The sequence below is a fragment of the Chanodichthys erythropterus genome, chromosome 23, assembly GCF_024489055.1.
Source record: "Chanodichthys erythropterus isolate Z2021 chromosome 23, ASM2448905v1, whole genome shotgun sequence".
Classification (NCBI taxonomy): Eukaryota; Metazoa; Chordata; class Actinopteri; order Cypriniformes; family Xenocyprididae; genus Chanodichthys; species Chanodichthys erythropterus.
Genome location: NC_090243.1, coordinates 22,466,705 through 22,570,293, shown reverse-complemented (window position 1 = coordinate 22,570,293; position 103,589 = coordinate 22,466,705). Strand labels below are relative to the sequence as shown.

At 38.0% G+C, this 103,589-nt stretch overlaps 3 protein-coding genes across 18 annotated transcripts in view; all 3 read left to right on the top strand.

The window, feature by feature from the left end:
- Positions 1 to 216: 216 nt before the first annotated feature.
- Positions 217 to 48,171, top strand: LOC137013567 (lethal(3)malignant brain tumor-like protein 4). 4 transcript variants are annotated; one of them, XM_067377408.1, is made up of 20 exons: positions 217 to 283; positions 8,639 to 8,718; positions 11,378 to 11,467; positions 11,541 to 11,592; positions 11,980 to 12,068; positions 14,324 to 14,428; positions 15,972 to 16,107; positions 16,282 to 16,373; positions 16,477 to 16,628; positions 18,595 to 18,671; positions 19,590 to 19,675; positions 19,748 to 19,858; positions 20,079 to 20,193; positions 20,497 to 20,608; positions 24,569 to 24,754; positions 26,237 to 26,380; positions 28,642 to 28,715; positions 41,422 to 41,591; positions 46,052 to 46,114; positions 46,649 to 48,171. In XM_067377408.1, exons 1-20 carry the CDS (start codon positions 229 to 231, stop codon positions 46,802 to 46,804), a joined length of 2,145 nt encoding a protein of 714 aa, XP_067233509.1. In that variant the 5' UTR covers positions 217 to 228; the 3' UTR covers positions 46,805 to 48,171. The 4 variants fall into 4 exon arrangements, with proteins under 4 accessions (XP_067233509.1, XP_067233510.1, XP_067233512.1 ...); XM_067377409.1 differs by having other exon boundaries at positions 11,983 to 12,068; positions 46,649 to 48,169; XM_067377410.1 differs by lacking the exon at positions 217 to 283 and adding an exon at positions 7,896 to 8,192 and having other exon boundaries at positions 46,649 to 48,170.
- A 7,225-nt stretch (positions 48,172 to 55,396) lies between these two features.
- On the top strand, positions 55,397 to 69,713 carry tmem200ca (transmembrane protein 200C, genome duplicate a). The gene is made up of 3 exons (XM_067378282.1): positions 55,397 to 55,417; positions 64,066 to 64,247; positions 65,355 to 69,713. Exon 3 carries the CDS (start codon positions 65,376 to 65,378, stop codon positions 66,942 to 66,944), a length of 1,569 nt encoding a protein of 522 aa, XP_067234383.1. The 5' UTR covers positions 55,397 to 55,417; positions 64,066 to 64,247; positions 65,355 to 65,375; the 3' UTR covers positions 66,945 to 69,713.
- Positions 69,714 to 78,548: 8,835 nt separating this feature from the next.
- Positions 78,549 to 103,589, top strand: part of epb41l3a (erythrocyte membrane protein band 4.1-like 3a) — a 52,382-nt gene continuing 27,341 nt past the window's right edge. For 10 of the 13 annotated variants that reach the window (XM_067378685.1, XM_067378689.1, XM_067378684.1 and 7 more), the window contains exons 1-9: positions 78,549 to 78,686; positions 98,625 to 98,764; positions 98,838 to 99,029; positions 99,116 to 99,160; positions 99,249 to 99,353; positions 99,436 to 99,478; positions 99,555 to 99,630; positions 99,712 to 99,930; positions 102,054 to 102,141. In XM_067378685.1, the coding sequence (XP_067234786.1) occupies positions 98,636 to 98,764; positions 98,838 to 99,029; positions 99,116 to 99,160; positions 99,249 to 99,353; positions 99,436 to 99,478; positions 99,555 to 99,630; positions 99,712 to 99,930; positions 102,054 to 102,141 (897 nt within the window). In that variant the 5' untranslated portion in view covers positions 78,549 to 78,686; positions 98,625 to 98,635. The remainder of the gene's footprint in view (positions 78,687 to 98,624; positions 98,765 to 98,837; positions 99,030 to 99,115; positions 99,161 to 99,248; positions 99,354 to 99,435; positions 99,479 to 99,554; positions 99,631 to 99,711; positions 99,931 to 102,053; positions 102,142 to 103,589) is intronic. The other 3 variants (XM_067378690.1, XM_067378687.1, XM_067378683.1) reach the window with 1 other exon arrangement.

Here is a 103,589-nt window from a genome sequence, read left to right as displayed (position 1 = left end):
AATTTCTGAGGGAAAAACATGTAGTTTGTGGCAAATATAAGCCCTGCTTGATTGTGTCTGACACTGTGACTCCATCATCCATCAGTTTCAGTTCAGAATATTCCAGATTCACTTTATTCATATTGAAACCATAAATAATATAAATGATGAGTTGTCTTGGTCATGTGGTTCTTGTCTATATGTGACACCTGTCCAGTCCTCCAGCAGAGGGCTGAGGCTCTGCTGCGCATGCGCACTCGTCAGTGCTGTCACCGCGTCTGTCGGATCTCTCAGGCTCGTGCTGGTAAGAAATCTTCATTAAATGAGGCAGAGTTTGTGCTCTTGTGTTTAATTCGCTTCACGGATGTGAGATTGTGTCGTTCAGGACCGTGATGTGTGTGTCGTTTCGGCGCAGCTGCAGTCGTGTGTGTGTGTTTGTGTGTGTTTGTGTTAATGCTGTTCGGCTAATCTGTGTGTTTCTGCTGTTTAAAGCCAGTCCAGATGAACACGTATCGCTCGTGTGTGTTTGATGTGTGTTAGATGTGTTACAGTGTTTCCCGTCAGACGCGCGCGAGTGTTACATTGTAGCTGCAGTTCGAGCTCTCATCTAATTCTCTCCTCTCTCTCTCACTCTATCATCACGTTTATTTACTTGTTTGTGTGGTGAAGTCGCCATTTTCCTAGTCTCATCATGGATGTTTGACTTTATGAGTTGATACAGAATTAGATGAGATTCATATCAAACACTGATCTGAAGGAATCATTCAGAGCTGCTGCACCTGTTGAATTTCACTTTTACTTCTGTTCTGAACTGCTTACTTGTGTCAGTTTGCTAGATAGAGTAATAAAAGAGTTCACTGTACAAAAATGACTTTGTGTAGCTTTAGTTTATTGTTTCCCTCCTCGAGTGTTTGATTTCTAAATAGGTGCATGATGTGTTTTGATGCTTTCAGCTGCAAATAATCGAAAAGAAATGAAGGAAATCATTCCAGGATTTTTCTCCATATAGTGGACTTCACTGGGGTTCAACGGGTTGAAGGTCCAAATGTCAGTTTCAGTGCAGCTTCAAAGAGCTCTACATGATCCCAGACGAGGAATAAGAGTCTTATCTAGAGAAACCATCGGACATTTACTACAAAAATAAACATTATACGCTTTTTAAGCACAAATGCTCGTCTTGCACTGCTCTGTGATGCTCCACGCATGACGTAATCATGTTGGAAAGATCACGCGTGACGTAGGAGGAAGAACCAATCCAGTGTTTACAAAGAGAACGTCAAAGACTAAGTCAAACGATCTTTACGAAAAAAGGGAAAACAATGATGTTGGAGGAGAAAATGAGATTGAGTTTTACTGCGGTACTTAAACCTATGTCACGCGTGACCTTTCCAACATGATTACGTCATGCGTGGAGCATCACAGAGCAGTGCAAGACGAGCATTTGTGCTTAAAAAGCATATAATGTTTATATTTTTAGTAAATGTCTGATGGTTTCTCTAGATGAGACTCTTATTCCTCGTCTGGGATCATGTAGAGCTCTTTGAAGCTGCACTGAAACTGACATTTGGACCTTCAACCCGTTGAACCCCAGTGAAGTCCACTATATGGAGAAACATCCTGGAATGATTTCCTTCATTTCTGAAGAAAGAAAGACATGAACATCTTGGATGACATGGAGGAGAGTGAATTACTAGGGCTGGGTAAAAAAATATAGATTTCTCGATTTTAATTGATTCTCATTTTTACGAACTGTTATCAATTCTTAAATCCCAAGAATGGATTAGTCTAGTCGGTTTTCAGTTGATCAGAATATGTAGCTCCTCCCATCCAATAAATCACAATAATCTTTGTTACTTTTTATATGAAGCAAAGTCAGATTTCAAATGACGTCCATCTTATTATGAGATTCAGAAAATAAATACCGTTTTGCCGCTGTTTAATGTGGCGTGACGGATCGCTTTAGCGCCTCAGTTAAAGAGAAGCATGTGATCATCCTCTCCTCCGCTTTAATACCAGTTACAGCGAAATAAACATGAACATCTGAAGGTATGTTAAAATATACAGTACAACTTACTGAAATCCGTATCATGTCTCGTGTAATCGCTCAATCAGTGCTTCAACCTCGTAAAGACTCAATAAAACAGCTTCAATGTCACGTGACGTCACATTTACCTCAGAAAAACATATTCAGTGACCATAAACTCATTAGTCAGCTAGAAAAGTGCTCTAGAAAGATAAATATAGCGATGCACCGTTACATATTCATTATAATGTTCTTCAATATTTAATGCATGTTTGAATAAATCAGCCACAATTTAAATGTTTTATATTAAAAAAAATGAATTGGAGTAGAAATATGATTATGTAATTCTAAACTTTATTTATAATAAAAACATAAATTGAGTGTAATTTAAATGTTTGTGTATAAATAAGTTAATTTAGCCTTCAGTATTATTACAGTAGCACCAGCTGACTCTCATGTGTAGTTTACAGCATTAGTGGAGAGATTTTTCCTCTAGAAAATTTGCCATGTGCTGAAACTGAAATACTGCATCCAAAATAATCGAATTGAATCGAAAGCATGTGAATAATAATGGAATCGTGAAAACTGTCAATACCCAGCCCTATAAATTATCAGGAAATTTTAATTCAGAAATGAACTAGTTCATTATAATAATTAAAGAATGATTCAGTAGTTTTAGATGAAGCACATGATGACCGCAGAAACGTAGCTTTCTCCAGGGACTCTGTTTTAGGCAGATGTCAGTGGTCACAGGAACAGAAAGCTGCTACAAGTGCATTTAAATAAAACGCCGCAGCTGTGAGGCTTGCTTTAGTTAACTGGTTTGTGGATTGGGTGTGATGGTTATTTATGTAGATCAGCAGCTCTGTGAGGTTTCCCTGTTTCAAGTGTTTTATCATTGGATTTTCCCACTACACACACACACACATGATGGCAGATAGCACTGCTGGTCTCTGATGTCTTTCTGGATTTGAGTGCAGGAAGTTGTTTACATGTTTCCTGCTGAATGGCTGTCACACATCACTTCCTGCTCAGCGTTTATAAGCCTGTTCTGTAGAGCAGCAACACTCGCTTGTGTCTCGTTCCGACATCTGCTCATCTCGATATATATATATATATATATAAATGTGTTTATATAGTCTTTACTATATGTGTGGAGAAAAACGCTGATGTTGCAGTTGTTTTTCTTTATCTGTAAAGCTGAACGCTACACAAATGCGGGGTTAAAAACAACTCAAGTTGGGTTGAAAATGGACAAACCCAGCGATTGGGTTAAATTCTGGGTAGTTTTATTTAACTCAACTATTGTTTAAAAATTAATGTGTTTCTTGCTTAAAATGAACCCAAAATATGTTCGGACACATTATTACTAGAGGCATTTATTGAGAACATAAGCAATTTAATAAGTGTTTATTGTTTAATTATTATTCATTAAACTTATTAATAAATGTTAATTTATTAAACATATTAATAACTGTTAATTTCCAACCTATTTTGGGTTCATTTTAAGCAAGAAATACAGTAATTTTTAAACAAAACTACCCAGCAGATTGTTCAAACATTTAACCCAACTTGGGTTGTTTTTAACCCAGCATTTTTTATTGTGCAAATAACCGTGAATTGAAAGGTTTAAAGTTTTGGTGACACTTTATATTAAGGTTTCATTAGTTAACATGAAATAACAATGAAAAATACTTCTACAGTCTTAGTTACTGTTTGAACATTTATTAATGCATTATTAAAATCAAACATTGTCTGCTAATATTATTTAATGAACTTCAGCTGATATTAACTAACAGTTGTATTTTTATTAATTAACATTAACATAGAGTAATTAATGCAGTGTAAAATGTCACCAAATTCTTCTTATTATTAAGTTTTGTGAGGGTTTTATGTTCCATAAAAACTGTTAATAATGATTGTTTTTAAGTAAGAAACATAAACCCAAAGCTGAGATGAAGTTCATGCAGGATTATATGAGACACAAAACTAAAAGAATCACACATTAAAAAAGGATTTAGTTTGTGTTTTGAATCTATAGTTTGATTGACACACAGACTTATCAAAGCTGATAATCAGTATTTGAAGTGCTCTTCTGCGTTCGGTTATTTATCATCGATCGTGTGCAGCTGAATGTTGTAAAGGTTTATTTGTTGATTTGAACAGAGATTCATGTTAATCTTAAGTCGTTTGTTTTCATTTTTCTCTCGTTTCAGACCTTCATAAATGCTCGAATGTGTTTTTATGTTTTGCAGATTTGCGTGTGATCTGTGGTTTGTGCTTTGCTTCATTTTGTAGGTTAAATCTGAATTCATTTCTTCCGTTTCATCTGAAGATAAGAGCTTGTTTTTTTTTTCTGCCTCGTCAGTACTTTAGTGTGTTTATTACGATCATCATCGTGTGTTTAAATAGTTCTGCAGGTGTAGAAAGTCATTAAAGATGAGTCGTTCTGGTGATTCTAACGCTCGTGTCTAGACGTGTGCGTAAACCTTTACCTACAGACAGAAAACACCTGAAGGGCTTTCCTTAAAAGAATCGTTCGGTCAGAAGTTAAAAAATATGCCATTGCCTCTCTCTCGTGTCGCTCCAGACCCTTTAAAGAAGAAAGATTCAGTCCAAATCTTTCTGTAAAGCATTAGAGTGAGTTGAATGTGTGAGTGAATCAACCAATTCAGAAAGGTTATGTTTTGTTCATAAATCAGACAAACTGACTCTGTTTTTCACATAAAGTGTCACATGATCTTGAAATGAGTCATTTGGACTTCTGTTATGGTGTTTTTCTGGAGCTTATTGTAATTTTTTGGGAGTTTATTGTCTTTGTGTGACCGGCACATTCTTTAAAACTTCTCCTTTCCTCTGAAGAAAGTCAGAATGACATGAAGACTAGTAAATGATGAAGATTTTTGAGCGAACGGACTCTTTGATCTCAGTCAGATGTGTTGTTTTGTTGAGTCAGAATGTGCTTTCGTTCGTGTGTTTGAGCGTCTGTCAGAGAAACGCACTCGTCTGAAGGCTCGGAGAATGACTGATTCACACCACAACGTTTCCATTGTTTGAGATTTCAATGGGAGGAAAGCAAAGCATAGACTGTGTGTGACAGAAATATCAGAGAAGCCGTCCAGCTCTGTGTTTCCCTGAAGGGACTTTTGCTGTGAGAGTGAAGGATGCTGGGAGATTCTCTGTTAGACAGGGATTATATCAGATTCTGGGAAGATGGTGGTCACTGTTTCCATGCAGAGGAAGTTAGATGTTCAAGCTTTGGGATGTTATTTTAGTTTTATTATAGTTTTGTTTAGAGATTCATGATTAAAAGATTGCTTTTGTGTCAAACACACAGTATCATTATTTCTTTCTTGTAATATTTCATGTTATTACAGAAGTACTGGGATGAAAGTGTATAGTTTAGATATAAACACTGATTGTCTACGGTAGCAACCAAAATACAGTAAATCACTTTTATCCAGTAATGAAACAAGTGAAGTCTTTATGCGTGAGTCATTGAATCATTCGTTCAAGAGATTTATTCAAAAACGGTGGTTCATCCAGTAATGAAACGAGTGAAGTCTTTATGAGTGAGTCATTGAATCATTCATTCAAGAGATTCGATCAGAAACGGCAATTCATCCAGTAACGAAGCGAGTGAAGTCTTTATGAGTGAGTAATTGAATCATTCGTTCAAGAGATTCGTTCAGGAATGGTGGTTCGTCCAATAATGAAACAAGTGAAGTCTTTATGAGTGAGTCAATGAATCATTCATTCAAGAGATTTGTTCAGAAACGGCGGTTCATCCAGTAATGAAACAAGTGAAGTCTTTATGAGTGAGTCATTGAATCATTCGTTCAAGAGATTTGTTCAGAGACGGTGATTCATCCAGTAATGGAACAAGTGAAGTCTTTATGAGTGAGTCATTGAATCATTCGTTCAAGAGATTCATTCAGGAACGGTGGTTCGTCCAATAATGAAACAAGTGAAGTCTTTATGAGTGAGTCATTGAATCATTCGTTCAAGAGATTTGTTCAGAGACGGTGATTCATCCAGTAATGGAACAAGTGAAGTCTTTATGAGTGAGTCATTGAATCATTCGTTCAAGAGATTCATTCAGGAACGGTGGTTCGTCCAATAATGAAACAAGTGAAGTCTTTATGAGTGAGTCATTGAATCATTCATTCAAGAGATTTGTTCAGAAATGGCGGTTCATCCAGTAATGAAACAAGTGAAGTCTTTATGAGTGAGTCATTGAATCATTCGTTCAAGAGATTTGTTCAAAAGCACCTAATTTTGTTTTTGATGACTTTTTACTAATTTTTTGTCCTTTTGTTATGTGCTTTTGTCATTTTATTAGTTTTTTTATTTTAAATATTAGTATTTAAGTTATTTCAGTTTTAATTTTATTTATTCCCAGCTAATCATTTTAATGCGTCAGTTTAAACTTATTTAATTTCAGGCAACATTTCTAATTGTTTTTCAACTAATATTTATATTTTATTTTATTTCTGCTCTATTTTAACTCCAATAAATGTTTTAATAGTTTTAGTTTGCTGTGCATCAGATTTAATGCTGGCTTTATTCGTCTTAGTTTATTGTTTTATTGATGTCCGCTCCTCATGGGTGTTTACTGATTTATTTATTCATGATTTATTTTTTAAAGCCCCTCAGCCTTTGTGTTTTTGTGCAGTTACATTTTGATGCTGAATAATTCATGTTTCTCTCTGCGGTCTCGACACACACTGAAACACATCGTTTTAGTGATTGAAGTTTCTGCAGGAAATAATAACAGCTTATTAGTGTCGAGCTGAAATAAAAAACTGTCCAGAAGTATTTGTGATCTTGACATGAATGTGAGAATCAGAAGCTGAACTGATGCTGTGTTACATCATGTGATCTGTCAGTCATGTGACCTGATTTGTGAAGGACACTGGTCAGGTGACAGATTCACCACTGTTACTGTCATGTTGATGTTAGCAGATATCAATCAGATGATTGTTTATGTCAGCAGGGGTCCGGGCTCCACTAGGGGGCCTCAGCACACTTCCTCAACATCAATTAAAATGAAAATAAAATCACAAAACAAGACCTAAACATATACAGCAGCAGTCAAAAGTGATGTCCGGCCTAAGAAAATTGACATCTTCACCTTTTATCCAAATATTATTAAAGATTTTGTAGTCATATTGAGTAGTCAAATAATGTTATTTAAGATTATGCAATGAAACATGACAAATTGTATGACATAATTTTTGTCCAGACTGTCATACAAAGAAATTCTGAACATGCAAAAACAAGAGAGAAGCAAAGAAATATTAATAACTGATTATTATTTGCTTTTTTTCTGTCAGCTTTTAGTTTTTCTGTGCATTATTTTGCATTGTAAAATAAAACCTGCATCTGTACTTTGCCTTTTTTTGCCAAATAATTTTGTCAGATAAAAACTCGAACCAAGTTTAGTGTTTGTTCTTCCTTCAAATTTAAAAAAATATAAAATATTTTCCTTCTATTTTGCTGGTTTAATCAAACTTGTAAGGTCATTAAAAACAAACATATATATATATATATATATATAAGCAAATTATATTATAAATATATATTTATAATATAAGTATAATATTATTATACTATATTTATATATGTATAGTTCTTTATATAGTATATTTATTTATAATATATTATATTTAAAAGTTTTTATATATTATACTTGTTACATTATATTTAAAAGCGTTTTTATATTAAATTTTAAAAGTGTGTTTTATAGACCTTTTAAAAGCAAAAATTATTTTTAATAATTATATGCAGAAAATCAAGTAATTTCAGTGGTTAAAAAGAGCAGAAAATTAAAGCAAGCCACAGTGAATCAGACTAACGATCCGCTCTTGATGAAGCGTCGTGGTTTGGTGTGTTTCGTCAGCTTGTTAATCATAATCAGTGCGTTTAAACCGGCTGGATCTGTTCATAGCCGCAGTGATTCATTATCTCATCAATCCGTGTGAATCACCTCGTGTTTTTTTTTCTCCAAAATCTCCCGTTCCTCATCAGGGACTTTTTGAAGCGCTTCGATAACATCCTCAATCTCCTCTGAACACTTTCCCTCTCATTCTGTCTTCAGTGTTTTGTAGGGCTGAGTGTGTTTCACTATTCCATTTGATTTCGATTCAGTTCTGATTCGATGTTGATTCATTTGGAGATATATCATCAGGTACGGTACATGTCCATTTTTCTCTCTGAACTAATGCTGTAAACCTGTTAAAACTAACAACTGATTTGTACAAACATTTAATTAATGGCACAAAAGGCAGTTTTAAGAGACACAAAAACACATTTATTGACTGAATTTTGTGATAAATCTGACAGAATCTGAAAGCTGACACTGTTTCATATCAGAAGAATCAAAGATTATTGTGATTATTGGATGGCAGAAGTTTTGTTCACATTTCAACTGAAAACATCATCTAAAGATCAGATTTGAGTGTTTGAGTGTCACAGCGTGTGGTTCTTCTGGATGTGAGTGATTGAGACGCTTTATTTCCACAGATGTCAGAATCATTTCCACAGGTGTCCGTTTAAGATCCGCTCGTGTTTCATTGCTCTGATGGGAGGATGAGTCTGAAACTGCAGTAATCTGATGTTGATGGTCTCTTTCAGGTCCTGTGAATGTGTGGACAGATGAAGCATGTGTTTGTGTCGGACGCTCGCGGGATGAAACCCTGACCGGATATCAGCCGGTCAGTTGAACTGTTCATTCTGTTAAATGTCATAGTTTTTAACTGAGAGATTCAGCAGCTGTGAAGATGAAGATGATGATGATGATGCTCTTTTATATGTTATGAAATATTAACAGCTGTCAGAAGTGATTCATTACAGCCAGAGATCATGTTTATGATGTCACTTCTCCCCTCGTGGGTTAAAAAGTCAAGCTGAAGTTATGAAATGTCTCGGTGCAGTTATCAGATCACACAGGCTGTGATTTATCAGAGTAAATAATAAATGCACAAAGTGTTTTATGTTGTAACATGGGTTGATAAAACATTAATATAAATGTTTAGCATAAATTATGTGTAGAAATTTGTTGTCAACAAAAGAAACTTGAAGGTCTCCCTGCTGATTTCTGACACAATACATGGTTTAATGTTTGAAAAATTAAAGACATAAATATTAGTAGATGTACTGTAAAATAAATGAAAAAATAAATAAATAAAATAAATAAATAAATTGTTAAATATATATCTTATTTTGTTTATTTATATATATATATATGTATATATATATATATATATATATATATATATATATATATATATGTATATATATGTATATATATATATGTATATATATATGTATATATATATATATATATATATGTATATATATATATGTATATGTAAATACCCAATTATTTATTTTATTTTAGATTATAGTAATTTATTTTGTTTAATATTTTATTTATTTTTAATAATAATAGTTTAAAAATGAGTCACTGATATATAATTGCAATATTATTTATAAACAAATATAAAGCATATATATATATATATATATATATATATATATATATATATATATATATATATATATATATATATATATATATATTATTTTTTTGCAGTACATCTACTAATATTTGCCCAATCTTTTTAAATTTCATGAATTTTTAAATACTCTATTTATATTACAATATAGCAGTAATATTTCTTATTTTGTCTTATATATATTTATTTTTTTAAAATACTCAATTATTTATTCTTTTTTACATTACAATAGTAATTTTTGTTTAATATTTTATTTATTAATAACAATAATAACAATAATAGTTAGTCATGTTGATTATATAATCACAATTGCAATCGATGCTTTAGTTTTAATGTTGTGAGATAGTAAATATCCTAACATTTAATAACTGTTTTACGTTTGAAATGACTAACAGTGATATACAGTGATGTTAATTATTAAACTTTTATCAAATTTCACAGTTTTTATTAGAAATATGCTGTCATTTACATGATTCATAACTGAATGTGACGAGACAAGAAATGATTTCAACATATTAGACATACGAATAAGAGCACATGTTGTGCGTATTTTAAATTAAAATATTATTTGCAATTGCATCCAACCATAACCTAGACTCAGGCCTTGAGTTCAGCCCTAAAAACAACCATCCAGCTGACCTCTTGTGTGTTGGATGTGACCTTAAACCATCTGATGTAAGATCAGGTCGTCCTCCAGGTGATAGTTGTGCGTATCATGTGATCTTCAGTCAGCAGCAGCTCTTGATCTCTGAGATTCAGACTCACTGAGACTCTCTTTAGCGCTGGAAACTGTGTAATCCATCGCCGTCAGTCTGAACGGCCTCTTGGGAAATCCAGATCACTGCAGGCCAGCCGTAATGAGGAGTGAGACTGTTGTGTTAAATACTACATACTGTTTCTGATCTTTAAAGGAGCCAAACAAGAACATTCTGTCCTGCAGCTCAAACCGTTCACACGTTTATTTCTTTAAAGAAATTGATACTTTTATTCATCAAGGACGCATTAAAATGATCAAAAGTGACAGTAAAGACGGATGTTTCTTGAGTATCAAATCATCATATCAGAATGATTTCTGAAGGATCATGTGACACTGAAGACTGGAGTAATGATGCTGAAAATTCAGCTTTGATCACAGGAATAAATTACACTTTACTATATATTCAAATAGAAAACATTAGTTTTAAATTTTAATAATATTTTGTGATTTTTACTGTATTTTTAATAAAATAAATTCAGATTTGATCACAGGAATAAATTACACTTTACTATAAATTCACATAGAAAACATTTGTTTTAAATTTTAATAATATTTTGTGATTTTTACTGTATTTTTAATAAAATAAATTCAGATTTGATCACAGGAATAAATTACACTTTACTATAAATTCACATAGAAAACATTTGTTTTAAATTTTAATAATATTTTGTGATTTTTACTGTATTTTTAATAAAATAAATTCAGCTTTGATCACAGGAATAAATTACACTTTACTATATTTTCACATAGAAAACATTAGTTTTAAATTTTAATAATATTTTGTGATTTTTACTGTATTTTTAATAAAATAAATTCAGATTTGATCACAGGAATAAATTACACTTTACTATATATTCACATAGAAAACATTTGTTTTAAATTTTAATAATATTTTGTGATTTTTACTGTATTTTTAATAAAATAAATTCAGATTTGATCACAGGAATAAATTACACTTTACTATATATTCACATAGAAAACAGCTATTATAAATTGTAAAAAATATTTCACATTTTTACATTTTTATTTTTGATCAAATAAACGCAGAAGACACTCTGAGTTTAATGCTCTGATCGTGAGGTTTGTTTGTGTCCGTAGAGTCGATCTCTAATGATGCAGAGTGACGACCGCAAGAGGAAGAAACACAGTTTGAACCCCAGAAGCGTATCAGACGAGTACAGCCTGCGTGTGAGTACCGTGACCTCTGACCTCAGCTCAGTTCCAGTGAATCAGTGACCCAGACTTTCTGCTTCCTTCTCAGGAGCGACCGAAAGAAGACGTCGCGAAGATGAAGAATAAAGTCACTTCACAAGGTATACATACACACATTTAAGTATTTCGAGAGTGTAGGGATTGTGATTGGTGTGTTTTGCTTGTTTCACCTCTGATTGGTGGGATTTTCTGTACAGCATCATGGGTAATGTAGTTTTCCACTACAAATTCTGATGTTAAACATGATTATTTGACAAAATTAGGTGAAATAATGTGTGATGATGGCTTCAAATAACATCGACTAACAGCCTCACAGTGGGATTGTCTTTAACAGTTTATAAGTTATCGTTAAATTCGTTTCTCTGTGGAGAAAATGAATGAGTTTCGCTCTATTGCTGTCCATCTCACACCCTCACACCGCTGACAGCATCGGTGTTTCCTCTAGAAGATGTTTTGTGGAGCAGAAGCTGAAAAATTGTGTTTGTCAGCAGTGAGCGGAAAGAAGAAGCCATGGTCCTGGGATCAGTATCTGGAGGACGAGAGAGCAGAAGCCGCACCTCTGCAGCTCTTCACTGAGGTACAGCGTCTGATCTGGGGTCAGCTCTGATGATGATGATGATGATGAAGGTCTTAGGTGTTCACTCTTCAGTCTGAAACAATAATGTGTCGGTTAGAATATACTACTTAATTCAGATATGAAGGGCCTTATGATTTCTGGACGGGAAAACAGATTTTAAATTACATAAAGTTATTAAATTTTTAAGGTTTTATGAATTCAATTGATTAGACATGCTTTTTGAGCATTAAAACGCAATTCAGAAAAACTTAAAATGGAAAGCACAGAATTTGGTAAAAATGTAACTGAATTTTGGGAAGAAATAAAATGGATTTCATAGAGTGCAAAAATATTTTTTTTATAAATTGTTAAATTGTAAAAGTTTCATTATTTCAATTATTTAGACATGCATTTTGATTACTATTTAATTTAACCATTGAAAATTTAACCATGAAAATAAAACAGATTACATAAAGCCCTAAAAAACATTTTTGTTAAACTTTTAGTGAATTGTTGTTAAATTGTATAATTTTTATGATTTCACTTAATTAGACAAGCTTTTTGATTACTAAAATTTGATTTAATCATTAAAACACAATCCAGAAAAAAATGTAATGGAAAAAGCGGAATTTGGACAAAAATAAATAAAATGGTTTTCAAAGGGCCCTAAAATGTTATTTTTATTAAACTTTTAATGAATTGTTGTTAAATTGTATAAGTTTCATGATTTCAATTAATTAGACATGCTTTTTGATTACTAAAATTCAGAAGAATTAACTGAAAAAAATGAATTTGGGGAAAAAATTAAAACCGTTTGTAAAGCTCTAAAAATTGAAATTGTGTCAAACTTTTAATACATTGTTGTTCAGTTGTATAAGTTTCATGATTTAAATTAACTAGACATGCATTTTTATGACTAAAATTTGATTTAACCATTAAAACAATCCAGAAACAATAAAACTGATTTCATAAAGTCATATAAATTTGTTTTTGTTAAACTTTTAATAAATTGTTGTTAAATTGTATAATTTTTTATGATTGCAGTTAATTAGACATGCTTTTTGATTACTAAAATTTAATTTAATCATTACAACACAATCCGAAAAAAATTAAAACGGAGAATATGAATTTTGGGAAAAAATAAAACAGATTTCATAAAGTCCTAAATTTTATTTTTGTTAAACTTTTACTGAATTGTTAAATTGTATAATTTGTATGATTTCAGTTGATTAGACATGCTTTTTGATGACTAAAATTAAATTGCTTTCATAAGGACCTAAAATGTTACTTTAATTAAACTTTTAATGAATTGTTGTTAAATTGTATAAGATTCATGATTTCAGTTAATGAGACATGCTTTATGATTACTAAAATGTAACTTAACAATTCTAAATACAATCCATAAAAATTCAAAACCGAGTTTGGGGAAAAAGTAAAAGAGTTCGTAAAGCTCTAAAAATGTAATTTTTGTTCAACTTTTAATAATTTTCTGTTCAGTTGTATGTGATTTTAAATTACTAAAACACAATCCAGAAGCAATGACAGTTTTTATAGTGATGAACCAGCGACTCGATATCAAGAACGCATTGAAGATTGAGCAGAATCAGTTTGTGTTAAATGTGTTCCTGTAGCGCATCACTTACTGTCCTGTGCTGGATCAAGAGCTAAAAATAACCCAACCGTATGAACGCCTCCGCATGCGCTGATCACGTGACGCCAGAGCTGCATTGTTACACACTCACTCCAGATCCGGCAGGTCAGCAGGATTCTGTGATTAATGTTGGTGGAGCGACGCTGACTGCAGACGCTCCTGTAGACCGTGTGTTATTTCATCATGTTTCCTCACTTGTGATGCTGAAGTTCTTGATTTTTATTCACAGTGATAAAAGTTTATACCTTGAATGGATAAAAGCATCTGCCAAATGCATGAATGTTATGGCTTTTTTATGATGTATTCCAAGTTAATTTCACAACTTTGTATGAAAACACAGCGATTGATCAGACGTCACTGAATACAGCAGAGACGGTCAGAAGAGAAACAGATCCAGGTCTCTCCGTCTCACAGACGTGATTCACTCCAGCAGCTGTCAGCGTTCCTGTCTCCTGACTTTGAGCTCATAAAGCGCTGGTGTCCTCGTCTCACGGCCCGTTTTGTTCCTGAAGGGATGCGACAGGAAATCCGCTCCCCTCGGAAACACGCCAGACTGAAAACGTTCAGTGGTGTTGAAGCGTCAGGTTCTTCATGTCTCTGAACTCTTTGATTTGTGCTCTTCTAGTTCCAGGCATTTCCGAACAGCAGGAGCGGATTTAAGGTCGGGATGAGGCTGGAAGGGATCGACCCGCTGCATCCGTCCATGTTCTGTGTGCTGTCTGTGGCAGAGGTCAGAAATACTCACTTTACTACACGATATTTCAGAGTGCATGCATGAAATAAAAATTGCATTTAATCATAAAATCACTTCATTTTTATACATTTTTCATGAAATAAGACAAGCATGACCTGAGGTCACATGTCGCGTCTCGGCACAGCGCCACCTAGTGGCTCAGAGATACGAAAAATTGTTATTTTTGCTTATAACTTCTGAACAGTTTGTCCAAAAATCGCATGAATGGACCATTACGTTTTTACTAGTGACTGTGTTTATGGTTTAGGATGGTTTAGGGTTAGGGTTAGGTTGGATGGATGGCTGTTTGGATGCATGTTTGGATGGATAGATAAATGTTTGGATGGATGTTTGTATAGATGTTTGTTTGGATGGATGGATGTTTGAATGGATAGATGGATGGATGGATGGATGGATGTTTGAATGGACGGATGGATGTTTGGATGGATGGATGGATGGATGTTTGAATGGATGGATGGATGGATGTTTGAATGGATGGATGCTTGTTTGGATGGATGGATGTTTGAATGGATGGATGGATGGATGGATGGATGGATGGATGTTTGAATGGATGGAAAGATGGATGTTTGGATGGATGTTTGTTTGGATGGATGGATGTTTGATTGTTTGGAAAGATGGATGTTTGATTGTTTGGAAAGATGGATGTTTGATTGTTTGGAAAGATGGATGTTTGGATGGATGGATGGATTGTTTGAATGGATGGATGGATTGTTTGAATGGATGGATTGTTTGTTTGGATGGATGGATGGATGTTTGGATGGATGCTTGTTTGGAAAGATGGATGTTTGAATGGATGGATTGTTTGTTTGGATGGATGGATGCTTGTTTGGATGGATGGATGCTTGTTTGGATGGATGGATGCTTGGATGGATGGATGTTTGATTGTTTGGAAAGATGGATGTTTGGATGGATGTTTGGATGTTTGTTTGGATATAGGTATTTTTGCTTATAACTTCTGAACGGTTTGTCCAAAAATCATAAAAAATATCAAATTTTCCCATATTGGTGTTGGCCGTTTTCAATTTAATAGTAAAATGCTGTATTTAATGCCAAACGTCCTGTCCGCCATTTAGATTTTCTTTCAAAACCTATGTTTTCGAGCTCCTCTTAGACTGTTCATCTGATTTTCACCGTCGTATCATATTCAGACTGTGCCAACAAAAATGTTTTTTCTTTTTTTTTGTCGATTGATGAAACCGTTTTCGTATGCCGCAGCAACATATTTGATGCCAAAATGACTCTTGAGGCTCCATATCTGCAATGTTTTTGCATATTGACACCAAATTCACTCTGACCACACCACATCAATTTTGTCACAGCGCCATCTATTGGTCAAAAGTGATAAACCATTAAGTCTTTATTAGTGACTGTGTTTATGCCTTTTCAGTCATTTTGCTTAAAATCAACTTAATTTGCTTTAATTTGCTCATTGTTGCAGTCAGTGTGATCCTAGCCATGTTTGGCCCCTTAACTGGTGCATGCAGCTATATTTTTTATATTGATTTGCTTGTTGTTGAAGGTGATTGGCTTTCGTCTGCGTCTCCGTATCGACGGTTACTCCGAGTGCTATGACTTCTGGGTAAACGCAGACTCTCCTGACATCAAACCAGCCGGATGGTGCGAGTCCACGGGACACAAACTTCATCCACCCAAAGGTTTGTTTAGAGTTTGATCTCCATCCTAAACACACCTGCTGAGATGTTTATTCAAAACATGTCATGTGTCTGTTTTGACTTTTGTCCTGTGTAATAAATCAAGGATAATAAATATATCTTCCATATATGAGCTTTTTTCTCTTGTTTAATTCATTTTATTTCTTGTGCTGTCAGGTTACAAGCCAAACGAATTTGACTGGGAGAAATATCTGGAAGCCTGTAACGCTCAAGCTGCACCAAAGAATCTCTTCAAATCCCAAAGCAGCGTAAATCCACTGACCTTCTCTTGATTGTGTTTTTCACGGCTCATGTAAACGCCTGAAACTGAAGGAAATCAGATGGAGTTAACCCGCTCTTTTCTCTTCACAGACTTCAAGCGCCGCGATGTTTGAAGTGGGCATGAAGCTGGAGGCGGTGGACCGGAAGAACCCGTGTCTGGTGTGTGTGGCCACTGTGGCGGACATCGTGGACAACCGATTCCTCGTTCATTTCGACAACTGGGACGACACGTATGATTACTGGTGAGTCGAGTCGGCTTTATTTCTATAAGGCTTTATACAATACAGATTGTTTCAAAGCAGCTTCACAGGAAAAATAACAGCGTTAATGTGTCAAAATTCATTAATTATGAAACAACGTCAATATTATCTGTAAAGCAGCTCTAAAAAGACAATAGTTTTGTAATTCAGATCAATTCAGTTCAAGTCAATAACAGAATTGTTGTGAGAAATCATTAATAAAACTAAAGGCGGATGGATGGATGGATTGGATGTTTGGATGGATGTTTGGATGTTTGAATGGATGGATGTTTGAATGGATGGATGTTTGAATGGATGGATGTTTGAATGGATGGATGTTTGAATGGATGGATGTTTGTTTGGATGGATGTTTGAATGGATGGATGTTTGGATGTTTGAATGGATGGATGTTTGGATGTTTGAATGGATGTATGGATGTTTGAATGGATGGATGTTTGAATGTTTGGATGGATGTTTGAATGTTTGAATGGATGGATGTTTGAATGGATGGATGTTTGAATGGATGGATGTTTGTTTGGATGGATTTTTGGATGGATGGATGTTTGTTTGGATGGATTTTTGGATGGATGTTTGAATGGATGTTTGCATGGATGGATGTTTGGATGTTTGGATGGATTTTTGGATGGTTGTTTGAATGGATGGATGGATGGATGTTTGAATGGATGGATGTTTGGATGGATGTTTGGATGGATGTTTGGATGTTTGAATGGATGTTTGAATGGATGTTTGAATGGATGTTTGGATGTTTGAATGGATGGATGTTTGAATGGATGGATGGATGTTTGAATGGATGGATGGATGGATGTTTGGATGGATGTTTGGATGGATGTTTGTTTGGATGTTTGTTTGGATGTTTGTTTGGATGTTTGTTTGGATGTTTGTTTGGATGTTTGTTTGGATAGATGGACATTTGGATGGATGGATAGATGGATGTTTGAATGGATGGATGTTTGAATGGATGGATGTTTGGATGGATGGATGTTTGGATGGATGTTTGGATGGATGTTTGTTTGGATGTTTGGATGTTTTGTTTGTTTGGATGTTTGTTTGGATAGATGGACATTTGGATGGATGGATAGATGGATGTTTGGATGGACGGATGGATGATAGATTGATAGATTGATAGATTAATAGATTGATAGATTGATAGATTGATAGATTGATTTTCATCGCATAACCATAACTATACTTTTTGTAATATTCTTTATTTTGTTATTTATTATTTAGTTATTTGTTATTTGTGTGAAATATTAATATACATTAACGATATGAAAAGTGGCCGAACAGGGCTGAATATGCAAAAACCCTAATGAAAATTAACATTCAATACATTATAAGAAGGGAAGAGATGAAAGAATGCAGATCATGGTAGAAATAAATAATTTGCATAATGATGATTATTCATAGGAGGTGCAGGTTTGATGTACAGACGATTAATTAAAGCGTCTCTGATGTTCTGTGGATGTTTACTGGAGGTTGTGAATGTATTAGTGTAGAAACACATTAATATGCACTTCTGCTTATGTAACGTGTGTTTATAATGACTGATTGATTCCAGTCCAGTGATGCACGTCTGTGTTTTATATAATGCACCACAATACTGCTGGGATTTGCTCATGAAAAGCCCTGGAGAGGAAGAGGAGGTAAAATTAGAGTTCATCCCACACAGAGAGACGCGTCCGTTCAGAGCCGCTATAAATGGATTAGTGCAGAAACAACATGGAGTCTGTTCTGTGTGTTATTACTGTCTGTATCCAGCAGGAGAAGCTCTGACACAGATGCTGCACATTGAGCCAAGACCATTCAGGATGATTTAATGTATTGTTTGTCTTCTTATATCCGTGAAACAAGAAGCAAAGCCTCTGTTTTCACACACGCCTCGCATTATTGGTTGCACTGCAGAAGGTGATGTTGCTCCTCAGTGATGGATAATGTTTTATTTCCTCAGGTGTGACGCGAGCAGCCCTCATATTCACCCGGTGGGCTGGTGTCAGGATCACGGCCGGCCGCTCACTGCACCTCAGGGTGGGTATCAACCCCTACAGTGACCCCTAGAGGATGGGTGTGACACAATATTCCTCATTTAAATAATTCATATGCAGAATTAAGGGGCGGGGCCTGGTTGAGTTAGTAATGAGTTGAAACTGGCGGTTATGGTTAAGGGGCGGGACATCACTGCTTCAGCCGACCAATCAGAGCACATTGTGCTTTTCAGAAGGAGGGGCTTCAACGCTGGATTTACACAATAGATGAACATGACGGCACATGCAATAAATTACAGAAATCGCTTTTTAAGGCTGGTAGGGACTACAACGAGCTTCGTGGGTTGTGACATCACAAACCATAAAATGTACATAAACCCCGCCCCCGACAACACACAACAAAGGGGGCGGGGCCATGTTGGGCTGCTTTAGAGAAGAGGAAGAGTTGTTGTTGACATGCCGTCATTTTACGCCATAGGAGGGTCAATTCAACACAAAAGATGAACATGACGGCACATGCTAGTGGATGAGTTGAATCAACTCCACAGCAACTACATCAATTTATCCACTAACCATTCAGAAACGTCTAAAAGTTGTAACTTCTTCCTGAGTCTCTCCATCAGTGTCGACTCCGGTTTGAACAATGTAAGGCTGAACACTTTCCTCATTTTGGCTGCGTGAGATTCTCCAGCTTTGTTGTTGCTGAGCTGTTAAAGCTCCGCCCTCTTCTGGAAAGGGGGCGGGAGCAGCGGCTCATTTGCATTTAAAGGGACACACACAAAAACCAAATAGAGGCAAATTTGACAAGCTATAATAAATGATCTGTGGGGGATTTTGAGCTGAAACTTCACACACACATTCTGGAGACACCAGAGACTTATAATGCCCCTTTCACAAGATGTAATATAGGTCCGCCATTAGGTGTCACTACAGGTGTGATTTGTGAGTATTTGTCTTTTAGGACACCCCAATCCAGAGCACTTCATCTGGGAGGATTACATGGAAGATACAGGCGCGTCTGCTGCTCCGAGTCAAGCCTTCTGTGTGGTGAGAACCTGTTCCATAACCGTGTGATTGAAGAGTTGTGACTGCGTTCTGACCACTGTCGTGTTCCCGTAGAGACCGGTACACGGCTTCCAGCTGCACATGAAGTTGGAGGCGGTGGACAGACGGAACCCGATGCTGATCCGCGTGGCCACCATCACCGACACCGAAGACTACAGAGTCAAAGTGAGGAAGATCACTGGTGTCAGATATGTGTTGATTTATGAAACTTTTAATCAGTTTAACGCGTCCTTGATGAATAAAAGTATTAATTTGACCTCAAACAATCTCTATATTTATTACTTTCATATTATCTACTTGTTTCTTTGTTGAAACTAAATAAGGTTTAAGAGAAACTCTTTATTGTGCTGGTGGTTGGTGGAATAAGGATCTCTCTCTTCCTTAGGTGCATTTTGACGGCTGGCATGAGAAGTTTGATTTCTGGGTGGATTCAGACCTGCCAGATCTTCATCCGGTGGGCTGGTGCTCCAGGACGGGTCACCCGCTAGAACCGCCGCTCGGTGAGTTACTAGTTACACACTCTTGTGCTTTAGCTGAAATCAGGCTTGTTTAGATTGGTTCAGCTAATGCACTCACACAGTGTGTGTGTGAGTCTGTTCCCATTATGCCACACAGATAGATCACATGATGAATTACTCGGCTGACCTGAGAGATGTGAAGTTTTACTGTGTTTAGTATGATATATGAAGCGTTATTATTATCGTGTGTGTGTGTGAGGAACTGAAATAGCTGCTGGTTACTAGAATAACTCTGTAAAACATCATTCATTGTGTGTTTTGAGCATGTGTGTTGTTGTTTTGAAGCATATGCAGGGCTTTCAGACGTGAAGAGCTCCGTGACGCAGGGCGTGTGTCCGACTCCGGGCTGCAGGGGCATCGGACACATCAAAGGAGCGAAATACACCGGACACCACAGGTGAGACGCTCACTGACACCCAAAACAGTCATGCAAATCAACATTTACTCACTCTCGTTCTGCGACTTACATTGCTTTCAAGCTATATACTTTATCAGTTCATGCATTTCCTGGGAATCGAACCTTGTGCCGTTGCAAGCACTATGATCTACTGTTAGAGAGCTACAGGAAGGCAGAATATTCATTTTTGGGTGAACTAAAGCTTTACTCAAGGCGAGTACGATTGTGTTATTGTCTGTGATCTCGGTGTTTGTGAGGACTGGTTTCTCCTGGACTCTGTTCAGAGACAAACGCATCTGCTGAGACTCTCAGCCAACAGGCTGTCTGTCTCAATCCCAGCATGCCTCTGTTCTCTCTGATGAAAGTCATGGCTGGAACAAATCCTTCATTTCTCCTGTTAAACCTGCTGCCATGTGCCAGAGCTCAATGTGTTCTCGGGGTTTTGATCTAATCTGTTCAGAGTTTAGTGCTGTTGTAAGAAAAAATACATTAAAAAAATATATTAAAATGCCTGGGAGTAAAGATTCGTTTTCAGCGTAATTTTAAAAATGGCAAGATCCTAAAAGTCTATTAGATGTATACTGTAGGAGATAAGATGGTCTTTAAGATAAGATGGAGCTTGTTCATTAAGAGCTTTAAAAACAAACAACAAAATCTTGAACTGGATCTTAAAATTGACACTTTTTTTATGTCCATGGGTATATTTGTAACTATAGCCAACAATACATTGTATGGGTCAAAATTATAGATTTTTTTTTTTTATGACAAAAATCATTAGGATATTAAGTAAAGATCATGTTCCATGAAGATATTTTGTACATTTTCTACCATAAATATATAAAAAATTCTTTTTGTGAATGAATATACATTGTTAAGGACTCCATTTGGACAACTTTAAAGACGATTTTCTCAATATTTTGATTTTTTTGCACCTTAAGATTCCAGATTTTCAAATAGTTGAGTCTTGGCCAAATGTCCTATCCTAACAAACCATACATCAATGGAAAGCTTATATATATTCACCTTTCAGATGATGTATAAATCTCAATTTCAAAATATCCTTCTGACTGGTTTTGCAGTCCAGGGTCACATATAACAACAACAAAAACAAATAACAATATATATCAATATAAAATATTATGAAAGCAAAAGGCACTAAACAAGACCAATAACTTTTGATTTATTAACCCATTAAACACAGTATACCCCATTTCCCCATAATATATGTACTTATAAGTCATTTGCACACCAGCAACTATAGTTGCCGGTGGGCCAAAATGGGTTAAAATGAAGCGGGCCCAGTACAGAGCCCTGAGGTACCCCACTAATAATCAGATCTGAGGATGAGGAAAACTTACCCAAAGATACACAGAAAGTGTTATCTTTAAGACAAGAACTAAACTTGTGTGTCTCTCAGTAGCATCTGCTCACAAATGAGCCGTAAACGAGCGCTAAACGAGCTCAGGCGGGATGCGGAATAGAGCGCACAGAATATAACGGACCGTCCGATCTCTCCTGCACATTCTGCCCGGAGCGTCTGGGATGCAATCAGCAGTGCTGCTATTCCTGTAGCTCACCTTTCCCAGCCATATAATCACCGGTGAATCAATTGTGCACATATAGTGAAAGGATACTGTCTTTTTTTAGAAAGCCACTTCTGATTACACAGACAGCATAAGAAAGGAACCATTTTAAAGCAGCGCTTCAGCAAAATCCTCTCTGCTTAGAAATGTAATTTTGAACTGGGTTTCATTAAAACCTCATTTACATCTTATTTGCATGTATTTGCATACAGTTTATCTCAAAACTAGCAGTTTAAGCAGAACGTTGCAGTATTATTAGGCTGTGGTTTGCATCACTTTAATAAACATCCTCTTGAGTTAAATGAGTTTGACGCTCACACTGTTTATATGAGACGCCCAAAGCCATTATTACAGTAAACAAGAGCTATGTGAGCTGAAATATATTGCAATGGATACATAATTTAACATGCATATTATAATGAGTAATCAAAGGAACTTCATAATCTTCTACTGCCTCATCTACTGGAGTTTCTTAATTCAATCTTTATTATCGATGAACTCATTATGTGTTACTGTGTTTTGGCCGGATGAATGTTTGGCACGCTGACTTTGAGCTCATGCTGCAATGAATAAATAAATAATATTATAATATATTAAGTGCAAGATGTACTGGTCGTTCTTTTTCAGTGCAGTCCATTTGTGTTATTTTTATAAATCACACAAGCAGTGAAGTGTTTTTGAGTGTAACGTGGTTTCTCGCAGAGCAGTGAGCGGATTTCTATTCTTAGATCCATACGCTGAATGTGACCTGAGAATCTCCTGCTGCTCTTAAACAAGTTTCCGCTTCACCTCAGAAAAGACGCAGTGAGTTTCCTTCAATGTTTATGAAGCAGAACCGAGTGTTTGTGTCCCAGCGCTCACGGTTCCTTTAGTTTCAGGTGTTTTTCCTCACTCTGAGAGGAGGATCGGTGTCTGGCAGCTGTGAGAGGGATGGATGCCGGAAATTAAAAATGTCCCATCAGCAACTCTAATTCATTAGCATCAATATTTTTGTTCATAACATATGTATTTATTGTATAAAACATGTTTTAAGGTTTTTAAACTTGGTTAGTAATTTTAGTGATTAGATGTTTAAGTGTGTAGCTCTGAAACTATTGTAATTGGTAAAATTTCCAAGGATCAGCATTTTCTCCTAAAAGTGATCAGACCAAACCGTAAGTCTTAATCGCAAAGGCGAAAATTTCAGGTATTTTGGAATTTTCGAAAAACCTACTTTTGTGAACTAGCCCGATGTTTTTGACCTGATCGGAACCAAACCAGTGCAGCAAGATTCTCTAGAGTCTGATTGTCAATAATTATCAAAAAAAAGTTTAAATTTCGATTCACGGTCACTAAGGGCCGCCAGAACGTTTGAAGTGGGCGGAGCCATTTTTACTAAAATGGCTAAAACTCGTGAACGGAAAGAGATAATTTCACCAAACTTGGTACACCTATGTAAGAGCTCATTCTGTGGTCACGTGAAAAAGGATATGGCAACTGGTCACTTGGTGGCGCTGTAACTGGAAAAAAAATTAAAAATGGCTATAACTACTTCACCGTTAGTCCGATCAACATGAAAATTGGCGAGCAGCTCTCAGACAAGACTAACGCAGGCTGATCATAACGAAACTGGCTGGGCCTGTTTGACTCACGACCCTAGAGGCCTGTGAGAAATTTGAAAGAAATCGGCCACCAGGGGGCGCCTTCATGGTTTTCACGTGTGTAAAGTATCATGTATCGCGCATAGTAGAACTTCTCATTCTGAGCAGCTTTGTCTCTAGGAACGCCGCTGTCCATCGAAACATTAAATATTGGAGATTATTTTAAAAAAACAACTTTGGCGAACTAGTCCTAGGTTTTTAACTGTTAAAAAGCTTTATGAACCATATATTTCCTATGGTAAATTAATCACAAATTAAATGAATGAATGAATTAATTAAAACATTATACCTTTTTACGCACGTGCTTAAAGGCCTTAAAGAGCGTGAACCCCAATATTTGCTGCTCGCAGCTATATTTTAACTCATTTCAGTTTGCTGCCAAGGCAACATTTCTAATTTTTGTTTATATTATATTTTATTTCAGCATTATTTCAATAAGCTAATAAAAATGTTTTTAATAGTTTTAGTTAACGATAATAACCTTGATTCATGTGAGATGTTAAAGTCGGCATTAAATGGAAGTTGCGCTCGTCTTCTCTATTGTGTCGCGGCTTCAGGAACAAGAACAAATGTAGGGCGGGGCTTGATTTTGTCTGGGGAATTGATTGGTTGTGATTTGCTATTGGTGGATCTCATGTGAGTGACAGGTTGCCCCGCCCTTGTGCCACTAAACGCATCATCAGAAAAGTTCTACAGTGGAATCATGTCTATCTATCCTCTCTCTCCGTCTCTCTCAGTGCCTTCGGATGCCCGTATTCTGACATGAACATGAAGAAAGAAGTGGTGCTGCCCGACCGGCTCGGAGGAGAGAAGCAGATCACCTTCGTCCCCGTGCACTTTGTGCAGAAGACCAAACGCCTGTGTCCAGATGAAGAGGAGGAGGAGGAGGATGGGAAGGTTGAGATCAGCCAAGTGGAGAACAGGTTTGTGAATAACCAGATGATCATCTACAATCCAGAATGTTCTCTGCACAACTAGTGCACTCAGCGTTCCCTTTCTGCAGTGAACAATATCCACTTCTTCACTCAATATTTGATCAATCTGATCAGAGTTACTACATTTTTGACAACTGAGTTAATCATGCGACTGTTTGACATGTTTATACAATAATTGAAAATAGTATGTGCAAATGAAGCATTGAGTTTTCTGAGCACATGAAACATCATTTAATTGTCACTCAGTGGATGGAAACGAGTCAAACGGCGCATCAGGGCTGATTTTTGGCCTCAGAACAGCTTTCGTCTCTAGTGTGTCCTCACATCCGTACAGTGAAGCGTCGACTCATCGCTGCAGATTCTCTGACCGAGAGAGAGAGAGAAACTGCATTATCTGTGCGCAGTGAGAGCTATGCTGTGGCGTCCGTCCAGAGCTGTGAGAGGATTCCTGTCAAACGCTGCGGCCCCGAGTGTTTTTCATCCACAATAAAGTGCGTCAGCAGCTCCAGGTTTAATTTTGAAAGCAGCAGTGCTTCAGTTCAGTCAATAAACAGACGTGTTACACTGCTAATTCTGTGTAGACTTTTGAAAGAGGCAAAAATCGCAGAGCGCTGATTTGTTCAGAGGTTTGGAGTCGTGACAAACCCGTCTGCTGCCAAGAGACGAATCCGGCCGAGTGCAGAAAAGCAGCGAACAAACATCTGCTGCTTAATGTAGAGACGTCAATAAATCACAGTCCGACTCACGAGTTTACATATTATTATTTATGACTATTTTAAATGAGTTTTATATATTTATACAGTTTTCATTTTAATATTAATTTTGTTACATGCTTTTTGTTTTCTTTTCTTGCTGTTTGATCATAAACAACATCTGCAGAGTTACGACGCTCAAAGTTCAATGCAAAGAGAGATATTTTCTTTTACAGAAATCACTTTTTAAGGCTGGTAGGGACGACAACGAGCTTCTTCCCGGGTTGTGACATCACAAACCCTAAAATTTACATAAACCCCGCCCCTGAGAACACGCAACAAAGGGGGCGGGGCCATGTTGGGCTGCTTTAGAGAAGAGGAAGAGTTGTTTTTGTAAATGCCGTCATTTTACGCCGGACTGCTTCACAAACGAGGGTCAATTCAACACAAAAGATGAACATGACGGCACATGCTAGTGGATGAGTTGAATCAACTCCACAGCAACTACATCAATTTATCCACTAACCATTCAGAAACGTCTAAAAGTTGTAACTTCTTCCTGAGTCTCTCCATCAGTGTCGACTCCGGTTTGAACAATGTAAGGCTGAACACTTTCCTCATTTTGGCTGCGTGAGATTCTCCAGCTTTGTTGTTGTTGAGCTGTTAAAGCTCCGCCCTCTTTTGCTCATTTGCATTTAAAGGGACACACATTTTGATTTCATGGTGAATTTAAAGACTTAAAGTCTGTTCATGTGCACTGATTGAGCGTCTCTCTCAGGGTGGAGATGGCGGCGTATGAAGGTGGCGCTCCTCGTCTGCGCGGGCGGCCGGCGGTGGTGAAGAGAGAGCTGAAGGAAGAGCCTTTGACTCCGGGAGCGAAGCCGCTGTCGCCCCTCGGGAAGAGAGGACGCTTGCCCAGCAGGTGATGACCGAACTATTAACCCCTGACATATGATTATTAATCAGTGCTGCAGGTGTCAGCCCTTAAAGAGCACCTGGGATGTGTTTCACATCTTCATGTTTCTTTAGTGTTGCTGTTTGAGCATGAAAAAGCTCTGCAAACTTCCTCTTTATCAGTGTCTCTGTTTATCGTAAATGAGAGATTTGAACAGCAGTCTGTTGAGTTGAAGTTCTGTTTTGGTGTTTTTACCTCATCAGAGAGAGTTTCTTTATCCGTTTCCAGCCATTAATCATTCATGTTTCGTTTACTCTTAATTGCAGAATGTTTGGGAGGCTTTTAACGTTAAGAGATAAAAGAGAGACGCTTGTGTTCAGTCTCTCCGGCGTTTGGAGTCAGACTGTCTGTTTGTGTTTTTGTTCTCATTATGCATGTTTCCATCCAAAGTTGTGAATTTAAGTTATGCTCAAAATCAAAAACATTTGCAAATAAGGCAGTGTTTTTTATCTCATGTGTTCGAGAGAACAAAATCATCACTTCCTGGGAAACTGGTGCAAAATATCAGTAATACAAGTGTGAGTTTCTTCAATCGGGCTCTTTGTCCTCCATCATGAATGAGTTGGTCTCGAAACACAATAAACGCTGTCATGTGATCTTGCGTTCGGATGCTGGTGTTCGGGAACGCAATCGTGTGAGGCGCTTCTGGAGGAATTAAACCAAATCATTCTGATGAAAGACTTTGACTCGGACGTTTCAGAACCACCAAACCAACATTTGAAATGCTGCGATGTGATTGGTCCGCTGGTTAGTCCAGTTATCCAATCACAGCCTCTGCTAAGGCAAAGTCACATGAGTTTTTAAGGGTAATTTTACAAAAAAATGTGTTTCCATCCTTCTTATCAGGAAAAAATGATCTGCCTCAATTTTTTTTTATGTGCATTTTTAGAATTTATGGTGTTTCCATCCAGCGCTTTTTATGCAATATCCCAAAATTTGCATAGAAATATATGGGTTGAAGCGCAGCTATGCGTGTGTGAGTTTGAAAGCGTCATTAACAGTCTGGTTTAAAGCAGCGCTGTGAGCTGGAACAGATGAAGCGTTTATTGCTGTCGGTGCCAGAGGAGATTTCAGATCAATCCTCTGTGTTTCTACAGCAGGATCGTTTAAAGCTTTCATTACACTTTTAATACACTTCCTACAGCTTGGGGACGTTTTTTGTAAAAGCTTGATTTGAAAGACACTGGTCCTGCTGGGAGAATGATCAGATGTCGGGTCTCACCGCTGATCAGATGGGTATTCAGAGCGAACGATCAGATCTACATGGGTTACTGTAGAGATCTGCTGTCTGAACCACAGGTTACTGTAATAACAGAGATACAGTAGGAGGAAATCTGTGCGCAAAAACTAAAGTATTAAACTGTGTTTATGTGATATTTAGAAGATTTTATTTACTTATTTTTATTCATTTTCTGTGTGATTTTTATTTTTTAATTTTTTAACTATTTTTGTCATTTATATTCTGCTTGCACCTTAAATTTTGCTAATTATTTTATATATATATATATATATATATATATATATATATATATATATATATATATATATATATATATATATATATATATATATATTTATTTTAATTTTTATATAGTTTATTTTATATATATATTTTTTTTTTTTTTGGCATGCATCTTAAATTTTGCTTGTTTATTTACTTTTTATTTATTTTGAAATTTTTATTTATATCTTTTTATATGTATATTTTATTTTGCATGCATCTTAAATTTAGCTTTTCCAGTTAATTTTGTATTTGTATTCATTTTTTATTTTTATATTTTTCCAGTTTTTTTTTGCTTTTATATTTTTATATATATATATATATATATATATATATATATATATATATATATATATATATATATATATATATATATATATATATATATATATATATATATATATATATATATATATATTGCATGCACCTTAAAGTTGGCTCATTTATTTATCTTATAATTAATTTATATGTATTGTTTTATTTTTTCATGTTAGTTTCAATTTATTTATTTTTTTATTATTATTTAATTTAATTTATTTTTTATTTGTTACTGTGTAAAAAAATATTGTAATTTAAGATTTTGGTCATATCTGATATATATGGATGAAGCATCTGACTGTGGTGAAATGATCCTTAATCTTGTCTAATTCTTCATGGCTGATCTGATGTTGTTAATAAGCAGTTTTGCTCATCTCTCGTCACTCATCCGTCTCTCTCTCTCATTCAGACTCTCTCAGTCATCGAAGTTTCTGCGCATCAAGGACGAGGAGGACGACATTGATGTGAACAGTGTCATTTCAGGTGAGAGTTTGTGTTTTTACACATTCTGCTGGTGTTTCTTCAGTATATCTAAAGTGTGTCACACCTTTCAGCCAATCACAATCACAATCACTCTTGAGTAGAAAAACTTGAGCGTTTGTAAATGTTGTTCTAGTGAATTTTGTACTTTTAATCGCATTTTAAACCACATTTTTTTCTTAGAAAAACCACAGTTAGACTTCTTTCCAAATCATGCAGATGGACTGATATAAACTAGTGTGCACTGATCCCAATCAGATTGCAGCTTGAGGTTTTAAAAAAGCAGATATATTTGTGTAATCAGGACTGTGCCGATAGCCTCGTGGGCAGCGCCGACATGACGCACTGCTGTGCTTCGGGCGACCCGAGTTCAAGTCCCGGCTCACGGACCTTAGGAGTTAGTTTTGAATGAGCTCATGTGACGCGTGTTAAAGGTGATGATGCTGCTAAGAACACGACTAAGATGGACTGATGGACACGGCTAAGAATATGATTTCCAGCGTTTTCACAGCAGTTTCATTGATTGCCATAATTTTCTGATTGTTTCCATGGAGACACGAGAGCCCTCCAGTCCGGAATGTTTCATTACAGTCAGCAGGAGACGGAGTGTGTGTGTGTGTGTGTGTGGCGTGCGTGCGTGTGAGTGTGTGTGTGTGTGTGTGTGTGTGTGAGTGTGTGTGTGTGTGTGAGTGTGTGTGTGAGTGTGAGTGTGTGTGTGTGTGTGAGTGTGTGTGTGAGTGTGTGTGAGTGTGTGTGTGAGTGTGTGTGTGTGTGTGTGAGTGTGTGTGTGAGTGTGTGTGTGAGTGTGTGTGTGTGTGAGTGTGTGTGTGAGTGTGTGTGTGAGTGAGTGAGTGTGTGTGTGAGTGTGTGTGTGAGTGAGTGTGTGTGTGAGTGAGTGTGTGAGTGAGTGAGTGTGTGTGTGTGAGAGTGTGTGTCAGTCACATGATATTAAAGGGTCATGAAACACTTATTTTGAGATGTAAACACATATGTATAGACATCAAAAACACTAAAGGTACTCATTAATGTTATTCATAAGTGAAAAATAGTTATTTTTTCCATTTTTCAGAGCGATTTCTGTCTTCCGGTTTGAAAATCTTAGTCGGAGCAACGTCACAAAATCTGACGTCATCGTGTGCTTTCGGCCGAAGTATGGGCTGGTCGAACATGCTGACGTAGACCGTTTTGAGCGATTCTCAACATATATTCATGACATAAAGCTGATTTAATCCAATCATGCGCAGTAGTATGCATAAGATTATAATTGCAGCATTATGCATGAGGAAGCATCACTTCTCTCGCCTCGGTCTCTTGTGATTCGTTGGTGTTCGTTTCCTCAATGCAACATAATGTGTTTTCCTGCGACGCGACCAGAGCAGAGGTTGGGGTGCATGTGGATTGTTTTGCTGTGATCTACCAGCACAAATGGAAAATATGTTCGCGTGAGATCGCATTACAGCGGAGAATTCAAATGTCACAAAAGTGCGGCTCATTCTCCTCTGCGTTCAAACACGCGAGCCGTAGGCTGTTTCCCTCAGCACAGCAGCACATGAGTGTTGTTTGTATTTTGCACATGATGCGGTCAGAACTGGAGTTTGAATATGAACACATGAAAAATACGACTGTTATTATGATACACACATATGATCGGTTGCAGCGCGGAGCTCCGCGTTGAGTTTAACAACACTAGCCACGTAGAGTTTTTATTTCACACATTCTCCTGCACCAAACATGAACCAGCACGGTGTACAGTTTTGTAACAGCACAGTTTTTGCAGCTCAGAGGTGTGAACGACCAGGCTAAAACAGGGGGGTTTCATGACCCTCGTGTTCTGAATGCAGGTGTGTGTGTCACACGTGTTGATTGTTCAGTCAGTTTGAAGGACGAGTAACTGTGAGTTTATCCTGATCTCAGTTCAGTCGTGTTCGGACTCAAACGCTGGAGTGTAATCAGCTGCAGCGTATTCCTAAATGATGCGAAATGTCTTATTTTTAGAACGCTGCAGGATTATGCTGCGATTTTCATGAAGAAACCTGCCGTGAGTCTCTGGAGGCGTTTGGTGAATCAGCGATTTCTCTAGACGAGCAGTTTGAGCTGTTCAGGTTTATTCTCACTGCTGGTGCTTTGAAACTTTTGGTGTGGAAATAATTTTCACTCACACATTGAATTAAACTTGAAGTATAAAGAGGGTGGTTTTGATTCTGGCTTCAGAGAAGTAATCGGTGTTTCCCCGTGAGACGCTGTCGCTCTCAGCGGTTCTCCACTCCTCGTTTGTCTCCAGAGATCTTCTCCATTAGACAATTAAGTTGTCATGTGAAGCTGATTTTGTGGGATAGATCTGATAGTCGTCAGATGCTCAGATTTCATTAGAGACGATCGAGTCGCTGTCTGAACCTCGTCTGAAAGACGATGAAGAGTCATCTTCACACCATCACCCTGCTCTCAGATCCGTCAGGTCATTTGATCATCGCTGCGTCTGTGTCGAGAGATCAAGAGATTCGATTCATTTAGACGGAGACAGTGTTATTTTATTATCATTGAGATACTATTATAGTTTTTATTAACATTATTATATTTTTATATATTATTAATATTAAATTATTTTAATGTTTAGTTTTTATTAATATTTTAATTATATTTTCAGTTTTTATTTAAATTTTTATTCATCATTTTTATTAGTATTAGTATTTTATTAGTACATTTTCATGTCTATAATTTTTTAATTAGTTTTATTTTCGTATTTTCAGTTTTTGTTTTAAGTTTAAATCATGTTGTTTTTTTTATTAAAGTATGTCTATATATATTTTAAATATAGAATTTATTTTTATATTTACATTTTCATTTTAAATACATTTTGTTTTAGTTTTTTGTCATTTTCATTCGTTTTTTTATATTTTAATTATTTTTTTATTTTTATATTTTCAGTTTTCATTTTTATTAAAGTATTAGTATTTTTGTCATTTTTATTATTATTTTATTTTAATAGTACATGTCTATAAACATTTTTAATTAGTTTTGTTTTTATATTTTAAGTTTTTGTTTGTTTAGTTTTATTTTATTAGTTTAAGTATGTCTATATACATTTGAATTTTTTTTAAGTAGTTTTGATTTTTATATTTTAATGTTTTAATTAAACAAATTTTTTTAGAATTTATTTTTATATTTACATTTTCATTTTAAATAATTTTTTTTAGTATTTTTTTTGTCATTTTATTAGTTATTTTTTTAAATTTCTAATATAATTGTTTTTAAATATTTTTAATTAGAATTTTTTTATATTTACATTTTCCAAATGCATTTTTTATTTTTTTTTTATTTTTTTTTTGTCATTTTATTAGGTTTTTTTAAATGTCTTATGTAAATGTTTTTAAATATTTAGAATTATTTTTATATATTTCCAGTGGTAATTTTTTTAAAGTGTAAAAGTGTAATTATTTTGTTTTAATAATGTTATGGTTATTTTTATTTTTTAAATAGGTCTATATAGTTTTTATTAGTATTTTGAATTAGTTTTTATATTTTCTGTTTTTATTTAAATTTTAGTTAAAGTTTTAGGATTTGGGGGTTTTTTTTGGTCATATTTAGTGATATTTTTTTTTATAACTAAATATTATTATTTATAAAATTATATAATTATTCTATTTTTTTTTTTCAGTGCAAGTTATATTAGTATGAGAAATGTTTGCCTTTGCAACTAGCTGAAATAAAATGTTTAATTTGGTTAATGTTTTTTAGTAACAGAAATGTGAGACAGAGCTGCGCGTGACACACTTCGGTCTCAGTCGCAGTGCTGCTCTCGTCTCTCAAGCTGGATTTCGGAGGGTTCTGGTCTTGTTTTGCGGCTGAAGAGCAGCGGATCTGTTTTTAGAGCAGGAGTGAAGCAGACGTGTCGTTCTCGGCGCTCATTAGAGCCAGAGCTCAGCGTGGGCCAGAAAACACTGACAGTCTGACAGCAGCGACTCGTGATTCGTGAGCTGACCGTGTCAAACTCCACAGAACTGACAGATCAGATCACATGACCCTGCCGATGATCCGCTCTCCCTCCGTGATTCACATTGTCCTGTAACATCCATCTGTGCTCTTACGTATGACGGACGCCACCTGATTTCAGCTCAGGTCAGGCTTAAGTCGAGCAGATTCTGCTGCTGATCTGTTGTGTTTATCATCTGTGATGATGATTTTCTGATGCAGAAAGAGTAGTTTTCCTTGAGAAGACAAAATACAGATCTTGAGTCCCATACACGTTACAGTAAGTAACAATAAGCAGTAGATTATAGTATTTGTTCATCTTTAACGTTAATAAAAGCACAACTGTTCACTGTTAGTTCATGACAGCTGAGGTTCTTCAGTAATATCTGTGAACTGGCTGGTTTTGGCTGCTTCTGTCCGTCGTGTCCTTGAGGATCTCACCAGGGTTTGGAGCAGATGGTCCGTATCTGATGGAGTCGAGGGACGTCTGATCTTCACTCTAAATATTTACAGTAGCAGTCGTGATTCTGCAGTCTATCTGTCTAATGTTTTATTGTTCCATCATTGTGATTTTTCATGCTTGAAAAGCTCTTGATTAAAATCTGAATTGAATAGTGAAATGATGGTGTAATAATCTGTGAGGTTTGATTGATGTCGTGCTCGTGTGACGCGTGACTGTACGGACACGCGTGAAGCGGTTTCTGGTGTCGTCTGAAGGTCAAAGTCTCCAGGTTCTCGTCTCCTCTCGTGTGCTCAGAAACTGGAGCCGTTGATTGATGGGACGCTCTGGCTGCTCTCAGTCTATGAATCATTCCTGACAAGAGCATCAAAAGACATTAGATGATAAATAATGAGCTCTTCTCTCTCCTCACTCCCAGAGAGCAGGTGTTTCTGTTCATTCACAGACGTGTGTGTCAGTGAGGAATGACTTTACTCCGCTGTAAATGAATGTAATCATCTGACCGAATACTCAGGGTTTTTTCTTAAAAATTTCATTGTTTCTTTTTTCCCTTTATTTTTTCTAAAAACTCTTGAGCTCTGTACCTCAGCTGCCTGAGATTGATGTGATTATGATGATGGTGATGATGATGATGATGATGATGATGATAGGGCTGCATGATTAATCGCATGAGATTGTCATGCGTGTCTCATCAGTAAAGCCGGTTCTGTGATTAGCGGTAAATGTCCATCACCTGCTTTCAAATGGATATACAGAGCCGTAGTTCGCAGACAAGCTACGCAATATCGCGTTCATAATCGCAGATGAATCACCTTCAATCGCCTCCTGCAGCCCTAGATGATGATGATGGTGATACTGGTGATGATGATGATGATGATACTGGTGATGATGATGATACTGGTGATGATGATGATGGTGATACTGGTGATGATACTGGTGATGATGATGGTGATACTGGTGGTGATACTGGTGATGATGATGATGATACTGGTGGTGATACTGGTGGTGATACTGGTGGTGATACTGGTGGTGATACTGGTGGTGATACTGGTGATGATGATACTGGTGGTGATACTGGTGGTGATACTGGTGGTGATACTGGTGATGATGATACTGGTGGTGATACTGGTGGTGATACTGGTGGTGATACTGGTGATGATGATGATACTGGTGATGATACTGGTGATGATGATGATGATACTGGTGGTGATACTGGTGATGATGATGATGATACTGGTGATGATGATGATGATACTGGTGGTGATACTGGTGATGATGATACTGGTGGTGATACTGGTGATACTGGTGATACTGGTGATACTGGTGATGATGATGATGATACTGGTGGTGATGATGGTGATACCACCAGTATCACCACCAGTATCACCATCATCATCACCACCAGTATCACCACCAGTATCATCATCATCATCACCAGTATCACCAGTATCACCACCAGTATCACCACCAGTATCACCACCAGTATCACCACCAGTATCACCACCAGTATCATCATCACCAGTATCATCATCATCATCACCAGTATCACCACCAGTATCACCACCAGTATCATCATCATCATCACCACCAGTATCACCACCAGTATCACCATCATCATCACCACCAGTATCATCATCATCACCACCAGTATCACCACCATCATCATCACCATCATCATCACCATCATCATCACCACCAGTATCACCACCAGTATCACCACCAGTATCACCACCAGTATCACCATCATCATCACCACCAGTATCACCACCAGTATCACCACCAGTATCATCATCACCAGTATCACCACCAGTATCATCATCACCAGTATCACCACCAGTATCATCATCATCATCATCACCAGTATCACCAGTATCATCATCATCATCACCAGTATCACCAGTATCACCACCAGTATCATCATCATCATCACCAGTATCACCAGTATCACCACCAGTATCATCATCACCAGTATCATCATCATCATCACCAGTATCACCACCAGTATCACCACCAGTATCATCATCATCATCACCACCAGTATCACCACCAGTATCACCATCATCATCACCACCAGTATCATCATCATCACCACCAGTATCACCACCATCATCATCACCATCATCATCACCATCATCATCACCACCAGTATCACCACCAGTATCACCACCAGTATCACCACCAGTATCACCATCATCATCACCACCAGTATCACCACCAGTATCACCACCAGTATCATCATCACCAGTATCACCACCAGTATCATCATCACCAGTATCACCACCAGTATCATCATCATCATCATCACCAGTATCACCAGTATCATCATCATCATCACCAGTATCACCAGTATCACCACCAGTATCATCATCATCATCACCAGTATCACCAGTATCACCACCAGTATCACCACCAGTATCACCACCAGTATCACCACCAGTATCATCATCACCAGTATCACCACCAGTATCATCATCATCATCATCACCAGTACTGGTTGTGATACTGGTGGTGATACTGGTGGTGATACTGGTGATACTGGTGATGATGATGATGATACTGGTGGTGATACTGGTGATACTGGTGATGATGATGGTGATGATGGTGATACTGGTGATGATGATGGTGATTATGGTGATGATGATGGTGATTATGGTGATGGTGATGATGATGGTGATTATGGTGATGATGATGGTGATTATGGTGATGGTGATGATGATGGTGATTATGGTGATGGTGATGATGATGATGGTGATTATGGTGATGGTGATGCTGGTGGTGATGATGGTGGTGATGATGATGATGGTGATGGTGATGATGGTGGGGATACTGGTGATGATGATGGTGATTATGGTGATGGTGATGATGATGATGGTGATTATGGTGATGGTGATGCTGGTGGTGATGATGGTGGTGATGATGATGATGGTGATGGTGATGATGGTGGTGGTGATGATGATGATGGTGATGGTGATTATGGTGATGGTGATGGTGATGATGGTGGTGATGATGATGATGGTGATACTGGTGATGATGATGATGGTGATTATGGTGATGGTGATACTGGTGGTGATACTGGTGGTGATACTGGTGATGATACTGGTGATGATGATGGTGATGATGGTGATGATGATGGTGATGATGGTGGTGATGATGATGATGGTGATACTGGTGATGATGATGATGATGATGATGATACTGGTGGTGATACTGGTGATGATACTGATGGTGATGATGGTGATGATGATGGTGATTATGGTGATGGTGATGATGGTGGGGATACTGGTGATGATGATGATTAGGGATGCACAATACCATTTTTAAGGACCGAATACAAGCACCAATACTTTTTTTTTCTGGTACTATACCGATACCGATGCCTATATTTATTAATTTCTTTTTTCTTTTCTTTTTTTGTGATGTTGCAGTTTCCAAGCACATCACAGTGAGACAAATGAATGCAGGACAGCTTCTTCATTATTACTCCAATAAAAAAAGTCATAATTTTTATGTGCTTGTCACAAACTTAAAGCACAAATTTCACAATGCCCAATAACCTTCAAAGGGCGTAGTTATTAAAGTGCTAAACGGATATTACAGAACAAATGTTTATAGCATAACACTGTAAAAACAACCCAGTGACCAGATTTCTCATGGTGGAATATGGACGAGTGGGCATTATATATAACCATGATATGAAAAATTTTATTTCACTATATATTCATTTAACATATTTTGTTGTTTTATTAACATTAATGACAGACAAATATTTAATTAGACTACTCTCCCTTTAAGACCGAATCCATGTATGTAATATCCTGACACATATCCTGTTTTCACCCACCTGTTTACGTCCACTTAAGCCATAACCGACAGTATTTACATGAGATACTCCACACGATGGACATTTTGACAACTCTTTGTGCATTTGACCATTCAGGCGCAAGGAGAACCGATCGCTTGATCGCGCGCTGTCTTAGAGAACATGGATCATGTGCAAGATATTTCTATACATCCTAATTATTGTTAATATGCAATTCATTATTTCCAGGATCTCATTGCTTCTACCTTCAATTACACTGCTAACAGTGATTGTAAATTAATTGCCAAAATTATTACATGATTTGCTAACTGCATTCTCTAAATTGTAATGACATGCATTCTCTCTAAAGCTGCTTTGAAACGATATGTATCATGAAAGCACTTTACAAACAAATGTGAATTGAATTGAATTGAATGATGGTGATGCTGGAAATGATGATGATGATGGTGATGATGGCCAAACATGCTGCTTATCAGTGTTTGAACCTGTGTGTCTGTCTCTGTCCATGATGCTGTTGAGTGTGTGCAGTATACGGTTGCGTCTCAAACCCTCGTGTTCTGCCTCACTAGATCATAGACAGCTGCAAACATGCCTTAAAACTTACGATGACCAAAATACTGGAGCAGTAGAGGATTCAGTCGGTTTTCAGCATATCACGTCTGTAGCTGAAGGAACGTAGACCTTTAACCCTGGAGTGTGATTTAACAGCGTCATTAACCTCAGTGGCGTCAGCGAGAGAGAGTTGTTTATCTGGGGTGTTTCCTCAGCTCGACACCAAACGTTCTCGAAGGTTTTTAAACGAGTATTTGTGACATTAAGTGTGAAGGTCACTCATCTAATGACTGAAGCTGCCATTGATTTACTTTCAGCCGCCCGTATCGGCCTCATTTGATCTCCTTCACTGACACGAGCACAAGACACTTCTCTGACAGGAAGTGACACGCTGAGCTTCCTGTGACCTTAAGCGCTGCCTTTAGAGGCTACTCGGCATTGGAGAAGAAGCTTTTATTTGTCAAGTGAAATAATGAGTGTCTGTAGTGTTTTGTGATGTGAGGATGAAAACGCTTTCGCTCGCCGGGTCTCTATAATGAGATTCCAGCTCGGCGTTAAACACCGCGGCCCTTCAGCGGGGGAAACGCTTCTGTTTGCCTCCCGACGCTGAAGAGCAGAAAGCATCTTTCGTTCTCACACTGTCATGTTTAATGATGCTAAAGGTGTCTCGAATAAATAAACTTTCCTCCCAGATCATCATTTTAGCTGAACATACATGAGGAGTGATGTGCTGATGGTCATTATCTCAAAACAAACATGCTTTATTGCCTATTGAAGGGTTTTTAGTAATAATGAGCCGCTGGCTGACATTATTCTGCTTATTTTGACTTTTTAAGTCATATTTTATTTTTACAGCAGAAATAACTGGACGTGACTGAGAGTGATAGCCAAACACATTCAAGTTCCTAATGCACGCTCTTACATTAAAAATAAGGTGGATATGTGATGATCACATGTTTTCCGAGTGGGTTTGAGATGGGTTGTGATGTAATAATACTGCTGAAGGAAGATGCATGTCTAGATCATTCACTATCATGATGTTCTTGTGGAAATGTCGCAGTGTGCAGCTATTCCTGGTTGAACAGTAGCTTAAACTTCCGGCTTTGGGATTTGAAGGTTCCTCGATCAGAGCGATCAGAGCGTCTCACTGCAGGACCGTCTCTTTCTGAGACAGTTAGACAGCTTCCCTGAGGTGTGAGACGGACGGATGTGAGGGAGAAACTGACGGGGAATGATGATTTCTCAGTGTTTGAGGTCTCGCTGTGAACATCGCTGTCAAACGCAGACGTTTAGTGTTCCGTTTTTTAATACAGTTTGTATACAAAAAGTCGGTTTATTTTACTTTAGATTTATGTATTTATTTATGTGAATATATGTATTTTAATGTCAATTGCATTTAATATTTACACACTCTTAGAAGAAACGGATCTATATAGGTTCTATATGGGTCATGTTCTTCATATATAGAACCTTTTTTGGATTTTTATGGATTAAATTTTATGGATTAATTCATTTTGTTCTAGTTAATTTTCTATTTTAATTAAGTTGCATGAATTAAATACCTTGTAAACATACTTTATCACTAGAAAAACTGAAATAATCCATTAAACATGAAAGTATTATGATGTCTTTTTTGGCATAAAGAGAAATTTAGTTCGAATTTTAAACAAACCTTTTTTCTAAGAGTCTACATCATATTAGAATTTAACCAGCCTTTATTTTTTTGCAAATTTAAGTTAAAACATAAATTTATTATAGATAATCTATTGCGGATCATTATTCAGTGATGATTTTAGATGGGTTATCTATTATACAAAACTAGATAAATCAATTAAAAATGTTCAATCAAACAGAATCATTATTGAACTCAAACTTCCACCTGCTTTACATTAGTGAGATTTATTTTGCATGAGAATTTAAAAAATGTTTGTCATGAAAATAATCCTTCCTCTGCTTTTAGTTTTTTCATTTACATTGATACATTTAACAGAAATCCAAAGTGACTCACAAGAGAGGAACGGAAGCAATTCGTCAAGGAGCAAACAATATTTGTAATATACACTGCCAAGTTTATTTGCTACGTTGATTAGGAAGCATCATCATCATCATCTTCATCTTGTGATGTAATGTAACCTGGACATGTTGTTGAGAGATTGTTTTAGTTGTCTTTTTCAAAGCATCATTTCTGATGGATCAGACACTTTTTTTCTTTTTTTGAGCTCAGTCTTGTATGTTTGTGTGTGTGTGTGTGTGTGTGTGTGTGTGTGTGTGTATGTGTGTGAGTGTGAGTGTGAGAGTGTGTGTGAGAGTGCTGCTCTTTTGTGTCCTGTGGCGAATCGAGCACTGCGAGACTTTAATCCTTCCCGACGCCGTCCGCTCGCGTCCTCGTCTCCAGACCCGATCTCACCTGATCATGTGACACAACAGATTGCAAACAGTTGCTCAGACGACGATGCAGTGTGACAATCGCCGTGGCAACGGCTTGTGTAGCGGGACACAGGTGGCAGTGCGGATCCGAGTGAATGTCAAGACAAACGCAGTGATGACGTCCTCGTACGAGTTATTTCAGAAAACATCATCACGAGATTTATTGATTTGCAGTGATGATATCAGGTGATGGTTCTGTTGCCATTCGTTCCTTCATTCCTTTATTTGTAAAACACTCAAAGGAGGCCAAAAAATACAAATGCAAGATTTAAAACACTAATGGCGACTGAAATTTCATTGTCATCTTAATTGCCTTTTGTGTTGATTGTTTAGTATAGTATTCACATATTTCTCCAGGATTCTGGATCTGCCGTCCGTTTAGCAGCTCTTTTGGTCTCTTAGGAGCCGGTCAGATCGTCCTCTGCGGAGCGTGAAAGGGCAGCGTTCTGCTAAACCCTCACGGGCGTCTTAAACGCTGCCAGGAACATTTGAGCGAGACGCTGCTGAGAGTCCATGTTTGTGTGCACAGAATCACTGACTGCGAGAAATAAACATGCTGAATCTGTGTCATTAAACATGAAAGTGCTTCTGAACTCCATAATCAAACAGAATTTGTTTATTTTTGAATGTAGAAATGACCTTTAGAGTCAAATGACCCAAAACACAAGCTGCAGACGTTTATCCATATACTGATTTTAATGTGTGACGAATGGAAAAAGGTTTCACAGGGTGTTTTAGCAAAAGGAGGTTTTATCCGAATTCTCTGTTTAAGGAGTACAACAAACGGCTGGTAGGGACTATGACGAGCTTCTTCCTGGGTTGTGACATCACAAACCCTAAAATTTACATAAACCCCGCCCCTGAGAACAAAGGGGGCGGGGCCATGTTGGGCTGCTATAGAGAAGAGGAAGAGTTGTTTTTGTAAATGTCGTCATTTTACGCCAAACGAGGGTCAATTCAACACAAAAGATGAACATGACGGCACATGCTAGTGGATGAGTTGAATCAACTCCACAGCAACTACATCAATTTATCCACTAACCATTCAGAAACGTCTAAAAGTTGTAACTTCTTCCTGAGTCTCTCCATCAGTGTCGACTCCGGTTTGAACAATGTAAGGCTGAACACTTTCCTCATTTTGGCTGCGTGAGATTCTCCAGCTTTGTTGTTGTTGAGCTGTTAAAGCTCCGCCCTCTTTTGCTCATTTGCATTTAAAGGGACGCCCACAAAAACGGCAAATTTGGGGCAAATAGGGGCAAATTTGACAAGCTATAATAAATCTTTTGCTTTTTGTTAAAAGAATGTACAATGGAAGCCAAACTGTTTGGTTCCCAACATTTTTTAAAATACGAAAGAACGTCATGCATGTTTGTAAATTTTCACTTTTGGGTGAACTATCCCTTTAAGTCCTTGTGTTTTGTTCAGCAGATCCAAACGGTCCTGTTTTTCCCACTGTAAATGCCTGATGTGTGTTTTCTCAGAGCGGAACATGGACAGTCTCCAGCAGGCCCTGCATCAGTCCGTCTTCCTGTCCGCCATGTCGGCTCATCCGAGCCGCGACCTGCCGCTGTGTTGGGAGCAGCACTGTAAGCTCTTGCCCGGGGTGGCCGGCGTCCAGGCCAGTCGCGTCGCACACTGGACCGTAGAGGAGGTAAGAAACACCGTATATCATGTCCTGTCAGGAGTTTTGCGTCTCTGTCTCATTCAGGAGATCATTTAAAGCCCCAATGTACTCATAATCGAAGAATGAAAAATAACTTTTCATAAGTTTTGCACCCATATAATAACATCCTGACTTCGTCCACGATTAGGTGAATATGTAAATATGTGCTGCGCACTTTCCTCTCAGTAACAAAATAATCACGACAGCAGTGAGAAAACAGCAGTTCAGAAAGATCTGATCGTAGCGATGTGTAAATGTTTGCACCAGCAAACACTGTAAATTAAGCAATCACATCACGTTTATTTATACAATAGATTGCTTTAAAGCAGCAGCTTTACATTATTAAACATGAAAACCAGTGTCAGTGTCGCTTTTAATTGAAATTACAGCTTCACGTTCATGTTTTTACTCACATCTGACCTTGATGGACTGAACAGAAGAAATTAACCCAGAGAAGATTTACATCTCAAAGGCGGAGCCTCAGAGCCACACCCACCTATTATGTCATTACAACATGGACCAATGGTAGTTTAGCAGCTGGAGTGAACATTTCCAGGAAGTTCGAACTTTGTTTTGGCTTGATTTCGTTCGAAATGATGCCACATTAGTTTGATTTCGCTTGTGCTTTTATTTCTCAAAAGTTCAGTGATTTTGTGCAGTTTTAGCAGGAACTTTCCAGTTTAGTATCGCTATGTATTTTAGTGAACTGACAAATTGCTTTTGTTGTGTCAGTCTCTACACGCATAAATGTGAATAAATTGCTGACAGTCAGTGTTAGTGTCTGAATGCAGGTCATATCATGGTTTATTTGTTACTGTTCGAACCGTATAATCTCAATTATTACATTTCCAAGAAAGTCATCCATCTTTGCATCTGTGTTTATACAAAATGCAATATTCATACAACAGTGTAGATTTATAATATCAGCCATCGCCACAGTAATTCTCTATACTGACAGCGATTTGTAGCGTAAAATCTGTCAGAAATCATTCTGAGTTGATTTACTGGCTTCATGAGCTGCGGCTGTCACACTTGAAGAGATTTTATGCAAATGACGTGGAATCAACCAATGGGAGCGCAGGACTGGAGGTCGTGAGATCGGCTGACCGAGTATAAACGCTTTCAGAGGTTTACAGGCTGTCACTGTGCAGTAGTTTCAGGCTGTTTGTCATGGTAATGTTGGGTTGCAGAGGTGAAATCGAGCCTCTTCATGCCGCCGGGCACATGATGGGGTGGTTGTCATGGTAACCAGGTGCGGCTGAAACTCTGACCCCGGGCTGTGAGGATGAACAGAGCGCAGACATAAACACACAACGTGCGTGTTGAACTACAGGCTGTGTAAATATCAGCCGCACGGCCCTCAAGGACCCGCCGGTAAACAGGCTGCTGTTGCACCGAGGGATTGTGGGATAGCGTGTGAGATCTGATTGATAATGTCACTCGTTAAAGCAGGGCTTTGTCTGTTGGCTTTATCGTTACCTTAAGCTACTGTCCAGAGATTTCGTGACGGAAGTCTCTTCTGCTCACCAACGCTGCATTTATTTGATCAAAAATGTGAAATATTATTCCAGTGTAAATCAGCTGTTTTCTATGTGAATATATAGTAAAGTGTAATTTATTCCTTTGATCAAAGCTGAATTTTCAGCATCATTACTCCAGTCTTCAGTGTCACATGATCCTGTACTCTGATACATTTATGATACATTTTATTTCTCAGGATTCTTTGATGAATAGAATGTTCAAAAGTAACAATATAACTGCTTTACTGTCACTTTTGATCAATTCACTGCATATTTTGAGCTCTTTTAACTGCGGGAAAGCATTAGCATATCAGACAAACACAAGCGCTCTAAATGGATGTGACCTAAACACCGCAAAATCATTTGGCAGCGGACAGAACATCTAATGGATCCTGCCAGGAGTTCTTGTTCTGTTCCTATGAAAGCCGAATGGATCCTAGGCATTCATTTGAAGCCTTTTATAAGAGTGTGATGGTAATAAAGAGTCCAAACATGCAGCCGTACAGTAACGATGCTTCTGCTGTCCCCGCAGGATTGAATCTTAATCTGCGGCCAGTACTGCGGTTCATTAGAGACGCACATGTGTCTTCATTACCAGGAACCAACAGGCCTGAATGCTGCTGAGACATTAAAAATACGCAAGGCTTATTAATGTCTGACGGCAGCATTTGAATAACTGTAATACAATCAACTGCATAGCAACATGCTGAAAGAAAGCATTATGATGTAGTTGTTTTTGCTGGGAAATCAATGCGATGTTCTGCATATTAGCTGAGAGGACTGCAGAAGGTCGATCTGTTGTATCTTGGCACTCGGTGTTGTTTTATAATAAATGGAGTTTGTCTGTTTAATTAAAGTCCGGCGCGGCTCCAGAGACGCTTTTCTTGTGATTGTGCGGTAAGGGGTTTTGGTTCAAATGGGCTGGAAACTCAATATCATGAAGCACATCAGCAATGTTCTTCAGAGAGGCCTGTTTCAACGAAAGACAGATGAAAACATTGCATGCAATGCGACTGCAATGACTTTATGTCCGTCATATTTACAATGTTATCTCACATTTCGCACTTAATAGTTTATTTATAAATGCATTCTATCTCTTTAAGCAGAACTGTTCTTACGATCATGACCGAAAAGAACAGCATTGAATTTCATAAAATGAAATGACACTAAAACCACCAGTAGTTGGCGGCAAATCAATGTCTTAACTAGTGAGTCATTGAATCATTCACTCCAACCATTCATTCAAAAACTCGGATTCATTCAGTAATCAAACTGAAACTGTTGCTCGGAGATACATGATAGCTCTACTGTTATTTCTATTATATTTACAGTGTTATCTCGTATTTCGCTCTTAATAGTCTATTTATAAACACATTCTATCTCTTTAACCAGAACTATTGTTAAAATATTGACTGAAAACAAAAATGCATTTGAACTTCATCCCTCAGCTAAAATGAAATTACACTAAAACACCCAGTAGGTGGCAGAAAATCTGTCTTTATGAGTGAGTCATTGAATCATTCACTCAACAAATCTTTCAGATCGGCTGATTCATTCAGGGACAAAGCAAAAGTGTGAGTTGTCGAGTCATTCATTAGAACGATTCATTCAAAAACTTGGATTCATTCAGTTATCAAACTGAAAATGTTGCTCGGAGATGCGTGATAGCTCTACTGTTATTTCTGTTATATTTACAGTGTTATCTCGCTTTTAATAGTTTATTTATAAACACACCAGAACTATTGTTAAAATCATGATTCATGATCGAAAACAAAAACGGCATTTGAACTTCATCCCTCAGCTAAAATGAAATTACAATAAATCCGCCAGTAGGTGGCGGCAAATCAATGTCTTAATGTGTGAGTCATTGAATCATTCACTTAAATGATTTGTTCAGATTGTCTGATTCATTCAGGGACAAAGCAAAAGAGTGAGTCGTCGAGTCATTCATTAAAACGATTCATTCAAAAACGCAGTAATAAACCTGAAACTGTGTTGCTCAGAGATGCATGATTATTTTCATTGGCAAAATAGAGAAAAAACTGACAATACTGAGTCTAAACTGTAAGTCACCTAATTGCCTGTTAACTTATTTTTTATTAAATTGTTGTATAAAATCACATTTGCAAACGTGCTGATATTCGGGAAAACAGCACTTTTGCTCGTATAATATAACTTATAAATATTAAAAACAAGAACTCATACGGAGAGCTTTTTTGCACCATATCTTGGCATTTGGAGGCATATAATTAATTTTGGTGACATTTTTGCCCCAAGCCCTTGTTAATTTCCACCCCTAGTGTGATGGCAGAAGCGGAGCTTTTTTTTCGCGCAGAGGCCGTTTCAAGTGAAACAGGTGAAACATGGCAAAGACTGCTACTGATTCTCTTCATAGATCGCCCACCTCACTCCTGTGATCGTTCAGACGGGCTATTCTTAGCAGCAGCTGTTTGTTGGATATCCCTGAGCGTAGTACATGTTTCTGAGGGTTTCTCTGTAAACGCTGCAGTATATTTGTGTGCTGCTGACGCTGCAGAAGATTCTGAATCTCCAGGCACAAACCTGAGCTGAGATGAACACTGCCGCGGAAGGAGTGATCCGACACGTTCACCCTTCAGCTCATGATGGAATATCTCTTCTTACGTCACTAATTCAACTCTTTATCAGTACATTGATTTGACTCTTGATTGAGACTCTAAATTTGTGCCTAAAACATATAACAGATCATTCATTTGTTCATTTGTTCATGTTGATATCTAATCTGTGAAAACACGTCATCACAGTTTGTGAAAGGTCCGTGTATTTCATTTGTGTAACTTCAACTGCAATTCATTCTTGATTTTATCTGTTGAAGATGAAACTCTTCTGTGTGTGTGTGTGTGTGTGTGTGTGTGTGTGTGTGTGTGTGTGTGTGTGTGTGCGTTTCAGGTGGCTGATTTCATCCATTCTTTACCCGGCTGTGAGGAACAGGCCAAGCAGTTCAGAGAGGAGGTACGTGTGGAGTTTCAAATGTGCCTTGATTTATTTTGGTTTTGAAAGAGTCTCTTCTGCTCACCACAACTGCATTAATTTGAGCAAAAATACAGTAAAAATTGTGAAATATTTTTACAATGTAAATCAGCTGTTTTCTATGTGAATATATAGTAAATTGTAATTTATTCCTGTGATCAAAGCTGAATTTTCAGCATCATTACTCCAGTCTTCAATGTCACATGATCCTTCAGAAATCATTCTACATTCAATCATTCAAAGAAACATTTTAATTGATTGAATTAATTATAAATGTCTTTACTGTCACTTTTGATCAATTTAATGTGTTCTTGATGAATGAAGTATTAAAGCTTATAAATGCATGTAGTTTTTAATTATTGATTTTTCTTGCTGTAAACTTCTCCAAGCACGACCACATCGTCAATATTTGAGTCCGTTTTCCATGAAGTGAGACATATTTAAGATATGACCGTCACATTATATCACAGCTGTGTTCTGACTTCATCGGTGATGTTTTCTTCTTTCCCTCACTAGCAAATCGACGGGAAGGCCTTCCTTCTGTTGACGCAGCGAGATATCGTTAAGATAATGAGCGTGAAGCTCGGCCCCGCCCTCAAGATCTACAACTCCATCCTGATGTTCAGACACGCCGAGGACGACCAATCAGCAGCCGGCGACAGCAACACATGAAGCCAGAGCGACCAATCGCAGCCGATTTCCCTCCCCCTGCGACTATGTATGTGAAACAGATTTATATCTGCTGTATCGATGCATTCCGACACCTCTCGTGCCCCAAACGCCCTCCGTTAGTGCTTCTCACCCGTACGGCCTCTCCGTCTCCGACAGGTTCCTGTGCATTTCGTTTTAGTGACCCGGTTCTGCCTTTAAACAGACGTAGTGGACCGTCTGCACGTGTGCGAACTCCTCTGCGCTCTTACTTAAGCTCAACGACATGACAATCAATCAAACGCAGTCAACGGCGTATTATCAGGGGTTTCTTGGTCACGGTGCTATTTCTATTCAAAACACAAACAGGCGAACAGCGACTACAGGATTTGCTCTCGAATGAGCGTGTGTGTATGTGTGTGTGATGACTTTAAACGAATAGTTCATCCAGTAATGATCGTTCTGTCATCATTTACTCACCTTCGTGTCCAAACCCGTTGATGTTCATTCCCGACACTCTCGTATAACCTCAGAAACCCTTGATTCAGTAGTGCTTTTTGGAGCTTCTTCTTTCATTGAAACAGTTGAAATGTTCTTTGTGTTCCACAGAAGAGAGTAAATGATGACAGAATGATGATTTGTGTCTGAACTCTTCATTAATACTCAGAGATTTGTGCCCTTTCTGTTACTTCCTCTAATTTTATTCTATTTTGTACAGTTCTGTATGATTTTGCTGTACCTGATGAATCACCTTTTATTTATTGTGCAAAATCACCGTGTGTTTGCACAGTGAAGGAGAATAATATATTGTATATGATAAATTTCAAATGCCAAAAGGATTTGTTTTAAATTGAAGAGTGTTTATTTTTGTGATGTATCGAGAGCCCGGAATTAGACGAATCCCTGTTTATGTTTAATGAAATATTATAAAAATAAGTGAAATACTTTATTGGAGTGTGAATGCTGCGCTCTCATTGGCTCTGTGAGGATGAAGCAGAATTCTCATTTCGCATCAGGGGATTTTCTGATGATTATTTAAACACTTGCTATAATGCACAAAGCAAACGATATATATATTTGCTATGAATTTTGACATTGGTGTGATTTCATTGGAGAATCCGTCTTATTTTGAACGTTTATTTAATTTAGCCAAACGTCAGGAATGTAAGTCCATCTTGTGTGTTCTAGTTCAGTTTTACACCCCAGAATGAAGTCGATCAGTTGTATTAGTTACTGCATTCATCCAGATATGATGATTGATTTAATGATCTGAACATATTTATAAACCCTGTTTCTTACACTCACTCACACTTTGTACAACAGAATTCATTCAGTCACCTCAGCACCCTAATAAACAGTGCAAATCTCCTCTGCGAACTGTCGTCTTTCTTCTTCAAATAAAATTTATAGGTGGAAAAAGGCATGTGCTTTTTCTCAGTGTGGTTCTTCAGGACACGAGAAATGTCTGTCTACCTTCACGGTAAACGGATCTTCTCTCCGGCAGCAGGATTAGTGGAAGAACACATTGATTTATCCGAGTTTATTAATAGAGTTCAGCTCAAGCAGAGCAAAGCGGAAGAATCAGCTGACCTGAAGAAGCCGAACGCTTGATCTGATGCATCTGGATCAGTGTCTGAAAATGAATGTAAAATCAGTGAGTGTTGTTCTGTTTGAGTTTGTTTACTCGTGCCAACAGCTCAACAACCTTCAGACGTACCTTAACCATCTGGACGAGCGGTCATGGGTAAACCAACCAATCATGTTAACCCTATTTATATACTGATTTATAAACCGCTTTCATTTATTTTGTGCCAGGCTTTTTATTATAAAGAAAATGCTTTTCGATTTTAAAGAATGCTTTATACTAAAAGGTTCTATATAGAACTCTAGGGTTCTTGACTCAATTTTAAAGAACACTTTATTCCAAAAAGGTTCTATATAGAACTCTAGGGTTCTTGACTCAATTTTAAAGAACACTTTATTCCAAAAAGGTTCTATATAGAACTCTAGGGTTCTTGACTCAATTTTAAAGAATGCTTTATTCCAAAAAGGTTCTATATAGAACTCCTGGGTTCCTGACTCAATTTTAAAGAACACTTTATACAAAAAAGGTTCTATATAGAACTCTAGGGTTCTTGACTCAATTTTAAAGAACGCTTAATTCCAAAAAGGTTCTATATAGAACTCTAGGGTTCCTGACTCAATTTTAAAGAACACTTTATACAAAAAAGGTTCTATATAGAACTCTAGGGTTCCTGACTCAATTTTAAAGAACACTTTATACAAAAAAGGTTCTATATAGAACTCTAGGGTTCCTGACTCAATTTTAAAGAACACTTTATACAAAAAAGGTTCTATATAGAACTCTAGGGTTCTTGACTCAATTTTAAAGAACGCTTAATTCCAATAGGTTCTATATAGAACTCTAGGGTTCTTGACTCAATTTTAAAGAACGCTTTATACTAAAAGATTCTATATAAAACTCTAGGGTTCTTGACTCAATTTTAAAGAATGCTTCATACTAAAAGATTCTATATAAAACTCTAGGGTTCTTGACTCAATTTTAAAGAACGCTTCATACTAAAAGATTATATATAAAACTCTAGGGTTCTTGACTCAATTTTAAAGAATGCTTCATACTAAAAGATTCTATATAAAACTCTAGGGTTCTTGACTCAATTTTAAAGAACACTTAATTCCAAAAAGGTTCTATATAGAACTTTAGGGTTCTTGACTCAATTTTAAAGAACGCTTTATACTAAAAGATTCTATATAAAACTCTAGGGTTCTTGACTCAATTTTAAAGAACGCTTAATTCCAAAAAGGTTCTATATAGAACTTTAGGGTTCTTGACTCAATTTTAAAGAACGCTTTATACTAAAAGATTCTATATAAAACTCTAGGGTTCTTGACTCAATTTTAAAGAATGCTTCATACTAAAAGATTCTATATAAAACTCTAGGGTTCTTGACTCAATTTTAAAGAACGCTTCATACTAAAAGATTATATATAAAACTCTAGGGTTCTTGACTCAATTTTAAAGAATGCTTCATACTAAAAGATTCTATATAAAACTCTAGGGTTCTTGACTCAATTTTAAAGAACACTTAATTCCAAAAAGGTTCTATATAGAACTTTAGGGTTCTTGACTCAATTTTAAAGAACGCTTTATACTAAAAGATTCTATATAAAACTCTAGGGTTCTTGACTCAATTTTAAAGAACGCTTAATTCCAAAAAGGTTCTATATAGAACTTTAGGGTTCTTGACTCAATTTTAAAGAACGCTTTATACTAAAAGATTCTATATAAAACTCTAGGGTTCTTGACTCAATTTTAAAGAATGCTTCATACTAAAAGATTCTATATAAAACTCTAGGGTTCTTGACTCAATTTTAAAGAACGCTTTAGGTTCTATAAAGTGTTCTTTAAAATTGAGTCAAGAACCCTAGAGTTCTTGACTCAATTTTAAAGAACGCTTTATACTGAAAGGTTCTATATAGAACTCTAGGGTTCTTGACTCAATTTTAAAGAACGCTTTATACTAAAAGATTCTATATAGAACCCTAGGGTTCTTGACTCAATTTTAAAGAATGCTTCATACTAAAAGATTCTATATAAAACTCTAGGGTTCTTGACTCAATTTTAAAGAACGCTTTATACTAAAAGGTTCTATATAGAACTCTAGGGTTCTTGACTCAATTTTAAAGAACGCTTTAGGTTCTATAAAGTGTTCTTTAAAATTGAGTCAAGAACCCTAGAGTTCTTGACTCAATTTTAAAGAACACTTTATACTGAAAGGTTCTATATAGAACTCTAGGGTTCTTGACTCAATTTTAAAGAACGCTTCATACTAAAAGATTCTATATAAAACTCTAGGGTTCTTGACTCAATTTTAAAGAACGCTTTATACTAAAAGATTCTATATAAAACTCTAGGGTTCTTGACTCAATTTTAAAGAATGCTTCATACTAAAAGATTCTATATAGAACTCTAGGGTTCTTGACTCAATTTTAAAGAACGCTTTATACTAAAAGATTCTATATAAAACTCTAGGGTTCTTGACTCAATTTTAAAGAACGCTTAATTCCAAAAAGGTTCTATATAGAACTCTAGGCTTCCTGACTCAATTTTAAAGAACACTTTATACAAAAAAGGTTCTATATAGAACTCTAGGGTTCTTGACTCAATTTTAAAGAACGCTTAATTCCAAAAAGGTTCTATATAGAACTCTAGGGTTCCTGACTCAATTTTAAAGAACGCTTAATTCCAAAAAGGTTCTATATAGAACTCTAGGGTTCCTGACTCAATTTTAAAGAACACTTTATACAAAAAAGGTTCTATATAGAACTCTAGGGTTCCTGACTCAATTTTAAAGAACACTTTATACAAAAAAGGTTCTATATAGAACTCTAGGGTTCTTGACTCAATTTTAAAGAACGCTTAATTCCAATAGGTTCTATATAGAACTCTAGGGTTCTTGACTCAATTTTAAAGAACGCTTTATACTAAAAGATTCTATATAAAACTCTAGGGTTCTTGACTCAATTTTAAAGAATGCTTCATACTAAAAGATTCTATATAAAACTCTAGGGTTCTTGACTCAATTTTAAAGAACGCTTCATACTAAAAGATTATATATAAAACTCTAGGGTTCTTGACTCAATTTTAAAGAATGCTTCATACTAAAAGATTCTATATAAAACTCTAGGGTTCTTGACTCAATTTTAAAGAACACTTAATTCCAAAAAGGTTCTATATAGAACTTTAGGGTTTTTGACTCAATTTTAAAGAACGCTTTATACTAAAAGATTCTATATAAAACTCTAGGGTTCTTGACTCAATTTTAAAGAACGCTTAATTCCAAAAAGGTTCTATATAGAACTTTAGGGTTCTTGACTCAATTTTAAAGAACGCTTTATACTAAAAGATTCTATATAAAACTCTAGGGTTCTTGACTCAATTTTAAAGAATGCTTCATACTAAAAGATTCTATATAAAACTCTAGGGTTCTTGACTCAATTTTAAAGAACGCTTCATACTAAAAGATTATATATAAAACTCTAGGGTTCTTGACTCAATTTTAAAGAATGCTTCATACTAAAAGATTCTATATAAAACTCTAGGGTTCTTGACTCAATTTTAAAGAACGCTTAATTCCAAAAAGGTTCTATATAGAACTTTAGGGTTCTTGACTCAATTTTAAAGAACGCTTTATACTAAAAGATTCTATATAAAACTCTAGGGTTCTTGACTCAATTTTAAAGAATGCTTCATACTAAAAGATTCTATATAAAACTCTAGGGTTCTTGACTCAATTTTAAAGAACGCTTTAGGTTCTATAAAGTGTTCTTTAAAATTGAGTCAAGAACCCTAGAGTTCTTGACTCAATTTTAAAGAACGCTTTATACTGAAAGGTTCTATATAGAACTCTAGGGTTCTTGACTCAATTTTAAAGAACGCTTTATACTAAAAGATTCTATATAGAACCCTAGGGTTCTTGACTCAATTTTAAAGAACGCTTCATACTAAAAGATTCTATATAAAACTCTAGGGTTCTTGACTCAATTTTAAAGAACGCTTTATACTAAAAGATTCTATATAGAACCCTAGGGTTCTTGACTCAATTTTAAAGAATGCTTCATACTAAAAGATTCTATATAAAACTCTAGGGTTCTTGACTCAATTTTAAAGAACGCTTTATACTAAAAGGTTCTATATAGAACTCTAGGGTTCTTGACTCAATTTTAAAGAACGCTTTAGGTTCTATAAAGTGTTCTTTAAAATTGAGTCAAGAACCCTAGAGTTCTTGACTCAATTTTAAAGAACACTTTATACTGAAAGGTTCTATATAGAACTCTAGGGTTCTTGACTCAATTTTAAAGAACGCTTTATACTAAAAGGTTCTATATAGAACTCTAGGGTTCTTGACTCAATTTTAAAGAACACTTTATACTGAAAGGTTCTATATAGAACTCTAGGGTTCTTGACTCAATTTTCAAGAATGCATTATACAAAAAAGGTTCTATATAGAACCCTAGTGTTCTAAAACAAGTGCCTGACAGAACCCTTTAAGGTTCTATATAGAACTTTTTCTTCTAAGAGGGAGTACATCAGGTTTAAGTCTATTGTGACTAATTATGCTGTGTAATTGTTGATGTTTGTTTTTGGCTCGCTGTGATTGGCCACTTGCTGAGGAAACACCCAAAGGCTCTATATGCAAATGTGACAGAAACATGGTAACTTTAAAAGCGCCTGCTGTAATAGCAGATGTTCAGTAAGAGGGAATAATAATGCAGCTGTTTCGGGATATGTGAATTTAATTATTGGGGTGTGAAGCTCAGACAAAACAATATATAACGACACTGGAACATCAACACTAACAACAGGCATAAATACCATCAGAATATCACAGCCGTTGAATCACACATGCGTTTGTAGCGTCCTGACAGTGGTTTTGGTGCAGTCTAATGACATTTTGTGATTGACAGTGTCCTCAATTGTTCATCCCTCATGATTAACCTCTGGATGTAGATGAAGATATGAGTAGATCTGACAGGAAAACACTCTGGTTTGGTTGTGGTTTAACTGTAAAAAGAACTGCACAATATTATAAATCACCTTTCATTTAATTTGCTGGCTGTGGGAAGCTCTTCTGAAAGACTCAAGTTATCAGAATTATATCGCACATTATCAATTACTTGTTCAACACTTTTCCTCAGAGTCATTGGGGATCAATGCTGTTTTGGACTAAAATTTTCATTACATGGACTAAAACATTTGACACATTCTTCAAAATATATTTTGTGGTGCTTCAGAATATTGTAAACATCCCTGAGTTTTATTTTCCATTTGAGCAGTAGTAAACGAATGCCTTGTTCTGAGAATAACCCTCAGGTCAGATTTGGCCCGTCCCATGAGGCATCACTGGAACGCAGTGAGGATTATGGGAGAATTTGATGACGCAGGTCTTTCCTTAAATGCTGTGGGAATAAGATGTTCTGCGGACACGTGATTGTGCTGTTGGACACGTTTGTGTGCGATAAGAACCTTTCACTGTAGTGGGAGAGGGAACATGTTTCCTGACAGATCCCAGTGGAGAGCTGGAGCTTGTTAAATGCACTCGGCCATCGGCGAGCGTTTCCGAAGACAGCGTTCCTTGATTTTGTCTTGAGGCGAGATGTGGCAGAAAGGAACTTCAAAGGCCGCTGAGGTTTGGCTTAATAAGCATCTCTCTGAGGTGCGGCGGGATCTCAGCCGCCTGAACCTTGTTATTTTGCAGCGTTTCATCTTTATCCTCAGCTCAGCATCTGGAAGTGCTTTGGGTGCGTTTGTTACGGATCATGTGAAGAGTTACCAATCTAATATGCTGGTGATATTGCAATCCACACCCATCCATAAACCTCATTTCTACACTCTTAAAAATATAGTTTACAAAAGAGAGAGAGTGATGCCATTGAAGAACCATTTTTGGTTCCCCAAAGAATCATCTTTTCTTAGTGTGAAGAACATTTTACTAATCTAAAGAACCTTTTTCCAGCCTAAAAACCTTTTGTGCAATGGATTAAGGTTCTTCATGGAACCAAAGATGGCAATAAAAGAGTGTAAAAGCACTTTGTTAGCAGGAAAATAAAAGTGTTAAAGTTGCAAAATTCATCAATTATTCAGCAAATTCAATTTAATCTGTAAAGCGGCTCTACAGATCAATTCAGTTCAATGTAAATCAATTATGAAAAGATACAGATCTCTACAGATAATCATAATTCAGATCTAGTCTGAGTGTGTAGTAACCATGATTTTTTTGGCATATTGATAAACCATTTATTACCATTTTTTTTTCTACACTCTAAAAAATCCTTTTAAAAACAACCCAATTTTCTATGCATAAACCTCCTGATTTTCCAGTTTTTGTTAAATTTTACATTCATTTTGAAAATCAGGCTGTTTTAAATCACCTTTATCCATTGTTTCGTTTAATTTCTTCGTCAAAAAGCCCTTTACTAGAAGCTTTTAATAGAAAGCTAAAACCATGGTAAATTTTCATAAGGACTAACATGACTGATGTTATAACCAGGAACATTAATCTAGTTTCAGTCTGAATTTGGATTTTGAATGTTTGTTTATTAAATTGTTTCTGTATTTGTTGCTTTTCTCAACAATCTTCAATTGCTGGTTTACCTTCCTTAAGCTGATTATTGATCTTTGGGTTGATCTCTGACCTCTGCAATGATATTGATCATAATGGTATTGATTTAACCCTATACGCTCCTCTTCCAATAGATGCTTACCAACAATTAGCTGGTTTTTAATGAGTTATTTATCATGCATTAAAGGTCACTTATTCTTGCTACAGAGACTACAATCATGATGTTTTGAATATGGCTACAGTGTTTTGGAGGTGGGGTTGGTCGGAAAACCCTTACAAAAGAAGTACCTCATGTGTTTCTTTATCATTGTAGTTTTGTTTTCACTAGTGAATTCCATGTTTTAATGTTGTTTTAATAACGTGTTCCAAATGCCGCATGAATATTTTTTTGCTTGCATATATATATTTGACCAACAGGAAGTGGAACGACGCGACAAAACGACCCCCCCCCCCCTCCCTCCAGCGAACGCATCTGAATTCGTCGCTCGCCCAGGTAAGTGCGCGTCACCATCGCGCGCTCTCTCTCTCTCCGCTGACCGGCTCTGATGGCTTTTAACGCGCGTTTGAGCATCACAAGCGCCGTCGATCATGGGGTTAAACAGTTTAGAAGGCAATTATTCAAATCCTGCAGCACTTCCACTGGATTCGGGCTGCGGTATCATAGCAACAACACCCGAGAAGAAGCAGCGTAACATCAGCAGCATCACCCGAACCTGAAGCACAAAACTCTGGATCAGAAACCCGGCGCGCGCGACACTCCCCACAGAAAAGCGCGAGACGAGCGCGCACGATTAACGGCTGAGAGAGGAGCGCGGGAATATATTCCTGACTGGAAATACTGGAAATAACGAACTTATTTTTTTACCTCAGCACAAAATGTTCTCTTCTGAAGGGAGAAAGTTTTCGTGTTATTGCCCGAATGCGAATTTATCAGTCATATTTCACGGTAAGCGATCGTTTATTGTTCCTTCACCGTGTGTCGATGGATTTATCGATGAATGATAAAATGATTAACATATCAACGCTGTCTCGTGTGTTTTTGTGTATTTTTAGGGCTCGTTAAATGTACCGAATGTCACGAGCTGTTACGCACGTTATTTTCCACGCATAAACCTAGTTCAGTTTTACGTTCATTTTGAAAATCAGGCTGTTTTAAATCATCTTTATCCGTTATTTCGTTTAATTCCTTCGTCAAAAAGCCTTTTAATAGAGGCATTTACTGTTCATCCGAGCTGCTGCTCATTTTCACAATCCCCATTTTATGTGCTGCACATTTTATTCCCAAACTCTAATATTTACATTTAAATCCGCCTCTTCTCATGATCTCAGTGTCTGTATTGAGATCAGAAACGTTTGAATTTGTGGTAACATCACAGAAAACTGTTAAATACGTATATTCAGCTATGAATCTTCTCATTATTGAATATCTCCGACCTGTTAGAAGACACTGGAGAGTAGGTGGGTTATTCAATATTGATTATTATTGATTTGAAGAATACTGTAGTAACACTGAGGTGAACCTGTCCATGTTTCAGGTCATATATGATCAATGTTAGGTTATGTTCTGTACATTTTACTGTTAAAATATTTCTTTTAAAGGTCTTCTAGGATCATGATGCCACATGTCTCTAAAATATGAAACATAAATTCCTTTCAATAATTGGTTATTAAAAACCTTGAAGAGCTTCCAGTGGCAGGTATACAGTTGACTTCTTTGTTCTGAACATGAGAATGAGAGTAATTAGTCAAACATCTGAATGAGGATGGTGTATTCTGATGTGGTTAGTCATGTAAGATATTGTTTCAAGTCAGTGCAATAATTAATTCAGAAATGCATGAGATGTTTGTGGTATCAGAGCTCATTAATGCATCCATTGTGCGGATGAGAATCTGCTCAAGCTGACCAGTCTCCCGTGACCAAAAATCTGGAATAACTAGTGCAGCGTAAAGAGATTGACATGCATTAATTGCAGATGCAACAGAACTGGAGTATGTGCTGTAAAAGTGGTTCTTTGCTTACATTAGAAACCTGCAGCCGGTTGAAACAAACCATTTCAGTTAAGAAAACCTTTAGTATTATAACTAAGGGTTTCCTTCACTTAAGGGGTTTGAAACTGGACTCGCATTAAAGCGCAGTTGAATCCAAATCCCGCATTAGAGACCAGATCCCTCAATCAACTTTAGTCAGGGTCAATGAGAACGAGACTGTGAGGGGCTGATCGATCCAAAGTCGGAGTCAAAACTAATGTTCACAACCTCTTTGTCCCGTTTGAAAAGACATTTTCAATGAACAATTAAAGAACCCAACATTGAATAAACTGAGCATCTGTCCTTCACAGTCATTGGTTTCAATTAAACAGCATTGAGTTCAGTAATGGATGTGTTGTTCAACAATCTCGTTTGTAGTTTCTTGGTGCTTTATTGATCATAAGTACATCACACATCATATAAACCAAATTTAGAGAAGGAGAAGCAGCCGAGCTGGCTCCAGATCAGTGAAACGCAGCACATCCTTGCCTTTGTGAACAGCATATCATTCATTTTCCGCCCACGAATGAATGTCAGCAGCATAATTGTTTATTTGTTTGTGCAGTATTATTTGTTGACTCGTGTGCCCTGTGTAATAGCAGTCATTCTCAGCTCCATTACCTTTATGTTTCCCTGCACTGACTGCGTGATGATGGAGCGGCCGGGAAATCATATTTCTGCTTTGTCTCTTTACTGCAGCTATAGTTTTACGAGCAAATTCATTCTGGCAGCCTTGCGCGATCGCTGTCATTTTGTGTTTTGTCCTCATGATGTGTTTATTTTCATCTCTGCCCTTCATCCAGCCCTTCAGATATGAATGCAAAGGTCATTGTGATCCATAAATCCTTCTCGCCCATGTTTGAGATGTCAATTCATGTGTGAAGTCTCTGTGGATTCTCTGTTCGCACAGATCCTCTGCGGTTTGCTTTGATGTGGAAGGATCCGCACACACCTTTGAACTCCGCGGCCTGCGTGATCATCTCTTTGTCTGCGCTGTCAGAGCGTTTTCAGCTTTATTTGATTAAATGAGGAATCCTTCATTCCCAAACACTCACAGGAATTCACCAAACCTATAAATCTTTGTGGTTGGAAATATAGAAGCAGTGCCAACACAGAAGTAGGAGCATTGTTTCTTAAAAGCAGTTTGTTTTGTAACATCAGCATCTTGATGTTGTTTCTGGGCTCTACTAGATTGAATGTTGATTATTCTCCTCATATTCTCCATTGTTGCAGCTCCTCTCTTCCCAGTCTGTCAGTAACACTCTGTTTAGTTCCTGTTTCTATGAAGCCCCTCCTTCTGAAAAGCACAATGTGCTCTGATTGGTCGGCTGGAGCAGTGTGTTGTGATTGGTGTTTGGGAAATGTCCCGCCCCTTACCATAACCGCCAGTTTCAACACTCTACTAACTAACTCAACCAGGCCCCGCCCCTTTATTCTGCGCATTAATTATTTAAATGAGGAATATTGTGAAGAAAACTCTACTCTACAGCGCCTTTTCATGCTCAAACACCAACATTACAAACTAAAGAAAGATGAACATGAAAGAAACAGCCATTTTTTGGTATCTGAGCAGTATATATACAGTATGAGATGTAACATTAGAGATGTTGTTCAAATAATGACTCAAGCACCCTCAAGCTCCATGTAATGCACTTACACTAGTTGAAATCTTTTAAATCCAATTAGCAATTGGTTTTGCATTATTTTTAACCCTGTTTTTTGAACACTGACTTGTGGTGATAAAGATTTTCAGTGAATTAATGCAGAGCTAGAATATTCAGCGCAAACAACCAATCTGAATGTTTATGTCATTAAATATTCATGAGCTTTGTACAGCCATATGAACTGTACCATTATGTTTTGTCTCTATGTCCAATGATTGAAGTGATGAAGAGATGCTATTATTGTGCATGCTGTATGTTTCAGACGACTTACAGTATACTCACATAAAGCAATATATGGACAATATTGGCTGTGTGATTGATTATACTGTCGCAAAATTGTAAACAGTAATATATTATCACATAGCGCTATATAATCCAACTTTATTCATATTTACATACTCATGTAAAGCTATATATTGAATCTTAACTGCCTTTTTTTTTTGTTTCATCATAAAATGTTACTACAGTATATAATCAGCCAGTTCTTCTACTTCTATATAAAGTTGCATATATAAGTATGTACATTATTCACATACATACAGTACACACATGTAAAGCGATATATACTATTTAGCAAATCTCAACTGATTGATTGTTTGGATAAACCCCAAAAAAAAACAATCGCTGGGTTAAAACAACTCATTCGCAGGGTTAAAACAACCCAATTGATGGGTTAAAACAACTCATTTGTGGGGTTAAAACAACCCAATCGCTGGGTTAAAACAACTCAATTGCTGGGTTAAAACAACCCATCCACTGGGTTAAAACAAGCCAATCGCTGGGTTAAAACAACCCAATCGCTGGGTAAAACAGCCCATTCGCTGGGTTAAAACAACCCAAACGCTGGGTTAAAACAGCCCATTCGCTGGGTTAAAACAACCCAATCGCTGGGTTAAAACAACCCATCCGCTGGGTTAAAACAACTCAATTGCTGGGTTAAAACAACCCATCCGCTGGGTTAAAACAACCCAATCGCTGGGTTAAAACAACCCATCCGCTGTGTTAAAACAACCCAATCGCTGTGTTAAAACAACCCATTTGCTGGGTTAAATCCACACAATTGCTGGGTTAAAACAACTCATTCGCAGGCTTAAAACAACCCAATTGCTGGGTTGAAACAACTAATTTGTGGGTTAAAACGACTCATTCGCAGGGTTAAAACAACCCATTCGCTGGGTTAAAACAACCCAATCGCTGGATTAAAACAACCCATCCGCTGGGTTAAAACAACCCAATCGCTGTGTTAAAACAACCCATTTGCTGGGTTAAATCCACACAATTGCTGGGTTAAAACAACCCATTTGCTGGGTTAAATCTACACAATCGCTGGGTTAAAACAACCCAATTGCTGGGTTAAAACAACCCATTCTCTGGGTTAAATCTACACGATCGCTGGGATAAAAAAAACCCATTCGCTGAGTTAAAACAACCCATCCGCTGGGTTAAAACAACCCAATTGCTGGGTTAAAACAACCCAATTGCTGGGTTAAAACAACTCATTCGCTGGGTTAAAACAACTCAATTGCTGGGTTAAAACAACCCATTTGCTGGGTTAAATCTACACAATCGCTGGGTTAAAACAACCCAATTGCTGGGTTAAAACAACCCATTCTCTGGGTTAAATCTACACGATCGCTGGGTTAAAACAACCCCATTCGCTGAGTTAAAACAACTCATTCGCGGGGTTAAAACAACCCAATTGCTGGGTTAAAACAACCCAATTGCTGGGTTAAAACAACTCATTCGCTGAGTTCAAACAACTCAATTGCTGGGTTAAAACAACCCATTCTCTGGGTTAAATCTACACGATCGCTGGGTTAAAACAACCCCATTCGCTGAGTTAAAACAACCCATCAGCTGGGTTAAAACAACCCATCCGCTGGGTTAAAACAACCCAATCGCTGGGTTAAAACAACCCATTCTCTGGGTTAAATCTACACGATCGCTGGGTTAAAACAACCCCATTCGCTGAGTTAAAACAACCCATCAGCTGGGTTAAAACAACCTATCCGCTGGGTTAAAACAACCCAATCGCTGGGTTAAAACAACTCATTCGCTGAGTTAAAACAACCCATCAGCTGGGTTAAAACAACCCATCTGCTGGGTTAAAACAACCCAATCGCTGGGTTAAAACAACCCAATTGCTGGGTTAAAACAACCCAATTGCTGGGTTAAAACAACTCATTCGCTGGGTTAAAACAACTCAATTGCTGGGTTAAAACAACCCATTTGCTGGGTTAAATCTACACAATCGCTGGGTTAAAACAACCCAATTGCTGGGTTAAAACAACCCATTCTCTGGGTTAAATCTACACGATCGCTGGGTTAAAACAACCCCATTCGCTGAGTTAAAACAACTCATTCGCGGGGTTAAAACAACCCAATTGCTGGGTTAAAACAACTCATTCGCTGAGTTCAAACAACTCAATTGCTGGGTTAAAACAACCCATTTGCTGGGTTAAAACAACCCAATTGCTGGGTTAAAACAACCCATTCTCTGGGTTAAATCTACACGATCGCTGGGTTAAAACAACCCCATTCGCTGAGTTAAAACAACTCATTCGCTGAGTTAAAACAACCCAATTTCTGGGTTAAAACAACTCATTCGCTGAGTTAAAACAACCCAATTTCTGGGTTAAAACAACTCATTCGCTGAGTTAAAACAACCCAATTGCTGGGTTAAAACAACGCCATTTGCTGGGTTAAAACAACCCAATTGCTGGGTTTGTTTTGTTTTTTAACCCAGCATTTTTTAGAGTGTAACTATGTTCACACCGCCGGCGGCGAGAGTTTCAAAGTGATGCTAGTCATTCATTTTCAACGAGAGCCGGCGGCGAGCTCCGGAGAGAGCGGCGCGGCGCGTCTTGGACGGTGAGAGCGCCGAGGAGAGTTGAAATCAGGTTAACTTTATGGTAATGAGCTATGACGCGGTTCGGCGGCAACCAATTGGAATGTAGAGGTCCTCGCTTGAGAAGCTTCCGATTGGTTGACACGACTTGTCATTTACTTTGACCCTCCTGTCGGCGGCGGTTTGAACGAACAGTACAGCGTTGTTGGCAGGGCGGCCAAGGCAACTGTTGACGCTCTCGCCGGCGGCGGTGTGAACACACGGTAAGGCATGAAGATATTAAGATATTATAAACTTTAACATCATGATTTTCTGTAAAGCTGACTTGAAACAATGTGTATTGTGAAATGCGCTATACAAGTACATTTGTCTTGATTTAAAGACAAGCAGATTGATCAACTATAAAGTTTAAGTAGTGCACTATTAAGTAAATTTATGGCAGGTCCATAAACGCTTATTAGTGACAAATTTGCTTGCTGACAGGAGGGAAAGTGAATATTTCTCTCATAATTTCTCTGATCTAGTGGGACATCAGATGCCATATACTGATGCCATAAAAGTGCACCATCATTCACCTGACGTTAGTGCTGTTGAAGAGAAAAATAAGAATTAAATCACACGTTCTCTAGAATCGTAGCTGTATGAAAGTCAGTTGATCACTGTTATTCTGTTTACTGGCTGATATATTCATGACTGACGAGAACATGTAATTATATGTTTCCCCTTGGATGAATCCTTGGAGGGTCATTATCATCATGTCATATCTGCTGATTCATGTTAAATCAATGTCCATCTAATATGTTGAGAGACCCTAATGAGCATGGCGGCACAATGCGGCAAAGAGAAATGGACACTCAGTGAGTTGCAGTGAGAAAATAATTCACTTTTCTCTTTTCTCCCCTGATGATTCAGAACTAATGAACCCTGGTGCTGGAAACTCAAATATGTATTTTCCTCTGGAAGTCCCTTTTGGAAGACAACATAAAGATTTAATTGGTGCCATAAATTATTAGTACTGCGGAAAAGTAGACAGGTTCACAAAGGCCACTGCAAAATCTGTTTTGATTAAGAAAACGAAGTAAACACACAGTGTGTCACATATATTGGTGTTCTACTGGACTGAGAAGAGTTTCTACAAACTTTAATGAGGCTGTGTTTGGGTGAGACCCTTGAGAAAGACTAATAAATCTGAATCTTTGGGAGTTCATTTAGAACGACACCATGAACATAAAGTCGGCATGAAAGGGAAGTCGCGATTAGTCTCTAGCCAAACCTTGCAGCTTTCATTGGTCATGGACCACCCAGAGGCAGTCTGAATGACAAGTAAAGCAACCAATCACAGTTTGTCTTGTTCCACGTCATGTTAGTGGCAAGTCCCTACGGTAATAGACCAGTGTGCAAAACTCTTGGATGTATTTTTAAGAGTCTATGCCGCAAACTTTAAGCGTTCATTGTCACAGATGTAAACACGACGACTTTCTTTTTCCATAAGGGGGTTTGGCATCAAGGAATATGAAGAGTTTGGTTCCAAAACGCGATAAACACCATTTTTTTTTAAATATGAGTTTCCGTCAAAATCAGTATTGTATCTGGTCAGTATTGAAAAGTAATTTATTAATTTTGCGCAAAATGTGATATCCGTTGTTATTCTGTCATGTTTTCCCACTTTCTTTCCAAAAGGTGACAAACGCCAGTCTCCTTTCTCTGCAGAACATGATATATCCACTCAACCAATCACAGCGCTCCATTCCACACTCTGTAAACAGTAATGGCGGTAATGCTATGTGAAAGTTTGAAACAGAAAATAGTGGTTTTCAGGTTGCCACTTTTTTGGTAAAGAAAACACCTTTTTACTCAAATTAATCAAAATGGAGTTATTGTGTTTTGGAACCAAACTCTTCAAATATTCCAGGTGGACCTCGACACACACGTCACCTGGAAATCAATCAGATGACGGCTTCGAAACTCCTGAAGTGTTTCCAGTTTTGTGTCCAAAAAGCATCGGACGTTCAGTCAATAGTCCCTGACGTCTAAGACTAAGTCGCGATAGTTTTTTCTTTCCTATTGTGCTGTATATCCGAGTGAAACTGCTTCTCAAACAAGAGCAAATGTAGGGCGGTGCTTGATTTTGTCTCATTTGGGAATTGATTGGATTGTTGTGGTTTGCTATTGGTTGATTTCATGTGAGTGACAGTTTGCCCGGCCTTACGCTAGTAAACAACTAAACAACTCAAAATCCTATAGGTCATGTTTACCTGCTGACATTAGTAAGTGAATGATACAGTGATGTTCATGTTCCTGTGGATTCATATTTTCAGCTGTAATCATATGTGCACCAAGCAACAAGATGTTTTTACCTGTTAGCCTGTTGCTCACTCATGTTTCTCACAGTTTGTGATAGAATCAGCTTTTATGTCAAATCAACACCAAACAGAACAAACAGATGCTTTTCGTCTTTCTGTTTGGAGTCTGAAGTGAATCATGTCATCTGTCTCTGTCACACACTGCTTCTGTTCTTCTTTCACTCATGTGACTGTGATCGCTGATCACTGCTGTGTGTTTGTGCTGCATTAACCCACACCATCCATATGCTGTTCACAGGAAGCAGCATCTCGCTCCCACTCAGTGTGCTGGAGAGTCCAGTGAACACTCGCCTGAGACGGAGCTTTGTGTTCATCCTCTCTCATGTTCAGCCTTCCAGATTTTACAGAGCTTTCATCAAGATAAGTGAGCTTCTGGAACGTCCCTCTAATGAAGAACCAATAGGAGCACAGCAAATGCTGGTGTGTGACATTCACTGAAAAACGATGTTACAAGCAAAAAGAAGTCACTTCTGCTCACCAAGGCTGATTAAAAATGCAGTACAAAATTGTGAATTATTATTACTATTTAAAGTAGCCATTTTCTATGTGAATATATAGTAAAATATCATTTATTCCAGTGATCAAAGCTGAATTTTCAGAATCATTACTCCAGTCTTCAGTGTCACATGGTCCTTCAGAAATCATTCTAATATGATGATTTGCTGCTCAAGAAACATTGAAACTGTTTCATATTTTTGTGGAAACTGATACACTACACCAGGGGTAGGCAAGTCCCGGCCTAGAGAGCCACTGTCCTGCAGAGTTTAGCTCCAACCCTGAAAAAACCCCTCACCGGCCTTTAGCCTTTAGTAATCCTGAAGAGCTTGATTAGCTTGTTCAGGAGTATTTGATTAAGGTTGGAGCTAAACTCTGCAGGACAGCGGCTCTCTAGGCCTACCCCTGCACTACACTACACTAAATTAATACTTTATTCAGTAAGTATGCATTAAACTGATCAACAGTGACTGTAAAGACATAATGTTTCAAAAGATTCTGAACTGATGTTCTGCTTTGACCTTTCTATTTATGAAGGAATCCTGCAAAATAAAATGCATGATGGTTTCCATAAACATATATGAAGCAGCACAACTGTTTTTAACATATAATAATAATCATAAGTGTTTCTTGAGCAGTAAATCATCATATCAAAATGATTTCTGAAGGATCATGTGACACTGAAGACTGGAGTAATGATGCTGAAAATTCAGCTTTGATCACAGAAATAAATTACAGTTTACTATATATTCACATAGAAAACCACAATTTTAAATTGCAATAATATTTCACATTTTTACTGTATTTTTGATTAAATATATGCAGCCTTGGTGAGCAGAAGAGACTCTTTCAAAAACATTCTAAAAATTCTTAATTCCTAACTTTTGACTGGTAGAGTGTATGTGTTTGTGTTTTATTATTATTACTTGTTGTTGCTTATATATGCACATGCTATATGTCAGATTTAGTGAGTATGTGTCTAGATCTCATGGCTTTTCCAGCCCACACTAATGTACTTTCTATCTTTTCCAGGATGATTAATTGAGCGCCATCATGATTGCCACAGGGGGTCTACTGCGGATATCTGCCAGGCGACAGGACTCCCTCCGCGCTAAGAACCGTGCTGAAAACAAGCGTAAGAGGAAAGCAAAGAAAAAGAGGAAGAACGAGGTGGTTGTGGTTAAAGGAAAGCTGAAGCTGTGTTCCATATCTGGACTGGTCGCTGCCATTGGGATTCTGGTGCTGCTGGTTGGCGTCGCCATGGCTGTGTTGGGCTACTGGCCCAAAGAGAGTCCGCAGTATCCGGGATTGATGAACACACAGAACGCTCAGAGGACTTACGAGAGCCGAGGACATGAATTAGTCAATGTGACCGTCAGATGGGATCTACTAGATAAAGACTTCAGGAGCTATAATGGCTCCAATGGGACTCCTGAGCTGGATTCGCCTAAGCTGGGAGCATTTGCTACGTTTATTAACAGATACTTGTATTCAGACAAGCTGAAGGTGTTCGGACCTTTAATTATGGGCATCGGGATCTTCCTATTCATTTGTGCTAATGCAGTGCTTCACGAAAACAGAGACAAAAAGACCAAAATCATCAACCTTAGAGACATCTACTCAACAGTGATTGACATTCATAGTTTGCGGACCAAGGAATCCACGCCGCTGAATGGTTTCGTGAACTACTGCCAATCGAAAGAGACCAAATCCTACGGAGCCCCTCATAAAGACTCCTGGCCTTCTCCAGGCTCCGGTCGACACGACGCAAGTAGCATGATCTCATCCCGACGTCTGTCAACCACCATCCCACGAGTCTCGTCTTTGGAGAAACAGAGCTTTGCGGACACAGTCTACAGTATCTATCAAGATCAGAACCGAATCCCACCTGAGCTAAGGCAATGGGAAACCAGAACCATCGTGTCCACCTCAGTCAATGCTTTCACTCTGCCAATGATGAAGCTCAACAACCGAGGAGCGTCCGAAAGAAGGGGTTCGGACAAAACTGGAGAAGCCAAGAGAGAGTTTTTGGACGCCGAGGCCATTTGCAGACGTTTGGAGGATCTGGTAGCGTCTAGGACCATCACAAAGGCCAAAGTGGAACCTGCTCAAAATCATCCAGAGCTTCCGCAGGACTCGGTGGAGGTTTACAGGAGTAGTGGCAGTTTGCAAGGAGTGCCTCGAGTTTCTCTGCAAGGATCCCAGGTTCAACTGCTTCCGCCGTGTTCGCCGGGCCGCAAGGCCACAGGATCTCACCTGTCTTTAAGCGCTTTGTCTGACTACTCCAGGTCTATTGATCTGGATATCTGTACGTCGTCTACCCCTACGGACCGGCAGGTGCGATCGAGACGTCTCAGCTGCCCTCGACTGGAGGGCCTCGGCAGCGGAGGCTACACCAAACTCGAGGGTCTGGGCGGCGAGTCCTTCGAGTCCACGGACAATGCAATGTTTAGTCGTGGGAGTTCTGTTGAGGTTTTGGAAAAGGACCAAGAGCATCACAATCAGACGGACCAAGAGGAGAGCGGCATGGTCAGACAATTTTCAAAGAAACAAAAACTCATAATGGTTTCTCAATCAGACACTACTTTAGAGGATGTGGAAATGGACAGTGTAGAAATTTAACTAGGTGATTCACTCATGACTCTTGGATGATATGAAACTAAAGGTACAGTCACGTTGGCGAAGTTTGTTCAGCGCATTTTCACAAGCAAAATCCAATCATTTCAATAGGAATGGATGTAGAGTCTAGGACCATCACAAAGGCCAAAGAGGGAACCCTCATAAAGGCTAGTTAAATTTCTACTCTGTCCATTTGATGGTCTTCAGAAAGTAATTTCAGCACATTTTCACAAGCAAAATCCTGTAATTTCAATAGGAAATGGGAATTTCCCAACTTTACCACATTTCAGTGGGAATTTTCCCACATGGATTTCAAAGGCTAGAGTCTAGGACCATCACCAAGGCCAAAGTGGAACCCTCATAAAGGCTAGTTGAATTTCTAAAGTTAAATTCTAGTTAAATTTCTACTCTATCTGATGGTCCTCAGAAAGTAATTTCAGCACATTTTCACAAGCAAAATCCAGTCATTTCAATAGGAATCCACGTGTTTGGGAATTTCCCCACATGGATTTCGCATTGGTAGAGTCTAGGACTATCACAAAGGCCAAAGTGGAACCCTTATCAAAGGCTAGTTACATTTCTAAAGTTAAATTTCTACTCAGTCCATTTGATGATTCTCAGAAAGCAAAATCCAATCATTTCAATAGGAATCCATATGGATTTCGCACTGGTAGAGTCTAAGACCATCACAAAGGCCAAAGAGGAACCCTCATAAAGGCTAGTTGAATTTCTAAAGTTACATTTCTACTGTCTATCTGATGGTCCTCAGAAAGTAATTTCAGTGAATTTTCACAAGTAAAATCAAATCATTTCAATAGGAATGGATGTAGTCTAGGACCATCACAAAGGCCAAAGAGGAACCCTCTTAAAGGCTTGTTAAATTTCTACTCTGTCCATTTGATGGTCCTTAGAAAGTAATTTCAGCTCATTTTCACAAGCAAAATCCAGTCATTTCAATAGGAATCCATGTGTTTGGGAATTTACCCACATGGATTTTGCACTGGTAGAGTCTAGGACCATCACAAAGGCCAAAGTGCAACCCTCATAAAGGTAAAATTCTGCATGGGGAAATCTTTCGCACTCACAATTTCCAGATCGCGTAAATTCCCATTGAAATATCTGGATTTCGCTTGAGAAAATTCGCTGAACAACAGTAAATGTGACCGCACCTTAAAAGAAATTTCGGTGACATTATGTGCAGTGATGGTCTTCGGAAAGTAATGAAAAGAGAGCAAAGGTTGCCTGAAATGTTGTTAATATGTTAGACCCAAAGGTCAGTCTTTAATACTGTTTCCTGGAGGAACTACAAGCAAAAACCAGATGGGAAGTAACAGTCTCAGACTTTCAGCATGATAGCACAGCTATGCTCCACTAGATTAAAAAAATTACTTCCAGTAGTAGAATATTTGTGGCTGTTTAGTTTATCGGTGAAGTTTGGCTGTCAGAGCAGCATGTTTTATACCGTTGTCTACTTGCACTTTTTTTAACCACCAAATTATTGATTATTTTTTAGGAATTGACTTGATAGCAATATCTCATTTGAATTGTTCCCTGCTTGTGTGGGAAATGTTTATGTTTGCATTTTGCCTCAGATATGTTAACTTGTATGCCATCAGTTTTTTCTTACTTTATAGTTTTTATTTGACTTAAATGAACTCAATGAGTCAAATCCAGACGTTAGCTAGCTATGTAGTTCAGTACTGTCTGAAATGTAATGTCCATTACAGTATATTTAAAATATCATGAGACGTTTCTCAGATGAGTTTTGGGGTCATTTAATTAAAGATTAATCAACAGCGTCTCTTTAAAGCAACCCAAGAGAAGCATTAATGCTGCGTTCCATCCAAAATCAGATGTCTGAATGAGGAAAAATCAAGTAACCTCTGGTGAAATGAGTTTGGAGTTAAACCAATGGCTTTTATTGACTAATTTGGCACTAGACAGTTTGTGTGCTCTGAAACCGGTCAGGAGAACATGTACTAACAATCACAATGCACATACTAGTACAGTGACCAGTTTCGATTTGAAGTCCGACTTCAAGTGTTGTTCTATTCTATGAAAACTGACTTGATTGGAACGCAGTGTGATCTGCAGCTTGTGATGTTAATGAACAGATGCTCATGTGGGAGTTTGTCTTTGTTACGGTGTTCAAATGTAACGGTAAACGGCTTCCCTAGTCATTTTGTCTCCATTTGCCTTTAAAGGAACAGACTCTGCCAATTACTAAACATATTAAATGCAACTGAAAACAACAGCGAGCACCGTCTCAAACTGCTAGTACTGTATCCGACTCTGTCTAGTTAAACACATTCTTAAAAATAAAGCTCCCAAAAGGGGCTTTTCGCAGAAGAACCTTCCAGTCATCGGTTCGTAACAGAACCATTTTTTCTTAGTGTGAAGAAAAATCTAAAGAAGCCTTTTCCACTATAAATATCTTTTGTGCGATGGAAAGATTCCATGGATGTTCTTCATGGAACCATCAGTGCCCATAAAGAAGCGTTATTTTTAAGAGTGCAGTTTGATTATCTCCAGTATCTCTCCATGGTGTGTGTGTGTGTGTGTGGTACGTTTCTGATATGCTGTCGGTGAAATCATCTGTTTACAGATATGGTGGTCTTCATGTACTTCAGTTGCTCCTGAAATATTAACACTTTCCATGGATTAATGTCATTATCCTGCAGTGAAGAGCAACAGTCATCATTCACGCTAGACGATGAAGAGTTCGACTCAAGAAACTCTTTGAAGCGAAACTGTCATCAGGCGTTGGGTGAATCCTCCTGTGCATCATATATGTCTGAATACACTGGACAAAATATTAAACTCACAGTTTACAAAGATTAATGCATATAGTTTTCTTTAATCACGAAGAGGTGATCATTTCTCTGCTTTGATTTGAGTGGATTTTGATTTCTGTCATGTTTCCAGGGTGGAAAAACTGGTGGTTTCTTCATGCTTTCCTTATTTAAATCTTCTCAATTTAAGAATGTTTTCTTTTAAAAGTTTTTTTTCTTTCCATGTGTCTTAATATAACTTTATACCCCTTAAAATCCCTTGGTTGAATGACATCATCCTGCAGGAAGTGACATCATTTTGGAGGGAAAACTGCAGTAAGTATTGTCAATGGATTTGGTGAAAACATTAAATCCTGTTTGACGCAACTCTGTGTTGGTTAAAATGAACATTGCAAAAGATTCTTAAAATATGAAAATCTTCTAGCTGAAGTCATCATGTGTCTCAATGACTAAAGCCCCGTTCACACCAAGAACGATAACTATAGATAACGATAAAGAGATTTCGAAAAATTGTTCCAAATATAAAAGAATAAAAGTTAAAGATGTGTAAATGCAACAATAACAGCAAAAGCATGTGAGAACATTGCGCGAGTTTAGAATAAAAGACTGTTATCGTTCAATGGTGTGGACGCAAATATAGTTATCATTATAGTTAAAATTATTGGTGTGAACGAGCCTTAATAGGGAACATTCTCAGAACGTTCTGGCAAAGCTGTCTAAACGCTTTGAACAAACGTTCTTCCAGTAACATTGATAGAACATTCGTTCAAAGTAATTTGGTCTTTATTAATGTTCTCAAAATGTTAGCAGGAAAACATTATTTGGGTCATTGATGAATAAGATTTTTAAAAGTGTAAAAAACATAATGGAGATATAATTAATTTTGAAGTTTTATTAAGTGTTAACAATGAGATTATGTGGTTTTTAAAATCGATTATCAGTGCTTTTATCATTTTTTTACAAGATTTGTGACCAAAAAAGTCATTCGGTTTAACCAAAATTTCGGTTTTACTGAATGACGATATTTTCAAACAATGCTAACAGGCTAATATCTAGCAAAAGGACAATCAAACATTTTATATTTATTACAGGTTTTTTAAAATATTAAAACATTTTCCATGTTTTATAGCGGTTGCGCCGAATGACCTGATGTTTCGGGACATGAGTATGAGAGTGAAAACATGAAATTTTCAAATTTTGCTTCATGACCATGTGGTCCTTTGCAGGTGTCTGAATGACGTCACATGCTGTCACATGATATTGACCACATGACAATCTAAAATGGTCCCTTTATATTGGTTACTCCGAATGACTTTTTTCCGGACATTCTTTCTCATAACAAAGCAACGACTTCTACACATAACTTGAATACAATTTTGCACTATGTTGATATATGATGATATAAAATCATGCCAGAATAAAAAATATATACATTTATGACATTTTAAGATATTTTAATCACTAATGAAATGGCTGTATTGGCCTTTGGGTGGTTGAACCGAATGACCTTTTGACACTTTAAAATCTTTAAAATACCTTTATATGAAGCAAAATATAATTAAAACCTTTTAGATTCAATAAAATAGATCTAGATGTACGTCCTTACATACTTTGGATGTCATATCTGTGTTTTTAATCATTATTAAGGCCTTTGGACAGAAAAATGATCCGTCACATCATTGAACCATTTATAAATTTTTTTCTGAAACGTTTTAATTGGACGTTCAAAAGAATGTTTGAAGAACGATAAAATTGAACGTTTCCTGAATGTTTGCATAACCAAGAATGTTCAAACATTTAAAAAACTGGATGTTTTGAACTTTCAAAGAACATTCCGAAATAATATATCTTAATAGGAACGTTAAGAAAACGTGCTTAGAACATATTTTTGTTAGTTGGGAACGTCCTGATCATTTCTAGTCAGTGCTTAAATAACTGATAAAGCTTTACCAGATCATACTTCTGAAATATTATAGACGTCTGAAAGTATGTATGTGACCCTTAAAAGCTTTTTCAGATAGATCCTCATCCGAATATAACCTTCATCTTTCTCTCTTCGGATCTGTATGTAACATTTGCCTGTATTTCCTCAGATCAATAATGCTTCAGTTTGGCTCACGCTCTCATGTGCTCTTGTGTGATTTATGCGGCACTTTCCTCTGTTATGTTCAGACTGTCTGGCTCTTGCTTTAGGTGAAGTATTGTTCTGTTCAGAGCTGTAAAACTATAATGAGTCTCACACCATTAGAGGGAGAGCAATTAGCACCGTTTCACATAAGCAGAACGAGGTTTACTGAAGAAAGCAACTGCTGTTTATACATATAGAGTGTTGTGTGTGGTTGCCAGGGTGTTGCTATGTGGTTGTGAAGGTGTTGCAAGTGGTTTTTAGCAGGTTCATTAGTGTTTTTAATGTCTCTTCTGCTCACCAAGGCTGCATTAATTTGATCAAAAATACAGTAAAAAAAAGGAAAATTTTTACATTTTAAATCATCTGTTTTCTATGTGAATATATAGTAAAGTGTAATTTATTCCTGTGATTTTCAGCATCATTACTCCAGTCTTCAGTGTCACATGATCCTTCAGAAATCATTCTAATATGCTGATTTGTGTTATTCTGGTCTCTCTGTGTAAGTCTGAGGTTTTTTTTGCTCTGCTCTGTTAAAAATAATGTCAGGAGGGCCGAGAAATAATTGCAGCCTTTCAGAGATTCAGTATGAAACTGTGGCGACAGCTGCTGCGCTGTTTATTCACATTTGTTAGAAAATAAAGCTTTGTGCTTGAGGAAGATAAAAGCTGATTTATTATTAGTCTGATGGCAAATATAGATGAGAATATCTCATCATCTCATGGCATCTGAATCAGACTCCAATGAAATCCGGAGATTTCGTATCCGTCTCATTGTTTGCTGGATTTTTTGACTGACCGTGACTTTCTTCTTCAGAGCGTCACTGAATGGATCTGGTGTTTCTCCACCAGGCAGAGCGTTCCTGGTAAACCAGAGAGATCATGCTGAAGTTACTACAGCAAACACAGACATGCTCAGCAAAGGGTTAAACGCCTCAATTCCAGTAAAAGACGGTTTTAAATAGCTCTCAAACATCTGAATTGCCTTATGTAACAGTCAACGGTTGTTTATGTAACTGCCAGAAACACACCCTCAATCTCCCAGCATGCACAGTGCCTCGCATTTAGGAAAACGCTGTTTCCCAACTTTCCTTCATCACAAAGAATGTGCAAAAAATATGTCCTAAGAACATTTTGGCAATGTTCCCATTAACTCTTTCTCTTCCAGTTTTTTTTTTTTTTTTTAAAGCCAGCATTTTTGGTCATTTCCACAAAAACCTTCATGCCCCCCTGAATATTTTTTGTTGTATGAATATCTGAAAATGCAATAAATCAAAAGAACAGCTTCTTCTTAATCAACAACAACAAAAACATTTTATTCTAGCTTCATGCATTTTACTTGAATGTGGGTAAGTTTTGGGTAAATTTTGCACGTGCATAAGCTTGTTTCTGCTTCTTCTTCGCTTGTGTTTTGATCCGGAGATTCTGAACTCTTTCAGAAGATGTGTAATAGTGCCCCCTACTGTATAACAGTGAAAACATGGATTGCTGGAAGATTCCGTCAATGGCGGGGAAAGAGTTAAGTTATAATAACGTTATTTCTGAATGTTCAAAACATCCATTTTTAAAAATGTTTTAAAAACTTTTTTTTTTTTTTTAATTAAGGAAATGTTTAATTTTCATAATTTTGCAAACATTATGGGAATGTTACTTCTGAACATTCCAAAACATTTAAAAAACGTTATTTAAGTGTTCCATGAACAATATATAAATGTGCTATTTTTTTGAGAACATTAAATACCAGATAACTTTGAAAGAACGTTCTATCAACGTTACTGGAAGAACGTTTGTTCATCACTTTGAGAGAACGTTGCCAGAACGTTAGCTGGTGCTGGTGTTTAATGTTACAGCTAGAACATCTCTTGAATTTAAGAGGTTATCTGTGTTGCGCACACTAAATTCTGAACCGTATACACTAAAAAATAGCTGTAAAAAAAAACTAAACAAATGTACACAGTAAAGTACCGTAATATACAGCAATAAACAGTAATGTACTGTAAAATCAATGCATTCTGGGTAATATAGGCCACTTTCTCGAAAATGACAAATAATATTACCCAGAATACACTGATAATATAGAGAATGCATTGTAATATACCTAATATACCGTAAAACAATGCATTCTGGGTAATATTTGTCATTTATAGGGTACTTTCTCGAAAACGACAAATAAAATTATAAAATTATTATACATTTAATTAAATTACCCAGAATGCATTGTTTTATGGTATATTACTGTTTCAATGGAAAACGGTATTTTACTGTGTACATTTGTTTAGTTTTTTAAATTTATTTTTTACTCGTAGTACCTTTATCATATCTTTCCATGGCAGAAATAGCTAGTAAGCAGGTCTGAATCCAATAACACTCATCAGAAGAGGAGAAACACTCACTGGATCTGTGCTGTTGCTTCTGTAAATACACTCTGGTGAATCCTGCAGCGCCACCCAGTGGCTCCTTACGCACATACACACTGCTGATGACGTCACTATTTTCCTATTTTGAATATTACCTGGACAGATTGTTTGAGATTCATCCTGATCAATGATACTAAATATGCTCTCCATATACAGACATCTTCACATTAACATAAAGACAGTGACATAATCAGAGATCAATATTACTTCATTAATTCAATGTGAAACAGTTTCAGACCTTCTGACTCATTTACTCATTTATTAATGAGAGTGTTTGAGCATAATTGATTCTCAAGACGGTTTGAATCCTGAGGGACGCAGATCCAGACAAACACTGATCTGATATTTCATCTGTACGAGTGTTGAATAATATTCATATGATTCTGATCATGGCGAAGTTTTCACTGTCAGTAATGAAAGACTTTCACAGTAAGTTAATTATGAAAGTCTTTTGTGTGGCGCTAAACTTGCGCACGAAACAAATAAATGAGTGAAATATTACCGACTGCTTTAAAACAAACATTTGTTGGGCTGTTGAATGAATGAATGAGGCGTTTATATCATTTCTTTTCGACTGATGAAAGAAAGACATGAACATCTTGGATGACATGGGGGAGAGTGAATTATCAGGAAATTTTAATTTGAAAGTGAACTAATCCTTTAACCGCCAAAATGCAGATTCATCACGTGACAAGTTCTTACGCAAATGAGATTGGGGGAGACGTAATGTTGTATTTATTAATTTACAAAATAACAATTAAAAATGTATTTAAATACGGACATTACATTCACATTTACAACGCCCATGCTTTAAATAAAAATGTACTGTATTTTTCCATCTTTTAGGATGAGATCTGATGCTGCTGTGCTCCTCTCTGACCACTAGAGGGCGACATTGTTGCACTTTCTGCATTATTCATGATGACAGTGCAGGTGATTTTCTTCAGTTCTGCATGTCTGTATTGATTTGTGCTGAAAAATATGATTGCACAGGCTACTTTATAAAACAAATTAGCATTGAGTTCGAGTTGCATAAAATGCCCTGACTGATCAATCTGAATGCTTTTAGGTCTGGAACTGTGAGTGTTTTTCTCTGTTTTTGTCTTCCAGCTGCATAATCCAGTTTGAGCTCTGTAAAACTGCCAAATACTGACATGTTTGACCATCAACTATTCCCAAACCGAGCGGCCTGCAAATGAGCTCTTTGATGAATTAATTTCAGTAGAATTACCCAGCAATCCTCTGGAAGGGGCTTTGGGATATTTGGCAGCTTAGTCAGGTTTGGGGATGACTGGTTTGCTCGGATGCTGTTTTTCCAGAATTAAAACCAGCGTTTCAGTGCCAAATGCGGCCTGAAGGGAGTGTGAGGTGAGAAGAAAGCAGCGTTGGAGGATGTTTCTGTACAGCTGATCTCACACTACATTAAACTCTGTGCATCAGAAATGACCATCTGAGCCAAAAATGGAGGTGATATTAAAAACATGTTCATTACATTCTAAAAAATGAGAATGAGAAATGTTTCCTTGGCAATTAGCTGGAAAAAAAAAATGACAAAAACAGAAGAAAATCACTAAAACTTTAACTCAAATTGAAATAACTCAAAATATAAAAATAAAACAATTTTTTTATTTATTAAAAACTAGAATAGCATCTCAAATGATAGCACTGATCTCTTGCTCTCACGTCTTTTATTTGACTCGCTGGAGCTCTTTGAAAGCATGTGTTAATAAACTCATCATCCACTCAAAGGGAATTATACATTTGAAGAAAGCTGCATTATGCAATATGTGTCTGATGTGCTTCAGAGAGGCCTGAAGCTGCTGAGAAACGTGTCTCTCGGTCTCTGAGGAAACATTTGCCATCTAATAGACGTCAGATGAAGAGAGCAGATCACCTGAAGGCCTCAGACCTGCATTAAAGGCTTTAGCTGGAAGCTTTTCAGAGCATTTGCATCAGATTCAGACTCCCATCACGGATCCATTGATCTGACTGAGACTCATTCAGCTGGAAGTGATTCGACTGTCCACTCAGATTAGATTGAACACGTCACATGTTATACCATGAAGGAAATTCATAAATAATTACAAAGAAATGGCATTGAATTAAACATGACATTTTGAAGTAGAAAAACTGAAAAAAGAATATATTAAAAAAAATGCTGGGTTAAAACAACCCAAGTTGGGTTGAAAATGGACACACCCAACGTGATGGTCAGTTTTATTGAACCCAACTATTGTTTAAACATGACCATATGTCTGGCTTAAAATGAACCTAAAATAAGTTAAGTTAGGCTAAAAATCAGACACATACTTACTAGAGGCAACAATAATAATCAAAAGGTGAACATTTATTAATAAGCAATTTAATAAATGTTTATTGTTTAGTTATTATTTATTAAACATATTATTAAATTTCCATTTCCAACATATTTTGGGTTCAATACAGTAATTTTTAAACAATAGTTGAGTTAAATAAAACTACCCAGCAGGATGGGCAAACATTTAACCCAACCGCTGGGTTAAAACAACCTAATCGCTGGGTTAAAACAACCTAATCGCTGGGTTAAAACAACCCAATCGCTGGGTTAAAACAACCTAATCGCTGGGTTAAAACAACCTAATCGCTGGATTAAAACAACCCAATCGCTGGGTTAAAACAACCCGTTTGCTGGGCTAAAACATCCCAAACACTGGGTTAAAACATCCCATTTGCTGGGTTAAAACAATCCATTCACTGGGTTAAAACAACCCAATTGCTGGGTTAAAACAACCCATTATCTGGGTTAAAACAACCCAAACGCTGGGTTAAAACATCCCATTCGCTGGGTTAAAACAACCTAATCACTGGGTTAAAACATCCCATTTGCTGGGTTAAAACATCCCATTCTCTGGGTTAAAACAACCCAATCGCTGGGTTAAAACATCCCAATCGCTGGGTTAAAACAACCTAATCGCTGGGTTAAAACAACCCAATCGCTGGGTTAAAACATCCCATTTGCTGGGTTAAAACAATCCATTCACTGGGTTAAAACAACCCAATTGCTGGGTTAAAACAACCCATTATCTGGGTTAAAACAACCCAAACGCTGGGTTAAAACATCCCATTTGCTGGGTTAAAACATCCCATTCTCTGGGTTAAAACAACCCAAACGCTGGGTTAAAACAACTCATTCACTGGGTTAAAACAACCCAATCGCTGGGTTAAAACATCCCATTTGCTGGGTTAAAACATCCCATTCTCTGGGTTAAAACAACCCAAACGCTGGGTTAAAACATCCCATTTGCTGGGTTAAAACATCCCATTCTCTGGGTTAAAACAACCCAATCGCTGGGTTAAAACATCCCATTTGCTGGGTTAAAACATCCCATTCTCTGGGTTAAAACAACCCAAACGCTGGGTTAAAACATCCCATTTGCTGGGTTAAAACATCCGATTCTCTGGGTTAAAACAACCCAAACGCTGGGTTAAAACAACTCATTCACTGGGTTAAAACAACTCAATTATTGGGTTAAAACATCCCATTTGCTGGGTTAGTCCATTTTCAACCCAACCTGTGTTGTTTTTAACCCAGCATTTTTTAGTGTAAACTACTCAAAAAAAAAAAAAAAAAAAATTGTTTACAGTTGTACTGAAAAGTAATACTGAAATAAATGGTTTCTTCATCATCTCGATGTTTTCTGACCTCTTAATCAGGGCGTTAGAGCAGATGTTGTTATTAATCTGATTGACAGCAGTGTGATCCAATCAAGCTCCGCTGCGAGAGGCTCATTAGCATAAGTGGGTGTGGTCATGTTTGTGTTCGGCTGCTGCTGCTGAACATCTTTCTCTCAGCACCGGACCGGTCCACCGGAGCTCCTCTTCATCCTCATCCTCATCTGATCTTCATCCTCACAATTACTGGATTATTGCGTCAGGAGTGTTTGAGGAGCCGAAGCTGTAAAAGTGAATAAATCAAAGGTAAGAGTGTTTCTCTCTGTTCTGATCTACAGAATCACATCAGTGCGCGTTTGCTGTTTGTGTTTATGATCCGCGCTGCGGTTGTTTCTCGTTACAGGAGGATTTAGTTAATTAATACACGTGTTAATTCACATTAGTGGGTTTGTTTTAGTGTTTTAGATCCAGTTTCTCTCTGTGTTCTGCACAAACGGTTATTTATATCTGTAACTGAATCCATGAGAATATTGAATGACAGATTCCATCCAGACAGGAATGTTGTGCGCGCGGCCGACACCACAGATGGTCCGGCGCGCCTCCAGATCGCGCGCAACAGTCCAGTCCGGACGGAACCGAGCCCGAGTCTGACTCTATTGTGTTTCCAGTGTCAATAAATCACGTGCTGTCATATTTCTCTCTCTTCTCTGTCATCTGAACCTGAACTGTGACGGTGGACTCGGACTGGATGAACCTTAATGGTGAGTTTCTGTATTTAATTCCGCCTAAAAGTCATAAGATCATCATCACTGCTTGTGTTTGTGTCCAAATATAGATCACAAGTCAAAGCTTTACAATGAACCAGCTAAAAAAATTCTCTGAACGTTCTAAACACTCATTTTTGGTAAAAAAAAAAAAAAGGTTTCTCAAATCTGATTGGCTGAGAGGTCCTTTGGTCTTATTGAACTATTAGTTGTTCCAGAGCTAATAGATTTGGCTTAATGGCTATATTAAAGGGTTAGTTTAGCCAAAAATGAAAATTGTGTCATTAATTACTCACCCTCATGTCGTTCCACACCCGTAAGACCTTCGTTAATCTTCAGAACACAAATTAAGATATTTTTGATGAAATCCAATTTCCTCTCTCAAGATACATTAATGTACTAAAAACATATTTAAATCAGTTCATGTGAGTACAGTGGTTCAATATTAATATTATAAAGTGACGAGAATATTTTTGGTGCACAAAAAAAAAAACAAAATAACGATTTATATAGTGATGGCTGATTTCAAAACACTGCTTCAGGAAGCTTCGGAGCGTTATGAATCTTTTGTGTTGAATCAGCGGTTCGGAGCGCCAAAGTCACGTGATTTCAGCAGTTTGGCGGTTTGACACGCGATCCGAATCATGATTTGACACAAAAGATTCATAACGCTCCGAAGCTTCCTGAAGCAGTGTTTTGAAATCAGCCATCACTATATAAGTCGTTATTTTGTTTTTTTGGCGCACCAAAAATATTCTGGTGGCTTTATAATATTAATATTGAACCACTGTACTCACATGAACTGATTTAAATGTTTTTTTAGTACATTAATGGATCTTGAGAGAGGAAATGTCATTGCTCAGGCCTCCCTGAGCCATCGGATTTCATCAAAAATATCTTAATTTGTGTTCTGAAGATGAACAAAGGTCTTACGGGTGTGGAACGAAATGAGGGTGAGTAATAAATGACATTATTTTCATTTTTGGGTGAATTAACCCTTTAAGTTTCATAACTTTATATTTACATTGAAATTAAATCCTGTACTAACTAGAGCGCTGCTTTTGTACATTTGCTTGGTTTACATTAATACGCCATTAGATGGCGGCAAAGTCTGTCTTTATGAGTGAGTGAGTCAGTCAATTCCAAAGACTTATATTCAAATGGACTGAGATGGAAACAAGGACGCTGTTTTTACTTTAAATGACTTACGAGACGAAGCTTACAAATGCAGTGACTAGCGCTGTCATGGGAATGTCTTAAATGTTAAAAGGACAAAGCTATCGCTTTCCTCAGCGGACATTCAAGCTGATGTTGATTATGAATACAAGAATGATCTGAAGATTATCAGCTAGATGCAGGTAAAACACTCGCTCGGGCGATCTCTCTCTCATAATACTGTAATGAGTTTCAATGAAGCGACTCAACGTTCTTTCGTTACTAATTCTAAAGTGACGTTTCAGAATTAGTAACGAGGTTTGGGCTCAGCTGTTAAATTGTCAACTTGAGGTTTGAATCCGTGGCGGAAGGAAGTAGTTTTTTAGTAGGTTTTTAAAGACACTCCGCTGTTATTTTCATTTATTTACACACTCGCGCCGTCAAACTGTTGTATAATCGCAATATCACACTTGTAGCCGTGCGATATGGCTGTATATCAGCACGGCTGTGATTATCCATATTGCCGATATACATTCATGTCGCACGGCCACGAGTGTGATATTGCTCATTTATCATGCCGCAAACATTATGGGAACGTTACTTTTGAATGTTCTCTGAAACAAGTTGTTACATTTTAAAAACTATTGAATAAAATGTTAAATGTATAAATAACGTTTTTGTGCAAATGTTTTGCAAACGTTATATGGTAAAAAAAAAAATTACTTTTGTCAAATCAACTTAATTAATGTGATTCAGGTAACAATATTTTGAGTTTCTGTTGATTAAACCAGTCGCCTTCATTGTATGAACTCAAATTTTTGATTTCAATGAACTCTTAAATGAATGAATTCTTTTTCACAGTGTATTAAAGAGCAGATAACTTTGAACGAACGTTCTATTGACGTTACTGGCCACAACGTTCCCTGTCACTGCGAACAAACAGATGCAGTATAAACATCTGGGCTGCTCGTCCTGTGTGTCCTGATTTTAACCTCTCTGACTGAGATTTAATCTGCTGATCTGCTCTGGATTAAAATCCACAAATGCTGCAGTTTTACAACCCAGAGATTAAAACAGAAGTAGAGTCCCGTCGCTCCGTGTGTCTCTCCGAGGTCTTGTTTTCTTTGGGTTTAAACTGAAGTTGTGCGGCTCTGGCGCCAGAAACTTGAGCTCTGCAAAAAGCCAGATAATCAGTATTGATCGTCGATCATAACTCAGAGTCTGTTCTGCAGCTGGACGTACATCCAGAGCTCCATTATGCAGATGAATGGAAGCTCCTGGATGCATTTATTACATAAATTATAGAAGAATCTGAACATCTTCCAGCTGGAGTGAACGTTCAGCTCACTGGACGAGATTGAGGGTTTGTTTTACTTGTCCGACAAGCTTTACAGAACTGGAGGTTTGTTCTCGTTTTACTCCGAACGAGGCTCAAATGTGAACGTGTGAATTAAGTCATGTTTTCACATCAGGATTCATCGACTGAATTCCTGTGAATCTTTCAGTCTGATGACGTCAGATTTATTTTACATGCAAATGATTCTGCTGCCGTTTTAATGAGCAACTTCCTACAATGATTCGGCTCTTAACGCACATCTGTGTATTTGTTCAAACATCAATTTTCTTTTCCTTAGGAAAGCAAAGCTTTATTCTTTTCTATATTAAATCTTAATCTTTTTGGATTTATGACTTATAAGCTTCCTGAACTTCCCAGAAATGTCCCAGTATTTATTAATATTTTGAATTAGGTTTTATTGTTAGATTTTTTTTGCCTTCATTTTAACTTTAGTTAACCTTTTAGTTTAAGTATATATAAGTGACAAATACCCAAAAGGTGCATTAAATGCACAGAGTTGGACTCAAGACCAGATCCAGATCTAAAGTCTGTGTTGTTGAAGCTTTATTTCTCGTCTGACCGCAGCGGTTGCTCGCTGTATGTGATCTTCACGCTGGTGTTCAGAGGTTTAGTAGTGAGTATTTGATTTCAGACAGCCGTGATGTGTGTGTCCTGTCATCATACATCAGCTCAATGATCATTAATAACACACTGAACACCAGGAGAAACTCGCTAGATAACACTGGAAATATATTCTACTGCTCAGCATGAGATCATGGAGTTAGAAATGTTTGCATTGCATGTATGTTTCAGGTCTGAGATGTGGTTCATTCCTGGAGCGTTTGGGTCAGCAGTCGCTCGTCTGATAACAGTGACTGAAGGAGACGGAAATAAACCGTGTGCACATGCTAGTCGAAGCGCGCTGTTTAGAGGAGTGTGTGGGTTGTTTAGTGGTTCTCTATGTAAAATCATTTGTAATCAAGAGCCTCTGTGGGCAGAACAACCGTCATTACTGTGTGAAAACATGTCAGAGCAGCTGCACAGGTTCATATTCATCTGCTTTCAGTCTGGGCTGGAGGTTTGAGAAGACCAAACAGCCTGATCTGACCTCTGGTTTGCTCCAGCTGAGCTCATAGTCTCATCTGGTCCGTTCAGGGAATAATGCTGAACTCTGAGTGTGTGTGTGTGTGTGTGTGTCGTCCTCCTGATGCTCCTGGTTCTGAGGTTAAGGTCTATAAATCATCCGTGACATGCTGCTGGTTACCACAGGAGATCATCCTTCGGTTTGTAAAAACAAACATGAATAAAGATGTTCCTCACTGTTTATAAGCAGAAATATGAAGCTTGTTATGTTTGTAATCGCTTGAATTATTCAGTAAAATGTGCATGAGTTGGAACTACTGAAATACTAAAAATTAGTAAAACTATTATTTGAGTCTCTCATATTAATGTAGAAAGTCTTGTGGCTATAAATAGATGAAACTATTTTATAAATAATACATAAATTAGACTATAAATATTTTATTAGAACATTTAGGGACAAAAATGATAAAAAAAATATTAAGTAAACTTAAGTATACTTACTCAAGTATATTTTTAAGTGTGCTGTATGTAGTAAGTATACTAATATCAATGTATTAGTAGTGTACTTTTAAGTGTACTATTTCAATACTATTTGGGACTAAACTGACCCACTTTTTAGTGTATTGGTTTATGTTTAAGTAAGGCTGTGCAATATGGACAAAATAATAATATTGCATTTTTTTCATGCAATTTTGGCTAATGTTTTTGCTTTTTCAAATATGCTACATTCTAAATGTATTCAGTGCATAACAAAACATTTCACAATTAAATAACATAGTATTAACAGCTTGATAAACAGAGATGGCATCTTTTGTCGAGTGTTTGTATTAGTCTTCAGACGATGTGCGCAGGCACCATGCCTTGCATATATGTTAGGTGATCGCGTTGTGCCGATTGGATCCTTTCTCATAAGGCGTGATGCTTGCAAATGCTTGAGCAATGGATACTTGTTCAGTCGGTTCAGGCTGGCTTTGAGGTGTGCTTTGTTAGTTTCGACAGACTTTGTCGACATGCATTGATCATACAGTTTTTTATGGCACTTTTTTAAGTGCTGGAACAGGTTTGTTGTATTGCCCCGTTTCGTTGCAATAATCACAGGTCTTGCAAATGCAAATTGCTCCTGAATCCAAAATACTCAAAAATATTCTGAATTAAAATATAAATAAATTAATAAATAAAATTGCAGTCTTATGTGATTTAGAAATTGCATGTGCTCAAATCACGATTGTTTTGCGATTGCGATTAATTGCACAGCCCTACGTTTAAGTATACTCTAAGTGTAACAATAGTAAACTTTGTGTACAAAACTAGGTGAGTTTTTGTTTGTACTACAACTACAAGGGAACTTATAGTATGGTTTACTAGTTAAATACTTGTAGCGCATTTTTTTAGTTCATGAAAGTACATTTAGAAGTATACTCTCAGTAAACAACAGATTTATACCGCAAGTATACTTGTAAGTGAACTTAACATCATTCACTATTTATATTCTATTTTTGCACTTTAAGTATACTACTTTGTTCCTATTTAGTTATTATTTTTTACTTGAAATATACCTTTAACTATATTTTAAGTATATTTGAAGTAAATTCACTAGCTGACACAAAATCACATACTTAGGAAAATATCTTTATGAATCAATGACAGTATGTAAAACTGTGAAAAAAAGCGTTTTATAGGTTACTCAATCACAAGAGTAAACACAACTACAAACCAAGTACACTTAGAATACTTCATTATACCTTTAAGCATATCTTGATCAAAAGATCAAGTATGTGCTAAATATAGTGTAATTTTAAGTATGTTTCTGAGAGGTACATACTGACTGAAAGTTTACTTTCTTGTTTTTAGTTTAAAAGAAGTAAAGTAAAAGCACACTTGAATACACTTGTTTTTTTTAAGGTATTTCTGACATCATTTACTCATGTTGAGTCAAGCCTGTTTGCTTTTCTGAACATAAAAGAAGATATTTGGAGAAATGTCTCTATAGAATGGAGGTCAGTGGGGTCCAATGTTGTTTTTGGGTGAACGATCTCTTTAAATGTTGTTCCTGTTATGTAAATGTGATCTTGATTTGTTTGGAGTGATTGACAGGCGGAGCTGAACTCGTCACAGATGCTGTCGATCCAGCTATTGAATACTGTGTAACCCCGTCAGTGTTTGAATGCAGCTCCGTGAAGGACTTAATGCAGCATGCTTGATGGGTAATGGACATTTACAATGAAAGAACCTGACGACCTGCTGTGAGTGAGGCTCTTTATGATCATCTGATCAGAAGCACATGTCTGTGAAGGCACACACTCGCCGTCCTGATGGGTTTAGAGCAGAGCCAGAGATTAGAGCGTTTGCAGCATGTCAGTAATCCGTCTGAATCACATTTGATCTGAGCGCTTGTGACTGCAGACACGCTTCACACCGTCTCGTCCAGCGTCACGCTTCTGAGCACATTACACTCAGTGTTCATGATCTGACCCAGATGATTGTGTGTGGACTGTGTTCACCTGTGTGGAACCCACTACTGCACTGCTGGAGTCCTCTGGGTGGTTGCCAGGGTGTTGTTATGGAGTCCTGGCTCATTGCTAGGGTGTTCTAAATGTGGTTTCTAGGTGGTTGCTATGGTATTCTGGGAGGTTGTTAGGGTGTTGCTATGGTGTTCTGGGTGGTTGCCAGGGCATTGCATTCTGAGTGGTTGCCTGTGCATTGCAATGGGTTCTTCTGGGTTGTTGTTATGGTGTTCTGAGTGGTTTCTAGGTGGTTGCTAGGTTGATCTTGGTGGTTTCTAAGGTATTCTGAGTGGTTTCTAGGTGGTTACTGCTACGGTGTTCTGAGTGGTTTCTGGGTGGTTGCTAGGGTGTTCTGAGTGGTTGTTAGTATGTTGCTATGGTGTTCTGGGTGGTTGCCAGGGCATTGCATTCTGAGTGGTTGCCTGTGCATTGCTATGGGTTCATCTGGGTTGTTATGGTATTCTGGGTGTTTTCTAGGTGGTTGCTAGGTTGATCTGGGTGGTTTCTAGGGTATTCTGAGTGGTTTCTAGGTGGTTTGTAGGTGGTTACTGCTACGGTGTTCTGAGTGGTTTCTGGGTGGTTGCTAGGGTGTTCTGAGTGGCTGTTAGGTTGTTGCTATGGTGTTCTAGCTCATTGCTAGGGTATTCTGGGTGGTTTCTAGATGGTTGCTAAGTTGTTCTGGGTGGTTTCTAGTGTGTTCTGAGTGTTTTTTGGTAGTTGTTAGGTTGTACTGAGTGGTTTCTAGGTGGTTACTGCTACGGTGTACTGAGTGGTTTCTAGGTGGTTACTGCTACGGTGTTCTGAGTGGCTCTTAGGGTGTTGCTATGGTGTTCTGGGTGGTTGCCAGGGCATTGCATTCTGAGTGGTTGCCTGTGCATTGCAATGGGTTCTTCTGGGTTGTTGTTATGGTGTTCTGAGTGGTTTGTAGGTGGTTGCTAGGTTGATCTGGGTGGTTTCTAGGGTATTCTGAGTGGTTTCTAGGTGGTTACTGCTACGGTGTTCTGAGTGGTTTCTGGGTGGTTGCTAGGGTGTTCTGAGTGGTTGTTAGTATGTTGCTATGGTGTTCTGGGTGGTTGCCAGGGCATTGCATTCTGAGTGGTTGCCTGTGCATTGCTATGGGTTCATCTGGGTTGTTATGGTATTCTGGGTGTTTTCTAGGTGGTTGCTAGGTTGATCTGGGTGGTTTCTAGGGTATTCTGAGTGGTTTCTAGGTGGTTTGTAGGTGGTTACTGCTACGGTGTTCTGAGTGGTTTCTGGGTGGTTGCTAGGGTGTTCTGAGTGGCTGTTAGGTTGTTGCTATGGTGTTCTAGCTCATTGCTAGGGTATTCTGGGTGGTTTCTAGATGGTTGCTAAGTTGTTCTGGGTGGTTTCTAGTGTGTTCTGATTGTTTTTTGGTAGTTGTTAGGGTGTTCTGAGTGGTTTCTAGGTTGTTTCTAGGTTGTACTGAGTGGTTTCTAGGTGGTTACTGCTACGGTGTACTGAGTGGTTTCTAGGTGGTTACTGCTACGGTGTTCTGAGTGGCTCTTAGGGTGTTGCTATGGTGTTCTGGGTGGTTGCCAGTGTATTGCATTCTGGGTGGTTGCCTTGGCATTGCTATGGTGTTCTAGCTCATTGCTAGGGTGTTCTGGGTGGTTTCTAGATGGTTGCTAGGTTGTTCTGGGTGGTTTCTAGTATGTTCTGAGTGTTTTTTGGTAGTTGTTATGGTGTTCTGAGTGTTTTCTAGGTGGTTGCTAGGTTGATCTGGGTGGTTTCTAGTGTGTTCTGGGTGTTTTTTGGTAGTTGTTAGGGTGTTCTGAGTGGTTTCTAGGTGGTTGCTAGGGTGTTCTTGGTGGTTGCCAGTGTATTGCATTCTGGGTGGTTGCCTTGGCATTGCTATGGTGTTCTAGCTCATTGCTAGGGTGTTCTGGGTGGTTTCTAGATGGTTGCTAGGGTGTTCTGGGTGGTTTATAGTGTGTTCTGGGTGTTTTTTGGTAGTTGTTAGGGTGTTCTGAGTGGTTTCTAGGTAGTTGCTATGATGTTCTGGGTGGTTGCTAGGGTGTTCTGAGCGGTTTCTAGGTGGTTGCTAGGGTGTTTTGGACGGTCGCTAGGGCCGTTTCTAGGGTGTTATAGGTGGTTGCTGGGGCTGTTCTAAATGGTTTCTCTGTGGTTGCTAGGGCTGTTCTGATGTTTTTTAGGTGGTTGTTAGGGTGTTCTGGGTGATTTGCTAGGGGTGTTGCTAGGGTGTTTTGGGTGTTTGCTAAGGCTGTTCTGAATGGATTCTAGGTGGTTGATAGGGGTGTTGCTATGGTGTTCTGGGTGGTAGCTAGGGGTGTTTTAAATGGTTTCTAGGTGATTGATAGGGTGTTCTGGGTTGTTGCTAGGGTGTTCTGGGTGGTTGCTAGGTGGTTGCTAGGTTGATCTGGGTGGTTTCTAGGGTATTCTGAGTGGTTTCTAGGTGGTTGCTAGGGTGTTGCTATGGTATTCTGGGTGGTTGCCAGTGTATTGCATTCTGGGTGGTTGCCTTGGCATTGCTATGGTGTTCTAGATGGTTTCTAGTGTGTTCTGGGTGTTTTTTGGTAGTTGTTAGGGTGTTCTGTGTGGTTTCTAGGTGGTTGCTAGGGTGTTCTGGGTGGTTGCCAGTGTATTGCATTCTGGGTGGTTGCCTTGGCATTGCTATGGTGTTCTAGCTCATTGCTAGGGTGTTCTGGGTGGTTTCTAGATGGTTGCTAGGGTGTTCTGGGTTGTTGCTAGGGTGTTCTGGGTGGTTGCTAGGGCTGTTCTGAATATCTTCTCTGTGGTTGCTAGGGATGTTCTGAATGGTTTCTAGGTGGTTGTTAGGGGTGTTACTATGGTGTTTTGGGTGATTGCCAGGACTGTTCTGAATGGATTTTGGGTGGTTACTAGGGCTGTTTCTAGGGTGTTAAAGGTGTTTGCTGGGGCTGTTCTGAATGGTTTCTCTGTGGTTGCTAGGGCTGTTCTGATGTTTTTTAGCTGGTTGCTAGGGTGTTCTGGATGGTTGCTAGACTATTTTGGGTGGTTACTAGGGCTGTTCTGAATGGTTTCTAGGTGGTTCTTAGGGTGTTGCTAGGTAATTGCTCTGGCCCAAGCCCCCGTCCAGCCCTCACCACAAGAGCTCTTGTTTTTCATTTAGATGTGTGTTTACTCTATTCTAGTAATTGTCTTTTCTGCTCTGTCTGATGTTTGACGATGACGTGTAATTTCTGCACCATCATCAAACAGAATTTCAGTAATAATGACTGACTCATCATACCGAGCTTGTGTTTGAGACATCAGATCTCAGCTGGGAAAATCCTTTCATGAATCACTCGCTCACAGTCAGTATTTTACAGAGCCGTTGTATCTCAGTGTTGCATTTGTTTCAGCTGTTTTAGAGAAGCTCTAGAGTTCGAGACGGCCCAGATTACAGAGCAATCGACCCTCCCGACATCCGCAAACCAGCCAAGCAGCAAATGAGTTTTCTCACACGTCATACTCACGCTCTCTCCGCCGTTCAGAAGATAATCAGTGTATGAAGATGCATTAATGAAGCCAAACCTGAAGAGCTCAAAAACAGCAGCCAATCAGAGCGACGGTTTGACATGTGATTGACAGCTGACCTGAACTCAAGCATCTATGATCCGCTTCTGCTCTGTTAGACTGATGCTGCTGTGTGTCCTTGTGCAGATGCATGATGGGAAATGGGAAGTGCAGACAGCAGGGCTCATCTACATGCACAGCAGACAGTCGAGCATTAAAGCGGCAGCAGGGAGTGATGTGCAGTAGTAGTTTCTGCTGTATGGAGTCCATCCAGACGTCTCATCTGCTGTGTGACATGTGTGTTAGAGTGTGTAAACGCTCTTCTGAGGATCACAGACGGATGCAGATGGCAGAAATCACAGCTTGTGATAAACCCGTGCGCTGTGTTTAGAGTGTGTTTCAAAGCTGAATTATGTTGTTACCTCGGTTTTGTTCTATTGAGAGATTTAAATGTTGGTCGGCTTCGTTCTATTTAGGGATTTAGATAATGCTGCGTAATCTCTGATGACGAGGGCGGGGCAACCTGTCACTGACATGAGATCCACCAATAGCAAACCACAACCATCCAATCAATTCCCCACAGACACAATCAAGCCCCGCCCTACATTTGTTCTTGTTTGCAAAGCATTTCACTCAGATATACGACAGAATAGGGAAGAAAAGACGTGCTACATCCGTTTCATTCTGACTTTAACACTTCAGCTGCGTCTGAAATCACATACTCTCTTGAGTAGGTACTTTTGCAAACACTAAAAATTATAAATATAAACATGACAGTGCGAAATAGTGCACGCTCACTGCTAGTTTCACACGGGAAAGTTCTTTTTGTTCTAGTTCGTTTTCATAGAGAACGCGTTTCCACTGCGCTGTTTCTCCATGGAAACGTGTTTGTTTGACTGTTGCACTCGCGTCTTTCGTAGCATCTCATGCATGACGTGGCGCTAAAACGCAGAGTCCAACTCCAATTCCGGTATCTAAATGAAGAGTTTGCTTCCAAAACGCAATAACTCCATTTTGATTCATTTGAGTAAAAATGTGTTTTCTTTACCAGGAAAGCGGCAAAATGAAAACCACTATTTTCTGTTTCAAACTTTCACATAGCATCTTTTGGTTATAAAAACATTAAAAATTCAAATCTACATTTTGATTTTAAAAATTTTATTATAAAAACGTATTATTTTTTTCCCCAAAATGCAATAAATACATGACCCTTTTTTTTTCAAAATGCAATTAATATAAAAGTTATTTTTCATATTGAAAATACACAACAAAGTAAGTTGATTCACATATATGACAGAGTCTAAACTTTGTCAATACTAATCTTATATACGGGCATTTGACTAAAAATACATTCAGCCGTCGCTTCCAAAATGAATTCAGCGAGTCATCTTGTTAATGTTATAAATTAATTATTTGTCTTTACAGATTAAAGAGTATCTGGCTCCACCACACGGTTATAATAAACACATTTGTCGAGTACATTGGTATTAAAAACGGCTTTTTAAAAAAGCCTTCAATGTTTACAGTGCGTGAATGGAGCGCTGTGATTGGTTGAGTGGATATATCGCGTTCTGCAGAGAAGTGAGACTGGCGTTTGTCACGTTTTGGAAAGAAAGGGAGAAAACATGACAGAATAACATCATTTTGTGCAAAATTAATAAATGACTTTTCAATACAGATTTTGGCGGAAACTCAATTTTTTGGAACCAAACTCTTCAAATATTCTTAAGAGTTAGGTTCATTGTCATTTGAAAGTGTGTAGGCCTACTTGTATTATGCGGTTATATTATTATATTATTGTTTTAAATGTGCTATAGAAATAAAATTTGTATTGTATTAGATTATGATTATATATTCAAAGTGGCATAAAATGGTCTTAAAATGACAATAATATCGCATATCGCAAGTATTTCTGGTGCAATATATTGCACAACAAAAAGTATGACAGGCCTAAATTTGCACTGGTCTCTATTGTGTCGTATATCCGAGTGAAATGCTTTGCAAACAAGAACAAATGTAGGGCGGGGCTTGATTTTGTCTGTGGGGAATTGATTGGATGGTTGTGGTTTGCTATTGGTGGATCTCATGTGAGTGACAAGTTGCCCCGCCCTAATTAAATACCTAATTAAATTACTACCCCACTAATTAATTAAATTAATAGTAATGTGATTATGGGATATACTTTTTGCCTTCTCTTTTTTGAGTACTGTGAATTCAGACACTTCTCTTGTCACATACTGTACTATATAGTATGTGATTTCAGATGCAGCCTTTGATATATATTATATGTGCAATTTTTTTTATACGTCCAGTATGTCCAAAAGATGTCCCAAACATGATATAGTACTATTATTTATTTATTTATGATATAGTTTTTTTTATGTTAGTGTAGGCTATTTTAGTACGTTTGTGGGTGTGTGTGTGTGTGTGATAAATACAGTGACCTATAGATATTAGTGATGAGTCAGCACATTGATTTAACCCTGTGTGTTCTGCACTGCTCTGAACTCCACCGACACACACCAGACCGACACTAGTGACCGGAGCTTCACGACACGGGTGAGTTTACACGCGTTTACTACGGGAGGAATCAATCTCTAGTGCATGTGGCTAAATAAAGCTGTGTGAGTGTGTGATGCGCAGTACGGGAGTGTGTGTGTGTGTGTGAGTGTGTCTGCAGTCAGTCTGTCGGTCGCTCACCGGGAAGCAGCAGCAGCATCAGCAGCATCAGAGCCGGTAAAACAGCCGTTCAGTCTCGTGCTTGTGTGTGTGTTCGTGTGCAGTGAGGGTAAAACTACATGCATCATTTATAGTGTGTGTGTGTGTCCTTCACCGGTGAGCAGAGCTCTTAGAAATAGTTTTATATTTGTGTGGAATTTGATTGACAGTCATCATGAGGCGCGTCATAAATCCCTCGCGCGCGCTCTCCGCGTCTATATGCGTCGTTTCAGTAATGTATGTGATGCAATCGGGCAGATTCGTTGTGCATCTGCGGGCTTCGTGGTCACATGATGCGAGTTTATGAACTTCGCTGATACCGGTTTTCGTTTTTTGTGGTTCTGCAATGCGGTGGGTGTGGCCTGCGCGTGCACGCGGACTGCCGGCGTGACGTCACTCACGGCCGTGATGACGCGATGAGGCCTGAAGAACTTACTTATCTGTCAAAACCCTGCTATTTTAATAATTACATTGCATTCCTTTAGGATTTTTTGTGGAATAGAATTGATGATTAATATTCATGTTTTATGTTCATGAATTATTTATTTATATGCAGAAATGCGGGGTGTAAATAATGGCATTAAAGCACAGCATTGACAACAACTCTAACGTCTAGTCGTTAATCAATAATCAATCATCGGACATCAGTTCTGTTTTTTACTGTAATCACATTTACACTGGATTGATGTGTATTTTTTGAAGGTGAGTAATGTAGTTCAGCTGTTTTCACAGAAATGCTGCAGATGGTGATTATCGCTCAAATTCATTATGTGGCTCGTATTGTGTCAGGTGTGTGTGTGATTCTTTGATTTCAGTCTTAGAAATCTTGATGATCATGTGGTGAAGGGCTGGTAATGTGTGTCAGAGGTGAGAGAGATTCACTGATGTTCATCAGCTCGTACAAATGTTTGTCTGTCCTTCATTTAGGAGACGTCTCTTGAGATCAGACTGAAGAACAGCTTCTATTTCTGACTGTAATTCACTCAGAGAATGAGAGCGCTGCTCGACTCGGCCTAGATTTGATGATTGTTCTTGTTCCCGTCACTGTTATCAGACAAGTCTCCCTCCGCTCTGTGTTTAGGAACATCTCTGAGAGCAACAAGCCATCATTATATATTAGAGTGAATTATTTCACATAATTCACACTAAAATCAAAAGGAAAATGTTGTTTTTCATATGGGAAATGAGTATCCTATTTTAATTCCATCAAGATTTTTTTGTTTTTGCATTTTGACGTTATATTCATTGCATTACTTTACTTACAAAAGCATTTCATTCTCATTACTGTAATGCATCTAGATGTTTTATGTACTAAAAGTTTATAATTGTGATTATTCTCAATCTCAGTGCCGATTTACATGGTTTATACCTTAGCAACTCCTTAGCTACCACCTAGTAACACCCTAAAAACCACTTAGAACACCTTAGCGACTGCATAGCAATACCCTGGCAACCACGTAGGAACACCTTAAAAGTCACTCAGAACACATTAAGAACTGTATAACAACACCATGGTAACCACCTAGGAACACCCTAGTAAAACTTACGCAGAACACCTTAGCAACTGCATAGCAACACCATGGCAACCACCTAGGAACACACTAAAAATCACCCAGAACACCTCAGCAACTCCATTACAGCCACCTAGTAACACACAAAAAATCACTCAGAACACCATGGCAACCACCTAGGAACACCTTACTAAAAACCATGCAGAACACTTTAGCAACTGAATAGCAACACCATGGCAACCTAGATATCTAAAACTACTCAGAACACCTTAGCAGCTGCATAACAACCACATAGTAACACACTAAAAATCACTCAGAACACCATAGCAACTGCATAGCAACACCATGGCAACCACCTAGGAACACCCTGGTAAAAACCACACAGAACACCTTAGCAACTGCATAGCAACACCCTGGCAACCACCTAGGAACACCTTAAAAATCACACAGAACATCATAGCAACCACCTAGGAACACCCTAGTAAAAACCACACAGAACACCTTAGCAACTGCATAGCAACACCCTGGCAACCACCTAGGAACACTTTAAAAATCACACAGAACACCCTAGCAACACCATGGCAACTACCTAGGAACACACTAAAAATCACTCAGAACACCATAGCAACCACCTAGGAACACCCTACTAAAAACCACACAGAACACCTTAGCAACTGCATAGCCACACCCTGGCAACCGCATAGTGTAATACGTCTAGATTTTTACTTTACATTTATAGTTGTCATTATTTTCAATGGTGATTCACATTATGTTCTCATTACTGTGTAATAAAATTATTTTTGACAATTATATTCACATGAATTAAAGGTAGTACAACAAATTCTGCCAAAATATATACATATTTTACTTTATAAATAATGTTTATTGGCTTTAGAGTATTGAGAATCAGGTGTACTTAATTGTCATGAAAATAACGATGTGAGATTCACTTATTGACTTTACAATTAGAGCTACAAGACCGTCTTGTAGCTCTAATTGTAAATAAAGCAAATATTTTGTCTTTGTTCTTTCTTACTCAAACACATCTAATGTGCGGTGGAATTATTGTTGTTATTTATGATCATGTCAGTGAGGTGTTTCTGTGGTTTATCAGTGTCAGGTTTGATCTGCCAACACTAATTGTCTATCACAATAATAAATAGTCTTTTCCCTTCAAGCATTATTCTTCCCTGTGGGCGGGACTACTGGACTCATGAATAATGCATTGAGGGTCATTTGACTGCGTCCAGCAGCTGCTCCTGTGTCAGTGTTGGGTTTATTTGTCACTGTCGTGTTCTAGATGTCAGAGAGGAATGGAGAGTTTAGGACAGACGTTTTGAGCCGGTGCGATTTTAAGTGGCTGTTCGCTGCGTCCGGCACTCCTCAGCTGTGCAGGAAGCTCTTAAAGACACACGGCTGTATCGGAGCAGCTGATTGGCTGAGAGCCTTTGGCGTGTCCTCTGCAGAGAGACAAAGACACGTCTCAAGGACTAACAGACTAGATTTAAACCAGATACTCAGATCAAAAACCAGAACAAACCATTGTGGCAGTTCATGGGTGAATCTGAGGGTTATAACTATAATCTGTGCTACAGTTTGATGGTATGTTTTTATGGTAATAATGCTATAAAAATATGAAATCATTTTGCGGTTTTGTGTTGGTTTCATCGTGTTAGGGTGATGTTTTAGGGCAGTGTTTCCCAAACATGATTAAAAGCTAATAATGAAATCATAAAAATGTAAAATTAAAATAAATAAATAAATGATTAAAAATAACCAGAGAACCGTGAACATGTGAATGTGTTGTTAAATTATTGAAATATTAAATCTCAATGCAGCATTTATGAATTCTCAGTGTCTTAAATATGAGAAATTTAGTCTGTGACTATCATAAATGCATCCTTCTGCATTTATATATCTGTATATACTGTATCATTTACAAAAATTCATCATGGTCACCATAGGTTCTACTTAAATACTATAGTAAGACTGGTAACACCACCGTCATCAGCAACAAAGAAATCAAGGATTATGATGCATTTCACACTGTTTGAGGATAATTTTATATGAATTTATTGTGACTTCATGGTAGTAAAACTGACACTATATTAACTGGTATTTTGACAGAGACCGTTTACACCACGGTACAGTTTTGTAAGGAAGCGTGTCTGAGAGATGACACACGTCTGAATGAGCATGACACTCATCAATTCACAAGTGTGCTGTCATGGGTTTGTGCGTTTTGACAGCTGAATTTCACAGAAACCTCTAAATATCTGCAGAGTCATTTACAATGAGATCTGTGAAGCTGCTACTGTAGGAATGGGTCACATGTTTACAACAGAAACAGATTTGAGTTGAGATTTAAACTCCAAAGTGCTGTTTATTGAGTCATTCATCACCATTACTAGTGCTGATGATGATGTGAAAATCTCTCACTCTATGTATTAAAGAATAAAAGAAACAACACTCAGTACAACTTAGCAACCGCATAGCAACACCCTAGCAACCTAGTAACACACAAAAAATCACTCAGAACACCTTGGCAACTGCATAGAAACTACCTAGGAACACACAAAAAAATCACTCATGACACCATGGCAACCACCTAGAAACACCCTACTAAAAACCATGCAGAACACTTTAGCAACTGCATAGCAACACCATGGCAACCACCCACTCAGAACACACTTTAGCAACTGCATAGCAACACCTCAGAAACGACCTAGTAATAAAAAAAATCACTCAGAACCACTTTGTAACTGCATAACAACACCATAGCAACAACATTGGAACGTACTAAAAACCATTCAGCAACACCCTGGCAACTACCTAGAAACACACTAAAAACCACTCAGAACAATCACTTTAGCAACTGCATAGCAACACCTTAGAAATAACTAGTAATACAAAAAAAAATCACTCAGAACAACTTAGTAATTGCATAGCAACCACCTCAGAACACACTAAAACCATTCAGAACATTATAGCAACACCCTGGCAACCACCTAGCAACACTCTAAAAACCACTCAGAGCACACACACTTTAGTATCTGCATAGCAACCCCCTAGAAACCACCTAGTTAATAATACAATAAAAAAACACTCAGAACAATGTAGTAACTGCATAGGAACCAACTTGGAACACACTAAAAACCATTCAGAACATTTTAGCAACTGCATTGCAACACCCTGGTAACCACCTAGCAGCAAGCTAAGAACCACTCTGAACAACTTGGTAACGGCATTGCAACACCCTGGTAACCACCTAGCAACACACTAAAAACCACTCAGTACACTTTGCCAACTGCAGAGCAACCAACTAGGAACACACTAAAGATCACTCAGAACACACTTTAGCAACTGCATAGCAACACCATAGCAACCACCTCAGAACACACTAAAACATTTAGAAGATATAGGGAACTGCATAGGAACACCACCTAGGAATACCTTTTGCAACCACCTAGCAACACACTACAAACCTCTCAGAACACCCTAGCAACCGCATAGCAACACCCTGGCAACCAGCCGCATCAGAGCGGTGAGTTTTGCACAGTCCAGTGTGACTCAGAATCTAGTTCAGTAATTGTAGGTTTCTGATTGAACAGTCTGCTGAGCTCCTAGTGCTTCTGGGAATCAATAATTGAATCTTCACAAAAACTGCTAAAATCTGTTTCCACACGTCATCGCCATTTTAATTCTTTCTAATTCATCTAAAAGCCTTCAGTAGATTTGTCTTCTGTCTTCTAATTATGGTCCGTGACTCATTAGTAATATTCCCTAATAATCCAGAATTGATTTCACAGTGTGGAGGGAAAACATCCCGCTCATAGACTGAAGCTCTCTGTTTGCTCGTGTGGAGAAAATGTCAGTATGAGTGTGGGCTTCTGCAGCGTCTGGAGTGTTGAAATATGAATGTCTCGTCCCTGTAGAGATGTGAGTGTCTCGTGTCCCGCTGCTCTGACCGTCTCTGTTATTGAAGATCACATGCAGGTGTTTGATTGATGACCGCCACTCATGCAGTGTGTCAGTTATGTGACATCTGAGGAGTGAGAAACTCAGCTTCATGTGGTGTTAAATTTGATTGGTCCTGCAGTCCGCTGAAGTTGGAGCGCATCTCTTGAGGTCTTGATTCGGTTTGAGGTTGTGGTGAGTCACTGTAGTTTACTTATGAGAAATAAAACAGAAACACATGAGTCACTAGTTGTCATCCTGTAAAAGTCTAGAGCTATAAAATGATAAATGTTTGAGTTCATATTAGGATCTCTGACCTTTTATTGCAGATTTGAGGAGACATGTGAAATTACTGGAGTCTTGAGGAGACTTCAGTCAGTCTTCAGTCTCCATTTGCTATCAATCTCAACAATGTCTTGGAGAAACAATTGAGATTTTAAAGACATCTCAGTGTGTGTTTTTTTGTTCTCTTGCAGTCATGTTGAAACATTTCACTGCTAATTTCACAATAGTTGAATCAGAAGAGTGTTTCAACAATCAGAAACACACTCTGAACACCTTAGCTGCTGCATAGCAACGCCTTAGTAACACAATAAAACCACTTAGAACACTTTCACAAAGGCATAGCATTACCTTGGCATCCACCTAGGAGTTCACTAAAACCACAACTGCATTGCAACACCCTAACAACACTCTAAAAAGCACAATCCAGGCATCCACCTAAGGACATCTTAGCAACTGCATAGTAACACCCTAGCAACCACTCAGAACACCTTAGCAACAACATTGCAACACCCTGGCATCCACCTAGGGACGCACTAAAAATCACTCAAACACCTTGGCAACTGCATAGCAATACCCTAGCAACCACCTAGAAGCACTTTAAAAATCACTAAAAACACACCTTAGCCACTGCATAGCAACACCCTAGTAACACAATAAAACCTTTCACAATGGCATCATCTTGGCATCCACCTAGGAACACACTAAAAACCACAACTGCATAGCAACACCCTAACAACACTCTAAAAAAGCATTACCCTGACATCCACCTAGGAACACCTTAGCAACTGCATAGCAACACCCTAGCTATCACTCAGAACACCTTAGCAATGGCATTGCAACACCCTGGCATCCACCTAGGAACTCACTAAAAATCACTCAAACACCTCGGAAACTGCATAGCAACATCCTAGCTGCCACTCAGAACACCTTAGCAACTGCATAGCAACACCCTGGCAACCACCTTGGAGCACGCTAAAAATAATTCAGAACACACTATATTAACTGCATAGCAACACCCAAGCAACCATATAGGAACATGTTAAAACACATTAACACTGCATAGCAACACCCTGGCAACCACCCTTACTCCCCCAACACAGGTAAACACCTCATGCTCTCTTCAGAAGATCTAGTCCAGCAGCTGACGACACCAATCGAGTCACTGATGAGCATCTTCCTGTTTCAGGATTTGAACACTGATTCTTCATTCAGCTCACGCAGGACGGTCTCAGATCACACACACACACACACACACACACACACACACACACACACACACACACACACACACATGCTCAAGTCCCACAGTGGCAGATTCTATATTTGTCCTCTGCAGAAATGAAAGAGGCATTCTAATGAAGGACAGGAAGCGCAGCGGCTGGCTTCCTGTTTGCACTGTTTGATGTGGCGTCAGATGTGATGAAGAGCTTTCATCTTCCTCATCTGATGGGATTCTCTCACTTTTCTCTCATTTGATCTTTTTCTGCTCTTTGGATCTATCCCAGAGTTCTCTGTCTGCTTGCATGATACAGATGCATTCGTCGAGCTATAAAAGAGTTTGTGTGCATCTCAACTTTACCTTTGTCATGTTTCCCATAATGCCTTTGATCCGAGCAGATCAATGTTAAACACTGTCCTCCAGAGGAAAGACAAAGTGAACATTAATATTCATGATCCTTAATGGTCACATAAACAGGAATTGGTGGATTATGAATGTTAAAATTCTTCTTACCTGATTGGTGTGAGCAGAATCACATCCATATTTACGGAGGTCAAAGGTCAGCTGGAGATGCTGAGTTGTCATATTTAAAGGAATAGTTCATGTTTTAGTCCTTGTGTTGATGTGTGTTCGTCTCTGCTTTGATCACAGTTTGATTTGAAATGACGACAGAACCAGAAAGTAAAGCAGAGCAGCAGGGAGCCAGCGCGGCTCCGCCCCATTCAGCCCCGCCCCTCGACAACCAGCTTCCTCCTGCCGCTGCCCACAGCACACCTGTCAGGAAAGAACAGGTACCATTGTCTGATTGCACACACACACACACAGGTGTCAGTGTATCATTGTGTGTTTCTCTCTGACGGTCAGGCCGGGGAGCGTGAGGTGGGCGGAGTCCCGCAGGGGAAAGCCAATCACCAGCCGTCCGAGGAAGACGGCGCCTCCCACTGGTCCTCCTCCAGTAAACTGACCCGATCTCCTGTGAAAGTGACCAAGAAACCCAAGAACATGCAGTGCAAGATCACGCTGCTGGACGGCTCCGACTACACCTGCGTGGTGGAGGTGAGACAGACAGATCCAGAGCTTGTACAGGAGAGAATTAAATGTTTCTGTTTATTTTATTGCACTTGATCTATTTGCGTCTGTAGATCTTTAAAGGCGGAGAGTTTGAGTCAGAAAGGTATCTTTCAGAGGTTTGTTCAGAGATAAATAAAGGTTTGTAAGAGGTTTTCAGTGCGTGTGATCATGCTGAGTTTATTTTTAACATTTCTCTCTCCACAGAAGCGTGATAAAGGTCAGATTCTGTTCGACAAAGTCTGTGAACATCTCAATCTTCTGGAGAAAGATTACTTCGGCATCACATTCCGTGATGTGGAGAATCAGAAGGTACATTTACGTTCATACAGACGCAATGAAGCTTTGAACACTGATTCAGTGAGTCGTGACTCATCTGAACGCTTCATTTCAGAACTGGCTGGATCCTGCCAAAGACATGAAGAAGCAGATCAGAGGTGAAATACTCGGGAGATAAACATCCGTCCTGTCTGCATGTGTGCTGTGTTTGAGCTCGATTGTTTTTCTCTTCAGGTGTCGCCTGGAATTTCTCATTCAATGTGAAGTTTTACCCTCCTGAGCCAGCGCTGCTGTCCGAAGACATCACCAGGTCGGACTCATTCGCAGTATAAAAAGCAGTGAAAAATAATAACTAAGGAAGTATTAAATTAATCCGTGTCTTGTCTGTCAGATATTACCTGTGTTTACAGCTGAGGGATGACATCATATCGGGCCGTTTGCCGTGTTCGTTCGCCACTCACACGGTTCTGGGTTCGTACACGGTTCAGTCGGAGCTGGGCGATCACGACCCGGACGAGTACGGATCCGAATACGTCAGCGAGTTTCGTTTCGCGCCTCATCAGACCAAAGAGATGGAGGAGAAAATCATGGACCTGCACAAGAACTACAAGTGAATCTCGTCCTCCTGCTTCTGTGTTCATGATGTGATTTCAGTCTAACGTTCTGGCAAAGTTCTGCCAGTAACATTAATAGAACGTTCATTATCTAATGTTCTCAAAACGTTAGCACAAAAACATTATTTATGCATCATTCATGGAATGTTTGTTGGACGTTCATCTAATGTTTTTTAATGTTTCTACTTGATTCAGAATGTTTCAGAAAATTTTCAGAAATAAGCTTTTTATAACTTAATGGGAACGTTAGAGAAACATTCTTAAAGCATTTATGTTATCTGCGAAAGCAGTGTCATTATTCAGCTCATTTCAGATAAAGATATTAAGATATTTTTGATGAAATCCGAGAGGCATATGACTTATATATAATATAATCAACACTTTCAAGGTCCAGAAAAGGTACTAAAGACATTGTTAAAACAGTCATGTGACACTCTAAAAAAGCACTACCCTGGCATCCACCTAGGAACACCTTAGCAACTGCATAGCAACACCCTAACAACTACTTAGAAAACCTTAGCAACAACATTGCAACACCCTGGGATCCACCTGGGAACTCAATAAAAATCACTCAAACACCTTGGAAACTGCATAGCAACACCCTTGCAACCACCTAGAAGCACTCTAAAAATCACTAAAAACACACCTTAGCCACTGCATAGCAACACCCTAGTAACACAATAAAACCACTCAGAAAACTTTCACAATGGCATAGCATCACCCTGGTATCCACCTAGGAACACCTTAGCAACTGCATAGCAACACCCTAGCAACTACTCAGAACACCTTAGCAACGGCATTGCAACACCCTGGGATCCACCTAGGAACTCAATAAAAATCACTCAAACACTTCGGAAACTGCATAGCAACATCCTAGCTGCCACTCAGAACACCTTAGCAACTGCATAGCAACACCCTGGCAACCACCTTGGAGCACGCTAAAAATAATTCAGAAGTGCAGTGGTTCAACCTTAATGTTATGAAGAGACGAGTACGGAAGAGGATTAGGGCCAAGCAATAATAAAAATATAAAACCATCTCGAGATTAAAGTTGTTAAATTACGAGAAAAAAGTCGAGATAAAATGTTGAGAATAAAGTCATTAAATTACGAGAAAAAATTTGTTAAATTGCGAGAACAAATTCGTTAAATTATGAGAAAAATGTCGTTAAATTTCGAGAAAAAAGTCGAGATAAAATGTTGAGAGTAAACCTAAGTACGAGAACAAATTTGTTAAATTTCGTATTTGTTCTTATAATTTAATGACTTTTTTCTCGTAATTTAATGAGTTTCTTCTCATAATTTAATGAGTTTATTCTCAACATTTTATCTCGACTTTTTTCTCGAAATTTAACTTGTTTTTTCTGGTAATTTAATGACTTTATTCTCAACATTTTATTTCTACTTTTTTCTCGAAATTCAACGAGTTTTTTCTCTAAATTTAACAACTTTAATCTCGAGATGGTTTTATTTTTTTTATTATTGCTTGGCCCTAATCCTCTTCCGTAGACGAGAATACTTTTTGTGCGCAAAAACAAAACGTTGTTTACGTCCAGCTCTTCCAGGTTCTTACGTCAGAACGCCGACTCATTATTGGCCGGCTCCTGCATCACGTGATCAGCTTTGGCCAATACTGAGCCAGCGTTCAGGAAACACGGAAGCTTCACTGTGATTACTGCGTGACCTGCATAAGGATAATGACACAGAAGAGAAGAGATTGCTGAATAAAGTTATTTTTGTGTTGTTTTTGCGCACAAAAAGTATTCTCGTCTCTTCATAACATTAAGGTTGAACCACTGCAGTCACATGACGTTTTAACGATGTCTTTAGTACCTTTTCTGGACCTTGAAAGTGTTGATTATATTATTATATGAGTCATAAACCTCTTGGATTTCATCAAAACGAAGGTGTGGAACGACATGAGGGTAAGTAATTAATCACAGAATTTTCATTTTTGGGTGAACTAACCCTTTAATAACTTCAAATCCTGATGTTTAAAATCTTATTCTTGCTTAATAGTTAGTATTAGGGTTAGGAAGCCTTGTGAATAATTTTAATCAAACGTAACTGTGCTGATACATGATCCCATGATGCAGTGCGATTGTGTTTGTGTCTCTCAGAGGAATGACGCCTGCCGAAGCTGAGATGCATTTTCTGGAGAATGTAAAGAAACTGTCTATGTATGGAGTCGACCTCCATCATGCAAAGGTACACGTGAAACACACACACTTACACACACACACACACACACACTGCATGATGAGGCTTAATGACATGTCATTTGATCTTGTAAGGGACTTCTGCATGTAAATGTGTCTGTATCATCAGCACACACACACACTGCCACCCTTTCAAACTGAAATGAAACATTACGAATCAGTGTTTTGTGTTCAGTGTTTATCGTTGTCATTGTTTCTGGTGTCGATCGATCTGTCAGATGAATCTGATTCTGCTTCGGGCGGGTCGCACTGGGTCACAATCGACACAAACCAGATATTGACAACCACATGACAGATAGTTTGGGTGTAATCAAGATAGTTGGGGATGAAGCATAAACACTTAAGAATCTATTCTGAATATCGGCAGAATCTCTCAGCTTCAGTAGTTTATATATATTTTGGTAACACTTTATAGTAAGGTTAATGCATTAAGCTCTTCTGCCGATATTCATGCACAGATGATGTTTCATATCATCCATCATCTCATTCAGTAGACTAACAGCAGACAGACAGCTGAAGCATGAACGTGACGTTCGGTTAGATCAGCCGCTCTTCTCTTCTTCCCCTCTTATTGATGATCTAGTTGATAGGACGATTCTTTCACTGCTTTTCTCCGGCTAAAGGAGAGGTAAGATGCATTCGTGTATATGTGTGTGTTCTCTGTTTGTGTCTTTGTGCATGACCATGAGCTGAATCATTGTCTGAGCAAAGACTGTTTTACCTTCAGATTCTCCATGTGCGTTTGTTGAGAGAACCTGCTCCTTTCTCATGCTCATACGTCACAGTAGAAGCTCACCGGAGAGTCGAACCCGTTCACCATGAGCGCCTGTGGATCCAGGCCTGCGCACAGGACAGAAAAATCACATGAGAGATCTTTAAAGGAACAGTTCACCCAAAAACATGATTTGTCATTTACTCTGCCCTAATGTCGATCTTTTGAAGAATGTTTGACATTTCTCAAAATAGCTTCTTTTGTGTTTTAAATAAGAAGGAAAGTTAAAAAGGATTGAACGACATGAGGGAGAGTAAATGATGGCAGAATGATCATTATTAGATGAAGTATTTCTTTTCAATCTCAATTATTACTTCTAGACACTTATACATTTAAATTGTTTTTCTCCTGAATAGACCTCAATAATGTCTCAAGCTGTGCTTTAAGTAAATTACAGTCAAAAGTCAGAGATCCCAAATATGAAAATCAATATTTTTTCATCAAATGATCGGAAGAATTTGTCTCTTTCCTAAAGTATTTTAGGAGAAACATCTCTGTCAGAGCAGTAGTTTTCATTTTCGTTCGTGACCCAGTTTCCTACAGTAGACGTGATGAAAATACCCACTAGAGATGTGAATTGTGCCATTTTTTTTCCCACAATCCCTCTTGATTGTTGTGTAATGTGACGTATTCAAATGTATTTTCATACGAGTTCCATAGATGAT

Bases quoted from the DNA above. Each gene is read 5' to 3' on its own strand.
- LOC137013567 (XM_067377408.1), top strand. From the start codon at position 229: ATGCGCACTCGTCAGTGCTGTCACCGCGTCTGTCGGATCTCTCAGGCT. The intron at 16,374-16,476 runs GTAAATCCACTG...TTCTCTTCACAG, and splicing joins TCTTCAAATCCCAAAGCAGC to ACTTCAAGCGCCGCGATGTT. The intron at 46,115-46,648 runs GTACGTGTGGAG...TTCCCTCACTAG, and splicing joins CCAAGCAGTTCAGAGAGGAG to CAAATCGACGGGAAGGCCTT.
- tmem200ca (XM_067378282.1), top strand. From the start codon at position 65,376: ATGATTGCCACAGGGGGTCTACTGCGGATATCTGCCAGGCGACAGGAC.